General features: G+C 33.1%; 3 protein-coding genes across 5 annotated transcripts; 1 reads left to right on the forward strand and 2 right to left on the reverse strand.

The window, feature by feature from the left end:
• Positions 1 to 3,046: 3,046 nt before the first annotated feature.
• Positions 3,047 to 35,016, reverse strand: LOC126891874 (zinc finger CCCH domain-containing protein 3). The gene is made up of 6 exons (XM_050661210.1): positions 34,868 to 35,016; positions 34,376 to 34,810; positions 24,815 to 25,235; positions 22,890 to 23,039; positions 11,902 to 12,097; positions 3,047 to 3,520 (listed from the first exon to the last, which is right to left on the reverse strand). The coding sequence occupies exons 1-6, from the start codon at positions 34,887 to 34,889 to the stop codon at positions 3,134 to 3,136; spliced, it is 1,611 nt and encodes a 536-aa protein (XP_050517167.1). The 5' UTR covers positions 34,890 to 35,016; the 3' UTR covers positions 3,047 to 3,133.
• A 3,866-nt stretch (positions 35,017 to 38,882) lies between these two features.
• On the reverse strand, positions 38,883 to 42,040 carry LOC126891595 (uncharacterized). Its single transcript, XM_050660773.1, has 3 exons — positions 40,832 to 42,040; positions 40,370 to 40,782; positions 38,883 to 39,062 (listed from the first exon to the last, which is right to left on the reverse strand). Exons 1-3 carry the CDS (start codon positions 41,025 to 41,027, stop codon positions 38,883 to 38,885), a joined length of 789 nt encoding a protein of 262 aa, XP_050516730.1. The 5' UTR covers positions 41,028 to 42,040.
• A 2,461-nt stretch (positions 42,041 to 44,501) lies between these two features.
• On the forward strand, positions 44,502 to 102,413 carry LOC126891876 (zinc finger protein 271-like). 3 transcript variants are annotated; one of them, XM_050661214.1, is made up of 2 exons: positions 44,502 to 45,057; positions 99,266 to 102,413. In XM_050661214.1, exons 1-2 carry the CDS (start codon positions 44,643 to 44,645, stop codon positions 100,786 to 100,788), a joined length of 1,938 nt encoding a protein of 645 aa, XP_050517171.1. In that variant the 5' UTR covers positions 44,502 to 44,642; the 3' UTR covers positions 100,789 to 102,413. The 3 variants fall into 3 exon arrangements, with proteins under 3 accessions (XP_050517171.1, XP_050517170.1, XP_050517169.1); XM_050661213.1 differs by lacking the exon at positions 99,266 to 102,413 and adding an exon at positions 72,320 to 78,086 and having other exon boundaries at positions 44,504 to 45,057; XM_050661212.1 differs by lacking the exon at positions 99,266 to 102,413 and adding an exon at positions 68,662 to 71,946 and having other exon boundaries at positions 44,510 to 45,057.
• Positions 102,414 to 115,988: the final 13,575 nt, after the last annotated feature.

Consider the following 115,988-nt stretch of genomic DNA (forward strand, 5'->3'; position numbering starts at 1 on the left):
TCTGGTGACTTTAGTGATACGTTTAGTTCAATATTTGCTTCAACCCTTTCTCTGAAAGCTTGCCAGTTGGTTTTGTAATTGTGCATTTTGGGCAGAGGCTCTTTTTCTTTAATTCCTGAATGTACAGTTGCTACTACAGGAGTATGATCAGACTCTATATCGAAATTTGATTCGATACTTAGATATCTCCTTGAGAACCCTTTTGTAACAAAGAAATCTAAACAGTCGGGAACTTTCTGCGGGTCGGATGGCCAGTATGTAGGCTGATACGTAGACAAATGGTCCAAGTGTTGTTCTGATATGATTTGATGTAGTACCCTGCCTCTTCCAGGAGCGCACAGTCTTGAACCCCAACTAGTATGTTTGGCGTTATAGTCTCCACCTGTCAGGAAACGGTTACCAAGTTGGTTAAAGAGATTACTTAAAGAATTTTTGTTAGCTCTATAATTTGGTGGGCAGTATACAGCAGCTATCGAGATTGGTCCGATCCAATCTTCTATTTCAATGGAGACTGCTTGTAGATCTGGTTGTTCAATCTTTTGTAAAATATGGTGTTTTATACCCTTTCTAATGATTATAGCTGCTCCAGCACTGGCTCTTCTTGCTGCGTCTGGATGGGCAGCATTGTACATTAAATAGTTGGATATTCTAAAACTATTTTCTGTTAAGTGAGATTCAGATATTAGAATTATATCTAGGTTGTGAAATTTTAAAAATGCCTCAATTTCATTCTTCCGATTTATGACCCCATTGACGTTCCATAAAACTTTTTTAAAGTGTTTATAAAAAGCCTTTGTTTTAATTGTTAAGTAAAGTTTTATCATTAAAAGTAAGCGAGTTACGCTCAAAATAAAGTTGGCCCTCTTTTTTTTTTTGTAAAAAATCATGAAAATCTCGCCGTGTTTAGCTCCCCAAATGAAATTAATCGCTACCGCTTTACAAACAATTTACTTACCTATCTATTTTTTATATGATCTGTCAGTCTCACTGGTTTAAAGTGTTTATTTTTGAAAGGGTTATAATTGAGAAAGCTTGAATGAGTCACTAATCACGAGTGTATGCAAATTTTGAACAGCCATATCTTAACCAATTTTTGTCTTACTGAGAAACAAAATGAAACTAGCATATTTATAATAGCAAAACCTACATTTTGTACTCTAAGATTTTTCTTATCACTAATACTTTTTAGTTATTTTGAAAAAATGAAATTTTTCAAAAATTTTTCGAAAATTCTTTTTTATTATAAAACCAAATGTTTTCAAAAATAAGCATTTCAAACCAATCAAACTTACAGATCGTATAAACAATACACATACAGTTAAAATAGATGGTAAAGCCAAACGATTAATTTCATTTAGGGTGCTAAATAGAGGGAGGTTTTCACGATTTTTTTTACAAAAAAAAGGGGCCAACTTTTTTTTCAGTGTAACTCGTTTATTTTTGATGCTGTAAACTTTTGTAAAAAACAAATAATAAACTTTTTTCGATACTTTAAAAATGTTAATAAGGTTTTCCCGAAAAACGCTTTCTTCGGTGATTTTGCGTTGAATTATTCGATTTGGAATTAGACGAATAAGAACGTATTTTTCATGAGCTACAACTTTGCTTCTACTCAATTTGTAGACTTTACTGGTACACCATTTTTTTTTGTTTTTATGGGCTACACTTTTGCTGAAAATATTTTTTTCGATAAAATATTTACTTTTTGAGTTATTTGGGAAAAACGGTCTGAAAACGTAGTTTTTTTTTGTCGAAAAAGCAACATTTTAAATCGCGAATAAGTATTGACTTACGTAAAAAACTTTATAGAACAAAAGGTGCTTAAAATAAGTCAATTTATCCATTTCCGGCCTTATTTTAAACACGCGTTTTTCACCCCTCGAGAAGGGGTAAATGTCACCCCCAAGTAAAAGCAACCAACGGCACAAATTTATCTTTGAAGGGGAGTGTAAGCATAACCTAAATCCAAATTTTCATGCAATTCGGAGTTGCCCCTGGAAATTACACTCCAAAACGGTCATTTATTGGGCTACATTGTGAATATGTATATTAAAGAGATAACACCAAAGTAGACGTTTATAAAACTGCACTGTTACATTGAGTTTCGGAACTGGTAGATTTTGTGCATAGTCAAATTCAATAACAAGGCAACTACTGTCAGTTTTACTTCTTTCTATCAAATTCCTTCTCATTGCTATATGTCGCTTTACTTTCACATTGTGAAGGCGATAGGAAATTGCACAGGCATCGTTAGGATTAATAGATAGTTTTTGTTTACATTCTGTGCAGAAATCACATGTCTGTTTTGGGATTGTTGAAACTGTATGAACGCAGTGACTTAAAATACTGAAAGTATGTCTTGTATTTCATCTTTAGATTTGTGCATGTCTTTTCTTTATAGTATTGTACAAAAAGCTCATACAGCTTTTTAATATTTAATTCGGGATTCTCAAAATATTTTAGTTCGGATTTGTGTTGGGAATAATGACTTTTCTTAAACGGAATAGTTTCCAAATGCTTCTTTAAGCAAGTCATGAATGTTGGAAGCCAATTTGTGGGGTCTGTTGGCAATTGTCCCTCGCTTTTCTGTAAATGAATCTCCCTCAATTACCTTCTTTTGTACTACACGAATGCGCTTCACAGATGCTTGAAAAAGTTTTTGGATCATGGTCCGACATGTTTTTATTCTGTCACCCTTTTGAGACACGAAATATTCCCATGTATACGCTCGTAAAACTTTTGGATTATCCTTGAGTCGTTTACGGTCCACATTAAGTTTTTTCATACACTGAGCCAACAAAGAGTCCTGTTGAGGCTTTGCTTGTCAATAAAAGTGTTGAAATAAATGTTTTTGATCATCGACACTGTGTAAACCTGTGTAACCGCGTAGTGAGCGGTTGCTTCCATCTCCGGTCTGGTATCGTTGTATGTGTCTGTGTGTGTGGTTGTTGATAGTTTGATTCCGTGATTGCGAGACTGTGTATGGTTATTCTGTATGGAGGAATTTTGTATTCTGTATTTTTGTTTTTTAAATAAAACAACTTACTTTAAAATATTGTCTTTATTTATTAATCAAAAATACATACATTTTTTATATAAAATTAAAACTACAAGTATTGCCAAGAAATGTTCATCATGAATCTCCAAATGATATAAAAGAAGGTAACTCTCCTAACCTAGGTCTTGTTTTAAAATTAACTGGATGATTTGAATCGACCTCAACAGAAGATTCACCATTTTCACACTTTTGTACATTTTCTTTGTTTTTATCTGAATAATATCTGGTATTTACTGATTCTATTTCAGTCGTTTCTTCTTTTTTATTAACTAATGTTACTGGTCGGTCTTTAGATGTTGAGGCATTTTCATTAATATGTTTGGAAGATTTCTTGGCAAATTTATTCTTATTGAAAACTGAATATTTTCTTACCATTCTACCATGTGGATAGGAACATCTCGGCTTATGGCAAGTACCGTTCTTCTCGAAATCTGGACACAAAAACTGGTGACGTTTGTCACACTGGAACAAATATGTTAATAACTCATTTCTTAACAAAATATATAATTTTTTATTAACATACAGGGTGATTGATTAGTGGGGTAAAGCTCTGTAGATCCGTTATAGTAATATATAGCGATAAAAGTTAAGAACAAAAATTGTAGCTAACTTTGAGCTTCACCTTACAAAATTAGTTAGAATGTTACAGGGTGTTCGATAACATAGTGGCAGACCAAACTTATGTTTTTTGAAGTTGTACTTCTTTACATGCGATATGAGGGTGAATTTTAATAGGATTAAAACCTTTGATCCCGGCGCAGTCGCATTACAACTTTGTTCTGATTGGATGTTCAAATGACATGACAAAAATTATCCAATATGGCAGCTGTGGGACTGTGGTTTGGTTATGTATGGTTGTTGCGTTTTAAAATTTGTAGGAAGAGAAACAACAAACAAAAAGTTAGTTAATGGTTATACTGCCTTTTTAAATAGTTTTCATATTATATTTTTGGACTTACTAACATAGAAGAGATGATTGTTGCATGCCAATGTGAAAGCCCATCAAACTGTGACTAGCATGAGTGCCGCAAAATTACTCATAAAAAACCTATTAGCTCGAAGGCGTAGAGAACTGTGGATAACAACAATCAACCGGGACAATCTACGATCTAGCTTATTCAAAGCTAAAGAATCTTACACTGGTAAGTGTTTTAAAAATAGTTGATCAAATTTTGTTATGATATTTGAACATAGCCACTTTGCACGATGCAAGTGATAGCGAAATTTATTAGTCGTTATACGATTGGGTGTTGAAATGATCTGTCAATAATAAATAATTGTTCAATATGAAGGTAAGCAAATGTATAATATATTAGTTTTATTGTTGTGAGGACAGAAACAAAAAAGTTTATAACTATAGTGATTTTTAAATAGTTTTTAAAGCAATAGGTACGTAATAATTGTAAATGTATCATAGGTACCTACTTATTTGAACCTACCAAAATACATAGTATGTAATACTTTTATTTACATAATTTGATTACCATCAAAATTTCTATCAATATTCACCTAATATATTGTTTTCTTACTCTATGTTTTGTTGTATTTTTTCAATTCTAAATCATTTCAATTCAAAATCAAAATAATTTGATTTACATAATTCAAAAATGTCAAAAGTTTAATCCGTTTAGTTAGTCGATCTTCGCACATAATGACACACTGTCTCCGTGGCGAAGCGTTTAATGCGAGTGAACCCCAATACAACGCCAATACCAGCCGCGCTGGTAAGTTGGTTCGAATCCCAATAGAAACTTTTATTTTTTAATTTTTTTTATACATTTTATGATTGTAAGTATATTTATTATATAATTTTATTTTCAGAAAATACGTATTTAGTTAAAAAAATTTTCCGACAATTAATGTTCAGAAATCATTTGTGGCATTTTTAATGTGTTTGTGTGTGTTTTATTCTTTTATTATTTTAATTTTTGGCACTGTTTTAATAAAAATGTTTGAGACGTAGTAAGTATAAATTAGTTTAATATTTAAATAAAATATAAATAAAAAGTATATTAATTTCGTTTATAATCATATAATCATATAATAGAAGTATAACTTCTTACGTGCGTACAAAGTACACACACATTCTTTTTTTTTATAGAACACCCTGTATTTTATTTTATATTCAAAATCTTTTTAACTTCTCCATTACAAAAATATATAAAGGTTTGGTATGTTATACAGGGTATTTACAAAGTTATAACCAATTTTATATGAAAATCGTAACAAGTTCCAACTCCCTGTATAAATAAAAATAAGCACAACGGCAATAGTTTATTGATGCCATATTTTCAACGAAAACATTTCGTTTATAAATTCGCAAAAGTGTGTGTGTTTTATTGCGTTGCCGCTCCTGCAATACTCAGATCAGATTTATCGATGGATTCTTATGTAGTTTTTTCTTCTGAATCCAAATCTGAAAACGGCATTTCGATATTTCTAACCGTTTTCGAGATAATCGACCTCAAAGTCTAAAATGTGACGTCACAATCGTTTTATTTTCTGCCGACACACTACACGTCCAGCTGAAATCGTTGCTATTCAGTAGGCTAGTTTTTTAATCTCGATTTGTTAAGCAAAGCATAGGTTATTTACATTTGAGTTTGACACTTCGTGAATGTTAAACTAAATTTTAAATTAAGGATTAATAAAACATCAATGACATTTGATAGTGAATTTAATTAATATATAAAATAAATAAGATGCTCAAAAATACAATTTGAGTATAATATTTTAAAAGCAATAATTTATTAACAGCTTTAAAAAGGTTTATACGAGTATACGGCCTCCCCTTTATGATAAATGGACTGTTCCATTTGCTATGAAATTAAAATATAGTCGGTTCGCTAAACTCAACACAACTGGCTAGTGATTTTAGTAGGTAATTTTTTTGTTTTTTGTGAATTTTGCCAAAATTGGCAAAATTATTGACTAAAATCACTAGCCAGTTGTGTCTGAGTTTAGCGAACCGACAGTATATGAAATAATATTGTTTGGTATAAAAAATTATGGTCTGATATGTGCAATTACATCCTTCTGATGGAAAAAAATATTTGAAAATTTTTCTCAAATTATGGATACCAACAACATTTTCATTTATAACTCTTTTATTTTTAATTTGACGAAGAAAAGTTATTCTTCATAAAAAGCTCTTCATGTTCTAAGATTTATGCTGCAACCAACATATATAAAATTTTATTAATTTTATACGAGGTATATAAAAAATATGAATTTCGATCAAGAGTAAACTACCTTTATAGTTCATAACATTTAAATTAGAATGATATAATTGCACATTAAAACATAATTATTAATTATAAACTACTTTTCATAATAGCAATTTTCCATATTATGAATTAAAATACGTAAACAAAGTTTTCGTTATGATAATGCTCGCATTTTCAGCTTGTTTTATTTATTGTCAAAATTTTCATAAATGATTGATACTGCTAATTTTCTTTAATTGAATACAGGGTGAGTAAAAACGCAAGTACATTATTTTCTCAGTAATTTTAAATGGAACGGTATTTTACATCACTATCGAAAAGTACCGTTACCATACTTTAATTTGTATACAACATTCCCTATGTCTAAATTTATTAGTTTTCGAGATATTTTCATTTTTTGATGGACCAGTAGCGTGGCCACCCAGATTACCAGAATTTAATAAACTGGGCCGATTTTTTTGGGGTTACTTTAAGAATGAAGGTTATAAAATGGCTCCAACAAGAGATGGGATGAAATAGAATACAAAGTGTATTTTGAAGTGTTCATTTACAAATGCTTCGTAGTGTAAGTAACTCATTCAATGACCATCTTTAGGCATGCATAAATATATTAGGAGGTCATTTTGAACAACTTATGTAATTAAAATTTAAAATATGTTATTAAAAGTAGCTTTTTAAGTTTTTCAAAAATGTTGTATTTTGTGTTCATGTTTTTTTTGTAAATTTTTTACTGATAAATTATTTTTCGTTCTTTATTTGTTACACTTACATACAAAAGTAGTTTCTAATTGTTTCAAAAATGTTGTATGTTGTCGTTGTGATTTTTTTTGCAAAATTTATTACTAATAAATTATATTTCTTTTTTTATTTGTTACATTGTTACATAATATGAAGAGTAACAGGGGAAAAACTAGGAATGTCACATTTTATACATATTGAGATAAACACCAATAAAGATTTAATTCTTACGATACCTAAAAACTACTTAGGTTAGGATATCCCTAGGAGAATTGTAGCAATTCTTAGTCTATAATCGTAATATCCCTATTCGACGAACATACGCCTGTTTTGGATTACTTCGACAACGAATATTTTACTGTGCAAAATAAGAAGAACGAAAGTAAATTGCAAATTACATTGTTGTTTATTGGAATAATTATTAGCGCCATTTACTTTCGTACTTCTTATGTTGCACAGTAAAATATTCGTTGTCGAAGTAATCAAAAACAGGCGTATGTTCGTGGAATGGCACATAATATTAATCTATATTAACTTGTTTTTGCTACCACATGGCGAAAAAAGCCAAAATTCATGAAAAAGTGACATTCCTTGTTTTTCCCCTGTACTCTTCATATATTACCAGATTGATAATCAGTAATCGAAAATTGTCAGTTTAAGATAAGTCAGTTATGGCTTACTTAAAATTTGGAAAGATTTAGACCCGTAATTAATAATTTGCTCTAAAAAATAGAACTACATATCTCTAAAACTAATAAATTTAGACATAGGGAATGTTTTATAATGTACTTGAGTTTTGACTCACCCTGTATTCAATATAAAGAAAATTAACAATATCAACCATTTACGAAAATTTTGACAATAAATAAAAAAGTATGGCATCAATAATCCATTGCTTTTGTGCTTATTTTTATTTATACAGTGAGTTGAACTTATTACGATTTTCACATAAAATTGGTTATAACTTTGTAAATACCATGTATAACATAACAAACCTTTATATTTTTGTAATAGAGAAGTTAAGAAGATTTCGAATATAAAATAAAATACAGGGTGTTCCATTAAAAAAAAAACATAGTTTGGTCTGCCACTATGTTAACGAACACCCTGTAACATTCTAATTAATTTTGAAATGTGAAGCTCAAAGTTGGCTACAATCTTGTTATTGGATTATACCGTTATTATTACTATAACGGATCTACGGAGCTTTACCCCACTAATCAATCACCCTCTATTATATAAAATTGTGTAAGGCATTATAAGGACATTGTAAGGAAGTTAATAAAGGAATAAAGAAGGAAACGCTCATAAAGTATTCATTGATGTTGAGAAAGCATATGATAGAGTTAGAGAGATTCTGTGGTGGGCACTAAACAAGAAAGGAATCCCCAGTGAAAATGTAAAGATTGTGAGAGATATGTATGAGGTAGTAACAACTAATGTTAGGACGGGTGTGGTGGGAGAGATTGATAAATTTCATGTCCTTATTTATTCTCATTAGTTTTATATCAGATAACAGTGAGACTACAGGGTAACATTCCCTGGTGCTTAATGTATGCTTATGGTGTGATATTGGTGGGACATAGTGAAGGCGACTTAGAGCAAAAACTGTATCAGTGGAGACAAGCTCTTGGGGAAAAAGATTTAAAACTTAGTAGGACAAAGACAGAGTACAGTGGAACCCCGATACGTCGGCCCCCGATAACCCGGACCGATTTTTATCAGGCAAACATTTCAACAATAAAAATGTATGTACTATAATATTTGAGAGATAATGGGTATTTGTGTAATTTGAACTACATATACGATAGTAAAAATGACTCATGGCACACGTCGTTAATTGTCGTGTTATCGGAAACAACAGGCACCTGTAGTATCCTTTATTTATTTGAAACTGTCTTAGCACTGTTTAAAAAAGGCTAAAAGACTATTAAAAAAATTATTTTTTAAACCTTAGTCTTCACTGTTATTAAATAACGTAACATCGTTGCTATTGAGACCGTATTGTGTGTAGTAATAGTCGTATTGTTCGCTTCCGTTCTGTAATCGTTCGTAAATCTATTCAGATTTTGTGTTTGCGTGTTTTTTGTCTACGTAATTGCAACAAAACGTAAAAATGTTGTAGTGACAATGGAAAAGGAACTAGAAGCATTAGGTAGAATGGATAAAGGCGAATCTTTAAAAACAATTGCAGTATCATATGGTGTCAGTACATCTACAGTATCGGATTGGAAGAAAAATAGAACTAAAATCGAAGAATTTTGTTTCAAAATGATAACAAAAGACAGTTTAAAAATGAGACTCTCGACGACGCTTTGTATGTGTGATTTTGTGCGAGAACTTGGTTTAACAGTTTCTGGACCAATTATTCAAGAATCAGCACTCAAGCTGAATAAAATGTTGCCCGATTGTGAACCAAATTTCACTGCGAATCAAGGTTGGCTGGATAGATGGAAAAAAAAACGTCATGGAATACGCCAACTATCTGTAAGTATACCGTATTTTATTAATTTTTAGCATTTTCTCCGGCTAACCCGGATTTTCGATAACCCGGATCGGCCGCGGTCCCGATTAATCCGAGTTAACGAGGTTCCACTGTATTTGGAATGTTCGTTTGAAGATGGAGTTACTACAAATAAAATGATTTTGAATAGTGAAATGATTGTGAAAAGTGAAAGTATTAAATACCTAGGATCGGTAATACAGAGTAATGGGCAGACGGAAGGAGATGTATGCAATAGAATTAGGGTTGGATGAATGAAATGGAAGTGAGCGAGTGACAGAAAAAATCTAAGGAAGCCGAAGAGAAAATTCTATAAAACAGCTATAAGACCGGCTATGATGTAAGGAACTGAATGTTGGGCAGTTAAAACGAAAGAGGAACAGCGAATTCATGTGGTGGAAATGAGAATGGATATATGGATGAGTGGAGTACCAAAAAAGGATAAAATTAGGAATAAGTATATTAGGGCAAGTCTAGGGGTGGCACCAATTGATACCAAAATGAGGGAGCATACATTAAGACAGTTTGAGTATATTCAACGTCGAGACGTTAATCACCCATACGAAGAATTGCTGAACTGCGGGTTCCTGGAAGAAGCATACGAGGAAGATCAAAAAAGACCTGGTGACTAAAGAATTTCATTGTAGTTTAATCTTAAATCAGTAGTTTTCAATACAAAATCGGCCAGAACACTACAATTTCATTTAAAAAATATGTTGTTAAAATTGGATAGATAAATGACATCAGCAAAAGATTCACAGGCCTACAGTGTTTTTGGTGCCGAAGTGGTTAGAGCTGATTTTGGGTATATTTGGGGTGCTGATTCCGAATATGGCTTTAGTTTTGCTCTATCAGCTCTAGTTTTCAGGATAACGTAGGTCATGCCAGCTTTTATGCATTAAAATACGAATATGCTGATATGGATATACTAAATTAAAATAAAAACCAAACAATTAAAAAATACGTATATTTTAAGTCATTTCATCATCATCCAGGCCTTTGCGTCCACTGCTGGACATAGGCCTCCCTCATTTTTGTCCATTGTGCTCCATTTTGAACACTTTGCATCCAATTTCTTGACATTTTCTTGAGATCGTCAGTCCAACGAGTAGGTGGTCTTCCTCTACTTCTTTTTTTAATCTCGGCCTCCACTCAAGTAATCTCTCCATCTACCTCCAATCACTGATTCGGGCGACGTGTCCGGCCCAGTTCCATTTCAGGGTGACAATTCGGGAAATTACATCGGTAACTCCTGTTCTTCGTCTTAAGTCTTTATTTCTAACTCGGTCACGAAGCGATATACTCAGCATTGACCTATCCATTTTCCTCTGAGCTATTTGCAGCATTTTAGAAGTTGTAGCTATCAATGTCAAAGTTTCGGCACCATAAGTCACCACAGGCAACACACATTGGTCACATGTTTTACGTTTTAAAGAAATTGGTATATCGCTTTTAAAGATGTCTTTGAGTTTTCCATAGGCTGCCCATGCCCCATCTTCCTTGGTAGCGGTCCTCAATGGTTTTTATCTCTAGGTCTCTCACCTTGCTCATTACTTGTGTCATCTAAGTTTTCAGCGAAACGGTACAGGTGGCTGTGAAGATAGTTGACTTTGATGCTCATATTCCATCCAAGTGATTGGAAGTTATTCAGCAAACGGTTTACCAGCTCAGCATAGTTTTCACTTTTGTGATTTTCCAGAAAATTTTTCATAATATCCACAAATGAAAGCCGAGCTTTTTTCTCTATCTCATTCATTGACCCCACAAAAGCCGGATCCTCTGTAAGAAGTCTGATCTGTAGTCCATCAAAGATTCCAGCTTTAAGTTTTTCTATACTTATCTGGGGAAGTTTCTTTACTATGTAGGCGAAGCATGGTCCATGGGCTATAAGCCATTATTAGGTGGAGGCTGAATGGGTTTACGTGGTAAATGTATCATTTTAAATGTTTACGAATATACTCTCCAAGCTGTTTTATTTCCTTATAAAATAGTAATGTAACGATATTAAAGTATTATTTCTTGCATAAATAAGGCATAATACAGTGAGGACAACAAATATACTGAGGAATAAGTTTAATTAACAATGTACATTCCTTTGAATAGCACATTCTTCATTATCTCAAATATTAAAGCTCTAATTTCGCATTTTGTCATATCCATAAAACTAGAGCTGATACAAAAAAATGAAATCCATATTTCGATTTATCGCCCATAATATAGTAAAAATCAGCTTAAGGATTCACGGCACCAAAACAATTTTTTTTCTGTAGGCCTGTGTTATGGGAAGGTAATGTTTGATTATTTTTCATGTTTGAAATTATTCATACAATTCTCATAAGTAAAATATATTCAACAAAACGGTTCAATGCTATTACCTGTGACGCCTTTATACAAAATCCTTCCAAAAAATCTCTGCAAATGTCAGCTTTAGGGCTTATTTTAACATGTAGGTATGGACAACAGTCTTTGGAGCACAATCCTTCCAGGTAGTACTTGCACGTAGGCATCTTTTCTGGTGATACATTGTGGGAGAGCAAACATTTTGGATCGATACATGCACCCTGTAGAAATCTGTAAAATTTCATATATTATTGTTGTATTTAATAGTATGTCCCTCAGCAAACTATGGTCAACCCTACAGAAAACCAACATTATACATGGACGGTGTTATGCATAACTCGACCAAGCGCCAAAACATAGTTTTGAGATAAATGGCTTCAAAGTTTTTCGTTTCTTAAAAATGCATTTATTAACATATTTGCACGAAATTTTAACAGAAAAATGATCACCTATAACTAGGGTTACCATAATTTATTAAGGCCAAATCAGGACAGGGGTAGTCCAAGGGGTTGTAGAAAATGTAAAATGTGAATTTGACTGTGTTGCTACCTCTACATTGTACATATATGCGAAATGCTTAGTCTGTACTGGGCCCAGGGATAGGGTGTTCTTCATTTGTTCTTCTTTCATACTTTTCAGAAGACATAATTTTTCTCAAAAGTGGCTTGTCATTTTTTATTTTCTCATGGAATTCGGAACATGAGATTACAGAATTTGCTTTAATATTGAGAAGCTCCTTTACAACAGGCAGAGATAATCTTCCTCTTTCAGCCGTCCACAGAAAATTCATCATCGAAAAGATAAGTTCAGTAGGAGCCGAAGTACCAAGCAGACAAAAGATGAATTCTACTATTTTAAAAATATTCGTAAAGGAAACGTTGCTTTTAGAAAATGCATCAAATATTTCTTGCCATTTGTCAGAAGTGTTTGGGGTTTCTTCTTTAGGTAGTAAAGTCCATTTATGTTTCAGCTTTTTTATATCTTGGAGAAGTGACAAGCGCTCATCAAATAATTCATCCACATTGACAGAATTCGGTACAACGCTGACTGTAGTTAAAGCGCTCTCTTCCATCTCTTTCCAGGTAGGATCACCTTGTAGCCATGAATTTGATTTAGCGCAGAATGAAATTTCCCACCGCTGTGCCAAGTTTTTTTCCATTTTTCCGGACATTTCTCATATCCGGACATGTCTTTTAAATCCGGACTATCCGGACGTATGGTAACCCTACCTATAACTCTTTTTGGTTGTAAAGTTTCAATATAATCGAACCTACCATATTCTAGAAAAAAATAAAATGTCGCTTGGTCTACTTATGCTTTAAATATATTTTACGAAGTTTAGCTGTTATACATTACTAGACCAACTACCATTTATGTCATTTGGTCTATTAATGCAAAACAAAATACAGTCGACTCTCGTTAATTCGAAACTCGAGGGACTCTTAAAATATTACGAATTATTGAATGTTTGAAATATCAAATGGTTCGAAATTTGTGAGAGAAAATAAATATAACTTCGAATTATTATGTGTTGATCAATTATTATTTATTAACTGCTATTCTATAACGATGACAAAAGTTTAGAGGTACATTTGTGTACATACATGTACCTATGTATTCATAATGTGAATTAATCAATCTTTCGAAAGAACTCTATTATACTGCTTTGCTTCACTTTCGTTCTGTAGACAAGGTATTGAATGAGGATCTTGCTTCCTTAACTGAAACAAAGGCGCGTTGAAACAAGTTTGAAAACTGTACTTACTACAATCTTTTCGCCTCTTTCTCTCTGCAACTTTGAATTGTCGAGTGTTGGACGCCGATGAGTTCGAATTAACGCGTCATTTTGTCATATAGCAATGATTTTTTTCATTCGAATTACCAAGTGCGTAAAAATGTATTGATTTAGTTCGAAATATAAAGAGATTTTGTAGGGAACTCGTGATAACTTTGAATTATAGAGAGTTTCGAATTATCGCAGGTTTGAATTAACGCGAGTCGACTGTATTGCGATATGCCATATTATGGCTCTTGTAATCACTAAATGAATAAACTAGTATTTTTTAATTTTTATGTTAAACGTGTATAGGGCTTTTCATTCAGTCATTTGTTTCGAGCTTCTGTCATGTGTATGATACAAATGTGATGTACAAGATGTGTGAATGATACAAACCAAAGACGTATGGCGTATATATATTAATATTATGTGACACACGACAGAAGCTCGAAACAAATGACAGTCGATGAAAAGCCCTATTGCTACAGCATAATCAATTCAATTATCATTAAATATATTTTTTGCATTTTATTGCTCTAAATTTATTTTACCATTCAATAGCGTTAATTCTAATGCAGTTAAAATTATATCAATAAAAAATTGGAGTACACAGAGTTTTTAAACAGGGGAAAACTAAAACTATCTAAATAGTGGTAAAATCTTTTTTACATCTATGCCTTTTTTATTGCCAAGACTGTGTTGTCATGTAAAATGATATTTATTTATCTATTAACTTGCGTGTGTGTGTGTGTGTTTGAAGAGTTGGCTTGGAAGCTAGTCCTTTAGCCACAGAATGGTAGTAAAGGTTATTGGTTTTTAAATAATATATCCAACTTTAAAAAGAACGTTACATATTAGCTCAAATATTTCTCTACTGTCTAAAGAAAGTAAATGGGTGATGTTTATGGGAGTCTGAATTTTAAGATCTGTTAATTTTAAATAGAGCTGATCTGTTTCAGACTTATGTTTACCGCACTTGAAAAGAATATGGTTGATGTCACATTGTGATATATTATCACATAAGCATAACCCATATTAACTTGCAGTAGGGACCATTGACAATTCATAAATTGAATTTTGTTGAATTGTTAAAAATCTGTTAGTCCAGAAAGCCACTGCGCATCCGCTAGGAAAAATATTCTAATTCGAATTTTTTGCACAATCTTACTCAAAAAAGACCCCTTTTAACAAATTTGCATGTTGCCAAGACCAAAAGTTGGTCAAAATTTTTTTAAACGTTTTTTTTTTGTTTTTTCCTAAAATTCTTTTTTTGCATGGAACAAAATTTTTTTAGGTTTTTTTGGATCATTTCAAACAGAAAAGGTCTTCGGTGACTTTTCTCTAAAGTTGATAGTTTTTGACATATAAGCGATTAAAAATTGAAAAATTGCGAAATCGGCCATTTTTAACCCTCAAAAACTATGTGAAAAACTGAAAATTTGAATGTTGCCGAGGCAGGTGGATATTCTTTAAACATCGATTGATGAAATCCCAAAGAGTTTTTTGCAATACAATATCAAAAACCCCTTTGTTTTTTAATTGCCAATCAAGCGTGCGCGACACTATTTTCCACCGTTGCATGTGTATACAGTATGGTGCAAATGAAAGGAATAAATTCGTTATTTCGTAAACCGGTGACTTTAAGGAAAAATCCCAAAAGAGGTCGGTTTTTATTTTTAAGTTATGATATTGTGGCATATATAGTATACTCGTGACGTCATCCATCTGGGCGTGATGACGTAATCGATGATTTTTTTAAATGAGAATACGGGTCGTGTGTTGGCTCATTTGAAAGGTTCTTCAATTCTCTATTCAGTAATATAAACATGTACATAATTATTTATGCAGGGTTTCCAAAAATTTTTTATTAAATTAAATCATTTGGCAAATTGAAAAAAAATTAAATTATTGGACACCCTGTATAAATAATTATTTAAATGTTTATATTACTGAATAGAGAATTAAAGAACCTTTCAAATGAGCTAGCACACGACCCCTATTCTCATTTAAAAAAATCATCGATTACGTCATCACGCCCAGACGGATGACGTCACTAGTATACCATATATGTCACAATATCATAAATTAAAAATAAAAATCGACCTGTTTCGGGATTTTTCCTTAAAGTCGCCGGTTTACGAAATAACGAATTTATTCCTTTCATTTGCACCATACTGCATACACATGCAACGGTGGAAAATAGTGTCGCGCACGCTTGATTGGCAATTAAAAAACAAAGGGGTTTTTGATATTGTATTGCAAAAAAACTCTTCGGGATTTCATCAATCGATGTTTAAAGAATATCTACCTGCCTTGGCAACATTCAAATTTTCAGCTTTTCACATAGTTTTTGAGGGTTAAAAATGGCCGATTTCGCAATTTTTCAATTTTTAATCGCTTATATGTCAAAAACTATCAACTTTAGAGAAAAGTCACTAAAGACCTTTTCTGTTTGGAATGATCCAAAAAACCTAAAAAAAATTGTTCCATGCAAAAAAAATAATTTCAGGAAAAAAACAAAAAAAACGTTTAAAAAATTTTTGACCAACTTTTGGTCCTGGCAACATGCAAATTTGTTAAAAGGGGTCCTTTTTGAGTAAGATTGTGCAAAAAATCCGAATTAGAATATTTTTCCTAGCGGACGCGCAGTGGCTTTCTGGACTATGTAGTTATTCGAAGCGTTAGTGTACTAAACAGCAGTACATAGATATCTCTTTTATTGCTCAGCCAGTAAGACATTGTAAAATGAGATTTATTTTTTAATAACTTGCAGTCCGAACCATCTGACAATCGATCCGAATTGAATTTTGTAGAATTTTCAGTATTTTGTTTTTATACAAAGCGTTGGGGTATTTGAAGCAGTCTGAAATGAATCGTGTTTTTTTATTCTTAGAATTATTTTGTATTTTTGAATTTAATTATACATTAACACATGTTCACTTTAAAAGAATTCGATAATTTTTGACCGAAACTTCAAAATTAATGTGTACATTAAGGGGAACAAAAATGTTATTCTGGCCAAACGTTTAGTTTAGCATAACCAGACCAAAGACGTTTGTTTAGTCGGCGCTTAGTCTACTATTGCAAAACTAAGAATGGCCGTTATGGATATAGTCTTGTTATGCAAAACTAAAAACCCTTAATATATAGAATGTCGCTTGGTTTAATTTTGTTTTTCTTAGTAACCGTTAACGTGACAATAACAGGGATTTTTTTCCAAGATAGTTTTAGCTATATGTCACCAGAATCCGCTGTTATCTCGATTTTAAAGAAATGGCGCTTGGTCGAGTTATGCATAACACCGTCCACATGGTCTTATCAAAGCAGTCCAGTCTGTATAATGGAAAGACTGCAAAAATTAAAACTGGATCAAGGATGTCCGATTTATTTAAGGTCATGAAAGGATTGAAGCCGGGTTGCTGTATTTCGCCTACCCTTTTCAAAATTTATCTGGAACAAGTATTCAAGCTGTGGAAAAGAAAATGTAATCCCAAGTAGCACCGAACGGGTTTATTAAGTCTTTTAAGGATGCCTTAACACTATAGAATAAAACTAAAATTAAAACCATTTGGTTTTTAAGTAAACCTTAAGGTTGCAATAAAACCGCTTTCAGCATAAAAGGGCCCACTCTAAAAGAGGTCAATAAAACCAAAAATAAAAACCTTCTTAAAACTTTGTTTTCTTAAGCAACTGGTTTTAAAGCTGCTGTGAAGGTGCTTTTAAAACCATGTTAAAAGACACTTTAAGTGCAGACAGTTTTATAGCAAACTTAAAAAGGTTTCGTAAATGGAGACTTTTAAAGACGATTTACCATATTAAATAATTCTTTAAACCCATATAGGCCAACAAATTTTTACTTTCATAAAATCATAAAATAATAAAAAGTACTTGGTTATTTCGGACTGTCAAGGTAGAAAACACTTGCGCACCCAACTTTATTGATAATGTTAACAAAAAGAGGTCTAAATAACTCACGCGCCCTAAAATCTCTGACTTTTGGCGATTAAAGAATAAAAAAATTTAAATCCGGAAAATATTCATTTGAAAGAAAATTAATTTTATCTACAATTTGAATGTTTAAATGTTAAAATAAATCGAATTTATGTCTTTAGGTCGCTTATTTATAATTTTTATGTAAGCCTTATATTGTAATCTATCATGGCTTTCAGCATCTCCAGAAAGCAATATGGCCGAAATCCAAATAAGACTATTTGGTCTATCGAAAGAGAATTGATAAGATCAAATGGTTTTATTTTATACCTTGCCAAGAGCATATATATCCTACATAAAAGCAAGGTTGCCTTGGAATTAAAACCGTTTAGTTTTAATGCTGCTGTCAATAATGCCACACGGTTTTAATGTGAATCTAACCTAAAATCGAGGCGTCGCGCGTCGTAGTGCTGTGTGTGTGTTGTATTTTTCTTTTAAAATTACCAGTTCGTGTTTATTTTAAGTACTTGCGACATATTTCTTCCATACTAACTGTAATTCCACTTTTTACAACACACTACACCACTGTTTCGCTCTAAAACAAATGGCCGACCATTTTGGACATGAAAGAAGAGGGGATGGGTTTAGTTTTAGTGTTTCTAATAAGAAGCATAGTTTAGTCTATACGTTAACCAAATTGATTCAGTTAAGAGCGTTTGGTTTTAATATAGCCTACTAATTGCTTTTAAGAAAGCAACTTTAAAGACAACTACAAAAATAGTTTTAAGGTATATGTCTTACTGACATAATAGTCTTGAGATCAAGTAGTTTTAATAATAGGTTTTATGAGTCATATTAGGATAATCTTTAAAACTGCTTTAAAACTAAAAGGTAACAAACAAGAATCTAGTAAAACCAAACAGTCCGAAAGTTCTTTATAAAACTGATTAGTTTTAAAGTGAACTGAGAATAAACCATTTTAAAACTACAATAAGACAAATTATCTATTAAGATTAATTAGTCTTATTTGATACTTTTATTAGATACTTTAAAACTAGTGACAAATGCTTAACAGTTTTAAAGTTCTGGCAGTATATCTACAAGGTAACTTTAAAACCATTATCTTATTTACCACAATAAAACCTTTATAAACCTAAAATAAAACTAAAATGTTTTTATTGTGCTACTTGGGATGGCATGGGAATCCCTCTCAATGACGACACTATACACTTTATGTTTCACTGATGACCAAATTCTGATTGCTCGGGATCATGACGACTTGAACGCAGAAGCTAATAGAAGAATATAACAAATGGGGTCTCGAAGTCAACATTAAGAAAACTGAAGCCATGTGTATTGGAGGGACACAGCAGTCCATTACATTAGACGATGGGGTAGAAATTACACACTGTGATGAATACAAGTACCTGGCATGAAGATAACTCAAGATGGAACACTCGATGCTGCTATAAAAGACAGAAACATACAGGGTAGAAAAGTTATGTACATGATTGAACGGCATTCTGTGGGACCAAACAATCTCTAAAGCGAACAAACAGCTCATATACAATACCATACTTAAAAGTTTAATCACATATGACAGTGAAGTTTGGCCACTGAAACAAAGATCAGAAAAAATGTTACTAATAAAAAATTTAAATTTAAAAATGTCCGTCCCACCTTGACTTTACAGTATAGGGAACATAGGCAATGCAGTCCTTATGAAAGTTTTTAGCGCGGTGATGCCGATTTTATCAAAAAGAATTTGTAATCAAACATTAGAGAGATTAAATTAAAACTGTTTTAGAAAGGGAATCTACAATTTTAGGATTCATATGCGTAATTGGAGATTTCAACATACATTATGATAAAAATTGTCAGGGTAAAAGTAAATTGAAAGAATATATAGAAAATAATGGAATGCAGCAACTTGTAAATGAATATACAAGAATTTTTAAAGATTCAAAATCTATGATTGATCTTGTCATAAGTAATGACTATACGTTAACTGCTCATGTAGAAAAAAATTACATAATATCTGATCACTGTATTGTCCATGTGCTAAATAATAAAGTAACTAAAAGTGAAGTCATTGAAACAAAACAAATTCGTTCTAAAATAATAGGTATATGATAATATGGTAAACATGTTGATTGAAAAAGATTGGGCATATTCTTCGGTAAACATCGATGAAGTTACTGATACTTTCGTCAATAATATTGTAGATGTTTTGAATAGAGTGTCACCAGTTAAAACTGTGGAAGTTAAGAACTTTGGTAATAAATGGTTTGACAACACTTGTAAATTGGCAGTTAAGAATAAAAATATTGCTTATAAAAGATTTTTGTTTACAAACGATTGCGTAGATTGGAATAACTATAAAATTTAAAGAAATAACTGTGTTAGAATTTTAAAACAAGTTAAAATTAGATTTTATGAGTCAAATATTGATAGAAATAGGGGTAATTCTAAACAAATGTGGAAACATCTCAAACAGTTAGTAGGAACTAATAAAACTATATCACAATTTCAAAGTCTTGAACATGAAGGTGTAACATATAGTGTAAATTTGGCAAACATATTAAATCAATATTATGTTGATAGTATTAAAGATATTATTGTAAGTTTTGACCAAAATAGTGATATTAATTTAAATTTGCAGACAGTTGTTTCATCTGATGTAAATTTTGAAACTTTTGAGAGCATATCACTAAACCAACTATATGATATAATCAAATTACAATATAAAAAAAATAGTACGGATGAAGTAGGTCTTGATATTATCAAAAATCTATTTCATGTGTTAGGTTATCCTTTATTAAATTTAATTAATATGAGTTTAGAGAAGGGCCTGGTGCCCAAGCAATTTAAAATATCAACTATAGTTCCTGTTCCAAAAGTTCCTAATACTAATAAACTTGATCAATTACGTCCAATAAATATGCTCCCATTTTGTGAAAAAGTTTTAGAAATTGTGGTGTACAATCAGCTGATTAAATTTATTACTTCAAATAATATCCTGTATAATTACCAGTCTGGATTTAGAAATTCTCATTCATGTGAGACCGCATTACAGTTAGTTGTCTCAGATATGAAAAGTATTTTAGATACGACAGGGGTCGGTATATGCGCAGTTTTTATAGATCTCAAAAGAGCATTTGAAACAATAGATCGTCATATACTTCTTTTGAAATTAAAGAAATATGGTTCTAACGGGACAGTTTTTAATTGGCTGGAAAATTATCTGTCAAATAGGTACCAAAGGACTAAATTAAATAGTGAAATGTCAAATCCACAGTTAAATGATATTGGTGTGCCGCAAGGCAGTGTACTTGGACCTCTACTTTTCATATTATACATTAATGATTTGGGAAACGTATTAAGCAAATGTAAAATTCATCTTTTTGCTGATGACACATTAATATATTTTTATGGGGAAGATTTTGTTGATGTAGTGGACACGATGAATCGTGAATTGCATTTATTAACTGAAAGATTTAAGTTAAACAAATTGAAAGTCAATGAGTTAAAATCCAAATACATGTTTATTGGTAATAATACTCTTTTCGGGAAATTCTTAAGTTTGGATGTTCACATTAAATTAAATAATGAAAAAATTGAAATGGTTCAGGAAATAAAGTATTTGGGATTCATATTGGATAGGGAACTAACTTTTAGTAAACATGTTGATTACATTTGCAGAAAGATAGGGAAAAAATAGGTTTTTTTCGAAGAGTATCACCATTTTTGACATTTCAAACTAAATTAACAATTTATAATTCGTTAATATTACCTCACTTTTTATATTGTTGTTCATTGATTTATACAGGATGTTCTAATTATGACAGGCTTCAAATTCTCCAAAATAAGGCTATGCGAGTAATATTGAGATGCAATCGATATACTCGAATTCAAGATATGCTGAAAACTTTAAATTGGTTAAAAGTTGAACATTTTATGTATGTCCAATCTATGACATTCTTATTTAAGATGGTAAACCATTTATTGCCTGAGTATTTGAACAGTCAGTTGGTCCCGATAGCAAATGTTCATGAGCATAGCACTAGAGCTGCAAATTCAATAAATTTTTGTTAGAACAACCAACAAGTCTAGTTCAATGAAAAGCTTGTTTCATAAAGGAATTGTACAGTTCAATAATATACCTTATCACATTAAAAATAGCCATAATGCAACTATCTTTAAGAGATTATTAGTCCATTATATTAAAACTAAGACCTAGAAACCAATTGGCAATGTTTGTTGTACTTCCAGTGTTTTTATTTTTCTTTTTTTCTTTTTTTATTTATATATTGAATGTTTCTGATTAATTTAATTTGACAATGCTTATTTCTTTATTTGTTTAGTCTCATGTTTTTAATTTTTGTAAAAATTTTTGTAATACTTTATGATAATTATACAGCGCTCCTTGCCTTGACAATTCTTATGTAATTTGTACAGGTGTGGAGTGCAATGTTTCTGTTTTGTGTATTATCTATTATGATAAATAAATAAATATCTAAATCTAAATATCTATAGTATATCAAATAAACTTAAATGCATACGAATCCTAAAATTGTAGATTGTTTTTCTAAAACAGTTTTAATTTAATCTCTCTAATGTTCGATTACAAATTCTTTTTGATAAAATCGGCATCTCCACGCTAAAAACTCTCATAAGGACTGCATTGCCTATGTTCCCTATACTGTAAAGTCAAGGTGGGACGGACATAGTAACAGAAATGGACTTCTGGAGAAGAGCAGCAAGCAAATCAAGAAGAGATCGGATACCAAATATGAGAGAATACGATAAATGATGGGAGTCATAAATACAATAATTGACATACAAACAAAGCAACTCATATGGTACGGCCATGTACAGAGAATGCGAGATAACAGGTTCCCTAAACAGATTTTGGCGCGGACACCACAAGGGAGATGGCGCAGAAGATATAATTTTGAACTATACACAGCATACAACGAACCCGACGTCATAACATCCATAAAGATCGGACGTCTGCGCTGGATGGGCCATGTTGAACGGATGTTGGAGACCGAAACACCAAAACATATAATGAGGCAAGCACCAGTAGGGAGAAGGTCAAACGGAAGACCCAAACTTAGATAAGTGGAATAAGATCTAAAATAAATCCATAACATCATAACTGATTGTTCCTAACGGAACAGATTGTTAAATAAATTGGAGTAATAAAAAAAACATCACTATACAGGTAAAAATCAGAATTTGTTTCCGACTTAAGAATTTTTTAGATTTTTAAATCTTTTAGGTTTCACGTTGCTGTTCATAAAATTAACTTACTTTGTACACAGTGCAATTTGATCAGGATCATGTTTCCTGGGACATTTTCCGAGTTCTTTTCCTTTACATTTTCCAAACTTTCTATAATAAGGACAAGGGATATTGCACTTCTTTAACTTTTCTACTGAAATATTCTTCCTACTCGAGTATCTGAAACATAAGAAAATATAATCACGTTCAAAATATCTATGATGTTATCAGTGAAAACTGGTTATTACTGATTTAGATAAAATAAAAAATAGACAGATGGAAAAAGTATATTGAGGAACTGTTTAATGATGAAATTAACGTAGTAGTTACAGGACCTGACATATCTATTATAGACGAAATTGAACATGTAATAAGATTAGCAAACAGCAGAAAATGCGACGGGACCAGATGAAATACCGAGTGAAATAATAAAGCTCTTCGAAAGTTCAGGTAAAAGATCTCTCCTTCATCTTTTTAATAAAATTTATGGAACTGGCTATATATAGTATTTTTACTACAAAAGCGATATTACGTAGGTCAAACTTTTTGACGTAAGAGAACTGTCAAAACATTAGAATGTGACTTTTCATTATATTTAATTTATTTAATTTATAAACATGGCAATAATGAAAAGTCACATTCTAATGTTTTGACAGTTCTCTTACAGTTCTTTTGACAGTTCTCAATGGATTGGCTGATGTCGACTCTTGTGACGATACCTAAAAAAGCAAATGCGAAAAGTGTAGTGACTACCAAACCATCAGCTTGATAAGTCACATTTTAAAGATATTTCTACGAATTTTGCAATCTAGGATATATCAAAAAATAGAACAACTTGGTTTGGGTTCCTCAATAACGTTGGAACTAGAGAAGCACTATTTAGTATTCAGGTTATGGTACAGAGATGTCAGACATCCGGTTTATGTTTTATTGACTTGTGGGTATTGATGGTAAAAACCTACGCATTATTAAAAATCTTTACTGGCATCAACATGCAAACATTAGGATTGGCCAGGAAACTTCTGAAGAGCTTCAAATATGAAAAGGAGTAAGGCAAGGCTGCATTTTGTCCCCACTACTATTTAACATCTATTCTGATTTCTTTGTCAATAAAGCAGTGGATAATGTTCAATGTGGTATCAAAATGAATGGTGTCAATATTAATAATTGGAGATATGGGGATGATACAATGTTAATTCCAAGCAATTAAGAAGAACTTCAACATCTGATTAATAGGATTACCACAACGTGTGATGAATACGGACTCAAACTAAACATCACAAAGACAAAGGTAAACGCCAATACAACTGGAACTGGTAACAGCTTATGGTGAACAACGGGAGAGAACTAACAGTATCGCCTGCCTTGGTTGTAATCTAAATGAGAACTGAATCATGAGCAAAGAAATAAGAATATGTATAAAGAACGCCAGAGCTGCTTTAGAGCTGCGCCAGAGCGCAGAGATTCTTTAAGATGAAGAAACTGTTATGTGGAAACAATATTACTTTGAGTCTGAAAATTAGATTAATGAAATGTTATGTATTCTCTACTCTTTTTAATGGTGTTTAAGGTTGGACTTTAACGGATACACTTCTCAAGAAACTGTATCGGTGTATCAAAAAATTCTATGAATAAGTTGGGTGGATAAAGTTCGTAATAATTTAGTTTTGCATCAGACGGGAAAAGTTACAGAAGTTGTCAGAACAGTTAAAAATCGCAAACGTAAATATTTTGGCCATGTTATGGGACACCCAGAGAAAAATAATATATCCCATTTAATAATACAAGGTAAGGTAGACGGAAGCCAATGGCCAGGTTGAAGAAGAATGTTATGGCTTAGAAACCTGAGAGAATGGTTTAACTGATCCTCTGCATTCCTTTTAATTCCTCTGCAAAATTACTATAGCCAACACGCAATAATTGAGCACAGCATGTGAAGAAGAATGATGTTTTACCTAGAAGTAATCCTAGAATTCTTCTTTTCCAAAGCTGATTTGTTCTCTGGTTGTCTGACGATTTTAAATCTGTTTTTCTTTAAAGTGTTAGCATCTTTTGTTGTTTTCTTTTTGTCTTTAGGTGACGATAATGTTCGTTGTAATTTATTTGGTGATTTTTTGTAGAAAATTCCTGAGATATTGACTAGACTTTTTGTTCTTAAAGGTACTTTTTTAGCGATATCACTAATACTAAGAAATCTGTTAGCAAAAACAAATCTAGATCTGGAACTGCTGACTGATCTTGATCTCCTATCTAGTTTGTACTTATTACCAAGTTGAACACTTTGTGGAATCAAATATTTATTCGAGTTGCTTGCATTGATTCTTTTTAGTTTGTACTTTGTATTAAACAATAGTTTACTCTTTATCTTCATTTCACCTAGAACAGAATAAAAATATATGTTATTGTCATTAAAATTTTTACAATTTTATGGACAAAGCTTACAAAGAATCAGAGGAAAAATAACAATAACAAATACAATTTACTGGAATTACCTACATAAATTGTCCATATTATAAAATAAAAAAAACAATATGTTGCTTTGCATGTAGGCTGTGGTAACATTAGATAGAAGTAGCATGGGTGCATAATAGATAAGTAGAGGAGCAAGACAGGGGTGTATACTTTTATATATATATATAACAGCGCTAACAGGCCTTATAGGCCTACGGCTTCTAAATTCTGGATAATATTTCTCCATTCTGTTCGGTCCTCTGCACTCTTTCTCCAGTCCTTCACCCCGATTTCTTCCAAATCCCTCTCTGCAGCCTCTAACCATCTCTTCCTTGGTCGACCTCGTCTCCTTTTTCCCAATGCTCTGTCATTCAATATTCGTTTGACGTTTCTAGTTTCTGGCATTCGAGTAATATGTCCCAGCCATCTAACTCTTTGGGCTCGTATTTTTGTCGTTATTTTTGGTCTCCCATACATCCTCATTACTTCTTCATTTGTTCGTCTCCTCCAGGTTTTCTCCGCTATCTGTATACCTCCAAAAATTTTTCTCAGGATCTTCCTTTCCCATATCTGTATCTTCTTCTCCTCTTGTTGATTCATTACCCACGTTTCGCTCGCATACAACACTGTGGGCCGTATTATCGTTTCATACATTCTGATTTTCGCGTTTATTGATACATTTTTTGCTTTTAATATCGTGTTTAAGGCACCCACAACTCGACTTCCCTTCAATAATCTTTTATCTATTTCTTTTTCTTCCCTTCCAGTACTGGTTACAGTCACTCCCAGGTATTCGAATTCTGCTACTTCCTTAAATTTATATTCATCTCCTTCTCCTTTCATTTTTATATAGTTATCCTCTTTATTTATATCTCCTTTCATTACCATGTATTGTGTTTTTCCTTGGTTGATTCTTAATCCATACCTTTTTGCTTCCGCTTCGAACTTTTGGAATATTTTTTGGAGATGTTCCTTTGTTCTTGTTAGGATGACTAGATCATCAGCGTAAGCTTTTAGCATTACTATTTAATAAACACTCCGAAGACTTATATATTGGTAGGGTTACCATACATCCAGATTTCATCCGGATTTGAAAGTCATGTCTGGATTGGCGTCCAGATATGAGAAATGTCCGGATTTTTTCTTTACTAAAAAAATGGAAAACATTTGACCCAGCAATGAGAAATTTCATTCTGTGCAGCATCTAGTTAAGATATTACATTCTGTAATATTATTTTCTAGGTCTAAAGTATGTTAAAACATAGGTGTATATTATGTATTTTAAACTTTCAGAGATTTTCGATGTTAGTTGCATATTGTAGCAAAACAGCTGTACTTTTAATTGTGCCATATATACATTTCGCATATATATATACAATGTAGAGGTAGCAACACAGTCAAATTTACATTTTACATTTTCTACAACCCCTTGGACTACCCCTGTCCGGATTTGGCCTTAATGAATTATGGTAACCCTATATTTTGGGCACAAAGATAACTCAAGATGGAACACTGGATGCTGCTATAAAAGACAGTAACATACAGGGTAGGAAAGCATTATCCATGATGAATGACATTCCGTGGGACCAAGCAATATCTAAGGCGAACAAACAGCTCATATACAGATTTTAAATGGTAATCACATATGGCAGTGAAGTTTGGCCAATGAAACAAAGAACAGAGAAAATGTTACTAGGAACAAAAATGGACTTCTGGAGAAAAGCAACAGGCAAATCAAGAAGAGATCAGATACCAGATACCAAATGAGAGAATATGAGAAATGATGGAAGTCACGCATACAATAATTGATGTTGTTCTGAAGCTAACATGTGATCCAAAATTATTGTCACCATAGGTGGCTCTGAACGACAGAGATACCTATACAGTGCATGTCTATTCTTAATTCAGATATACTTTCCAGTTTACAGTGTACGTCAACTTAACAAGAAAAGTTAGGTTATGTAGAGATGTTGGTGGTGGACATAATATACAGCATCTTGTTTGATTTTATTTATTATTGTTACTTATAATTTTGTTAATTCTTTTCATTTTTGATTAAAGTTCTGTGTTAAAGGTTTTGACTGATTTTTTATGTTTTATAATGTTAATCAAAATTAATTGATAAACCAATGATACAAATTCAGATTAAAACAAGACATACGTAATTTTTTGCACGGCTAGCTTTGATTCCAATAATTGTGGATCGCTCGTTATTTCCTTGTGGCATTTTTATGATTAACTATTTATATGCGAAATAAGCCACAATTAAATTGAAAAAAATAATGTTATTAACGTTTCGACGCCCAAATCGGGTGTGGTCAAAATACAGAATACTACTAAATTAAACAAAAATGTTGTTGCTAAGTAAAAAATTCTTCTAATAATTTATTTAATTCTGACTCATTTATATTGGCAATTCAGACATATATGCTGCCGTGCTTAGCAAAAACGCCGTATCTGCAAAAATCTGAAAAAATGAATTTTTATTTCTTTCTAACCCAAATGTGCATATCTATCTTATTTGCTTACTAAAAATGACGTAAGTTAAGCCAAAACACATTAAACACACCGCATCTTATGCCATATCCTGTGTAAATGTATACGAATTCTTAAACTAAAATCGATTTTACTCGAATGTGATGTCTCTGCAGATACGGCGTTTTTGCTAAGCACGGCAGTATTATACATTTTAAAGTAGAAGACTTTAAAATTATATTGCCAATATTTATGAGTTGGGTTCCTGGGACGACTTTACTGAAAGATAGTTCATTCGATTACATGAAATCAACCCCAACTCAAGAATATCCGTCACAAAAAAATCATAGTATGTGATCTGTCTTTAAAAAGACAACCAAATACAACGATGACAGTAAAATTCTCATTTTAGAGATTCCATCGACTAACATTCTGCTGTGTATCGATACTGATACACAGCAGAATAGTGGTTAGGAGTGGAAAGACGTTGTGGAATGCTGTAAACTGATACTAGTAGTGGTAGAACTAGAGTTATTTACACAAGCACTTGAAAACTGTACAGAAAGCATCAAGATAAGTGGTGAAAATATAGATAACATTCATTAGGCTGACAATACAATCATTATCACCGAAAGTGAGAAAGACCTGCAAACACTACTAAGCACAATTTGTGATACTGGGAAACAGTTTGATTTAACAATAAACATCAAGAAAACAAAACCATCTTCTTCTTCTTCTTCAGGTGCCATCTCCGCTACGGAGGTTGGCAATCATCATAGCTATTTTAATTTTTGAGGCAGTAGCTCTAAATAGTTGTTTCGAGCTGCATCCAAACCACTCTCTCAGGTTCTTCAACCATGAAATTCGTCTTCTTCCGATGCTTCTTCTGCCATCTATCTTTCCCTGCATTATGAGTCGTAGGATACCATACTTCTCGCCCCGCATCACATGTCCGAGATAGTGTAGCTTCTTTTCTTTAATTGTAAGTTCAACTTCCTTTTCTTTACCTATTCTTCTCAGTACTTCATTGTTTGTAACTCTATCTACCCAGGAAACCCTCATAATTTTTCTATAGGTCCACATTTCAAAGGCGTTAAGTCGTCCCATTGTCTCTACATTTAACGTCCATGATTCCACTCCATAGTATAGAACACTGTAGACGTAACATTTTGTTAGGCGTACTTTAAGAGCTAATGTTAAATCTTTGCTACATAGGACCTTTTTCATTTTTATAAAATTAGAACGTGCTTTTTCGATTCTGACTTTTATTTCTGCAGTGTAGTCATTATTTTCTGTTATAAGTGTTCCTAGGTAAGTGTACTTTTTTACTCTTTCGATCTGCTGGCCCTCTACTATCAAGATTTCGTTAGTATTATGGTTGTTTTTACTAATTTTCATAAACTTCGTCTTTTTGATATTGAGAGAGAGTCCGTACTCCCTACTACACCTTACTATTTTACTCATGAGTCTTTGCAGGTCTTGTAAACTATCGGCTATTATTACTGTATCATCTGCATATCTGATGTTGTTAACTAAGACTCCATTTACTCTTATGCCGACTGTTTCATCTTCCAGAGTTTCTCGCATTACCTCTTCAGAATAAGCGTTAAATAATAGAGGTGATAGTATGCAGCCTTGCCTGACTCCTCTCTTTATTTCCATTTCTTCAGATGTTTCTTTTTCAATTCTTACTATTGCTCGCTGATTGTAATAGAGGTGTGTTATTAGTCTTAAATCTCTTTCATCTAGGTTTTTATTTTTTAGGATTTCCATGAGTCGATCATGTTTTACTTTATCAAACGCCCAAACAAAACCATAGTTATCAGTAAATGGGGTAAAGTCATAACAAGGATCCAGATAAAAAAAATGAAGATATTAAACAAATGGACAAAATGAAATACTTATGTGTCTGGCCTAAGAAAAAGCTAAATCCGAAATTTGATTAAGAATAGTAGTAATGTTGACTTGTAATAGTGTCAAGATGCATCTTGACACTATTAAATCGTTTGAACAAAATCTAAAAACGTTTCTAGTTAGCCATGCTTTTTACAGTATCGAAGAATTTTTAAATTTTTAATGTGTTTCTGGTAATGTATTTTTCTTAATGTAAATTTTAATGTACTAAATTTTTAATGTTTTTACATTTGTATAACATATAATACTTCTTTGACTAGTCAGATAAATTTGTGAAATGTTGTATACATACATACATTGTATAAATTTCTAGACGAATAAATTCTATCTATCTATCTACTTAATGAGAAAGCTGGAAGTTTTTGAGATGAAGCTTTTTAGCAGAATTTTGAAAATACTCCTATTGGATAGGACTGATCTTATTATAAACAAAATGGTGTTGAAGAGAATGGAAAAGAGGGTCCTGACAAATATCCTAGCTGAAAAACAATCTTGACTTGATCAGGTTAAACACACAGACACTATGAAAAGTAGAACATAGAGACGAATTTGCAATAGTTATAGCCAACCTTCTTCTAGTCCTGACTTTGGAGTCGGCATTGACTTTGATTGATGGGATTAATAAATATACCTCAAACATTGAATTTCTGGTAGAGTAGTCATGATTAGGTCTTGCTGAAGAGACATGTAGGTGTCAGTGATGTAACGAATGTCATTTTTTTAACATTCGCGAATACAAATATCTGCTACTGACATTCGCGAATGCGGATGCGAATATTCAGTTTCTTTAAATTTGGTTCTATTTTGTAACGTTTTCTAAATTTATAATTAGAAGTTTATAAGTTTATTACATAATACCAAATAATAAAATAAAGTGAAGGCTGATAATTGATTGTACTAGGTTGTTACCTTTTCTTACTAAAAAAAGAATGTGTGTGTACTTTGTACGCACGTAAGAAGTTATACTTCTATTATATGATTTAAACGAAATTAATATACTTTTTATTTATATTTTATTTAACACGTTCGCGGACAAAGCGGCATATGCCGCTCTACTTTCTGGGACAAAGCGCGATATCCCGTCTAATGTTGAGAACGGCCAAAACGCAAAGCGGCTTACCACGCACATTTTTGTACATGAAATACTATTCAATCACCTTAGGTGTCCCAGCAAATAACATAAAATATTGTGAACTGTCCGTGTCGGTCAGTTTAGCTTTGAAATATTAGACGTGTGTTAGGCGGCGAGCACGTGGTACTATATCACTTCATTTTTGTTGTTTTTTGTTGATGTTTTGTTTATTTTGACTAGATTTGTTGGAGAATAATAAAAGTAAGTAATTGTTTTATTACGATTGTGTTATTTATTGGTAATTTGTATGCTGCTTATCAGTAGTAGAGACAGTAATAAAATGTTGAGGTTATATTTTCGGTAAATATATATTTTGTTTTTACAGAAAATGGATTCTAGAGAAGAAGCAAGGCTTCTTGGACTTATGGATGAAGTGAGCACAGATGAATTTGAAAGTTCTGAATCAGAACCTTATAGCTCTGATGATGATTTACAAGATCCATCATATCAACCCAGTAGTGGTGAAGATTTGTTGGCAAACGAGAATCTGTTTTCAAACGAAAATCACGAAGACAGAGTTGAGCCAGAAAATGACAAAACAGGTAATGATATACAAAATTTGCTAGAGGTGGGCGATATTGGAACTGATAACGAGTGGGATGATATTGCCGCAGATATTCCAGATTTTTTGTTTGACGATTCCCAAAGTGGCCTTCATCTTAATTTTGACACAGATACTCCTAAAGCTACAGACTATTTTTTTAAATTTTCGGATCAAGAAATTATGCAGCTAATTCTTGATTCAATGAACAAATACATTGAAATATTGACTAATGTAAATAGGCCCAAGCAAAAATACAGCAGACAAGCATCCATTAGGCCATTTACTATGGAGGAACTTCAATCACTTTTAGCTATATGCATATTACAGGGTCAAATAAAATACCCCTCTGTAAGGAAGTTGTTTTCAATGAATCCAGTTTATTATGCACCAGTTTTTCATTACACCCTATCTGGTAGAAGATTTGAAGAAATGCTGCGGTGTTTTAGCTGTGCTTGTAAAGAGGAAACAGAAGGAACTTATCCACTGAAAAAAGTCAATCCTCTGCTCGATAAACTATTACTCAATTTTCAAAAAGCTTATTACCCTGCAGAAGAAATGTCACTAGATGAATCATTGCTTCTCTTTCGTGGTCGTCTGAGTTTTCGGGTGTATATCAAAGGAAAAAAAGCGAAATATGGCATTAAGTTCTACGAGCTATGTACAGCAGATGGATACGTATTGAATATAAAAATTTATAAAGGAAAATCCGAAGATGTAGAAGGATTATCTAAAATTGAGTCGTTAGTACTGCAACTTATGGAACCTTATTTGGATAAAGGCCATCATTTATTCCTTGATAACTTCTACAACAGCATTTTGCTGTCAAAATCCCTTTTGGAAAGAAAAACTCATTCTACAGGAACTCTTAGACGAAACAGAAAAGGAAATCCAAAAGCTCTTGTAAACACCAATCTAAAGAAAGGAGAACACAAATGGCGAAGAGACGGTAGCATCTATATTTCAAAGTGGAAGGATAAAAGGGAAGTACTCTGCATAACAGCCAAATATCACCCAAAACTTATAAATGTACAGAACAGGTTTGGAAAGACAGTAATAAAACCTGAAGAAGTTGCCAGGTACAATGAGTACATGTCAGGAATAGATAGGAGCGATCAAATGGTGAGTTATTATTCTTCTCCACGGAAAACTATCAGGTGGTACAAAAAAGGGATGTTTCACTTACTGGATGTAGCTATATGGAATTCCTACTATGCAATGAAGAAGCACAAAAATGTAAAACTGACCCTTTTGGAATACAGAGAAAATTTGGTAAGAGAATTATTGAACATTCCAGAAGATATGAATGATGGGAGAAAACTGATGCATAAGGGAGCTTTGCACGGTGGAAAACGTCCTCGAATGGAAGTGAATATAGTTGTCAACCCTAACAATGAACAACACTTTCCAGATATAATTCCACACCCTACAGACCCCCGCAAAACTCACCATGTGAGGTGCAAGTGGTGTTTACGAAACAAAAAACGCAAGAAAACCAGATACTTGTGTAAAACGTGTGCCGATAAACCAGCACTTTGCATTGTACCGTGTTTTGAACTGTACCACAAAAATTAAATTTTTTAATATAAGCGTATCTCTGTATTATATTTTCGTTATAAGGATATTTCTTTATTATTTTTTACAGAAATAAAGATTTAGTTGCATTTACTAATCGAGAGCGGCATGTATTGCTTTGTACAGTTGCACAACTTTTGTGACATATATGGACATAGCGGCATTTACCGCACCTTGTTTTTTTTTATAAAAAACAACCCAAAACATTCTAAAATATTATGAAACTACTTTTTTATGACAGAAAAATAACAAATTTTAAGATTTTTACAAGTGTGTTTTTTGCGACCCCCTATAAAAACTAGGTGTCCGCGAACGTGTTAAATATTAAACTAATTTATACTTACTACTTCTCAAACATTTTTATTAAAACAGTGCCAAAAATTAAAATAATAAAAGAATAAAACACACACAAACACATTAAAAATGCCACAAATGATTTCTGAATATTAATTGTCAGAAAATTTTTAACTAAATACGTATTTTCTGAAAATAAAATTATATAATAAATATACTTACAATCATAAAATGTATAAAAAAAAATAAAAGTTTTTATTGGGATTCGAACCGGCTATCTGTGCGGTTGGTATATTGGGGTTCATTCGCCTTAAACGCTTCGCCAAGGAGGCAATGTGTCATTATGTGTGAAGATCGACTAACTAAACGGATTAAGCTTTTGACATTTTTGAATTAAATTAAATTATTTTGATTTCGAATTGAAATGATTTAGAATTGAAAAAATACAACAAAACATAGAGTAATAAAACAATATATTAGGTGAACATTGATAGAAATTTTGATGGTAATCAAATTATGTAAATAAAAGTATTACATACTATGTATTTTGGTAGGTTCAAATAGGTATGATACATTTACAATTATTACGTACCTGTTGCTTTTAAAAACTATTTAAATGTCACTACAATTATAAACTGTTTCTGTCCTCACAACAATAAAACTAATATATTATACATTTGTTTACCTTCATATTGAACAATTATTTATTATTGACAGATCATTTCAACACCCAATCAGAGCCCGTATAATGACTAATACCTACTGTCAGTGTGCGCATGTGTGCAGATCAATATAAATTCACCCTCAATCTCAATCGCACCTAAAGAAGTATAACTTAAAAAAAAAAGATGAGAAGTGAATAGATTTTGACTTTATGAACCTAATATCATCTTCAAATATTTTTTTTTCTCAAAATCATATTCGCAAACTATTCGCACCAATTTTGCGGATGGGAATATGCAAAAATATGCGAATATTCGTGAATGCAAATACGAATATTCACTACATTACTACTAGGTGTTTACGAATTAATCAAACAGTTTCTAAAAAACATACAGAAAGAAGTGTTAAAATCGCGTGATCTTTGAAGCAGCTTGTGCAATGAGTAGTTCTTCTGAGACCAAACAGGCTTACCTGGCTTAGTTACAGCTGAAGACTTGACAATTTTAAATTTTGAATAAACTGATGATCTTCTACTTCTCTTAGATAAAGAACTAGGTTGTTCTTTAAGTGGTTTTCTTACCAACTTAGTTTTCGAAGAATATGTAATCGGTTGTTTGATTGGTTCTAATGTTGTTGGAGCTCCAATGCTGTTGATAACTTTTGGATTTACATGAATTTTATTAGAAATATTTTCTTTTTGCATGGCCACGTTGGGATTGATATGTATCTTTCCTGGTACAATTGTGTTATTGTTTGGGTTGTAATTTGGATTCACAAATACTTTTCTGCTAAAATGTGGGTTAACTAAAACTTTCGATGGTACTGGTTGTTGTCCACCATCAAGAATGAAATTTTGTTTAATATAAACATATTTGTTTGGAAAGGGCACATCAGGGTCATTTAAACCTACAATATTTATGAAATTAATGATTTGTCAAGGAAATACATACAAACAAAACTTACTTGAACCTATATGGCTTTGCATATTGACTTCTTCACTGGTGCGGAATAATTTATTACAATTTAAGATAAGCTATTACAATTTTCTTTTAAAATTTAACATTCACACGATTCACACCCTGTGAAGTCTATAATATAATGACAAATGATATTCAATTGTCACTTTGTGGTTGGAATGACAAATGACACTCAGTCACACAGTCAAATACTGTCAAATGCTTATCACACGTCAAACTATGGTGATATAAGAAAATTGGCAACGTTGGAGGTAATCCCTTTTAACGTGAAGAGATTATGCTAAGCTATGGTTTGTTTTTTAACCAAGAGGAGTGATTCAAATTTACCGCGCTGTATTGCTTGTTTGTAATTGGTCCAACCGCAGGCAAGTTTACTCCATTGCTATAAAATTTTGACACTAATGACATTTATCAAATTTTGACACTAGTGACATTTCATAGGTTAATTAAGTTATATCGGCAGTTTTTGTGTTTTCTGTGTGATTCCTTTAATTTTTAGATTGTTAGTCTGCTTTTATATAAAAAGCAGTTGTTTTTGGAAGTCTTTAGCGTCGTATTAATTTAATATAATATTTATGGATTACCGTTGAGGGCCGACTAGATCAACCAAAAAAGAAGATGTATTTGGTTATTATTCTAGTGACTTTCTTGGGTGTGAATCTGTCTTTTTAGGTTACTCCTCCTGGTTAAAAAATAAACTATAATGCTACAAGATAAATTGCACACCCGGAAGTCGTGACGTAACTGGAGACCGACAAGTTCGTAAAGGCCGCGTCCCACCATCAAATAATTTGATCAAACTGAAAGTGACAGTTGTGACGTCACATCCTGAGTGTTTATTGTGGATAATAATGAAAAATTTTAATTTTAAATAAAGTACAAAGACAACTCAATACAAAAAATTTGATCAATCTAGACTGATAGTGAGAAAACAGATTTTTAGAATTTCAAAAAAACTGCAATTGTGACGTCACTTTGACGTACTTCCGGAGTTTGCTCAAACTGTTTGATCAAATTATTTGATGGTGAGACGCGGCCTTAATGGTTCGTAATTATTCCTAATGTTCGATTACTTTGAATTGTTCGCGGTTGTATTTTATATTTTATTTTTGACAGTTATTTTGACTGGAATCCCGACACTAAAGGCCGCGTCCCACCATCAAATAATTTGATCAAACTGGTTTGAGCAAACTGAAAGTGACAGTTAGTGACGTCACATCCTGAGTGTTCATTGTGAATAATAATGAAAAATTTTAATTTTAAATAAAGTACAAACAAGTTAGACAACTCAATACAAAAAATTTGATGAAACTAGACTGAAGGTCGCGTCCCACCATCAAATAATTTGATCAAACTGGTTTGAGCAAACTGAAAGTGACAGTTAGTGACGTCACATCTTGAGTGTTCATTGTGGATAATAATGAAAAATTTTAATTTTAAATAAAGTACAAACAAGTTAGACAACTCAATACAAAAAATTTGATCAAACTAGACTGATAGTGAGAGCACAGATTTTTAGAATTTCAAAAAAACTGCAATTGTGACGTCACTTTGACGTACTTCCGGAGTTTGCTCAAACTGTTTGATCAAATTATTTGATGGTGAGACGCGGCCTTAAAATCTCCCGAATTTTTATTCCAACCTACACGTCCTCACCAACATTGTTTCCTATTGGCCATGAGTCGATGGGTAGAGGGGATTTGACAGCTTTCGCCAGCGCTGTTAGTGGCAGTTTTGTGCATTTATCTGATAAATTTAAATGGCGCGCCATGGGTAGATGAGAGGGGATTTGACGGTTTTCTCCAGCGCTGTTAGTGCAGCGTTGCCACATTTAGTAGATTTCTACTTTTTTGGTAGATTTTTTATATTTTTTAAAAAATTCTAGTAGGCAACATTTTTTAGTAGATTTTTGGTATATTTTAACATTTTCTTATGACTAAAATAAAATTTGCTTTTTAATAGTATTTACCCCATTTCTAAATTAATTTTTAGACATTTTGTTACAATTTCCCAATGTTATTACCGAAAATAAGATTCAGGACGTAGATGATGAATAATAAACAGAAATGAAACTGGATTCTGGTGTAACAAACTTGGAGATTTCAAGTAGCAGTGCAATCAGTACCTATTTCAGGTGTTATTGAAGAGTTCTGGCATTCGGTGAGCCTGTTAGAAGCTAACGATGGAAAACTAAAATATCTAAGGCCCGGTCTTTTCACCTCCGAATAAAAGTTATTCGGAGGTTTATTTGACAGATTTACATGTAATCTGTTGGATAAACTTCCTAATACATATTTATTCGTAGGTGAAAAGACCGGGCCTAATTATAATATGTAACTTTGCAAAACAACAAATGTTGTGTTTGCGTGTTTCTAATGTAAAATGCGAAATAATTGTTTGAAGAATGTGATCCAGACATGCAGATGTTAAAATCAGTGGATGACAAAATATTATATACAAATATTAAATATGAAACTGATAAAAATTAATTATAGTTGGTCATTTTATTCCCCAGTTAAGATATAAAAAAGTTTGGTTGTTGTTTACAAACAGTCATATTAATTTCTAGTTAAACTCCCTCTGTGGCTCAGTGGTAAGAGCACCTACCTTTGGATCGAAAGGTCCGAATGGTCGTGAGTTCGAATCTCACCAGGGTAGAGAATTTTTCGTTTATTATAAATTAATAAATGAAAATAGTTTCTATCCTTGTGGGATCGGTACCCACCGGAGGGACCGCAGACGTTCGGATACAATTAGCGTCTCTGCAAAGATAATGACTTCGACTTTGCAAAGTAACAAGACACTTACTCAACACACACACACTACACATAACACTAGCTACCTGATTGGTAAAATCCACTGTACCATCACCATGCCAATGCCCATAGTTGTCGAGGCATTAGCTAAATAAAAAAAATTTCTAGTTAGTCAGCTGTTATTTTTATTATAAAAAGTCCTAAATTATATACAAATATATTAATACAAGTTTTATAGTATATTTTAGTTTTTGATAAGTAGATTTTAGTAAGCTAAACTTACAGTAGATTTTCTAAATAAAATGTGGCAACGCTGTGTTAGTGGCAGTTGGCAGTTTTGTTTTGTGCATTTGATAAACTTCATAAACTGAAATGGCGGATAATATGGATTTTTCAAAAAAGAAAACAATATATTGCAGCTGTTGTATTGATTCATGTAAAAATATTGAATATAACAGTACTGAATGCAGTTATTATATTCGGAAACATTGCGTACATGTCCTGCATCAACTAAATCCTTTCCTTTTTTGGTGTTGCTGATTGAAATTGGATATCATGGGAAATAAGACTTGAATCCAGTATAATGTTTAATATCCATTTTGATAGAATTCAAACAAATTACAATTCATACAAATTACAAATTTTAATAAGCAAAGCAGTAAGCACACAAACATAAACAGAGGTAACCTTTAACATGTTAAATAATTCATATAAACTTATTCTTTTTCTCAATGGCCTTTTGCTTAAGCAGTGATCCAGTCGCATGAATTTATATATTAAATATTAAAATTATAATGAATAAAATAAAAAAACATAATTAATTTTACTATTAATTCTGTGGATTCGTTTAGTAATCAGGTTACAATAATATTTCAGTTCACAATTTGTGTATTTCTAGATAAATATCTATTTTTCTCGTTTTGTATATTTCACATACATAAATTTTATCAGAAAAGTATAAGTTTCAAACCGCGAGATAGCGCTACCGTCGAAACTCACAGCCAATTCGCTCCGAGCGTTAACAAAGTGTCAAAGCAAAATCGACCGACCTGCTCATGGTGGCGGTTTTTTGAAATTTTATAAGGACGCTTTGTGTATGTTTAAATGAGATATTTAAAAAAATGCCGTGTCACGCTAGTGATATTATGTAATAATATAAACAGAAAATAAAAACGCACTATAAATTCTTCACTTTCCAATATTGATTATCACCCAACAAACATTTTAAGTTGATTTAACGTTTCATCAGCTAATTTTAGAAGCTTGCATGTTGAACAAAGGTAGTCGATTAATTTGTTTATGCATCTGTTCAGTTTCTAAACAGGCGAAAAAGGAGAAGATAATCAGCTTAAAGCTGAATAAAGTAGCATTTATAAGCGCTTCTTCAACTTTTATATGGCTATTCATATTGCTACTGTACCACTTCTGCAAAATGAAGAAATACTTATTCAGTTTCTAAACAGCTTTACTTTCAGCCTTTGTTCAGCTGCTTTTGACCAATTTTCACGTGTTATATAATTTGTTTCCTTGCTGAAAAGTAGCTTTTGCAGATATTATACAGTCTATTTTTCAACTCTTCTTCAGCTTTTTATAAATAAAACAAAAATGTTTTTTTTATATATTTATTACGATTTATTATCGACATTAGCTTTCTTTTAACTTCAATTTCACACTTATTTTATTATTTTATTTAAAATCGTAATACTTACTTTTTTTATTTTATAGTGTCTTCTGTGCGATTTGAACCTGCTACCTTTCGATCCATATATCACTGCCTATCCCACTGAGCTAATCTGGCACTTACCAAAAATGTGTATTTTATTGTATAAATGAAAAGCTTTGGAAGCTGAACAACAGCTGAAATAAATTTGAAGAAGCGCTGTTTATTTGTCGAACAAAAGCTGAAAATAATTATCGGAATTTTAGTTGAATAACTTCTGAATACTTGCTACAAAAGTAAACAACGCCACATTCACTAAATTTTAGCTGAATTGAGATTGATTATTAGCAGAACAAAACACTCCTGGGATTTACCGCGAAAATACTGTCTTGTCTGTAAACGGAGATCAAAATTTATTTGTTTTTCCTATTTTTATAGTGATTTTTGCGTAAGTTTTAAGTCAAAATGAATAATTGTAATCCAGGTAAGTACGTTGTTTATTATTTATTCTTTAAGTATATAAAGTGTTTGTAAAAATGGATATTAATAGTTATCAATATTATACATTTAAAAAAACATTTATACATTTAAACAAAAATTATGAGAATAAATGTAGCACTTGATAACATTCCCCCTTTTCTTAATTTCTGGCTGTAAACTTGTCTTTTTTGTATCATTGCTCAATATTAAACTTCTTTCGCCAATTCTATTAACAATTTGATGCAAACTGTTATATATTTCCTTGGCGCAATAATTTTTTTAGTTGAAATAATGTATTCTCAAAATGGTACGTAGATATTGTAAAAAGTTGTCCAAATCTATTAACATCATCAACCACATGTTCTAAGTTATAAATGTTGCTTGTAATAAATTGTACGCCATAAATAATCTTAAAATCATCTATATATTTTTCAAACATTAATTGGGCAACCGAACGATTTTCAGCATACATGTCAGAAGAACATATTCTAACAGCAACAAAAAGAAGTAAAAAATGTTTATAAACGTCAGTGTTCAACACATCTTTTAAAATAACAATTCCAATATAATTAAGAAAATTGCGCCATTCTACTTCTTTCCAGTATGCCAGGCAATCTAATCCTCTTGTGGAACGATGAATTTCAGATGGAAGTTTCACAGATATTAAATGTTTGGAGATCCTCTCAATATCACGAGCACATAGCTTACTTGAGAAACCCATAGAACCATCTTTCCATCCTGTTAGACAACGCTTCATCACACCTAGCTCTAAAAGATGTAGTTCATCTGCTACTATAAAATCCTGCACCATGTCAACTTCGGAAATTTTCAAAATTGGTGACTCTTGCCCTTTATGGTGCTTACCATAATGTTTACTTCTGAATTTTGCATCAGTTCTAAGAGGACATTTTATATCAGGAAATACAACAGTTCGAGAAAGATAAGAATATTCGCCTTCAGTAGTGCATTTAAGGCATCCATTAATCCCATTGAAATTGACTACACCTGTAAAATAAACTAGTCAATTTAAGCAATAATTAAAAAAAACAGATACCTTTAATAAATGCCCGTGCAGGTGAATCGCAGATAAAGCATCTAATTTTTATGTGAATCATATGCCCATTAACACAGAGTCCATTTGATTGCAGCCGCTTAACATCCTCAACAAAAGGCTCCAAAAATTCCTTTATATCTAGAGGCTTGTTATTTCCATGGAAAATGCCAACAATCATAGGTTGTATATCAGGCATTTCATATATGCTACATAAAATTGGCCAAAACTGACGTTTGGAACTTTTTTTTATATTGGCAACCCATCTATATTTACATTGAGCTGTATTAACATGTCTTTTGACAAGTTTTTAAAAGTGTTCGTTAGACAAACGTCAAGACCTTGATGCCAATAATATTCTCCACCCTGTATAACTTTACAACTTTTTTTCGTATTTTGTGGCGTTTTTAATAATGTTCTAGCATCGATAAATAAACTAGAATCATACTGTCTCTTGATTATTTGTAGGAGATCTTTTAGAGCTGCATGTGTAATATTATGTCGGATTGCCCAATTTCCTAATTCGGTACTTAAACAAGGCAATAATTGCGTTTCAGTATCTTCTGTTTTAAAAATGTCTTCATCAATAAACTGGTCACCATCATCTGATGTTTCACTGGTTTTCATTAGATTATCGTCAAGATCACTTGATGTGCTAGAAATACACTCCTGTTCTTTAGAACCTATGTAACAAATTATTTTTTATTTAAAATATACTCACAAAATTAAAACAAAATTACCTGATCCTGATGCTGTGTCGTTAGCTTTTGAATGAGAAGAAACACTACTTGGTGCATATAGATTTTTTAAAAACTCTTCATAATTTGAACGGTTTACCTTTAATTTTCGGTAATAATGGCCAGATTTTTTTATTTTTTTTAAATTTTGAATTGATTTTTTATCCATATTTTTTAAATATTAAGTAAAGCACAGTGTATATCTTTTATCTAAATAATTAAAATTATATAGCAAATATAAGCAACTGTATAATACTTAATAATCATCAGCTGCAGAAGCCATTTTTCATCGAACTTAAGTATACACCTTTTGCAACGAATATGAACGATTTAATTAAATTAAGCTCCTTTTCAGCTTTATATCAGCTTTTATAAAGTTGCTGATTAAAAGTACTTACAAAAGTTCTGGACAAGCACTATTTCAGCCCAGAATATAACTGAATAGAGAAGGTTGAATAATGTATTATGAACTGACTTAAATTCCGCTTCCCCAGCCTCTTGTTCAGTTTTTTTTACATTATTGATCAAAAGTAGACAAAAATTCTGCAGCAGCGCTAGTTCAGCTTAGCATTCAGCTGAATAAGAAATGCTGAATACTATAATACAAAGTGCCTTAAATAGCGCTTCTCCAGTCTAATATTCAGCTTAAGTCAATTGGCTGCAAAAGGGCTTACAAATAACCTGAAGCAGTGTTTGTTCGACATATTAAACAGCAAAATAGCTTAAACAGCCTTTGTCACTTTTATGCGACTACTAATCAGCTGCAGTACTCAGTATTTAGCTTGACCAGCTATTATATGTTTGTTGGGCAGTTTGATTTTGTATGCATAACCTCACTATCGCAGTTTATGTCAATAAATATTTATTAACGAAAAAGAAAATATTTTGTTGCACTATAAATTACAGTATAAATTAATAACTAATGAATTCTAACAATTGTATTCGGTTATTATCACTACAAAATAAAATATTCAAGTTTAACAAAATAATCCCATAAGACTTAATGTTAAAACGTCCTTACAAAATCTGACAGCGTATCACGTGACTGTACGTAGAGGGGAGACGCACGGAGCCAATTGGGACCGTGCAAGTTCGGCAAAGCGACCCCTATTTCTACGCTCTGTACTTTTATTCGCACTTTTAATTATATTGGCCAATTATATTAGTCCTGGTTAATGGATAATTGTCAAGGCCATAGTCCAAAAAATAATAAGAAGAAAAAAAAAAGAATGTGTGTGTACTTTGTACGCACGTAAGAAGTTATACTTCTATTATATGATTATATGATTATATGATTATAAACGAAATTAATATACTTTTTATTTATATTTTATTTAAATATTAAATTAATTTATACTTAATACTTCTCAAACATTTTTATTAAAACAGTGCCAAAAATTAAAATAATAAAAAAATAAAACACACACAAACACACATTAAAAATGCCACAAATGATTTCTGAACATTAATTGTCGGAAAATTTTTTAACTAAATACGTATTTTCTGAAAATAAAATTATATAATAAATATACTTACAATCATAAAATGTATAAAAAAAATAAAAAAATAAAAGTTTCTATTGGGATTCGAACCAACTTACCACGCGGCTGGTATTTGCGTTGTATTGGGATTCACCCGCATTAAAACTGCACCACAGAGACAGCTTGTCATTATGTGCGAAGATCGTCTAACTAAACAGATTAACCTTTTGACATTTTTAACTTATGTAAATCAAATTATTTTGATTTTGAATTGAAATGATTTAGAATTGAAAAAATACAACAAAACATAGGGTAAGAAGACAATATATTAGGTGAATATTGATAGAAATTTTGATGGTAATCAAATTATGTAAAAAAAAGTATTACATACTACTTATGTATTTTGGTAGGTTCAAGGTAGGTATCGGAGCCCGTATAACGACTAATAAATTTCGCAATCACTTGCGTCGTGCAAAGTGGCTATGTTCAAATATCATAACAAAATTTGATCAACTATTTATAAAACACTTACCAGTGAAAGATTCTTTAGCTTTGAATAAGCGAGATCTGCGGCACTCATACTAGGCACAGTTTGATGAGCTTTCACATTGGCATGCAACAATCATCTCTTCTATGTAAATAAGTCCAAAAATATAATATGAAAACTATTTAAAAAGGCAGTATAACCATTAACTAACTTTTTGTTTGTTGTTTCTCTTCCTACAAATTTTAAAACGCAACAAGCATACATTAGGTTTGTTCCAACACGACCAAGAACCGTCAGATTACCGTTTCGTTACTAGATAATTAACGTTCCATGGGTTCCATGGGAACGAAATAATACGTTCCATGGTACTGCGCAGGACGGTGATCGTTACATGTACGGTTCTCAGTCGTGTTGGAACAAACCTATTATAACCAAACACAGTCCCACAGCTGTGCCACAGCTGCCATATTGGATAATTTTTGTCATGTCATTTGAACATCCAATCAGAACAAAGTTATAATGCGCATGCGCCCGGTCGCTAGGTTTTCCCATATAAAATTTCACCGTCATTACGCCCGTAAAGAAGTATAACTTCAATAAGATTCAGGTTATGTTATGAAAATTTAAACAATTGTATGTAGTAAATAAAATTAGTTATTAAAATGCAGTACTGCAAGCAAAATACAATTAATTAAATTTACCTTTATATAATAATTGCATATCATATCAATATTGTGGAGCAATATATATTTTTTCTGCTTCAATGACAGAAGGTATGAAATATACGTCAATTTGACAATATGAATTATTTAAGATAGTTGCAATATTTCTCCGCGACTCGCGCACGGTCGTTTCTCGTTTCCCTTTCAAGTACTTGCACACCGCGAATTCAGTGTCCTCACGCTCTCTTCCCGATTTATTCTAAGAACATGGCAACACTGCCCTCTCGTGTTCATTATATCCGTAGCTAACTTCTCGGACTCCATAACTAACTAAATGTCAAATGAAATGTCGCTGTTTTCTGCATGTTTTCTGTTTTCGTGTTTTCTTATAAAGAAACGTGACTGATTTTTTACTTTTTGAGTGTAAAAATTATCATTGGAATAAGAATGGAAGTAAAACAAGAAATTGGCGAGGAAACGTTTAAAATAGAAATAGAGTATAATGATTTGGACGATGCTCTTTTAAATGGTTTTAAATGTGAAGTTCAGGAGGACTCTAATAGGCAAAATACACATGATACAAATGATTCTGAAAAGTTAGAGAATTGTTCCACAAATGCTGAAATAGAACAACATGGAAATAAATTTATTAGCGAAGAAACGTTTAAAATAGAAATAGAGTATAATGATTTGGCCGATGCTCTTTTAAATGGTTTTAAATGTGAAGTTCAGGAGGAATCCAATAGACAAAGTACACATGATACAAATGATTCTGTAGACTTAAAGAATTGTTCCACAAATTCTGATATAGAACAACATGGAGATAAACTTAACCCATTTGTAGAAAATCTAAAAGCTGAAGGTAAGTTACAAAATATTTAGTATTATACAGTAGTCTCTTTATAAGGATTCCCTATATAAGGATATTTCCTCTATTACATAACGATGAAAATACTAAACGTTTTTTGGTTTGTCATAAGAACAATGTATTAATTCTTTCTCTATACAGATATCGATCACTTTTTGAGCATTCAATAGTCGATAACCTCACTTTTCAAGAAATAACTGATAACCATGCGCGTTTATGTATCGCGGTTGTATTTCTATCTCAATCTGTGAACAGTCAACATGTTTTCGAAAAAGCGTAAAGTACTCCCAGTTGCAGTACTTTACATATTATTAAAAGTTAACCTATTTTAAATTAATATAGGTTATTTAGTACAGTATTATTATTACAATAATGAATTTTGTCTCTCTCTGTATAACAATCTCTCCTTCTAAAGATGAAAATTCTCGGTCCCTTGCATATCGTTATAGAGAGAGAGAACTGTAGTTAAGTACCTTAGTGTAGGGGTTCTCAATCTGTGGTACATGTACCACAAGTGGTACATATCATTATTTGTGGTGGTGGTGGTACACTTCTTCTTTCTCATAATCCCTAATGAGAAAATTGTTTTATTTAATGAGTAATACATGTTAGTAGCCTTCTTCAGATTATTACTTATTGTCTGTTTTCCCATCATCTGTTATTATATTTCCCAAATATTCAAATGTAGATAATTGTTCTATTATGTGTTCTTTTACTGTTATGTTTGTATTCCTTTCTTTTTTTTTCATCTTCATTTATTAGGTATCATAAGTTTTGTTTTATTGAGATTCATTTCTATTTTTAAGTTCTGTGGTGGTACACAATACAGAAAAACACAGCCAAAATCCTGCATATTTGTAGTTAATTAGATTACCTAGCTAGATAGGTATTCAGTTTAGTGGTATCCAAAAAAATTTAAAAGAATTTTGTGGTACACTTCGCATCATAAAAACTGGTACACTTTTTTTTCCCAATGTAAATCTGTGTTCAGACTGGACACAGTGGTTCGTGAATCACTTCGTTTTGCCGTCACAGATAACAGGGGCCTGATTCTAATTCATTTCGATGTCACAATTTAATTTCGAGTCTGCCATGATGGTCGCAATTTATAGCGATTCTTATTCATTTCGAAATTAGTTACAACTGGGGATATTAACGTTATCATCATTCTAGTTCGGATCTCTGAACAGTAAACATATCGAATACCTGCTCCGCATAGCAATTAGTGATAAGTTTTTAGTGTAATTACTTTTACGATTAAGGTTGTATATTTAGATTATAGTTTTAACAAACTGTATAAAGGTAAGAGATTTTAATATATTTATTTTCCAATGAGCGTTACATCTGATGGGGGTAATAAACCCCCAGATGATATGATTATTGAGGAAAATGACATAGGTAAATATAATTTGGATAACAAATATTCAGAAAATGATATTGGTCCCTATTATGTTACTGTAGAACCAAAAGAAAAAACAAACCATTTGTCAGCGGTAAAAATGGGTTTCTATCTTTTTAATAATAATACATTTAAAAATGACGTTTTAGATATTAAAAATGTAGGGAAGGACAAAGTTAAAATTATTTTTAAAAGTTTTAATGTTGCTAATTCAATTATTGGTCATGAAATAATAAATTCAAATAAATTAATAGCGTACATTCCTCTTTTTTTCAACAACAAAAGAGCCATTATACGCCAAGTGGATACATTCTTTGACGAAAAATATCTATTAGAACACATTGAAAGCGACATGAAAGTTGTTGAAGTAAAGAGAATGAAGCGCAAAATTATTGATTCAGATAAAGAAGTACAGTTAGTTCCTAGGCAAATGATTATAGTTAACTTTTTAGGAAACAGCCTACCACAAACAGTAAAAATTAATTTGGTTCGTTTTACGGTAGAGCCGTATATTTATCCGGTAGTTCAGTGTTTCAAATGCTTTAGATTTGGACACACGGCAAAGTACTGCAGGAGTACAAACTTTAAATGTAAGAGATGCAGCCAAGAGCATAGTGACGAGAATTTTCAATGTAATAATGTAGAATTCTGCATTCATTGTAATAAAACTGGACATCAATCTATTTCAAAAAAGTGTCCAAAATATCAAACTCGACACAATATTAAAAAAATAATGTCAGAAAAAAATATAACCTTCAAAGAAGCAGAAACAATAGAAAAAAATCCAACTTATTCTAAAATAGTACTTAATAATAGATACGATTTATTGAACAATCAAGAAAATTTTCCTTCTCTTCAACATAATGAGGATAGTAATTCATCTGCTAAAAATTGGGTACCTAAGCCAGTACATCATTTTCCTAAAAAGCGTAAAGCTAACTCACCCATAGAAGTTAAAAATGCACGTACTTTCACACCTAAAGCAATTACCCGACCATCTACTTCTAAAACCATTTTACCCAATCCTTATAGAGACGAATTTCAACAATATAAAGAAAAACTTCAACTAGGAATTTTAGAGAAAATACCCAAAATCTTTGAAAATATTTTCAAAAAATTTGAAATGACGGTACCAAATAAACAATTGTTTTATGAAACACAAAACGAAGTAAAATACATATTAAACTCAATATCAATTAGTGATAGCGAAGACGATAACTATAGTTAAAATGTTACATATACTTCAATGGAATTGTAACTCAATTATTAAAAATAAAGCTAACTTACAATATTTCTTAAATTCTTCTAGCTTATCATTTGATATAATTATTTTAAATGAGACTTGGTTATCCAAGAAAAGAACTTTTTCTCTTAGTGGATTTAATTTTGTTCATGTGGATAGACAAGATGGTTACGGAGGGGTTGGTATACTTATTAAAGACAACTTATGTTTTTCGGAGTTAAATTTAATAAAAAATTATAACAGTGATATTGAACTTTGCGGAATAAAACTTAATACTTTCAAAATTTCTCTGGTTTGTATTTACAAACCTCCTAACGTAAAGGCTACTACAAATGATTGGTTATCAATATTTTCACAACTACATGGTGATGCATTGATATGTGGTGATTTCAATGCCCATCACACCAATTGGGGATCCGCACTAAACAGTACACAAGGGAACAAGTTGTCAGATGCAATCGAAGAGACTAAATTAACTATATTAAATGATGGTAGGCCAACTAAACTAAGTCGTCCTAATGAAAGATAAAGACATAACTACTCTTTACACTGATGGATCTAGGACGGTAGATGGCGTCGGTTGTGCCGTTTTTATTCAAACCGCCAACCAATCATTATTGTATCAGCTCCCAAAACATAGCAGTATATACACTGCAGAATTATTTGCTATTCAAAAAGCCATAAGTTGGTTAATATCAAAAAATATTGAAAAAGCAGTTATTATGTCAGATTCTCAATCTTCATTGATGTCTATTCAAAGTACCAAATTCGAGACGCTAAAATGTCCAATATTATGCGACATTAAAAGATACCTTCAAAATATTGATGTAACTTTTGTTTGGGTAAAAGGACATATAGGGATAATGGGTAATGAAAAAGCTGATCAATTGGCTAAACTTGCAATTACAGAGGGAGAATTCTGTAATATAATTACTGAAAGAGATAACAAAAATATTATACAATTTAACATCCAGTCGCAATGGGAAAATCAATATATTAATCTAGCAAATTCATCATTCAACCCATACTTTAGTATTCATCCAAAATTGCCAGGTTCTTCTTATTTTAAATTAATGCACACACACTCTAAATTATTTTCCGCCTGCTTATTTCGTATTAAAACAAACCATGGCAAATTTCCTGCTCACTTATCCAAATTAGGTATAACACAAAATGCATTATGTAGCTGTGGGTCTTTCGGAGACTTAAATCATATATTTTTTAATTGCAATAATTATAACTTAAATACAAAAATTCTAATACAATCACTTATTCAAAAGAATTATTTACCACCCTACCATATCCATAATGTTGTCTGTACCACTGATATGAACATATTAAATCTGCTAATTAGTTTTCTCAAAAGTAATAATATATATTTATAAATGTTTATAATATGAATTTATTTTATTATCGTACATAATTATCTTGATAATTATGACATAAAAAAAATCTGTGGCAAATGGACTTGCATCCAAGCCAAAAACAAGCACACACACACACAACGTTATCATGTTGACACTGCTCAGAATTTGGGTTGCGCTTCAGTTTATTGGATATATTGGCTACGCAACCAGCGAAACATTTGTTGATAGTCTGAGAAAATTATCGAAAAAATGCCATTTTTGGGATAAGTTATTTACCAGCTATTCTATTGCTAAAATCGAATCTTAAGATTGCATATATTAGTAATATGGGGTATGACAAGTCCGCAGAAAGTGTGTTATTTTATTTATAAATAAATTAGGACTCCTAAATCTTTTTTTTTTTCAATTGGTGCTCTGTAACTCCTAAGATTTTTTCTTTAAACCAAAAACACTCAAATAAAAATTCACCGTAATTTAGTTCTGCACAAAGTTATTTTTTTCCGATTTCCTTCAACGAAAATCTTAATCGGAAAATCCGAGTTTTTCCAAAAAAATCTGCAATTTTCAATTAAAATTTTAGGGAAGTAATTATTTTTCAATAATTAAATAAATTGATGACATGAAAGATTTTTTTATAGTAGATTATACAGTGCGGTGGAATAAGTGTTACCCCCCCCCCCTGTTAACTTGTTTATTTTAAGAATATAAGCAAAACGCTCGGACAGGTCGATTTTTAAACTAACTATGGTATATTATAGCATCAACGTTTTGAATTTTACGCGATCCCTCTTCAGGTGACAGCCATAACTTTGATTTTTTTTAAATGGGAAAGTACTTCATGTGACACCTCATTTAAAAGCCCTCAAAATACTGATTTCAAAAATGTATAATACTCTACTCCTATTTGAGAGAGTAGGCACAAAATTTTGGTCGAATTATTTTTAAATACATTCATTTTTTTCGAATCCTGAGAGAACTAATAAGTATTTTTGAAAAATTTAAACGCAGAATGAAATATCACGGCATTATCGAGAGTAAAGAGTCCCTAAGAACTTCTATAATGTTTATTTTAATATGTCACAGGCATAAAAAAAAAGAGAAAATTTAGTCTAATATTTAATTTCAAATATATCATTCAAAATAAAATTTTGTTTCACCCCTTCGTAATAATCTAATCTTTCATTATGCGTTTAAATTTTTCAAAAATACTTATTCGTTTTCTCAGAATTCGAAAAAAAAATAAGTGCATTTTAAAATATTTCGACCGAAATTTTGCGCCTACGCTCTCAAATAGGAGTAAAGTATTATACATTTTTGTAATCAGTATTTTAAAAGCTTTTAGATGAGGTCTCGCATGATGTACTTTCCCATTTAAAAAAAATCAAAGTTATGTCTGTCACCTGAAGAGGGATTGCATAAAGTTCGAAACGTTGATGCTGTAGTATACAGTTATATAAGTATACATAAGTTAACAGAGGGGAAACACTTATTCCACCGCACTGTATATCAGGAGGCCGGCGACAATCTAACCAATAGTTTAGCAATAATTAAATTGTTAATTAAAAAATTTTGGTTGAAATAATAACTAGAAAGATTATACACCAGATTAACTATGATTTTCATACCTATATAAAAGCACTATATACCTATTCAACATACTTTACAGAATTGAAATTGGACTATTTGAGCGGTCTCAGGAATGTTATAAAGAAACAATTTTTTGGCTTATAAACAAATAGAACCCCTCAGAAAATATTAGATTAAATTACATTAAGTTAACGCTGTTCAAAAGGGCACGGTTTCTGTCCTTTTCGAAGAAAAAAAATTTAATTGCGAGGAGTGGTTCCAGGTACGACTGGTCAAAGACCAGTATTTGTGACAGAGTTATAAACAACAGGATTTCAATCTTTGAACCATTACCTTTTTATTCCGGTCCTCTTTGTACATACAAATTCTCAAGACACTAATAACAAACAAGATTTATGTCACCAAATTATTTATTTATTGATAAATAATTACTATTTTTTGTTTTTTACTAATTTCAGTTGAGAATTAAAGATTTTGTTTGGAAACCCCGAATTTTCCGAGGAAAATTTCCGCCGACTGAAATCGGAAAAAAAATATCTATGTGCAGAATTAAATAACATTGAATTTTTATGTGAGTGTTTTTGGTTTAACGTTAAAATCTTCTGAGTTATAGAGCAATAATTGAAAAAAAGATTTAGGAGCGCTAATTTGTTTATAAACCAAATAGCACACTTTCTGCAGACTTTGCATAGCTATATTACTAATATACGAAATCTTAAGATTTGATTCCAGTATGTTCAGCAATAAAATAGCTGGTACATAATTTTCCTTGTTTTATACTAATTTTCCCAGATTATTACCTTACATCTTTCATTGAGTTGATAATTCACATTGTGGAAATTCTCAATAATTATTCTATTTATTATATTTCTAATTTAATACTATTCTATCTAATTCCTCCAAAACCAGCAAATTTCCATAAAACTCAGCCATATTAATACCTTTTGCTTTAGTTTTCCTTGCAAGAAACAAACAAAACGCATCTCCTAAACTAAACCTAACCTCGCTTTCGGCCATTCATTCATATCTGTCACAATAATTTCGACTCGAAATTATAATATCAACCACTTTTTTGGAGTCGCTATTAATTTCGATAGTCGCTATTTTGTGACGTCATTTCGTTAGTTCAACTAAAATCCACAAGGCTCGCACAGTCGCATTTCAACGTCGCCATATTGAAAGTGACTTATTTTCAGTCGAAATTTGAATTAGAATCATGGCCCAGAATTTCACTAAATCTAAATACAAAGTAATAGCGTTTAAAAATGTATATTTTGAATTGTATTAACATATTAAATTCCACACTGGTTTACTTAAAAGTTATTCATTTTGTATTAATTTCAAATTAAATTTTTAATTTTTCCAGTGTGTTTTATATATTCTACACCAGCGGTTCTCAATCTGTGGTACATACATCTCATTCTTTGCGGTGGTACACAAGACACAAAAAAAATTAAAATAGTAGTGCTTAGTAAGTCTTGATAATACGATCTAAAAATATAGGTGGTACCAAAAATAATAAAAAGAACTGTAGGTGCTACATGACTCAAAAAGTTTGAGAGCCCCTGTTCTACACTACACAGCTTAATACAGTTTTGTGCTACAATTTACGAGAACCCAATCACCTCTCGATTTGACATTAAACATAATAATTTAAAGTTGTGTCTAGTGTTGGAAAATTCTCGAGAATAAAAAATCGGAGAATATTCCCGAGAATATTCTCGATATGGAGAATTTTCTGAGAATAAACCTTATGACGCGCTTTATGGATATTGTTTAAGATGAAATAGGGTATTAAAAATCATTAAATTATATACAAAATTATGAGACGAAACAACAGTGAAACAAAATCTATTTGACAAAAAAAAATGAAATTTTCTTAACAGCAAATACTGGATGTAGTGAGCTAATCAGAAAAAGATGAGGCCTCAGATTCAGAATCTATTTCTATCATTAGCTCATCCTGGTCATCTACATTCTACATTTCAATGTACTGATGAGTTGTGGGATTTTGTTTTCCACTAGTCGCCAGCTCAGTCATGGATTGGTCTACGTCTAACAATTTTAAATTGTGAGCAATAAAAGTTACCTTATCACCGTAAGTTCACTAGTAAGACGGCTTCTTTTAGAGGAGTGGATAAAACCATAAGTACTGAAACTTCTTTCAGTCGATGCACTGGATGAAGGTATGCTTACTGTCATTGGACGAATCTAACAACTGTGTTGGCTGAAAAGCAGTCTATCCATAATTCGAAAAAGTGTTTCGAATAAAAGACCTATTTTTTCGTAAGGAATCCAAATCTGCAATAAAATATGGGGGCTCCTATTTAAGATTTTAAAGTAACCCCCCACCCCACCTCCGTGGGGGTCGTGTTTGGTGCCATTCGATAGATTTTTCAAAAATATTGAATAAGTGTATTTTAAAATTTCACAAGGAAATATGTAATACAAAAAACAGTAAAGTCCTTTATAAGAGGTCGAAAACCAGTTATGTGATTGTGATGTAGCCCTTTTTAGGGATTTTAAATACCTCTTATAAAGGATTTTACTGTAAGTGTATTTTACACTTTTTCGATCTGATGTTCATTTCGCGAAATATCGCGGGATTCGTATTTAAAATATTAAATGTACCCCCCACCCCTCTCCGTGGGAAGTCGTCTTTGGTATCATTCGATAGATTTTTAAAAAATATTGAGCACATATTTCTTAGTTTTTCGATCTGTCATTCATTTCGCGAAATATTCGCTTTTTTCTTGTGAAACTTTGGGACTCACCCATTTCCTTACGCCCGGCTCAAATCGTCAGATTTTTAAAATATACACTCTTTTGCATGTACTTAACTTGCCTTATCTAAATCTGACAATATTTTAGTTTTTTAGGGATAGATTTTTTTTCGGGCCCCCCTTAACGAACTCCCCTGTGTTAAGAGCCAATATATGATAGAGGTACATCTGCAGGGTACCAGGTTTCTCCCCATATGATAATCAGACGCGCTAAAGTAACTGCAAAAATCCCCGCTTGTGCTCCCCTACCATTAACTTTTTGTAGTTGCAAAAAGCGTTTTTTGATTGCATATAATATATGATATAATTGGAGGAGTAACTTGGGTACTTAGTCAAAGCCAAGGAATTTAAAACAGACAGGGAGTCCGATATAATTATTGCAGAATCGATTGTAGACTGACTTACATACGTCAAAGCTTCATAGATTTCGATAGCTTCAGCACTAAATATAGAAAATATGTTATCTAGGTTGTAGGAATAATTCATATTTTTGGAGGGAATATAAAAATTTTCAACACTGAATTTTCAACAAAAATGGTCCTATGTATAATCGTCCTAAAACTAACGGTTCTAAAGTTACGGTGGTAGTATAGTATAATTAGGCCTAAGAAAAGGCCTAACTCCGTCATACAAAATAAAAGTTTTCCTCCAACACCAAATTATTGTTCTACATGGTCCACATATTGTCCAGTAAAAAGTTATACCACTTTGAGCGTCAGGTTTGGGGGGGGGGGGAAGATGTCCGTAAATTAGTAGTTTTTAACGTTTTTCGTCAATATTTCTAAACCTAAGCGGTTTAGCATGAACAATATTCTGTACAAAAATGTTCTACAATAAATTTGAAACGAAAATTTTACTGTTGGAAAGGTATTCATACGACATTGTCCATAGAAAGTTCAGAGTGGGTTTCTTCGTACCAGAGATTTATATGACCCAGGCCTGTAGAAGCCTCTTGAAGGTGGTGAGGTTGAAGTTCCTTCAAGGGCTTATCAGTAACATAACATACCACCTAGGGCTTATAATCCCGGAATACCGAGATATCGGTATTGCGGGATCCCGCGTCATTTTCCAATCCCGCATGATGCGGGATTACAGGCGCTGGATTTGCGGGACTTAAAAAAAGCGTATATTCGACCTCTCGCCAACGTGATCTCCCGGTGATTTTTGTGAATTTTGATGCTTTAGTAAATCTAAAAAATATCTTGAAGCCGATAAAACTTTCGGTCGAACTCCTTTACCGTCAAGATGCCAATCTCATTACTAGTTAAGCTACGCTTAAATTTATGGTCAAGAAACTGGAAGATATTCATTCAACGTTAGCTTCAGAATTAGCTTTGTCTTTGCTCCGACGTATTTTACAACAACATAGAAATGTGACTGCACTACTGATTTATCACGCGTCATTTGACGAAGAGAATGAGAGCAATGATGACGAAGAGGCTGAGCAAGTAAAACACGTTAAATGTAGGGGTTCCGTCATTGAGTTCCGATCTTGATCTTACATTGCAACAGGAGTTAGAGTTAACTTTATCGTCACCATGTAATGACTCTGCCCGTCCCCATATCGAGCTAATACACTTGAGTCCATTATAAAAAAATAAATGAGAAAATATCTTACATTTCATCATCATAGTCATTAACATCTTAGTAGATGTGTTGTGGTTCATAATTGGGCTTCAGCAGCTCGGACAGTTTGATTGATAATATTTCTCCATTGGTCGCGGTCATCAGTTACATGTATTGTCTCAGTATACTGTTTGTTGAGAAGCTTTTTAGTAATGTCCGCCCATCGCTGTGGAGGTCTTCCGCGTTGGCGTTGAGTCTGAGGCCTTCCTTGGACCACCAACCGCTCCATTTTGTGATCACTCCGATGGATATGACCAAAGAACTTTAAAATTCTAGAGTAAACGGTACTGGAGAGACGCTGATCCGGTTTAATTTCATCCAGAACCGAGACATTTGTACGGCGAGCCGTCCATGGAATTCGAAGCAGGCGTCTCCATGTCCACATTTCAAAGGCGTCTATACGTCGTCTATCTGATTCTTTGACTGTCCATGTCTCGCATGCATAGTAAAATATGGAAAAGACTAGAGTTGAAACGAGTCTCTTTTTGTTTGTCATAGTAATGTGACGATCACGCCAGACCCCGTTTAGTTCACTCATTGCTGCTCTTGCTAGTTGAATGCGTCTTCTAATTTCGGGTTCACAACTGCCTGTGTTGTTAACTAGAGCTCCAAGATATATCATAGATGAGACTACCTCGCATCCCGCAATAGTTTGGGTTTCAGGAAACTGTTGTTGGCGATCAATAACCATGATTTTGGTTTTGTTGTAGTTAACCATGAGTCCAAATTTAGCACTTTCTACCTCGAGTTTTTTTAATAATTCAATAATTTCTTCTGGAGTAGAGGCTAGAAGTGTAGTGTCGTCTGCGAAACGCAAGTTAGATATCTTAACACCACCTAGGTTTACTCCTCCCTCCCAACCATCCAAGACTCTGCGCATTATGAACTCCGAATAGATGTTAAATAATAAGGGAGATAAAACGCATCCTTGACGTACTCCCTTCTACAAAGTGCATTTGTCAGACAGGTATCCGTCCATTCGAATATATGCCAGGTTATCTTGGTACAGTTTGCTAATAAGGTGAGTCAAGTGTTTAGGTACACCCATTGTCGTCAATATGTTCCATAGTTTGTCCCATCTAACATTATCAAAGGCCTTTGTATAATCGACGAAACATATAGTCCTGTCGCCAGGGGGGGTACAACGGCCCCCTGAATTCACATGGACTTACCCAAGTTTTTTTTTATATATTTTGACCCGTAGAATACGAATTTTTTGGGTAACAGTTGATCCGGATGTCGATAAGATTGTTATAGACAAAGAACTTGAGGAATTACATAACAGCGATTTCTCGCAAAACAAAACATCTTTTTGTATTTTTTGGGTCATTTTAAGCAAAAAATATTCCTACAAGTTTTTTCGTAGAATGCATAGTTTTCGAGATAACCGCGGTTGAACTTTCAAAAAATCTAAAAATTGCAATTTTTGAACCCGAATAACTTTTGATTAAAAAATAAAGTAGCAATTCTGCTTACCGCATTTGAAAGTTTAAGTCAAATTATATCGATTTTGATTATTTGCATTGCTAAAAATTAATTTTTTTATTGGTAAACAAAGCTATAAACACATAGTGTTTCCGTGCCTAATACATGCGTTTTAACGCATGCTACGTAGAAATTGCCTCGCTTGCACTTGTAGCTACTCTACCTACTCGTTCGATTTTAAATGAGAAATCATTGAAAACATCACTCGCGCACTAGGTTTTTATAGCTTTGTTTAACAATAAAATAATAAATTTTTAGCAATGCAAATAATCAAAACCGATATAATTTGACTTAAACTTTCAAATGCGGTAAGCAGAATTGCTAGTTTATTTTTTAATCAAAAGTTATTCGGGCTTAAAAATTGCAATTTTTCGATTTTTTGAAAGTTTAACCGTGGTTATCTCGAAAACTATGCATCCTACCAAAAAAATTGTCAGAGCATTTTTTGCCTAGAATGACACAAAAAATACAAAAAGATGTTTTGTTTTGCGAGAAATCACTGTTATGTAATTCCTCAAGTTCTTTGTCTATAACAATCTTATCGACATCCGGATCAACTGTTACCCAAAAAATTACCCAAATATATAAAAAAATCTTGGGTAAGTCCATCTGAATTAAGGAGGCCGTTTTACCCCCCCCCCCTGGCGACAGGACTAATATAAATATCGGGATCTGGTATTCTCTGGCTTTTTCTATGATGTTTCTTACATTAAGGATTTGTTCTCTAGTACCTCTGCCCTTTACAAATCCAGCCTGCTCAGGTTCTATTTGCCAACTTATGAAGTTTTCTAGACGCCGTTGCAGTATGTAGAGGATCACCTTACTGGCGTGTGATATATTAGAGCTAATAGCCTGTAGTTGTTACAATTATTTGTTGAACCTTTCTTATGAAGAAGTATGATTATGGTCTTTCTCCAATCCTCAGGCCAGATGCCTGTGTGCCATATTTCATTACACAATCGATGTAATATTTTCACTCCACATTCCGGAAGATGCTTCAAGACGTCTGCAGTAATGAGATCATATCCTGCTGCTTTGTTTAACTTAAGTCTTTTTAAAGCGACTTCCACCTCGGAAAAAAGTATGTCAGGTTCAGATTCAAAATTAGTGTGGTGTGTCTCTGTTAAAGGAGAATGGAAAGTGGAGGTCTGGCAGTCAGGTACAAACGGGGTGTCCGCTGGCATCTGGTCCGTATTGGCGTATAAAGACTTACAATACGCCCTCCAAACATCAATAACCTTGTCCAAATCCGTCTGTACATTACCTTCATCATCTTTGATAGACCAAGATTTCTGCTTGAATTTACGTGTGAGCAGTCTGACTTTATCAAAGAGTTCTTTGGTGTTATTTGTGTCGGCATGTAGTTGAATTTCTCTGCAGATTTTCTCTATATGCTTGTTTTTGTGTCGTCTACAAGCAGCCTGAATAGCTCTAGATAGCTGTCGGTACTGGGAATTCCTGAGAGGGTTCTCGATTCCAGCAATTTTAAGTTTTCTACGTTCTTCAACGAGGTCAAAAGTATCTGCAGACATCCACACTTTTTTTGGTCCGGTTGAGACGGCATTAGACTGTGCCTCGCAGTCAGCCAAGGTCTGTATCAAGGTATTTTTAAAAGATAACCAAATCTTTTCGGAATCATGAGTGGCGATAGTTGGTAAAATATTTTCGAATCTTTCATTACATTGGCTTTTAAATTGTTGTGTATCTTTTATTTTTGATATCCTCTTATTTCGGATCCTAGCACATGCCTTGAATTTTTGCTTTAGCGTTGCAACAAGAAGTTGGTGGTCAGAGCCGCAGTCAGCGCTAGGTCGTGTTTTACATTGGCTAATAGATGTTTTCCAGCGATGTTTAATCATTGTGTAATCGATTTGATTTCGGTGTCGTCCGTTAGGTGAGATCCAGGTGTACAATCTTCTGGGGTGGTGCTTATACATAGAGTTCATTATTGTCAAGTCATTGTCAACGCAGAACTGGATAAGGCGGTCTCCCCTTGAATTACGTTCACCTATTCCATATCTACCCACAATATTTCGTATATGTTCGTCAGCCATAGTAACACCGATTTTTGAGTTTAAATCACCCATGATGATAGCGATTTCTTTATTTGGGATATTTTGCAGATATGATTCCAGTTCGTTGAAAAAAGATTCAGTTGTATCATCATCAGCAGTTGAGGTAGGCGCATAGACCTGAATCAAATGGACAATAGAGGGAGATCCATTTAGTTTTAAGGAAATTATACGATCACTGATAGCTTGATATCCCAGTATATAAGGAGAAAGAGATTTTGAAACCCAAAAGCCAACACCATTGATACTTTTGTTAGTGTTGCCGGAAAAGCACATGAAATGTCCCAAATTAGTTATGTAGTGCCCCTCGTTACGGAAGTGAAGTTCAGAGAGCCCGGCCACAGAGATATTGGTTCGTTCCAGTTCCTTCTCCAGAATAGCTTGTTTGCCCGGTTGTAAAAGGCCACGGACATTCCATGTAGCTATGTTGTATGGTTTGCGGTTATTAAGTTTTTGTTTTTCACCAGTAGCACATTTCGCATGTAAAGCCTGATGAGTCACGTCTACATGCCCGGTAACTGATTTCACACATTCCACCCCGGACGAGAAGATGCGCCGGGTGCCATCCGGATCGCGAAGCTCATTATCCGAGGCCTCGCAGCTATTGCTCATATCATGAACTTTCGTGGGTGAAATAAAGGGGTGGTTTACCGTTGCCTTCCCCTTTGGTTGGGAGTGCTAATAAGGAAATTTGTTTAAACAGGGTTAGTAGGAAAGGACAATGGTATCTACTGTTTGGACTTAGTAGATATACCAAGGCTCGCGTGGGCAGGGTCGCATACCTGAAGTAGGACTATCACCTATTGGGTTTATAGACGAGTCTCTACCCGCTACCCTGAGGAAATTAGGAGTGTGTGAATGGGGAGAGGCGCAAGTTACGCAGTTTGTGTGTAGGGTGCGCGACATGTATATGCCACACACCCCCCGCGCAAAAAGGACCTCTTCCACTCAAACACGGTCAAGAGGACTCATCCGACACTCGGGGTGTGGCTGAGATAGGTTCTTGGTAAATAAATGGGTATGGGACGAGATGGAATGCTGAGTAAGGACAGCGGTCAGCTGCTCCTGCGTTCGCCTCTTACGACCTGGGTGTATTCTTTTTAGCGGCCCGCATCCCACACGGGTTAAATCATTTCGGAAATCTTACATTTACCTACATTATAAAGCCTTAAAGGCTAAAAAGCCCCCGACAAGTGTGGAAGCCGAAAGGGCATTTTCTTCTGCTGGGTTATTGCCTCTAAAATACGCAGTAGTTTGACAGACGACAGTTAGATATGTTGTGTTTCTTTCGCAAACAATTTCACTTGAATACTTTAGCTAAATAATAGTAACCTATAGCTAAGTAATATAGCAACTAAATAAGTAAAGTAAACTACACTTGAGAGCAAAATAATCGACTCACTCGATGAATTATACACGTTAGATGTCTCGAATTTCCTAAACCTGTTGTCCGATTTGAGTGGTTTTTTTTAGTATGTTACAGCCGTATTATTTAATTAAATCGATGTAATATTATTGTTGCTATTCGCGGTGTTGCAAGTACTTGGAGGGTACACGAGAAACTATCGTGCGCGAATAGCGGAGAAATATTGCAACTTTCTTAAATAATTCATATTATCAATTGAAATTGTCAAATTCACGTATATTTCATACCTTCTGTCATTGAAGAAGAAAAATTATATATTGCTCCACAATATTGATATATGCAATTATTATATAAAGGTAAATTTAATTAATTGTATTTTGCTTGCAGTACTGCATTTTAATAACTCATTTTATTTACTACATACAATTGTTTACGTTTTAATAACATAACCTGAATCTTATTTTTTCTTCTTATTATTTTTTTGGACTATGGCCTTGACAATTATCCAGCAACCAGGACCATATGATTGGCCAATATAATTAAAAGTGCGAATAAAGTTGCAGAGCGTAGAAACCAGGTGTCGCTTTTCCGAACTTGCACGATCCCAATACAGGTAAAGGTCATTTTTATACCGGGTGTAACAATCATAGTGTGTTTTTTTATTAAAGTTCGGAACACCCTGCGGAATATTTTAGCATATAAAAAATATTTAAATTAAAATTCAATTGTAGCCTTAGGCTTTATTAACATTATCTTTTTTGATTAATTTGCTTATGTTGGATAATAAAAAAGTTAGGTACGGTAAAAACTAGCGGTGTTTTTCTTCAATAAATCCTCATTTTCTGCTAAGTTTAATAAACAAGCCTAAAGTAGGCTACGAGAAATTAACAATTTAATTGTAAAATGGTTGACGTCAAAAAGTGTCTGGTTTGTTGTGACAATGAGTAGATTTATTATTTAAAGTTTCAATTAAGTCCGTAGTTTTTTTTTGTTATTTGGTGGAAATGGAACGCGCTACAAGGAATTTGACCCGCGATGAGTGTGTTCAAGTAGTGACGTTACATAGCGAAGTACTATCGGCTCCTTATATTGGTAACAATTTTTTGCTAAAAGGGACTTTACATCGAGTCTATGCAAGTCTCACGCTATGCAAGTCCGTCTTGCATGGCATATATCTTGCCTAGCATGACCTTTTTACATCGGAGCTATTTCTATGCAATTTTAGATACGACTTTCATTGTTGCCAACAGAAGAAATATTTTAATATTTGAGGTTATTTTATTGTATATAAATACTGATGTAAACTTAAATAAACAATATAATTATTATACTATTTATAAAAATACAAAGGTTAAAGGATGTCAACAGGAGTAAAGAAAACATTGTTGTTACTAAATGTTGCTGTTGTAGCAACAATGATGAAAAATAAAAAGAACAGAAAACCTCGAAAATACTGGATCATACCTTGGTTGAATGCAGGATTGGGAAATTTGAGGTTACCCCAAGAGTTCTTGGATGAGCATCCACACTTGTCGGGGGCTCTTTAGCCTTTTAAGGCTTTATAATGTAGGTATATGTAAGATATTTTCTCATTTATTTTTTTATAGTGGACTCAAGTGAATTAGCTTGATATGGGGACAGGCAAAGTCATTACATGATGACGATAAAGTTAACTCTAACTCCTGTTGCAATGTAAGATCAAGATCGGAACTCCATGACGTAACCCCTACATTTGACGTTTTTTACTTGATCAGCCTCTTCGTCATCATTGCTTTTATTCTCTTAGTCAAATGACGCTTGATAAATCAGTAGTAATTTAAATATTTATACAGTGTGTCAATTTTAAAACTTACAATGGCTATATCTCACGAACAAAAGCTGAAAACGAAAACTGCTTGAAACCGTTTTTAGGATAGTAAGGGGGAACTAAAATGACATGAAAGAGAACTCACCCCTATCAACCCCCTAGGCCCCACCCACCACAACCAAAATAGTTTAAATTGCAAACCCCTACTTGTGATACATCATTGAAAAGGCTACAAAAAATTCTATCCAATGGTATAAATAATAATTATACAGGGTGAAGCAATAATTGTGAAACTTTGGCTTAAATGAAAAATTTAATGAGGTTTTGTTCAACTACAAATTTGATAAAAATGTCAATTAAGTAAATGTTCAAAGTAGGTTCCGTTGTTTTGTAAACAATAATACAGTCTATTTTCAAATTCTGCACGAAATTTGACAAATGTTTTTCTAGTAATAGGACGACATGCTTGAGTAATTATTTCTCGCAATTTTCCAAGTGACGCAAGTTAAGTTTATAAACAACTGATTTAAGGCAAAAATGGCAAATTAAGTTTTAGTTAACAAAAAAAAGTACGAGCGGACACTTACCATTTAAAATAATAGTCCGGGAGATAGCATTACATATACAAAAGTCATAGTAAGCCAGCTGATATTAACACCCTGTATAATTATTATTTATACCATTGGATAGTACTTTTTATAGTAGGATAGTATATTACTTTTTTCTATGGGGTTACCCTAAATCAGTTGTTTATAAAAACTCAACTTGCTTCACTTGGGGAATTGCGAGAAAGAATTACTCAAGCATGTCGCCCTATTACTAGAACATTTGCTAAATTTCGTGCAGAATTTGAAAATAGGCTATATTATTGTTTACCAAACAACGGAATTCACATTAATATTTACTTAATTGACATTTTTAATAAATTTATAATTCAACAAAACCTTATTAAATTTTTCATTTAAGCCAAAATTTCACAATTATTGCTTCACCCTGTATAATTATTATTTATACCATTGAATAGCATTTTTTATAGCCTTTTCAATGATGTATCACAAGTAGGGGTTTGCAATTTAAACTTTTTTGGTTGTGATGGGTGGGGCCTAGGGGGTTGATGGGGGTGAGTTCTCTTTCATGTCATTTTAGTTCCCCCTTACTATCCTAGAAACGGTTTCAAGCATTTTTCGATATCAGCTTTTGTTCGTGAGATATAGCCCATTATAAGTTTTAAAATTGACACACTGTATATGCCAGAATATTACACAGGGTGTTCCGAACTTTAAGAAAAAAAAACACCGTATAATTGTTACCAACTGGTATAAAATGACCTTTACCTGTCTAGCAACAATAATATTACATCGATTTTCTTAAATAATAAGGCTGTAAGAATAACGGTGTAATTTGATTGATCACATACTAATAGTAATACTTAAATAAATGTGGAGGCAATTAATTGTATAATATGACTATTTTCAATATGCGGTATCTCGCAAATACCGAGATCCCGTGGGATTGAAAATTGGTAGTCCCGCAAATACCGAGATTGAACTCGGGCTGCGGGATTGGAAGCCCTAATACCACCGGCCGGCGGCCATTGAAATAGCAAAATATATTTAGAAAACACAATTCTGCAGTGGCGGCTCGGCAGAGTCGGCACATTATAGATTTTTTAAATATTTAATTTAATCGGAGTTGATGATATTCGTTTCTGTGAAATAAAAAATATATCTGTGAGATAATACAGACTAAATTTTATTCATTGTTTTTAAAAGACTTCTATCCCGATACGTTAGTTAAGTGATCCCTGTGCGCTGTGCGTAAGAGACTTTTCAAATTAATGATCCTATAGCCATGCACCCGCACCCGATTGCGATTGTGTGAATTCTTATTATTCGCAAAATTAAATTCCAACAGAGGGCGCTCAAAATTTCAAAGATGGACGACAACGCTAGGAAAACAATTAATTTTGTCATTTGAATTCACAGTTCTAAAACGTTAAATTAAAATAATTTACAGGAGTGTTTTGCCAAAGTAACCACTAAGTTTTGCAACTAAGACATCTTATAAGTTAAAGACGACTCAAAATTATGTTTAATCTGTATGCATTCATTAAAATTTGATGCTAACTACTGATTTGTTTTTATGGGCCATTTCACGAATATACGCCTGTTTTGGATTACTTCGACAACGAATATTTTACTGTGCAACATAAGAACAATAAACAACAATGTAATTTGCAATTTACTTTCGTTCTTCTTATTTTGCACAGTAAAATATTCGTTGTCGAAGTAATCCAAAACAATCGTATGTTCGTGGAATAGGGTATACCTTTTTTTCATAAAAAAATCTGGCCCCCGATAATCACACAGCGTTCTAAAAATTATTAATCTATCTTAGGATTTCTAATTTTGTTTTTAATTGAATTAAATAAAAACTGGAAACTTGGAAACTAAGTGGGTGAATTTATTGTATAATAATTGTGTTCTGGAAATTACGAAGTGGTCGGGATATTTTTCATTACAATGTACATTCTATGTACAGAATATATACTACATTTTATTCATTTATTTAATTTTGCAGTCGCTTAAACATTAAAAAATACTACGTTTAATACAAACGTTAAATTAACAAAATGTGTGATTTGGCATTGGTTAATTTAGGTCATTACGTAAAGTATAATAGGAATGAATACTGAGGAACACTGCAATAGATTTTTTAAGTCGAAATTATTGTTAATTACAACATAAACTGACCGCAAATATGTACACAAGTTAATGGCAAAGTCAATGTTTTCCTTGAGTTGATGCTTTTCAATTTCGCCACCAGGCGTCGCCCACTTTGCTGTTCCTCGCCAATAAAGCCCGGCACGGCATGCCGTCCCCAGATCGAGGATTTGCTATATAATAAGAAGCTATGGAATATTAGCCGATAGGCAACCAATTATACATTCTCCGTACTTATTTGAATGGCAAGTACGGCAGCGGGTACCTCTGCCGAGGCCGAGCGGTGATCTGCAAACGGCAGAAAGGCACGTACGTAGCCACGTATTGCCTTGCTGGCGCGCCCGGGATAATTATGAAATAGGTAAGTAGTTTTACGTCGTTTAATTATTAATATTATTATTGATATTGTAATTCTTTTAAGTTGTTAGGAATTACCATTTAGGGGACAGGATGTATCGAAACATTCGTTAAATCAAGTTAATTATAGAGAACAAATAAAATTGTTTAACAAATACGATCTTAAATTTTCTAATTTATTTTCTGACTCGAAGAATATACCGGCTTACCTAAAACAGCACAGAATGAAAGAATCAATTAGTAGTTACATTTTGATCCTTTTCGGTAGAAGTAGACGAAACTACTGATAGAGGTAACATGTCATTCACAAGTATCAATAATTGTTCTTCGATACGCGTTACGTCTAAATTTATGAGAGGTTGTTAGGTTTTCAGACGTGAGTAGAAGCCATAAGACAGAATATATTTTTGGTGTTTTAATTGAAAGGATAGATTAAATTTTTTGATATCAAAAATAAATTGGTAAGGCAAATTTATGACGGGGCTGTCTTGATGTCCAGTGAATTGTATGGTCTCCGGACAAAAGTTAAAACAATTGCACCAGGCAAAACTATTATTTACTCACTGTTATAAGTCATTGACCTCTTTGACTATTCAAAATTTAAAAGTTACGCCAAAGAATTTTCAAAATATCTATTAGACAAGTTCATTAAAAATTATCCATCATTTTTTAATCAAATAAAATAAGAAAATGAATTAACAGTTTTATATTCTGATCCAAATATTTTCGGAAGGTGGGATAAGTTACAGACTATGTATAATTTTATATACTGCAATTCATTAGGTACAACAAACTGTTCCCGAAATTAATAAATTATTGTGCTCAAATGTGGGCAAATTCTGTCTCAAATGAACGGGATTTCTCTTGTCTGAAAAGAGTCAAAACGTATTGTCGAAACACCATGAAACAGGAGAGAATGTCAAACTTGTCTCAAATGTCGATAGAAAAAAACTTTTAAAATCCCTCCAAAACAATAATAAATTTTACAATTACATACATTATAACCCATTTTGCTACTTCGAAACAACATAGACTAGAGTTAATTTATAAACAGGTATAGTTTCTAAATTTATAGGAAAAAAACAAAAAAAAAACAAAAAAATAAAAAAAACTAAAACCAAAGATCTCCTATGAAATTGAAGCCTTTGGAGACAAAACCTTGCCGACCCTGTCCCTAAAGCCAAGAGCCGCCACTGCAATTCTGTTATCCTAAGTAGTATTATAATTTGCCCAAAAAATGTAAAAAATATGGAAAACCACTTTATGCCATCCGTAACACAGGAACCGTTGATGTTAGAACAATTATGCTTAGGACCATTTTCGTTTCAAATTTAATGTAGATGTAGAACATTTTTGTATAGACTATTGGTCATGCTAAACCGCTTACATTTAGAAATATTGATGAAAAACCTACTAATTTACCGACTTCTCCCCTCCCCCTCCCCCCAAAACCAACACTCCAAATGGTGTAACTTTGTACTGAACAATATGTGGACCATATAGAACAATTTGGTGTTGGAGGAAAGCTTTTATTTTGGATGACGGGGTTAGGCCTTTCTTTTTACCAATTATACTGTACTGCCTCCGTAACTTTGGAATCGTTCGGTTTAGAAGAATTATGCATAGGACCTATTTTGTTTTGAATTCAATGTAGAACAGTTTTGTATAGAACATTGTTCACGCTAAACCGCATAGTTTTAGAAATTTTGGCGAAAAACTTAAAAAACTACCAATTTTTCGACTTCTCCTCTATCTCCCTCTCAAACCCGACGCGACGCCCAAAATGATGTAACTTTTTACTGAACATTATTTGGACCATATTAGTCGGAGAGATAGAAGCGGATTTTGTGCGTGATAATTAATATGGAAAAACTATACTGGGATATGTTGAATTAATTGTGTACATGACTGTGTAGTTATAAGGGGTCAAAGTCGCGGATTTTATTATTTTTTTATGACGCTCATGATGGAGATAGTGCACCAAAATTTGGGAATAAGTAGGTCATGACGTAACTAAGTAAAATCTTTAGGGGCGAAACGCTGCGTGGCCGACAAAGGGGTGGGGGTAGGGGTGAATATAAAAAAATATAAAGGGTTTTTTGCGACGTTCTTGATTGAGATAGTGGACCAAAATTTGGGAATAAGTAGATCATGACATTACTAAGTAAAATCCCCAGAGCCGTAAACCAGAGTAGGGGATAAGGGGTAGTTATAAGGGGTCAAAGTCGCCGTTTCTATTATTTTTTTGTGACGCTCATGATCGAGAGAGTGCACCAAAATTTGGGAATAAGTAGGTGATGACGTAACTAAGTAAAATCTCCAGGGGTGGCACGCTGCGTGGCCGACAAAGAGGTAGGGCAGGGGTGAATACAAAAAATATAAGGGGTTTTTTTGCGACGTTCGTGATGGAGGGAGTGTACCAAAATTTGGGAATAAGTAGACCATGACATAACTAAGTAAAATCCTCAGAGCCGGAAATCAGAGTTGGGCATGAGGGTAGTTATAAGGGGTCAAAATCGCCGTTTTTATTATTTTTTTTGTGACGCTCATGATCGAGATAGTGCACCAAAATTTGAGCATAAGTAGGTCATGAGGTAACTAAATACAATCTCCATGAGTGGAACGCTGCGTGGCCGATAAAGGGGTGGGGGTAGCTGTGAATATAATAAATTTAAGGGGTTTTTTGCGACGTGCTAGATTGAGATAGTGCACCAAAATTTGGGAATAAGTAGACCATGACTTAGCTAAGTAAAATCCCAAGAGCCGGAAACCAGAGTTGGGGATGAGGTTAGTTTTAAGGGGTCAAAGTCGCAGTGTGTATTATTTTTTTGTGACCCGGCACAACATTTGTCCCCCACGCAGCGTTCCGCCCCTGGAGATTTTACTTAGTAATGTCATGATCTACTTATTCCCAAATTTTGGTGCACTATCTCCATCATGAGCGCCACAAAAAAAAATAAAAAAACCGCGACTTTTACCCCTTATAACTACCCTCGTCCGCCACTCTGGTTTCCGCCTCGAGGGATATTACTTACTTATGTCATGGTCTACTTATTCCCAAATTTTGGTGCACTATCTCAATCACGAACGTCGCAAAAAACCCCTTATATTTTTTTATATTCACCCCTGCCCCACCCCTTTGTCGGCCACGCAGCGTTCCACTCCTGGAGATTTTACTTAGTTACGTCATGACCTACTTATTCCCAAATTTTGGCGCGCTATCTCGATCATGAGCGTCACAAAAAAAAATAAAAAACAGAACTTTGACCCCTTATAACTACCTTCCTTCCCCACTCTGGTTTCCGGCTCTGGGGATTTTAATTATTTATGTCATGGTCTACTTATACCCAAATTTTGGTGCACTATCTCAATCACGAACGTCGCAAAAAACCCCTTATATTTTTTATACTCACCCCTACCCCCACCCCTTTGTCGGCCACGCAGCGTTGAGCCCCTAGAGATTTTACTTAGGTACGTCATGACCTACTTATTCCCAAATTTTGGTGCACTATCTCGATCATGAGCGTCATAAAAAAAAATAATAAAATCCGCGACTTTGACCCCTTATAACTACGCTCGCCCCCAACTCTGGTTTCCGGCCGTTGGTGAAAGTCATGTACACAACTAATTCAACATATCCCCGTATAGTTTTTCCATATTACTTATCACGCACAAAATCCGCTCTAAGCTCTTAGACTATATAGTACAATTTGGTGTTGGAGGAAAACTTTCACTTTGGATGTCTGGGTTATGCATTTTTGTTGATCAATAATTGTATTTTAGGTAATCTCCAAGATGAAAACAAAATGGAAATTGGGGGGAAACTGATCCAAGATTCATCTTGCAAAGGAAATGACACGAGACGCCAAGCTGAAGAAAAAACACTAAATAAAAACATGGAAGCTGTGACCGGAAAAAGACCTCATAAGTGTGAAATTTGTTTTAAGCAATTTAGTCAAGCAAGTCATTTGAAAAGACATTTGAGAGTGCACACTAGAGAAAAACCTTCAAAACAAACAAAAAAGTGTGTAATTTGTTTTAAACAATTTAGTCAAGCAGGTCATTTCAAACGGCATTTGAGAACACACACTGAAGAAAAACCTTACAAGTGTGAGATTTGTTTTGAGCAGTTTTCTCTAAAACATCATTTGAAAGATCATTTAAGAATGCACACTGGAGAAAAAATTTACAAGAAAATATACAAGTGTGAAATTTGTTTTAAGCAATTTAGTCGTGCAAGTAATTTGAAAATACATTTGAGATTCCACACCGGAGAAAAACCTCATAAGTGCGAGATTTGTTTTAAGCAATTTCGTGAAGCAAGTAAATTGAAAAGACATTTAATGGTGCACACAGGGGAAAAACCTCATAAATGCGAGATTTGTTTTAAGCAATTTAGTCAAGCACATCAAGTCAAACGGCATTTGAAAACACACATTGAAGAAAATTCTTATAAGTGTGAGATTTGTTTTAAGCAATTTAGTCAAGCACATCAAGTCAAACGGCATTTGAAAACACACATTGAAGAAAATTCTTATAAGTGTGAGATTTGTTTTAAGCAATTTAGTAAAGCAGATCTTTTGAAAAGACATTCGAGGGTGCACACTGGGGAAAAACCATACAAGTGCGACATTTGTTTTAAGCAATTTAGTCAAGCGAGTGATTTGAAAAAACATTTAAGAATACATACTGGAGAAAAACCATACAAGTGCAAGATTTGTTTTAAAGAATTTAGTGACTCGAGTAATTTGAAAGGACATTATTTGAGAATGCACACTGAAGAAAAACCTCCAAAACAAATAAAAAAATGTGAGATTTGTTTTAAGGAATTTGGTAAAACAGACCATCTCAAACAGCATTTGAGAATACATACCGGAGAGAAACCTTATAAGTGTGAAATTTGTTTTAAGCAATTTAGTCAAGCAAGTCCGTTGAAAAGTCATTTGATGGTGCATACTGGAGAAAAGCCATACAAGTGCGAGATTTGTTTTAAGCAATTTAGTCAAGCACATCAAGTCAAACGGCATTTGAAAACACACATTGAAGAAAATTCTTATAAGTGTGAGATTTGTTTTAAGCAATTTAGTCAAGCACATCAAGTCAAACGGCATTTGAAAACACACATTGAAGAAAATTCTTATAAGTGTGAGATTTGTTTTAAGCAATTTAGTAAAGCAGATCTTTTGAAAAGACATTCGAGGGTGCACACTGGGGAAAAACCATACAAGTGCGACATTTGTTTTAAGCAATTTAGTCAAGCGAGTGATTTGAAAAAACATTTAAGAATACATACTGGAGAAAAACCATACAAGTGCGAGATTTGTTTTAAAGAATTTAGTGACTCGAGTAATTTGAAAGGACATTATTTGAGAATGCACACTGAAGAAAAACCTCCAAAACAAATAAAAAAATGTGAGATTTGTTTTAAGGAATTTGGTAAAACAGACCATCTCAAACAGCATTTGAGAATACATACCGGAGAGAAACCTTATAAGTGTAAAATTTGTTTTAAGCAATTTAGTCAAGCAAGTCCGTTGAAAAGCCATTTGATGGTGCATACTGGAGAAAAGCCATACAAGTGCGAGATTTGTTTTAAGCGATTTAGTCGAGCAAGTGATTTGAAAAGACATTTGAGGGTACACACTGGGGAAAATTTACAAGTATTAGATACATTTTAAACAGTTTTCTGTGAAAAGTATGTTAGAATAATATTTCAGATTGCACCTTGAAAAATGTCTTTTAATAGTACAGTGGAACCTCGATAACTCGGATTAATCGGGACCGCGGCCGATCCGGGTTATCGAAAATCCGAGATAGCCGGAGAATATGGTAAAAATTAATAAAATACGGTATACTTACAGATAAACTCCGTTAGAATTGAAATAACATGAAATATATTTATAAGTATGCACAGTACCTACTCATTAAAATTACTAAAAAAAACACCAAACACAAACGTAAGCAAACGGAAGCGAACAATACAAGACACACAATACAGTCACAACGATGTAATGTTATTTAAGAACAGTGAAAACCAAAGACCATTGTTTATAAAAGAATTTTTTAAATAGTCTTTCCTAAACAATGCTAAGACAGCTTGAAATAAAAAGGAATAGGTATTTTTACTAGACAGGTGGCTGTTGTTTCTGCGGCGTGTGCTATGAGTCATTTTTAATATCGTATAGTACACATTATCTCTCAAATATTATATTACATACATTTTTATTGTTGAAAGGTTTGTCTGATAATTAACTATTTTGATGGGAAATAAGCCACAATTAAATTGAAAAATACAAAATATTGCAAATCAAAATGTTTATCTGATGAAAATCGGTCCGGGTTATCGGGGGCCGACTTATCGGGGTTCCACTGTATACATATTATGCATCGAGCATTTAACGATGTAAGACTAATGACGAAAGACAACAAAAAACTGGATACAGCAAGCACAAGACAGAACACTTTGGAGACAAATAGGGGTGGCATATGTCCAACAGTGGATTGAGAGAGTCTGATAATGATGATTTAATGATGATCATTATGGTGCAAGTATGAAGGATGTGCTATAAGCCGCGGAACAGGGATTATCATATAGAATACGAGCATCATAATGACATGACAATTGAACGCTAGTTGTATACATGATTTTGGAAGTTATACTTCTTTAGGCCCGGTGGGGGTGAATTTTAATATGAAAATCCTTAGTGCCGGACGCAGGCGCATTATACATTTGCTCTGATTGGGTGTTCAAATGACATGTCAAAAATTATCCAATATGGCGGATGTAGCGCAGCGTTGGTGGTTTGTTGTGGTTATGGCTGTTGTGTTTTAAAATATGTGAGAAGAGAAACAACAGACAAAAGTTAGTTAATAGTTATACTGGCTTTTTAAATAGTTTTCGTATAAATTTTTTATCTTTTTGAAGTTATACTTCTTTACGATCGAGGGTGAAATTTTATAATTCCCTGGCGCATGCGCAGACAGACAGTGTCAGGGACAGACGCGTTGCTAATCTTTCAAATTATGTATGTATCAGCGTAAATAAGTCATTAAAAGAATATATTAGTGTTCTTCTTCTTCTTCCTTCTTGTATGTAGGCTTTTTGTTTAGAAAGCTTTATTAACAATGCATGGAATGCAAGATTGTTAACATTTGACTGTCAATCACTAAATGAATCCTGATTACAAATGGCGCGCAACGACGTAATGCCATTGACTGAAAGAACAGTATAAGCGTTGCACGTATATGGTTCTTTCACTCACCTACCAAATTGTCGTGTGGATATTGAATCGTAGAGAGTTGTGTTTATACTGTTCTTTTGCCCAGTGATGCATTAACCTTTTTAACGTACTTTGGCTATCTCAGTTCAAAATGTCGTTTTTGACGTTTATATTGTTCTTTCACTCACCGATTCAATTGTATCATACTATTTGTATTTTAGGTAATCTCCAAGATGAAAACAAAATGGAAATTGGGGAGAAACTCATCCAAGATTCATCTTGCAAAGGAAATGACACGGGGCGCCAAACTGAAGAAAAAACACTAAATAAAAACATGGAAGCTGTGACTGGAAAAAGACCTCATAAGTGTGAAATTTGTTTTAAGCGATTTAGTCAAGCAAGTGATTTGAAAAGACATTTGAGAGTGCACACTAGAGAAAAACCTCCGAAACAAACAAAAAAGTGCGAGATTTGTTTTAAACAATTTAGTCAAGCAAGCGATTTCAAACGGCATTTGAGAACACACACTAAAGAAAAACCTTACAAGTGTGAGATTTGTTTTAAGCGGTTTTCTCTAAAACATCATTTGAAAGGTCATTTGAGAGTGCACACTGGAGAAAAACCTTACAAGTGCAAGATTTGTTTTAAACAGTTTAGTCAAGCAGGTGATTTGAAGAAACATTTGAGAGTGCACACTGGAGAAAAACCTTACAAGTGCGAGATTTGTTTTAAGAAATTTAGTCAAGCCGGTCATTTGAAAGGACATATGAGATTCCACACCGGAGAAAAACCTCATAAGTGCGAGATCTGTTTCAAGCAATTTAGTAAAGAGGTTAATTTGAAAAGTCATTGGAGAGTGCACACTGGAGAAAAACCTCATAAGTGTGAAATTTGTTCTAAGCAATTTAGTAAAGCAGATGTTTTGAAAATACATTTGAGGGTGCACACTGGGGAAAAACCATACAAGTGCGACATTTGTTTTAAGCAATTTAGTCAAGCAAATGATTTGAAAATACATTTGAGAGTGCACACTGGAGAAAAACCTTACAAGTGTGAGATTTGTTTTAAGCAATTTAGTAATTCAAGTCATTTGAAAAAACATTTGAGATTACACACAGGGGAAAAACCTCATAAGTGCGAGATTTGTTTTAAACAATTTCGTGAAGCAAGTAATTTGAAAGTACATTTGAGAGTGCACACTGGAGAAACACCTTATAAGTGTGAGATCTGTTTTAAACAATTTCGTCAAGCTTGTGTTTTGAAAAAACATTTGAAAGTGCACACTGGAGAAGAACCTTACAAGTGTGAGATTTGTTTTAAGCAATTTAGTAATTCAAGTCATTTGAAAAAACATTTGAGATTACACACAGGGGAAAAACCTCATAAGTGCGAGATTTGTTTTAAACAATTTCGTGAAGCAAGTAATTTGAAAGTACATTTGAGAGTGCACACTGGAGAAACACCTTATAAGTGTGAGATCTGTTTTAAACAATTTCGTCAAGCTTGTGTTTTGAAAAAACATTTGAAAGTGCACACTGGAGAAGAACCTTACAAGTGTGAGATTTGTTTTAAGCAATTTAGTCAAGCAAGTACTTTGAAAATACATTTGAGGGTGCACTCTGGGGAAACACTTCATAAGTGCGAGATTTGTTTTAAGCAATTTAGTAAAGAAGGTAATTTCAAACGCCATTTGGAAACACACTCTGAAGAAAATCCTTACACGTGCGAGATTTGTTTTAAGCAGTTTATTACAGAAAGTCTTTTGAAAAGACATTCGAGGGTGCACACTGGGGAAAAACCATACAAGTGCGACATTTGTTTTAAACAATTTAGTCAAGCAAATGATTTGAAAAAACATTTAAGAATACATACCGGAGAAAAACCATACAAGTGCGAGATTTGTTTTAAGCAATTTAGTCAAGCAAATGATTTGAAAAAACATTTAAGAATACATACTGGAGAAAAACCATACAAGTGCGAGATTTGTTTTAAAGAATTTAGTGACTCAAGTAATTTGAAAGTACATTTGAGAATGCACACTGGAGAAAAACCTCCAAAACAAATAAAAAAAATGTGAGATTTGTTTTAAGGAATTTGGTAAAACAGGTAATCTCAAACAGCATTTGAGAATACATACTGGAGTGTGAAAGTGTGAAATTTGTTTTAAGCAATTTATTCAAGCAAGTCAGTTGAAAAGACATTTGACAGTCCATACTGGAGAAAATCCATACAAGTGCGACATTTGTTTTAAGCAATTTAGTCAAGCAAATGATTTGAAAAAACATTTAAGAATACATACTGGAGAAAAACCATACAAGTGCGAGATTTGTTTTAAAGAATTTAGTGACTCAAGTAATTTGAAAGTACATTTGAGAATGCACACTGCACAAAAACCTCCAAAACAAATAAAAAAATGTGAGATTTGTTTTAAGCAATTTAGTAAAACAGATCATTTGAAACAGCATTTAAGAATACATACTGGAGAGAAACCTTATAAGTGTGAAATTTGTTTTAAGCAATTTAGTCAAGCAAGTCAGTTGAAAAGACATTTGACAGTCCATACTGGAGAAAAGCCATACAAGTGCGAGATTTGTTTTAAGCAATTTCGTCAAGCACATAGTTTGAAAAGACATTTGATGGTGCACACTGGGGAAAATTTACAAGTGTGAGATTTGTTTTAAGCAGTTTTCTGTGAAAAGTATCTTAAAATAACATTTTAGATTGCCTAATGAAAAATTTCGTTTAATAGTATACATATTATGCGACGATCATTTAGGACTGCACTCCACTTGCGATTTTAGTCGCGCGATTGTTTTGTCGCGAATATTGAACACATTGTTTCAAATACGAGTCAATCCATTTGCGACTAAATAATCACAGCGACTAAAAAAAACGCTTTTTACCGCGACGCGATTGCCGCTCGATCGAAATGGATCATACGGACCAGCATAGGCATGCATCATAATTATTTCATATACCTATTTATATACCATATACCAGTTAACTTCTAATCAGCGGAAGTGACAGTTGATTCATAGAAACACAGTTATACCCTATTCCACGAACATACGCCAGTTTTGGATTACTTCGACAACGAATATTTTACTGTGCAAAATAAGAAGAACGAAAGTAAATTGCAAATTACATTGTTGTTTATTGGAATAATTATTAGCGCCATTTACTTTTGTACTTCTTATGTTGCACAGTAAAATATTCGTTGTCGAAGTAATCCAAAACAGGCGTATGTTCGTGGAATGGCCCATACATGATATTGTTAATATAAATATTTTGTCCAGACTTGTTGGATGAGTTCAGATAAATTCAGCAATTCTACAATTTGTGGAACAAGATACAAATGTATAATGTATACGATCTCGCAAACAAGACAAATGTCCGTGAATTTTTTAATAAATGGATTCGGTGTATAAATAAAAAAAGATGCAATTTTAAAAATTTTTATTCCAAAATTAATGCATTTTGACTAAAACAATTGTTCCATTCACTCAGGGGAAAGGCGCAAAATGTCGCCTGTCAAAATTTTGAATGTGTTTTAAATGTACAGTGCGTCCATAAAGTAACGGACAAATTCATTATTTCCTAAACCCGTGACTTTAAGGAAAAATTCCGAAACAGGTCGATTTTTATTTTTAAATTGCAATATTTTGGCATATACACACACCCAAACTTATATGGAATCACCATGTATTTCAAAGTAATATTTATTTCTTTTGAAAAAACTTGTTATTGTTGCGAAGATTAAAGGTTTTTATTGAAAATAAACAAATATATAAGACAATCGGATAGTACAGCCCGGTACGGTATAGATTATTTGCTTGAGTTGCAAGTTTAACGAAAATAAATAAACTAACTTTTGCGTCCAAAAACGAAAATATGCCTCATGTAGGGTTATAGAACTTACAACGAGGAAAGATTATTGGTCTTGTGGAGAAAGTAATGTTCTCAGATGGACATAGCTGCAGAGCTAGGCGCAATACAGGGCGTTCTGTCCAAAACATATGCTAGGTAACAGGAACTAGGAAAGCTCAAAAATAAACCAAGGGAAAGTCGCTAAAAGTAATAACGGCTCTCCACAATCGTTTAATTATCTAATCAGCTGGAAGACACCCAACCATGTCTCACCAGCAGCTTCAAAGGCAGCTTTTGGAAGGTACAGGTGTAACTGTTTCAGTTGAAACGATAAGAAGAAGAGTTCGTACCAAGAAGTATACACCAGCAGACAGTTATGGGTTCCCGATTTATCCAGGCAGCACAAGATTGATCGCCTAAATTGGTGTCTTCACCACCAAAACTGGAACATTGAGAAATTACAAAATGTGCTATTCTCAAAAACAGTCAGGATTTAATGTAATCAGATGGAAAATCAGGTGACCCACGAAATCGTGTACTTAGAGGTCGAGGAAGACAAGCAAGAACGAAAACTGTCAGATCTGTTCACAAATATACAAGGGGAAGTGTAATGTTCTAGAGAGGAATTGTGATCCGTAAAAAAACTCCTTTAATTTTCATCCAATCAACTTTAACTGCTCACAGGTATGTTGATAACCTGTAGTCAGGCTCTGGAGAGGTGCAACAGGAGAAAATTTAATTTTATTGCATGATAATGGACCTCTACATACCATTAGAGTGACTAAAGGCATCATTGAAGCAGAAGGTATCCCTTGTTTGTAGTGGTCTGCTTGCTCATCCGAGCTTAATCCTATAGAGTATTTGTGGAATATGCTTAAAAGAAAAATTAGAGCTCGCCGGGATAATCCACAAAACACCGCACGGCTAGTACAAGCTGCTTTTAAAGGATGGAGCAACCTACCACAACAAAATGTTGATAATTTGATTAGGAGCGTACCCACGCAAACTGAAGCTTGCATAAGGACTAGAGGTGATAACACTGACTACCACAAAATACAAAAAAATAAATAAAACAAGTTAAACGTTATTCGTTTTACATTGAAATTTTGTATGCTATTGACTTTAAAACAACCACTTTCAATTTGTTTGTTAAATACTTTATTGTTTTATTTAATTGTTATGTATTTGTTATTAAATTGCTTTAGAATGAATATTGTTTGACTTCGTTTGTTCGTTTTTTCAAATTCGCACGGAATAGTAAGAAATATCAGATGATTCCATATAAGTTTGGGTGTGTGTATATCATACTAGTGACGTCATCCATCTGGGCTTGATAACGTAATCGATGAATTTTTTAAATGAGAATAGGGGTCATGTGATAGCTCAATTGCAAGGGTATGTAATTCTCTATTTATTAATACAAACAATAACATAATTATTTGTAGGGGGTGTCCAAAAATATTTTTATAATTCAATTAATTGAGACAATGTATGTAACTTATTTCATTCAAAATTCGTTTTACTTTTGTCAGGAAACAGAAATACATGTGCATGTTTATTTGACAAATAATAAATATTGCTTTTCGCTTAAATTTAATGTTAGAGTTACCACCCACCTGCCTCTTGGAAGTATAACATTACGCTTAAGCGAAAATCAATTATTATTTTTTAAATAAAACATTTTTATGTTTTCGGGCACGAATAAAATATATTTATAATTAAACAAATTACATACATGCATCTTTTTGTACCAATTAATTTAATTTAAAAAACGTTTTTTGGACACCCTGTATAAATAATTATATTAATGTTTACCGTTTACTTCTCTCCCGAAGCATAAGAGCGATAACACAAGTAGTTTCGATGTTATCCATTGCAAGACTGATGTAATCAGCGTTGCCAGGCCCAAAAAATTTATTTCCCCAAATTGTGTTTTAAAAGTTGCCAGATTTTCAACAGAATTCCCCAGATTTAAAGGTTTGTTACGCACATGCGCAATAACGAAAATTGCTGCGCAGTTACACATTTTCCGTTACTGCGCATACTCGTAACCGTTCATGAACGGTTTTGTATCGAGTTGGATAAACCTAGTTATAGTATTTTTACTACAAAAGCGATATTACGTAGGTCAAAATTTTTGACGTAAGAGAACTGTCAAAACATTAGATTGTGACTTTTCATTATTGCCATGTTTATTATAAACATGGCAATAATGAAAAGTCACATTTTAATGTTTTGACAGTTCTCTTACGTCAAAAATTTTGACCTACGTAACATCGCTTTTGTAGTAAAAATACTATAGTTCAGTTTTTAACAATTCTTCTCCTACATGTATGCAACCCGTGTTGCGGTGTGTGTTGCCTGCCATGTAGGCACCCCATAGGGAATTCACAGATGTAAGTCGGGAACCCCGGACCTACACAGGTGTTCATAATAGATGACAAAGCGAGAGCATGACAGAGTCAGGGAACCCCAGACAATATCATTGTTCGCGGTAGTCACAATTCACCAAACTGTATTGAGTGTGACCTATGTGGAATCAGTCACCACGATCTTGTCGTTGTAAAACATTTAATATTCACATAATTACTGGACTTTCTAAAATAACTATTTTTTACTAAATTTAATAACATATTTTAGCCAGTTTGATTTCCCCAGATATTAGTCATTTTAAAAAAGTTTTTCCCCACTCCCCAAAGTTTATCAATTTTCCCCAGTTCTGGAGAAAAATCCCCAGACCTGGCATCCCTGGATGTAATTCTGCGACTTAAAAATCGCAAGTGGAGGCACCCACCACTCCCACCAGATTTTCTGCGACAGCGATTTTTTAGTCGCCGCGACTGCAAATCGCAAGTGGAGTCCAGCGCTTAACGATGATCATTATGATGCAAGTATGAGGGATGCGCTATTGGGACCGTGCAAGTTCGGCAAAGCGACACCTGTTTTCTACTCTCAGCATTATTATTCGCACTTTTAATTATATTGGCCAATTATATTAGTCCTGGTTACCGGATAATTGTCAAGGCCATAGTCCAAAAAATAATAAGAAAAAAAAGATTCCGGTTATGCTATTAAAACGTAAACAATTGTATGTAGTAAATAAAATTGGTTATTAAAATGCAGTACTGCAAGCAAAATACAATTAATTAAATTTACCTTTATACAGTTGAGTCCGCGAGTCTTTACCCGTGCGTCATCATTTAAAGCATACGAAATAAGTCGGAAATCTATTTCATGCAACAACAAGTGACAGAAAGTGGCTGCTGTTCCGAATACGGGTTTTATTATAAAATTTGACGTTATCAAATATATAGAATGTCAAATGTAAATTTTGCTTCAAAATTTTTGTGCAGAATTACAGCTACATTTGAAGTAGCTTAATATATTTTTTTTATTATTATTGAGTAATAAATATATAAACAATTTATAAGAAAATTCAATAACATATTTTATTTTTGTTATTTTATTCACTTTGACGGAAACCTAAACACAATAATTTCTTTACTGTGTGAATGACGTTAGCTTTGTATGTTTTAAATATTAATTGCCAAAAATATAATTATTTACCTTAAAAGTTCAAAGCCCAATATAAAATTAGTTGTAAAAACAACTGTTTGTGTAATATAAATAAATTTCAAAACGAAAAAATTCGACAAAAACTGCAAAATATTCAACTGACTGACAGCCACAAAAGTAAACAAAGCAGAAACGTCAAACAATTTGTGCTTAAAATATGAAAACATACCGAATCGTCTTTTTTGTACCTATCTCTTTTCAATGCACTAGTCTAGATGGTTCATATAAATAACATGTGTTTTTACTTAATAACAAACGGCAGCTGGTTTGTCATGAGTTTCATGCGTGGAAGAGAATGATGCTAGATAAAAAGTAAGTGTTTTATCTCGCCAGGTATTAATGACGCACGGGTAAAGACTCGCGCACTCAACTGTACACTCAGGTGCAAAAAAATCGATCCACTAAAAATTTGGTCATTTTTGAAGTTTCGAATTTCCTAAACATATTGTTGGATTTAACTGATTTTTTTACCACGTTATAGCCTTATTCATTGACAATATCGCTGTAATAATATTGTTGCTAGATAGTCAAACTGTCATTGTATACCGGGTGTACGAATCAAACTGTGCCTTTTTCTCAAAGTTCGCATCACCCTGTGGACTATTCTAACATTTATAAAATACTGAAATTAAAACCTAACTATTGGGACCGTGCAAGTTCGGCAAAGCGACCTCTATTTCTACGCTGTGTACTTTTATTCGCACTTTTAATTATATTGGCCAATTATATTAGTCCTGGTTGCTGGATAATTGTCAAGACCATAGTCCAAAAAAATAATCAGAAGAAAAAATAAGATGCAGGTTATGTTTAGCAAACGTAAACAATTGTATGTATTAAATAAAATCAGTTAGTAAAATGCAGTACTGCAAGCAAAATACAATTAATTAAATTTACCTTTATATAATAATTGCATATCATATCAATATTCTGGAGCAATATATAATTTTTTTGCGTCAATGACAGAAGGTATGAAATATACGTCAATTTGACAATTTCAATTGACAATATGAATTATTTAAGATAGTTGCAATATTTCTCCGCGACTCGCGCACGGTCGTTTCTCGTTTCCCTTTCCAAGTACTTGCACACCGCGAATAGCCCCAGGTTTTCTTAACATTTTGTCTTTCGATTCATTCGCTTATATTGGATAATGAAAAAGTTAGGTACTTTAACAACTGGCCATGTTCGTCATCAGTACAGGGTGTTTCTAAATAAGTGTGACAAGCTTTAGGGGGTAATTTTACATGAGAAAATAATCACAATTTGCTTTATAATCATAATGTCCGCAAACGCTTCGTTTCCGAGATACGGGATGTTCAATATTTTTTACAAACTGACGATTTATTTATTGCTTTAAAACCAGTTGAGATATGCAAATCAAATTTGGTGGGTTTTAAGACGTAGTTATTGCACATTTTTTGACATACAATTAAGAATTTTATATTCACCATTGGCGTGCGTACGGGTAATATTATGGGTCATAATATTACCCACTGCACACAAGCGATTTTTATTGGACACTGCACACAAGCGAAACAGGGAATGTGATATAGAATACGAGCATCATAATAACATGACAATTAAACGTTAGTTGTATACATGCTTTTTTTATTCATTTATTTTGTAACAAACAAATTAAGTAGTTATGTGATTAAATTAATTATTTTCTAGATTTATGTTATACAATTTATATGTTGAATGTTACAATTATTAAACTGAATTTGAGGTTAAGTTTTCTATATTCCTATCGTATCGAAGCATATGATCTCATCTCACTATCCTTCTTATACTTGTTGTAGATCTGTCGATCTGTTAATTCCGACGTTGAAGTATTTCTTCATTCTAGTTTTAGTTCTCGTGTGAGTCGGACGTGTCAATAGCCGGTGCTGACGAGTAATCTAAACGCTTTACTAATACGAATAATAAGTATCGATAATTATTAAAATAATATATAGACTAATAACTCGCGTTTTTGTTTCTATTTTTTAATTAAATGAGTGCGGACACGGGCGGTAAACCGCCCCCTGAACCTGATGGACCTCCCAATACCACCCTTAGTAGTCCAGATGTTGAAATGGAATCCCCTAGCAATTTTAAAGGTTTTAGTAAGGCTGAACTCAACCAAACTGTAAGTACTTCCGATCCTATTAAATCTAACGATGACAAACAAAAAGAAATTTTTAAGTATACCATAAATAACCGTGGACCGTTCCATATATATGTTGAAAATAAAGATAGCGATCTTAAAGGTAAACTTAATGCATTAAAAATTGTGACATTATTCTTACAAAATTCCCAGAATTAGATAATAAAATAATTAGTATCGATACAATTGGCAGAAATAAATTAAGAATTAAATTTACGGATTCTAAAAACGCTAATTACCTTATCGACAAGAAAGACGATCCGGTTTTTGTTAAAAACAATTTGGATGTTTATATACCTAAATTTATTATTATTAGACAAGGTGTTATACGGGATGTCTCGACAGAATTCTCCGATGAATATCTTAAAAATAAAATTAAAAAATTCGAAATAAATTCTAATTTTGAGGTAGTAAACGTTTCTAGAATAAATAGAAAAACGGTTACCGATAAAATAAATTATGTTCCTACTAAATCGTGTGTAGTAAGCTTTAAAACACAAGTACTTCCAAAATACGTTACTGTAAATAAGGTGTTGAAAGAAATTGAACCATATCCACAAAAAGTCCTGCTTTGTTTCAACTGTTTGCGATTTGGCCACCAGGGGAAGCATTGTAGGAGTAACCCCCGTTGTAACAATTGCCAGAAAGACCATAATACAAAAGAGTGTCGGGAAACAACATTAACCCCAAAATGTTTTAGTTGTATGGGAGACCACTTCACAACAAATCTTAAGTCATGTCCAGAATTCAAAAGACAGAAATTAATTAAAGAATGCATGACTAATAGTAATATTAATTACCATGATGCCAACAAACAAATTCCCCGCAAATCTTATGCAGACGTAACATCAAATAACATTATTAAAGATTCTCATCAACAAAATTTGCCTTCTTCTAATTACCCTCTTGTTAACCAAAGTTTAAATAGCTCTTCTGTTACTCGTCCATTCACATTTTCGGCCAATAGTAATCATAATAAATATACAGTCGTCAAATCTTCTAAAGGTAGCAAAAGGCAGAGACCAAATAGTCCTGTCTTGACACAGTCAGATCCAGAATACACATTTAACTTTAGACAATCAGGAACTAATATTCCAATTATAAATAGTCCTTCATATAAAAATAATTTAAATTCAAATTCTCACACGCTACAAACAGAGTCAAACTCTGATATTTTAGATATAATTTTTACTATTGTTACCGAACTTTTTAAAAATTTTAGGGAAACTAATAATCCCAATGTTACTAAACAAGACTTACAGCAAATATTAATTAGTAAACAATTATTAAACGTGCACAATATACCAACTACTTCGTCGTCTTCTCAGCTATAAACAAACTCAACATTTTACAGTGGAACTGCAGATCTGCAGTTGGCAATAAAGAAAACTTAGAATATCTCTTAAATACAACAGAAACTACCGTAGCAGCTTTGTCAGAGACCTGGTTCAAACAGGAAAGGTTTTATAACTTCCAAGGTTATAATATTGTTCGGTCAGATCGTATGGATGGTTACGGTGGGGTAGCCATACTAGTAAAATCCAATAGATTATTTTTAGAAGTCGTATTACAGAAACCAGCAAGAATGATGTGTACATGCATCGAAGTGAAACTTCTACCTAATAACAAAGCAGTGTACATATTGTCAATATACATTAAACCAAAGACTCGGATAGAAGTAAGAGAATGGATACAATTTTTCGAAAACTTATCACGACCTTTTATAATTGCTGGAGATTTCAACGCTCATCATCTTTCTTGGGGTTGTGAGTTTAATGATGTCTATGGTGTTTTTTTGCTCAATGCTATTAATCACTGCAATCTTGTGTATCTCAATGATGGTGCACCCACACTTGTTACGTCAGGTAGAAAAAGTGCCATTGATCTGTCTATTTGTACGCAAGACATAGTACATTTAATATATTGGTCAGTCATACAGGATCCTCATGGATCCAATCACCTTCCTATATATATGAAGTTTAATAACTCTGACTCAGGATTACAAACCTATGGTCCAGTTCACAACATATGGGTTCTTAAAAGAGCCAACTGGAATCTGTACACGACAACACTAGAGGAAATGAGCACCGCATGTAACTACAACAATTTCATAGACACGATAAACTCAGCTGCAAACATTTGTATCCCGAAAAGAACAATAATAAGAAATAAGTACTGGAAGCACAAACCAAAACAATGGTGGAATGAGACCTGCAATAACATTGCTCATAGGAGAAAAGAAGCTTTCAGATTATGGAAAGAAAACCCAAACATACAAAATTTACTTGAATTCAAACGAGTTGATGCCATCGCAAAAAAAACATTCAAAGAAACAAAAAGAATTCAGTGGAGGAAATATGTTGAGAGCCTAAATCAGACAACTCCCATCACTGAAGTATGGAAAAAGGTAAATAGTTTTAAGAATCGTAAGCAGCAGAATAAGTTACCTATTGATCTGGAAGCGAATTGGATAGAAGAATTCCATGCCACAATCTCACCAGACTGGGCAAAAGAATGCATAGAATACAATCAGTTATCAAAAATGAATAACCATTTTCAATTTCGTTGCAAAACGAAAATACAGCCGAACCATATTCCAGTTCAATCAGAGAGTGCTGCAAGCACCTCTACCGGTTTCGAAACTTATTAGTCTCTCATCAGGAGGCACATATGCTGCTCTCCCTGATCCAACCAAAACAAACCCCAGCGTGCAGTCCCGAATTGCAACGAACGAAATGGCATAGATGCCCTAGCGGCAACTGCTAGCAAAAGACTAAGTTTTCACTCTAATGGCATACAACATATCCCACCAGAATGAAAACAATGGGAACCTTCTCTGGTTACACCTCCGAGGCTTCTACAATTTGCAAGCCATACGGATGCTGAGACTAAGGAAGATGAGGGAATTCTACAATTTACAATTCACGTCACAACTTGGAACTTTACCGCGCTGAGCAGATGTGACGTGAATTGTAAATTGTAGAATTCCCTCATCTTCCTTAGTCTCAGCATCCGTATGGCTTGCAAATTGTAGAAGCCTCGGAGGTGTAACCAGAGAAGGTTGCCATTGTTTTCATTCTGGTGGGATATGTTGTATGCCATTAGAGTGAAAACTTAGTCTTTTGCTAGCAGTTGCCGCTAGGGCATCTATGCCATTTCGTTCGTTGCAATTCGGGACTGCACGCTGGGGTTTGTTTTGGTTGGATCAGGGAGAGCAGCATATGTGCCTCCTGATGAGAGACTAATAAGTTTCGAAACCGGTAGAGGTGCTTGCAGCACTCTCTGATTGGACTGGAATATGGTTCGGCTGTATTTTCGTTTTGCAACGAAATTGAAAATGGTTATTCATTTTTGATTTACATTTACTCTGTGTGGAGTATGAAGGGAACCAGTCTCGTTGGAACTTTACCGCGCTGAGCAGATGTGACGTGAATTGTAAATTGTAGAATTCCCTCATCTTCCTTAGTCTCAGCATCCGTATGGCTTGCAAATTGTAGAAGCCTCGGAGGTGTAACCAGAGAAGGTTCCCATTGTTTTCATTCTGGTGGGATATGTTGTATGCCATTAGAGTGAAAACTTAGTCTTTTACAATCAGTTATCTTTAAAAACTGTTCCCAGAAACAACTTGTACTTACTTGAACGTTTTGAGATGTGGGAATTAGAAAGATCGTTGAAACTATCTAATAATACTTCACCAGGCGAGGACAATATAACTTACTCCATGCTGTTTCACCTCCCATTTAAACATAAAAAGTCGCTGTTAGAAATCTATAATAGTATTTGGACTGGTGCAAGTCCTATTCCGGATAGCTGGAAGAACTATATAATATTACCTATTAAAAAGAAAGACAAACCGCTAGACCTCTCAAGTTCGTACAGACCTATATCCCTGGCATCTTGTATTCTTAAAACTCTGGAAAGAATAATAAAGAATCGATTAGAACAATGGCTAGAATTTGAACACATCCTACCAAACTCACAATATGGTTTCCGGAAATGTAGGTCCACTCTCGAAGCTATTACTATTCTCGTTACAGATATACTGACAGGATATACAATAAAGAAACATACAGCTGCAGTTTTTATTGACCTTTCCTCGGCTTTTGATAACGTAAATTTAAACATTTTGTACCATAAGCTGACATCAATAGGAATACCTCATGAAATATGTTCATTTTTAATTTCACTATACTCCGATAGACGACTTTCACTAAAATTAAACCAAAATCTTCAAGGATCCCGAACATCGAATTTAGGACTCCCTCAAGGCAGCATACTCAGCCCGCTACTTTTTATACTATATACAATGGACTTCGAAGTAAATTTGAATAACGTGAATATGATACAGTTTGCTGATGATATAGTTATCTACACCAACGGTACTACTATTTCAAATTGTCAGAACATTTTAAACACAAACCTATGGTCAGTTAAGCACTGGTTAGATTCAAACAACTTAATTCTTTCTGAAAAAAAATCTGAAGTGTGTATTTTTACTAAAAAAAGGGACATAACTCAAGTACAGTTACAACTGGGACCATATCTTCTTCCAATCAAAAATTGTGTTAAATACCTTGGACTGTGATAATAATTTTGACAGAAATATAATAGAAATATAATAGAAATAATTTTGACAGAAAATTACTGTGGAAAGATACCATCCACCATGCAATAAAAAAACCGAGAACGCTATGAATATTTTGAGAGCATTCTGCCATACCAAATGGGGAGCAGATCCAAATACCGCTTTACTGTTCTATAAAACAATGGTTAGAAGTATATTAGACTATGGCAGTCACCTATATGGAACAGCAGCACATACTCACCGAAACAAAATAGAGACCTAGAAAAACACAAGTTTGAGAATATGTCTTGGTTATCTTAAATCTACCCCAATAAATATTATAGAAGTCGAATCTGTAGAACCTCCACTATCTTTCAGAAGGCAGCTAATTAGTCATAAATTTATGGCTAAAGCCATATCCAAAGAAGCCAGCTATTATCGTAACATTCACGACCTCACTGTCCTAGTACTCACCCATCCATATTGGCACTCAAAAGCTACTCCACTCCTAGTAAACAGCTATACCACACTGGCACAAATCTCTAACTCCCTGTCTATCAACAAAACTATACCTATCTACACCGAACCTCCCCATGTTTTCTTTTCAAAACATATAAAAACATACTACCTGGACCCAAAAGAAAACTTTCTAGAAACCATTAATGGAAGATGGCCTGAACACCAATACATATATACTGACGGATCCAAGTTGAATGGAAAAGTAGGCTGTGCCTTTTATGACGCAAACTCTTCCCAATATTACAAGTTCAAGCTACCAGATGAGTGTTCCATATATACCGCCGAAACAATTGCCATAGCAAATGCATTTAGATACGTCCAGTCGAGAAACACACAGAATCATGTTATATTCACTGACAGTAAAAGTGCAGTTGACCGAATAACAAACTTGAAATCATCGAAAAACCTTACTAACATAGAGGCAGAAATGTTAAAACTGAACTTTGAAGCAACAAAACAAAGGAAAACAATAACTGTAGTGTGGATTAAAGGGCACTCAGGAATAAAAGGTAATGATGCAGTGGATACACTAGCCAAATCAGCCACTGACACAGGCTACCATCTAACCACCAATATTGTTCCATATACAGATCTTACCTCCAAGTTTACTTCACATTTAAAACAATTGTGGCAACAAGAATATAATTCATCAGTCACAGGGCTTAACTATGTCGGCCACCAAAATAACATACCATTGAAAAGCTGGTTTCATGAATTAACCAAACGAAACTTCATTGTTACAATAAACAGAATAAGATCTAATCATGCTATGACTCCTTTGTACAAATATAAAATAGGACTGGATGAAAACCCATATTGTCCATGCGGAGAAGTTGGTAATAAACCATGTAATCCTAGAATGTTCAAGAAATAAGAAGAGCATTGAATCATTTTTCGAAGAAATTGTAAATCTCAAATTCTGTTTGCCAACCAGTCTAAATTGTATAATTTTTAGTAATAATATTAACTTATATCAATGTTTGTATAATCATTTAATTCGTTGCAAAATGAAATTGTAAAAACTAACACCATTGTAAGCAATTCTGCGATACAAAATATTATTGTAAGTGTGTTCACGAAAAAATTAACATAAAAAAATAATTAAAAAAAAAAGTAAAATAATGATAAACAAATAAAAAAAAACAATGAAAAAAAACGAAATAAAACTAAACAAAAGACTACACATAAATAAAGCATTAGAAAAAAACAAAAATATAATTAAAAAAAATAAAAAAAAATATACATATAAAAAAATGCACTAAACAGAAACACACACATTTTACTAACACAATAACATTTATCCTAGGGTGTGAGAATTTGAAAAATCAATTTATTTATATTGCATCAAAAAAATGCTCCCTTTATATTTCATAAATAAAAAATAAGTCTGGCTAATTGGTTCATGCCAAAGCCAATTATATAAAAAAAAAAAAGTATTTCTTGACAGGTAGTCTGCCACCTATCTCCCCATCTTTTTGATGGTCTCTCCGGTGGACGCTTGCCTGCTGGTTTTCCTTCAAGGGCAATTCTTGGTAGTCTGTGCTCCTCCATTCTTTTTACATGACTGAACCATTCTCTTCATTTTGCCTACCCCATCTGACTACGTCTTGCACGCCACATTGTTCCCTGATGATGTTGTTTCGTATTCTATCTCTTCTTGTCTTCCCTGCTATTGCTCTTAGTGTCTTCATTTCGGCTGTTCGTAGCAAGCTTTTGGTTTTATTGGTGTCTTCTCTTGATTCAATGCCATAGGATATAACAGGTCTGATGCAAGTTTTATAAATTCTAACTTTGCTGTCCATTCTCATATATGGGTTATTCCAGACCACATATCTCAAACATCTGGACAAGACAGCGGCCTTGTTAATTTGATTACTTGATAAGTCTACACCTAGATATTTGAACTGGTTTAGCTGTTCTATGGGTTTCCCCTCTACCACGAGCTTGCATCTAATTGGATCTTTCGAAATGGTAATGCATTTTGTTTTCTGCGTGGATATGTTCATGTTGAGTCGTCGACATGCTTGGTAGAATCAATAAAGTTGTCTTTGTAGGTTATCCTCGCCCTCTGCAATCAGGGCTGCATCATCCGCCTAGCACACTATACTTATAATACTGTGACCGAGTCTGTATCCTAGTTGTAGCGATTCCACATCTTCTATTATGTCATCCATTAGCATATTGAATAGAAATGGACTGAGGCTGTCTCCCTGCCTGATTCCCTCTGGTGCTCAAAGGTATGGTTGTTAATTTGAATTCTCTGTTGGAGATTTCGGGAGTTTTTAGAAACCAACATATATTTGGTTTTTTCCTCGTTTACCACAAGTCATAATTCACTTGCCGCGTACGCAAGCCTGGTAAAACACTGCACCATGTTTCTTAAACTTACAGTCTTTTCCAATTCTTAAACTTCTACCCACTATATATATATATATATATATATATATATATATATATATATATATATATATATATATATATATATATATATATATATATATATATATATTGTCAGAGAATGCGAGAATTTGCGTCGATCTATTAAAAATAGTTCCATTCATTCTAATATTTAATTTTTTTGACTGCCTTTTCCAAGGCAATACTAAAGAGGAGATACGCCAGCGCGTCTCCCTGTCTTAGACCATTATTAATGTCAAAGAACGCCGAGTTTTCTCCTTGAATTCTAACGCACGAGCTTACATTTTGCATTGTTAGTTGGGTCAACTTAACCAACTTAGATGGGATCCCAAAGTCTATCATTGCCTTATATAACGCAGTTTGTTTGATTCTATGTTAACATTTCAGTGGTATTTTGAAGAGGATTTAGAAGGTTTTGAGTCGAAACCTTATGCCTGTAGATTAAGAGATACTTGAACTTTGAAACTGTAAAAGAAGGGAAGACGAAAAAGTACCCCGCACAAACCTTATGGAAATTAGGTCCCAGTGGATTTAGTTCATACTTTGGAAAACACACTTTGAAGCATCCTGATAAAAAGTTCTCATGGGCACAACTCAATCGTATGAAAGATTTTCAAGATATAGAGGCACAAACTCGGAAAATTATAAGATTTACCGGGTATTCCAATTCCCAGAGTTACTGGTTATCTGGCAACATGTAGAAGTTTGGATCAAGGAAAAGTACTAGTAGGCTAGGATTTTTTCCTGGCTATCCAATGGCGACCTTTACTTTGACCTTAACCTTCAACGGACGTCATCTTTCAAGGCCGCGTCCCACCATCAAATAATTTGATCAAACTGGTTTGAGCAAACTGAAAGTGACAGTTAGTGACGTCACATCCTGAGTGTTCATTGTGGATAATAATGAAATATTTTAATTTTAAATAAAGTACAAACAAGTTAGACAACTCAATACAAAAAATTTGATCAAACTAGACTGATAGTGAGAGCACAGATTTTTAGAAATTCAAAAAACTGCAATTGTGACGTCACTTTGACGTACTTCCTCAAGTACGTCAAGTTTGCTCAAACTGTTTGATCAAATTATTTGATGGTGAGACGCGGCCTTTAGAGTTTCGAGGGTTTTCGGCATTAAATTGATATAAACAGATTATTCATGGGTTTTTCGGATCGCTAAACACGAATATGCCATCAGAATTGACCTCCGGAGGACGTGGTGGTCAGGGCCACTGCAAGGAACGTCATCTTCTAGAGTTTCGATCGTTTTAGGCGTGTAATTGATGCAAATGAATTACTGGAGGGTTTTTTGAGGTCGCTAAACACGAATATGACACCAGAACTGACTCCCGGAGAACCTGGTTTCCAAGGTCAATGAAAGGCGCTCCTGGAGTTTCGAGGGTCTTTGGTACTACATTAATGTAAAGGGATTAGTTATAGGTTTTTGAGGTTGCTGAACACGAATACGTGATCAGCACAGACACAGGAGCACCTGGTGCCTAAAGCGCTGGTTTCCTCGAAAGCGGTGCCTACAAACTGCGACCGTAACACTGCGATGAATGACGTCATAAAAAACTACCACGCAAAATAATAGCGGTGGTTTCCAAGGATGCGTTGGAAGCCACCGCTTGCTGAGTTTGCACATTCCATTGCCGCTGTGAAGAACCTTGAATTTTTCACCGTAATCTGACGTAATTCATCGCAGTGCTACGGTCGCAGTTTGTCGGTGTCGCTTTCGAGGAAACCAGTGCTTAAGAGAGGTTATCTTCTGGAGTTAAAAACCTAAGAGTAATCCATTTGCTTCCTCCGAAACTCCAGAAGATAACCTGTCTTAGGCACCATAAGTGCTTCTTTGTCTGTGCTGATCACGTATTCGTGTTCAGCAACCCCAAAAAATAACTATATCCAATAATATCTAATCCGTTACTATAACTAATCAGTTTGCATTAATGTAGTACCAAAGACCGTCGAAACTCCAGGAGCGCCTTTCATTGACGTTGGAAACCAGGTGCTCCGGGAGTCGGTTCTGGTGGCATATTCGTGTTTAGCGACCTCAAAAAACCCTCCAGTAATTCATTTGCGTCCCTTGCAGTGGCCCTGGCTACCATGTCCTCCGAAGGTCAATTCTGATGGCATATTCGTGTTTAGCGATCCCAAAAACCTATGAGTAATCTGTTTATATCAATTTAATGCCGAAAACCCTCGAAACTCTAGAAGATGACGTCCGTTGAAGGTCAAGGTCAAAGTAAAGGTCGCCATTGGATAGCCAGGAAAAAATTCTAGACTACTAGTACTTTTCCTTGATCCAAACTTCTAATGTTGCCAGATAACCAGTAACTCAGGGAATTGGAATACCCAGTAAATCTTATAATATTCCGAGTTTGTCCCTCGAAAAAATCATGAAAATCCTTCATACGATTGAGTTGTGTCCATGAGAACTTTTCATCAGGATGCTTCAAAGAGTATTTTCCCAAAGTTTGAACGAAATCTACTGGGACCTAATTTCCATAAGGTTTGTGCGGGGTACTTTAGGATTTAGCAAGATTTGACTCTGATTGGCTCAAATGTATTATCTGACAGAAAACATAATTTGGTAGACAATCTGGAAAAACATCTCATTGTACCTATGCTAAAACAGTAGTCTTAATTTGACCCCGTTATGTAATAGCGGATTAAGTGCCCCAAAGTAGTTTTGAGATAAATGGGTTTAAAGATTTTAAATTTGTTTTTGGTGCTATTTCTAAAATATAGAAATACCATGTTTCATATTTGAGAGGTTAATGCAAATATAAAAGAACTCTTACATGTTTATTAAATTTTTTTAAAATAATTTATATTTTAAAAGTTATTCGATCAAATGTCGCTGAATTCGTTTATGATTTTTTAAGGATATGCATGAGTTAAGATCCAAATACCGGATTAATAGACATATTTGGCGCTTAATCTGATGTTTCAGAATAAAAAGTAAGTGTTACAATAAGGTTTTATTAAATTTTTCGCTTTAATACGTATAAAAAGTTACATCGTTTACTTAGAAAATACACTAAAAGCAATCCACTAAGATTGGTCTTTATTATCGAAATCCGATGATCCATTAAAGCCGTCAATGTCATCTTGAATGCCTTTATTCCCTACGATGTTTTTGTATAAGTTTTTAGCATCTAATGAAGTAAGTTCCAATAACGACATTATGTCATTAAATTTTGGGATAGAGACCGGTTTTCCATTCGGCCACAAAATTTGCCGTTTGGATTAATACAAAAATTCTGTACTTTTGGTTGGATTTCTTCTGACTCGTTTACTTATGTCTACTTCTAGAAAATTGCCGCCGTGATTTTTGCTAAAATATATTTTAAAAGGATCTTCTTTCAAAAGCAGTATTTTTTAGTTTGAAGTCAGTTAATCGAATTCCCATTTATATCGTTCTTTCTATTTACAATATTTTTTAAATATCGCAAACTTCTTTACACTCTTATTCTTGTACCATTTGAACCGTTAATTTGTTTCGTTTTCTGCAACTTTTGATAAGGTTTATATAATCGTCTGGAGTATATAACCGATTTTGAAGCTTTAGTGCTGAGTCTATGTCCCCAAATTTGGAGTCATTGGGCATAAAAATGGGTCTTGATACTAGAAAGCGCATCGTTATTTTTTTAAGATGGTATAAGCTCAAGCGCAGATTTTAAAACCATCATACAATTTTAATATGTATTGAGGTTTTGTCCTTCGCAACTGCCAGACTATAATATCAATTCAGTTATTTGAGGTATTAGGTTCTGTTGCAAATATTTTAATCAAATTGAAGTTACTTCTTGTGCTCCTTTTCCTGCTGTGCTTCGACTTACATAGAAATGGCGTCGCCCAGTTTTTCTTAAATATTTACCGCAGTTGTAAAGCCACAGCTGTCTTTTGTAAAATACAATGTTCGTTCGTTGGAATTAGTGGTAAAGGTGGGTTTTTTTCAAATCAAAAGTCAGTACCTCCACATTTTGTTCATTTTTACCTTTTTGGAGATCTGAATTTATGAGATTTCTAGCCGCTTTTGCATTATCTTGATGAGTCTCGGTCTTTTAAATTGTTTTTTCTCTTCCTCTATTAACTTAGGATTTTAACTGCAAAATCGCATTTATTACATGTGTCATTTTTAACTCGTTTACTTTGCAAATTAAAATTGTCATAAAATATGCGTTTATAGGAAGCAAAAGCAACCCTAAGTTAAACATTATATTATTTAAGGTTACATCACTATTTAAAAAAAGTCGTTCACTTTGATTTCTACAATATAATGCGACCTATATTTTGGAAATTAGCTGATGTGATCAATAATTTCTTGTTTTTGATATTCAGGCATTTTTCCGCTGGTAGGTGTCTTTTCTCCTCTATGATCTTTAATGACTTCTGTTGAACAAACTTTTTTAAATACCGGTCAAATCTTGTCGAGGATATTCTCAAAGTTTGAATAAAAATTTTTGAACACGCTTCTTTGTTTTAAAATAACGTATTGTCCTTTGTTTTAATTTGTTTTAAAACTCGAACTTTGTTTCGAAAATTACGAACTACCCAATAAACGATGTCGCTTAGTTCGATATTTTAAACGTTAGAAAATATGTTGTGTTTTGTAATAAAGAACTAAGCGACTATTTGTGGCGCTTGATTCGTTATTACACTTAAAGATGAGTATTTTTGTTTTTGACAATGAATTATATACTATTATTGGCGCTTGATTTGATATTACACTTTTTATTGTAAGAGTTTTTAGTTCTTTAAAAACAACTTGGCTTTTAATTCGATATTACAAATCTTAATATGAGATTTTTCTTAATAAAATAACAAACAGCTCTTAATACAGGTGTTCAAAAACCGCTTTATTTTGTACTTTTTTACAAAAAACATATTTTTATAGATAGATTTGCACCGTAGCTGCAAGATGGCACCATAATCCGAATTTTGAATTTTTGGCGCTTAATCCGTTGTTACATAACGAGGTCCAATTAGTATGTACGTTATTGTTATTCATTTTAAGAGTACATCCGTTAACCGAAATAATTGGGGGGAGGTTGTTTCGGATAAAAAGAATTTGGGTTAAAAATAACATTGTTTTTGTACTCTTCTTGTATAAATTACATAGTATTCTTCTTCAAAATTGGTGAATGTTAGTGTTTGTTAAATAAATCTTCTATTTGCTTTTGCATTTTCTTTTGACAATGATATTTTAGTATAAACATAACTACAGTGATAAAAAACATGTGCTGTATATTTAATTGCTTTCTTTAGTTGTATGAAAGCAATGTTGACGATGTTGACAAATTAACATCGAATTATTTCCGTTTTTACATAAAAATTTATACTTTTTGTTGACGAAATTATTGAAACTGGCAGACATTTCGGGTAATGGCATGTGTCGGTTAAAAAAGTTTCGGTTAACGGAGGTTTTACTGTATTCAGGTAAATAATATACCTATACAAAAGTTTGTAATTTTTATGTAAATTGAATGAAGGTAATAAAATGTTATTTGAAAAAGTTTTTGTAGTGTAACTATTGAATGTCGTCAATTTTTGGTTTGTTTGTCATTATATAATTGATATGAGTATAAAAAAAGAGTGTGTGCACTTTGTACGCATGTAATATACTTCTATTTGTATGATTTCAACGAAACAAATATATTTTAAACATTTTAATTGTATTTTTGTTTAAATATTAAAACTAATTTTAATACTTAAAATAATACCAAAAATTAAAATTAGTTTCATCTCTTCTTATTTCAAAATGTATTATGTTTTCCATCTTTTGCGATATTTTGCCGATTATTAGGGCGCCCATCACTGTATATACAGGGTGAGTAGGGAGGAACACTCCAAACTTTAAGACTGTATAAGCTTTAATCGCGCTGGACAACCCGAGCATACCCAGAGGGAGAACGCCTGCGCATTACAAAATTGAGCGTTCGCGGAGGTCAAATGTTTCCCTCTGAACACACTCCGGATTTTTAATTCGGTGTTCGCGCAGTACAGAAAAAAGATCCTGAACGTGTCTAGGATACCCTCTCGACGTTCGAGGATTTGGTTTCGGATTTTAAGTTCGCACAGGCGCACAAAATATTTGGGAAGAATTTCTTGACATTCTGTTCTTACTGCCTCCAATCCTTAACCTAAAATATTGTTTTGTTAAATAACTTGTAGATGTATAGGTCCTTACGTAGAGTATAATAGGAATGAATACTGAGGAACACTGCAATAGTTTTTTTAAGTCGAAATTATTGTTAATTACAACATAAACTGACCGCAAATATGTATACAAGTTAATGGCAAAGTCAATGTTTTCCTTGAGTTGATGCTTTTCAATTTCGCCACCAGGCGTCGCCCACTTTGCGGTTCCTCGCCAATAGGCAAATCAAAATAAGCGGTACGCCACCTGGTGAGCATAGGAGTAACTAAAGATATTGACATTGTTTTTCGATTTTGCTTTGAGTTTGTGTAAAAATATTACCATTAAGAATAGTTTATTGCAAAAACACACACAAAGAAATAGCTTCAGAAAAACATTAAGAAACCGGTATGGGCCTAGCGTGTGTCAAAATTTTACGAGATTGGAAACCTTGTACGAGAAACTGGCACACTGTCAAAATTCAATCAAATTTTTAAGGCGATGTATAAAAATATTTACGTCTTAAAAGTAATTTGATAAGAATGAGTTGTTCAAATCGGTATTGTTTTAAAATAGGCTTTTAGGTGTTGCTTCAAATAGCGAATTGAAATTCACTTTTCATTACAAAATATTAAAACATAGCCTAAAAAGTTGTGGAAACATTTTTGGGTTACATAGTGGAAATGTTCCAAAGTCTCGTATCATAATATGTATCACAACAAATATACTGAATGGTTATTATATCCACGGTTATATCAATCATTGTTACAGCCAATGAAAAAAGAATCTTAATGGAACAATAAAGCGCACAAAAGTGGCGAACATGTTACTTTAGAAAAAGCAGAAAAATTAAACCAATTGTACCTATTGCACGTCGTTCATGAATCCCTAATAATAAAGCCGTTCATTCACGATACTGCGGTGTCGTTCGACAAAATCATCGATGATATCAATTCTGCATTATTTCAGCATAGAAACCAGTTTCTCTGTGCTATAATTGTAACGATTTTGTTGGATGCACGGTCACACACGATCAAAATTTTTGCCAATTAGTTGAATTCGACAAAATTGAACCACGCCGCAGTATCGTGAGTGGCCGGCTTAATATGAAAACTATCGATTCTGCTGCAGAAATCAAGGTTATGTTCAAGGTTGGCAGGCTTAAACCAAATGCTTCAAACCTTGGTTTAAACCAACTTGTTTTTTAAGAAAAAACCTTTGGGCTATAGTGCAGTTGAAACTTCGAAACGCAATTCAAATCGGTTTATTACTATTAAAAACGTATTACTATTAGACTTATTAACCTATTAAACTTATTATCAACAAATTATTACTATTAAAAATTATTTCAACATTCAACAAATACAAAACTCATTCAAAACCATTGCAAAACGCCAATGACCAATGTCAATATTTATAGTTCTACAATTCATCACTTTGGCGCTGCATTCTTATTTTCGGTTGCCTATATGCCTTAGCTCTTCTTTCTCATGGTACATACTTAGACGTAATAGTACGTACTCTTCTGTACGTACTGGTATGTACCCCAGTGTACGTACTTAAAACGTACATTTTACGTCATGTACGTACAGTACCAAAATTGTACGTACTCAAAACGTACTGTGCTGTTTGGGTAGATGCTGGTTTTTAAAGTTTTGAAATTACCTATGTAAAGTGTTGTATCATTTAAATATTCTTCAAACAAATTTTAATACTTTTTTATATTAAAGCTTTTTTAGTTGTTTTTGTCAATGTTTTCCATTTAGTATGTTTATAAATAAGTAGGTACCTTTTCTAGTATTATTATCTTATACTTTTCATTCGATATGCGATAATTACCTATTACGGTAGTATTACAATAAATTGTACTCTGTTTTTACCTAATTTCTTCTATCTAGATGAGCTTATAAGTAAAAGTGCTTTTTTTAACCTACATATTCTCGTGGTTGATTTTTCAGTTTAATTTATGAGTTAAATTAGTCTCTTACTGAATATAATAAGAAACATAAACAACACATCAAACGTATTCGTAAACTATTTCTTGTGTCTTGTTATATTTCATTATTTTTGTGGTGTAATAAACCACAACACAATATGGCACAACCTATCAAATTCAATAGGAATAAGGCTTTTCATCGATTGTCATTTGTTTCGAGCTTCTGTCTTGTGTCACATAATATTAATTTATCTACGTCATACGTCTTTGGTTTGTATCATTGGTATATGTCAATAACGTATGACGTAGATATATTAATATTATGTGACACATGACAGAAGCTCAAAACAAATGACTGTCAATGAAAAGCCCTCTACACATATCATCAAATAAACCTCAACACAATGCCACAACTTATCAAATTCAATACATATAATATCAAAATTGGAAATCTTTACTAAATTATTCCTTCCTTCAGATAATTTTCAACCCCCAGGAAGTTAAAGGTAATTTTTATGTCTAAATAAGAAGCTGCAATTTTCAAGTAACAACAATCTTTTACTCTCTACAAAAATTTAAGCCAGATTTCGGTGTGGAAATACCAAATTACCTATATTGTCGAAATAATTAAGACGCTAACAAAATTTCTAACTTCTAAGAAAGGCATTGAATAGAATGTTAATCCTTTCCTGTTGCTGTTATTCTCTTTCTCTTTGTTGACATACAAATTTGTTGCATTTATTGCAATTTTTGTTGACATTGATTTCGAAATAAGAAAGGGACAACAAAAGCAGGCTTCCTTCTCTAACCTTAATGTATGCAACCCATCATTACATTAGGAATCCGAAAATTGTTCGCGGAGCGAAAAATCCTGAACATGTCCAGGATAAGTTTACGTTGACGCCTGCGCCTTGGAAACTAATCCCGAACTTATATTATACGTAATAATAATTACAAATAACTCCTATGTTGTTATTAAATTTTCATTTGTTTCCGAGATACGGGGTGTTAAAATTTTTCTTACAAACTGACAATTTATTTATTGCTCTAAAACCCCTTGAGGTGTGCAAATGAAATTTGGTGGGTTTTAAGACGTATTTATTGCGCATTATTGGATGTTGTAAATATTCCTGGATATTGCCCAGGACAACACAGGACTCTAACCCACGTGGATGTAATGTGAAAGGGATGAACCTCACATATTGAGAGTTGAATGTCAACTGTTAGTTGACATTCTTCACAACAGTTAGAGTTCTGTGTTGCCCTGGGTAATATCCAGGAATATTTGCAACATCCAATATTATTATTAACAATATGTACTACCATTTAAGACTTTGTAACATTTAACACATTGCGTGCCACGCTTTAATCGGGATACTACTCTCAGGGGCCACTGATATCCACGGCCATGAAAGTTAGTCATAGGGTTTTACTCATAACATTTTGGTGGCTCACACATGCATTTTACTTTTAACACTGATGATGGATTATTTTTTAATCCGAAAACGTTTTGTGAATGTGATGTAACCCTTATTAGGGTCTTTTAAATATAGGTACCTTTTACAAAGGATCCAGTATTTTTTTCTGATTTATGGTATACAGAGAGCTACAGGAATTTTATTTTCCTCGTGGATTTTTATATTGATATCATTTACCACTTCTGCTGATTATTTCATTGATTTTCCTTTTTACTCAAATAGTTGAATCGATTATTGTTGAAAGGGGGTAAGCGCCATTTTCAACTTTTCGAGTTAAAGTAAAAAATCCTCTCTTTTTATATATGCACGATGCACGTCATTTGGTGTTAAATGCAGTTTCGCAGTATAAACTGTATCCACGCAGTACATCAGTGCTTGCTTCCTTTCAAGACCAAATTTAATGACTCGGATAAAGAAAAAGAGAAGAGTTTTTTACTGTAACTCGAAAAGTACAAAAAGGCGCTTACCCCTTTTCAACAATAACCGATTCAACTACATTATAGTTTTTTTTTGTATTTTAGGTTATCCCCAAGATGAAAACAAAACGGAAACTATGGAGACACTAATTGAAGATTTATCTTACGAAGGAAATTATATTACGAGAAATTATACGAGTCAACACACTGAAGAAAAAACAATAAATAAAGATGTGAAAGTTGTGACTGAAAGAAGACCTTATAAATGTGAAATTTGTTTTAAGCAATTTATTAGATCAAGTCATTTGAAAAGACATTTGACAGTGCACATTAGAGAAAAACGTCCAAAACAAACAAAAAAGTGCGAGATTTGTTTTAAGCAATTTCGTCAAGCAGATAGTTTGAAACAACATTTGAGAGTGCACACTGGGGAAAAACCTGAAAAGTGTGAGATTTGTTTTAAGCGGTTTTCTCTAAAACATCATTTGAAAGATCATTTAACAATGCACACTGGAGAAAACCCGTACAAGTGTGAAATTTGTTTCAAGCGATTTAGTAAAGGAAGTGTTTTGAAAAGACATTTGAGAATACACAGTGGAGAAAAACCATACAAGTGCGAGATTTGTTTTAAGCAATTTCGTCAAGCAGTTTGTTTGAAAGGACATTTGACACTGCACACTGGAGAAACACCTTATAAGTGTGAAATTTGTTTTAAGCAATTTAGTAATGCAAGTAATTTTAAATTACATTTGAGAGTGCACACTGGAGAAAAACCTCATAAGTGTGGGATTTGTTTTAAGCAATTTAGTAATGCAAGTCATTTGAAAAGACATTTGAGATTACACACCGGAGAAAAACCTCATAAATGCGAGATTTGTTTTAAGCAATTTCGTGAAGTATATAGTTTGAAAGAACATTTGAGAGTGCACACTGGAGAAAAACCTCATAAGTGCGAGATTTGTTTTAAGCAATTTAGTAAAGCAAGTAATTTGAAAAAACATTTGAGGGTGCACACTGGGGAAAAACCTCATAAGTGCGAGATTTGTTTTAAGCAATTTAGTCAAGCATATCATTTCAAACGGCATTTGAAAACACACACTGAAGAAAATCCTTATAAGTGTGAGATTTGTTTTAAGCAATTTAGTACAGCAGATCATTTGAAAAGACATTCGAGGGTGCACACTGGGGAAAAACCATACAAGTGCGAGATTTGTTTTAAGCAATTGCTTGATTTGAAAATACATATGAGAATACACACTGGAGAAAAACCGTACAAGTGCGAGATTTGTTTTAAGCAATTTAGTGACTCAAGTAATTTGAAAGGACATTTGAGAATGCACACTGGAGAAAAACCTCCAAAACAAATAAAAAAATGTGAGATTTGTTTTAAGCAATTTAGTAAAACAGATCATTTGAAACAGCATTTAAGAATACATACTGGAGAGAAACCTTATAAGTGTGAAATTTGTTTTAAGCAATTTAGTCAAGCAAGTCATTTGAAAAGACATTTGACAGTCCATACTGGAGAAAAGCCATACAAGTGCGAGATTTGTTTTAAGCAATTTCGTCAAGCACGTAGTTTGAAAAGACATTTGAGGGTGCACACTGGGGAAAATTTACAAGTGTGAGATTTGTTTTAAGCAGTTTTCTGTGAAAAGTATCTTATTAACATTTGAGATTGCACCTTGAAAAATTTCTTTTAATAGTGTACATATTATGCAACGGGCATTTAATGATGATCATTATGGTGCAAGTATGAAAGATGCGCTATAAGCCGCGAAACAGGGATTGTCATATAGAAGACGAGTATCATACAGACATGACAATTGAACGCTAGTTGTATACATAATTTTTTTATACATTTATTTTGTAACATAAACAAATTAAGTAAGAAAACATAATTTGGTAGTCAATCTGGAAAAATATCTCATTGTATGCTAAAACAGTAGTCTTAATTAGTATATGTACGTTATTGTTATTAATTTTAAGAGTATATACATATTACATACATAAAAAAGAATGTGTGTGTACTTTGTACGCACGTAAGAAGTTATACTTCTACTACATATTATGTGATTTTTAAGACAATATCAAAAATTTTAAAAAATAAAAGAATAAAACGCACACAAACACATTGAAAAATGCCACAAAGAAAAAATGATTTCTGAACAATAATAATTGTTGGCAAAAATTTTAAATACGCATTTTCTGAAAAAAAAATTATATATAGTATTTTTACTACAAAAACGTTATTACGTAGGTCAAAATTTTCGACGTAAGAGAACTGTCAAAACATTAGAATGTGACTTTTCATTATTGCCATGTTTATAATAATCATGGCAATAATGAAAAGTCACATTCTAATGTTTTGACAGTTCTCTTACGTCAAAAATTTTGACCTACGTAATAACGTTTTTGTAGTAAAAATACAACAAATATACTTACAATCGTAACATGCATAAAAAAATAAAAAAATAAAACTTGCATCGGGAATTGAACCCGTGAACTTCTTGGCGCTTTGATTCGTAATCGAAGCGTAGACTCACTCGTCCAATCGCACATTATTTATCATGTGGAAAAATACGGTAACTGAACGTTTTACTGTTTGACAGTTATTTTGAAAATTAAATTATGTAGTTTAAATTTTGTGGAAGAAAATATAAAAATATAACAAAACAGTAAGAAAACAATATATTAGATGAAGATTGGTAGAACTTTTGTTGGTAATCAAATTAAGTATGTAAATCAAAACATTACATACCTACTAGATAAATAAATCTACGCCAAAAAATCATAATTTAAAAATAAAAATCGAACCTAATTTGGGATTTCTCTCTAACATCCGCATTCTTGAGAAAATAAATGTATGTATTTCAACCTAATCCAAATGTATAATTACAATATGATTATAATAAAAACTACTTACCAAATTAGAATGACTTTTCCTTGTCCAAAATAGTCCAAAAGTCCAAAAATATAGGTACATATATGAAAACTATTTAAAAAGGCAGTATAACTATTAACTAACTTTTGTTTGTTGTTTCTTTTCACACAAATTTTAAAACGCAACAACCATAAATAATCTAAATACAGCTGTGCCACAGCTGCCATATTGAATAATTTTTGACATGTCATTTGAACATCCAATCAGAACAAAGTTATAATGCGCATGCGCCCGGTCGCTAGGTTTTACCATATAAAAATTCACCCTCTATCGCCGGTAAAGAAGTATAACTTCAAAAAGTTTGTAAATTTTTATGTAAATTGAATGAAGGTAATAAAATGTTAGTTGGAAAAGTTTTTTTAAAGTCATAAAGTGTTAGTAATACAATTTGTAAATACAAATTACAAACTGTGTTACTCACCCCCAAAATGTATAAACTCACCATTATCACAATTTTAAAAAATTTTCTTTGACTTTTTAAAAACAAACTATGTGGCGCTTACATCGTTATTCGGCGGACCCATTCAATTTTTGGTGTTTATAATTTATATAATTGATATGAGTATAAAAAATATTGTACATACAGGGCGAGTGGAGAAGAACGTACTAAACTTTAAGACTGTAATATACGTAATAATAATTAAAAATACATAACTCATGTTGTTATTCAATTTTCGTTTGTTTCCGGGGTACGGGGTGTTAAAATTTTTCTTACAAACTGACGATTTATTTTTTGCTCTAAAACGGGTTGAGGTGTGCAAATGAAATTTGGTTGGTTTTAAGACATAGTTATTGCGCATTTTTTGACTATTCAATTAAGAATTTTATATTCACCATTGGCGCGCGTACAAGTAATGGTCTGAAATTTTTTAAAGAAAAAAATAGTACGTTACTGGGATATTTCAAATTAAAAATTATTTTTGAATTTCTGACAAAAATCTCTCTTCCCGTTTGTTCATACGACGCTTCGTTTTCATGCAAAAAATAAAATATCTTAACGCTTGCAAAGTATTCAAAATAAGTTTCTACTCATTCATATACAGGGTTGCAAAAAGTCTGGCAACACGTTATTTTCTCGGAAACAGCTAGAACGATTTTTATAGATTTTGGTAGGTAAGGGTCTTTTAATGCGGCCGATATTATAATGGTAATTACATTGTTGTCAAATCTTCCGTTTTTCTGGAAATCCAATGAACTTTCTTATTTTAAATGGAACACCCTGTATATTTTTTAAGTTTTGGAATTCTTAAGGGATACTGATTATTTCTCACATGACATTCCCTATACCTAAATGCCATAATTTCGGAGTTATTGCTACATTTATAAAAAAAAATTTAAACAATTTATAAAAATCAACTTTTTCGGCCCGGGTAGACATTGTTTTCGGTTCTTTGGATCATTGGGAACAAAAAAGGTGGTTTCTAATTTTTCTCTAAAATTATACGTTTTCGAGTTATAAACAATTTAAAACTGAAAAAAAAAACGAAAAATGACGATTTCCAAGATTCAAAAACACAAGTAAAAAAAATAATTTTTGAAATTACAAAATACCTAAATTTAAGATCAAACCTTCTATCAGATACCTGTAAGAATTTTTGGTATGATTTGTTCAACGGTAAATGGTTGAGTTCAATTAGTGCGGTCGTAAATATTATTAAATTTATCTGACCTAGCCCATTGTTAAGACCCACCCAGAGCAATAAGCCACAGAGGTAGACAGAGTTGGTCTTTTGCAATTAACATTGACTAGACGGTACTCCCATAATAAAGCCTGAAATAAATTTTACCTGAAACCGGGCCTTTTATACTATTATCGGTTAATCCAGGATGTTTATAGTGGTAACTAATTGAACTCAAACCATTTACTGTTAAACATACCATACGTTTTATTCTAAAATTTTGTTTTTAATTTATTAATGAAGCGCATATGAGAAAACGGGCGATTAACAATTGCAATAACAATTAAAAAATTATATTTTAAAATGAAACAAGACCAAATTGCTGATCGGTAACTGATAAAATAGGGCGTGAACTTGAATTTAAGCACTTCATAGTTTTAAAAATAATATCTTTTACTTGTGTTTTTAAACCTAGAAAATCGCCATTTTTCGAATTTTTTTCAGTTTTAAATTGTAAAACTCGGAAACGATTAACTTTAGAGGAAAATTACAAAAGACTTTTTTGTTCACAAGTAACCTAAAATAATGTCTACCCGGTCCGAAAAAATTGAATTTTATAAATTGTTTAAATTTTTTTTTAATAAATGTCAATAACTCCGAAATTATGGCATTTAGGTAAAGGGAATATCATATGAAAAATAATCAGTATCCCTTAAGAATTCCAAAACACAAAAAATATACGGGATGTTCCATTTAAAATAAGAAAGTTCATTAGATTTCCAGAAAAACGGATGATTTGACAACAATGTAATTACTACTATAATATCGGCCGCATTAAAAGACTCTCACCCACCAAAATCAATAAAAATCATTCTAGCGGTTTCCGAGAAATTACCGTGTTGCCAAACTTTCTCGCAACCCTGTAGAAACTTCGTCGAAAACTTTAGAAGCGTTAAGATGTGTTACTTTTTGCATGAAAGCGAAGCGTCCCATGAAAAAACGATAGATTTTTTGTCACAAATTGAACGAGAAATTCAAGAAAGATTTTTAATTTGAAATAAATTTCAGTAGCGTACCATTTTTATCTTTAAAAAGTTTCAGACTATTACCCGTACGCGCACCAATGATGAATATAAAATTCTTAATTGTATATCAAAAATGCGTACCTAATAACTACGTTTTATAACCCACCAAATTTCAATTGCACACCTCAAGCGGTTTTAGAGCAATAAATAAATCGTCAGTTTGTAAGAAAAACTTTAAAACTCCGTATCTCGGAAACAAATGAAAATGGAATAACAACAAATAAGTTATTTTTAATTATTATTACGTATATTATACAGTCTTAAAGTTTGGTGCGTTCCTACCCACTCATCCTGTATATGCGCATATTTTGGAAAATTTTAGTGCATGTATGTCCGGTCTCTACTAATATTATTGTACAATATATTGACGCTATAATTGACCGTCTAGGGGCCCTTAAAACATATTTATATCATTTATTACTACTTCTGCTGATTATTTCATCAATTTTCCTTTTTACTCAAACAATTACTTTATAGCTGTTTTGTATTTTAGGTTATCCCCAAGATGAAAACAAAACGGAAATTACGGAAAAACTCGTTGAAGATTCATCTTACAAAGAAAATGACATGAGTCGACACACTGAAGAAAAAACACTAAATGAAAACATGGAAGTTGTGACTGGAAAAAGGCCTTACAAATGTGGGATTTGTTGTAAGCAATTTAGTAGATCAAGTCATTTGAAAAGACATTTGACAGTACACACTGGAGAAAAATCTTATAAGTGTAAAATTTGTTTGAAGCTATTTTCTCAAGCTACTGCTCTAAAACGACATATGAGTTTGCATACTGGAGAAAAACGATACAAGTGTGAAACTTGTTTAAAACAGTTTTATGCTATAACTGATTTGAAAAATCATTTGAGAGTCCATACTGGAGAAAAACCATACAAGTGCGAGATTTGTTTTAAGCGATTTAGTGTAGCACACAGTTTAAAATACCATATTATGGCAACACACTGGTGAACTACCTTTCAAGTGTGATATTTGTTTCAAGCGGTTTATTGCAGCAAGTTCTTTGAAAACACATTTTAAATTGCACACTGGAGAACAACCACACAAGTGCGAGATTTGTTTTAAGCAATTTATTAACTCAAGTCAGTTAAAAAGACATTTGATAGTGCACACTGGAGAAAAACCTCATAAGTGTGAAACTTTGTTTAAGCTATTTTCTCAAGCTACTGCTCTAAAACAACATATGAGTTTGCATACTGGAGAAAAACGACACAAGTGTGAAACATGTTTAAAACAGTTTCATACTACAAGTGATTTGAAAAAGCATTTGAGAGTCCATACTGGAGAAAAACCATACAAGTGCGAGATTTGTTTTAAGTAATTTAGTCAAGCCGGTGTTTTAAAAACACATTTGAGAGTACACACTGGAGAAAAACCATTCAAATGCGAGATTTGTTTTAGCCGGTCAATTGAAAAAACATATGAGAATACACACTGAAGAAAAACCTCCAAAACAAACAAAAAAGTGTGAGATTTGTTTTAAGCAATTGAGTGCAAGTAATTTGAAAAGACATTTTTGAGGGTGCACATTGGGGAAAAATCCTTACAAGTGTAAGATTTATTTAAAGGCCGGCGCACATACGTCGATTTAATGGATTTACGCGGCCAAAATTATTTTACAGCATATTTCTACTAAAACTGGTACAAATCAAAGAAAAATATTGTTTTTTAAAAATTGACTTGTATTTTTCATAGAAAAAATTAAAATTTAAGATTAATACAAAATATGCAGGTTTTTACTTATACCTCAGTCGGTATCTGACATATCGGACTCAGTATTTGGGGTCATCCGGTAGGTAACAGCATTCGAAATGTTTCAGAACAAAATGAGCCTAGTTTGATTCTTTTCTGTACACTTTTTTGCTGCTTAAAATTGTTAATATTGGGTCAGAAGTTAAAAAGTTAATTTCCTGTACGCATCTCAGTATTTCCTTGCACTAGCTGGGATCTCTGAGATCTCTTTTGGTATTTTTGAAGCATTCATTTTTTTCACGAGCCTGTAATATCTGTGCTGCATGAACGATAACTTTACCATCAAGCAAAGAACGTATTTCTTCTGTTTTTCTTCTTTTTGTCCTTTCACTATAGTGCTCAAATAATTTAGAAAGCCGACTTAATTCCATTTATTTGTTTTCTACCAGTTTTAAATGTTCCATCTAACCAATCTTTATTTGCTTGTAAAAATACAGCATATTTTCATGAGTCTTTAACCATTTCTTTATCATCGCTGTTTTAAAATCTCGAAATCTTTTTTTTTATTTTTATTTTTTTTTTTTTTATTTACACAAATAAACCCGCATCAACCACTAAGGGTTATTAGCGGGGGACATACACAAACAGTAAGATACATATTATTATATAAAAATGCTTTACAATCTGGTGTATTGTTTAGTCATTTTGAGATAATTTAATAAGGAGTTTAGGTTTGAAGTCAGTACACTTTTAATATTGTCACTAAGAGCACACGCGATCCTTTCTTTCTGGTACACTGGACACTCGATAATTATATGTTTCACTGTCAGTTGCGTGTTGCAATTGGTACACATCGGAGCGGCCTCCTTGTTGAAGATATGCTTGTGTGTTAGTAACGTATGTCCTATTCGGAGTCGGTTGATGATGACTTGGTCTTTTCTATTACTTGGTAACATGAGTTTAGTTCCCACTTGACTTAGGCATTCTTTTAGTTTGTTGTTAGTCTGATCCCAAGTAGTTTGCCACGTTCTGTGGACATGACCTTTGATATTTACTTTGTGATCAGTCCAGGGTATTTGATCTGTGATAGAAATACTTTGGTCGGTAGTTGCATTGCTTGCTAGAGAGTCCACTTCCTCGTTGCCAATTATTCCCATATGGGAAGGTACCCAGATGAAGAAAATATCTTTCTGTTGATTCTGTAGATAAGATAATTCTTCTTTGATTTTGAGAAGAATAGCGTGAGTTGTATATAGCTGTTTTATCCCAAGTAATGCGCTCATTGAATCGGTGATAATCACAAATTTGCTTTCATGGATAGAACCACATTTTTTCATTGCCTGGTGAATTGCTGTAAGTTCTCCGGTATATATACAACAATTTGTTGGGATTCGTACGGTAGACTTGATGTTTCCGCAGATATAAGCTGCAGCATGTCCTTCATCACATTTGGAAGCATCAGTGAAGATTCGATGAGTTGTTGGGTATTTGGAAATTAAATTTTTAAAAGCTTGCTGGATAAGGAAAGGATGTGTGGAATGTTTAGGGAGATCTTTTAGAGACATATCTATTTTTGGAGGTTTGATCATCCAGGGAGGAAAATTTACATGAATGGGTATAGTGAGACTGAACTGTTCTAAATTAAAACCAATACGTTTTGTTCGCTCAGGAAATGGTAGCATATTTCTTGCAATGTTTTCGTAATGATCAGAAGATATATTTGTTCTGTAGAATATTGTTGAGTAGGTTACGTTGCTTTTGTTTGCTGAAATTCTGGCAACGTAATTCAGTGATAGAAGTTGCCTTCGTTGGCTTAAAGGGAGTTCATTAGCCAGAACTTGTAAACTACTTACTGGACTAGTTCTTGTGGCACCTAAAACCAATCTCAAGCACGTATTTTGAATGTAGTCAAGTTTTTTTAAAGATGTTTTGTTAGCAGTATCGTAGCATAAACAGCCGTAGTCTAATTTACTTCTTATTAATGATCTATATAGATTAAGTAAAGTTGTTGTATCAGCCCCCCAAGAGGTATTTGACAGCATTTTTAGTAGGTTAATTCTGGATTGGCAAGAACGTTGCAGATTCGTTACGTGGTTTTTCCATTTTAAGTCACGTTCAAAAGAAAGTCCTAAGAAATTTATTTCTTCTGACTGCTTCAGCATAACTCCGTTAAGTGTTAATTGAATATTAGGATAGTCTTTCCTTTTGCTAAAAATTAGATAACGTGTTTTTTCGCCAGAAAATATAAAACCCGTGTTTTGCGACCAGTTTTCAATTGTATGTAAGGCCGTTTGCAATATATGTGATCCCAGAGTTACATTATTTGTTTTTAGATAAATGACTAAGTCGTCTGCATATAGGCTAGTAAATACAGGCAGCTTTATTTGATGTATAATACTATTTATTGCAATCAGAAAGAGTGTAGGACTTAGAGTAGATCCTTGTGGAGTGCCATTTTGCAGTACTCGTCTGGAAGATGTGAATCCATTGGCTCTAACTCGAAAAGTTCGTGTTTCTAGAAAATTTTTAATAAACGACAACATATGCCCTTGGACATTCCATTTTTGAAGTGTTTTTTCGTATAAGATGTCTCCATGTTGTGTCAAAAGCTTTTCTTATGTCAAAAAATACGGCAATAAGTTTTTGATTGTGCAGAAAAGATTCATGTACAGCTGATTCAAGGGTTATTAGATTGTCTGTTGTGGATCTACCCGTACGAAATCCACTTTGTCTGATACTTAAGTATTAGGTTATTGTTTTCGAGATACCATTTAAGACGATAATTAAGGATTTTTTCTAAAAGTTTGCAGGTACAGCAAGTAAGTGAGATTGGACGATAGGAATTTGGATCGTCTTTTGGTTTATTATATTTAAGGATTGGAATTATAGTTGCTTGCGACCATAGATCAGGAAAGTCGTGCTGAATGAAAATATTATTAAAAATATCAACTAATATTAGTTTTGTATAGAGGAAGATTTCGTAAGAAAAGAGGGTGGATGTCATCAGGTCCTGGCGTCGAATTTTTTGCGCTTAAACAAAATTCTAATTCTTGAAGACTTATGGGTTTGTTTATTGGATTGTCGCTCTCGGTGATTTGTATATTTGACGATTCCATTAGATTTTTATATTCTAAAAAAGATATGCTATAGTTGGAATCACTAGAATTAAGTTCATATATATCTGCTAGTATTTCTGGAATAGCTACCTTGTTTGAATGCATTTGGTTATTGTATGATAGCGTATCTATGCCTCGAAAGTATTTTGTTCCTTGTATTCTGCGTACTTTGTTCCATATGTCGCCTATGGGAGTGGAAGGATTTATTGAAGCCACATACTTTTTCCAACTGTCTCGTTTTCCTTTCTTGATCAATTGTCTGCTTTTTGCTCTGAGATTTTTAAAAATTATAAGGTTATCGATAGTTTTATGTTTCTTATAAACGTTGAAAGCGTGTTTAGACAAAGTAAGTGCTTGCGCAATTTCGTTATTCCACCAAGGAACTGGCTGCCTTTTACTAGATTTTGTTTTTCCCACTGCGATTGTTGCTGCAGAAATAATAATATTATTAAATAGTTCCAGATTTTCGTTTGCGGTATTGGTTAAATTAAAGTTGTTTGTTTGTCCTTCTATAAGTGTTCGATACAAATCCCAGTCAGCTGACTTTATTTTCCATGTTTGGTGAATTGGAAAAGTCAATATATCATTAGTATCTATGTTTATTGTGATAGGGAAATGATCACTATCATATAAATACCCCAATGTGTCCCAGTATAATAAAGTAGCTAGCGACGGACTGCATAAAGAGAGATCTATAGCTGAAAATGTACCATTGTATGAATTCAACCTAGTAGATTTGCCAGTGTTCAGTAACACTAAATTTAAATTGTCGATGAGATTGTTTAAGAGATTACCACATTTGTCGGTTTTGTTACTTCCCCAGGTACTGTTGTGACAGTTAAAATCGCCTAATATTATTTTTGGGTGTGGAATTTGGTTTAAAACATTGCTTAGTTCAGTTATATCTAAATCAGTAGGATGAGGTAAGTATACGTTGCAAATATTAATTTTCATTTTGTGGGTGACTGACACTGCAACTATTTCCAGGTTTGTTTGCAGTTGTATTTCGGTTGACTCTATGTCATCCCTTACGAAAATTGCTGTTCCGCCGCTTGAATGATCTGTAACTCGGTTTCTTAGAAAAGGAACATAATTTTTTAATGTTACATTTTGATGTTTGAAATGGGTTTCTTCTATGCATATGACTAAAGGAAGATAATCGTTTATAAGAAGCTTGATGGATTCTATATGGGTAAAATAACCATTGAGGTTCCACTGTAATATGAATGTACCTATTATTGGCCATTTTAACTATTTACTTGAGAACTTGATTCGTAGTCAGTTTCGTCAGTAGAAGAAAGACTGCTTAGAAGTAGTTTCTTCTTCAATCTGGTAATATTGTTTTTTAAACTTTTATTTTGTGTTTGAGAATATATAAAGTTTAGAATTTCTTTGATTTCATCGCTTTCATTTGAATAATTTTTAGCAATAAGTTCAGGATGTTTTGAGTGAAGGGAATTTGACAGAAAAAGAAAGTGTGAAGGCAGGGATTCTATTTTCAATTTTTTCTTTAATTTCATTGAGAATATCTGGAATAGAATCTTGAGTTTTAGGCTTTTTATTTTTTTGTTTTTCAGTAGTGGGAGGAGGTAGGTCATTTTCAAGGATTTCGGGAGAAGTGGAAATTTGTCTTTTAGTAAACATGAATAGCTTCAGAGATTTTTCTATCGCTTTCAATTACTGAATCTTGGGATATTTGTGGTTGTGACGAAATCTGTAGTTCTTTGTATGTTTGTAAGGAAGTGGTTTGGTCGTTTGTGGCTGATGTTAATTCGTGATTTTTTGTGATGTTAAGTTTCGGTTCCTTTAATGTCTGGGTACCTTCTTCGTGTTCTTTCCGTGGTTGTTCTTCTGGCTGGCTATATTCTTTATTGGCAGAGTTGAGTACGTTCACTGGATGGTCAGTTTCCGTTTGATTAATTGGACTACTTAATGATGATAAAGAAGGACAGTCAGAATCTTGATGTCCGACCGTCTTGCATCTGGAGCAGTTTAAACCGTCTATGGAAATGTATATTCTATATGATGTATTGTCGAATGAAATTAGGAATGAGTCAGGAATCGATGCATTTTCTAAAGGACTTATGAAGATTTGCCTTCTAAAGCTAAGCACGTGGCTGTATTCCGGGTCTTGCATGCCTACTCGTAGAAACGTCATGTTGGAGACGGATTTTATACCCATAGTTTTTAGATGGTCTTCAATTATGCTATTAGGTATAGTAGGACATACACTTGATATGATTAATCTCTGGGCAGGAGTTATTAATCTTCTTACTTCAATTTGGTTGCCGTCAATAATTACATGTTTGTGGGAGCTAAGAAATTGGTCAACTATATATTTAGACGAGAGGTAGATGCAGATGCGGTTGTTTGCGATTCTGGATGCCCAAATAACGTTTTTGGGCTGTACTATTGATCCAACAGCTTTTACATATTCGAAAACTTGTATTCCTTGTATGGTTGAAAGTATGATACCTTGGTCTTTTGAAGGATGTTTAAAACTGTTTAATGCATGAGAGTAAGAGATATGTGACGTAGTCGGTGTATTTCGTGAAGTAGTAGCTAATTCCGGTTCAGCCATCGTCCCGTTGAAAATTTACATGCATTGGAACAGCGGATCTGAAGCCGGACCTGGCCTCTTAACAAAATTAGACGGCAGCCTAATTACTTGAATCAGCAAAAAGTTGTTGTCGATAATCGATAATTTGGATTGAAATCGATAAAATATTGCCTTTTAACTTCTGATTTTATGGTTAGATATAAATAATGCAATTTTGTACTCACAGAATCGTTGGTTTTTTAACACACTGTCACATTTAAACTTTATCTTGCAAACAATGTAAAAATTAAATTATATTTCAACTTTTAACTACTTGAATTTATAAATTTGTCAGGACCGATATAAAGCTGTAAGATTTGCTTGCTATCAGGGCTCGAAATCTTTGTTTTAAAATGATTAAATTATTAGATATAACAGTTCAATAAGTGAATTTCCAAATATTTTAATTTATCCTCTAGATTAGGAAAATCTTGTAGCTCCATTTGGTCAAAAAGATATTTACGAAGTACTATGTTTAGGCCAGAGCAGTCACCAAATGTATCTAAAACAAAATCAATCGTAACTTATTATAATTAAATCAATTTTTGTGACATCATTCTATATAGCAAAATTAAAAACCCCTGTATTTCGGGCATCCGCAGCTAAATTGTACGCCATTAATTAGCCAAATATTCTCGATCGGAGGCAATAATATTGAATAATATAACTAAATGTCTTATAAACATAAAAACTAAACAGAAATGTCACTATAAAATGGTCTGTTTTTGACTTTCTAAAAATATTATATATATAACAGTAAACTTTTTATAAATATTTTACGAAATATTCATTCTTACCTGAATTATTCGATTCCATCACATCACTTTGAAAAATAAGATGAATATATTACAAAATGTCACAATTTTAAAAAAGTTGACTACTAAGCTAAGAGAACAAAAATTCACTATGCGCGCGCATTCGCACGTGCACACGTGGTGAATTTTTCTGAGGCGGGGATAGTAAGTTTTTGTTAGGACAAACCATAATGTGTCTCTAGGATGTGTTTTGAATTTTTTTACGTTATATTTGACTTTTGGCCGGCTAATTATTTAAAATCAACGTATGTGCGGCGCCCACTTATCGCTGTGTCTAGGTACATGCTAACTTCTTGTATATGGGTGATTCCATTTCAAATCACTTAATTTTGGATTTCCGATTTGTCTGAAAATTGGTATAGCATCTGCGGGATGTAGAAATATAACATTTAAGGTCGAATGGTCTTTTTCTTCTTATTTTTTTTTCTCAAAACGTTATTTTAAGCGATTTTACAGTGATTTGGTATTAATTTAAACAAATTTGCATTTTCTATCGTAAAGTATCAATGGAAAATATAATATTTTAATAGAAGGGACTCAAAAATGTCATTATATAACATTATAACAAGTTATTTTGATTCAAAACAAGTTTTCGATCAAATTTTTATAGTGTAGAAAACGTTAAAATACCGTTTTTACATTTTCCTCCATTCCCAAAATACATCATAATGGATTTGGCTGAAAATTTGCCCACAGATAACCAAAACATAGGACTTTAAGTGGTTAGAAGGATTTGAATTATATTGCAATGCCAAAAAAGTTACATGCAATGCCATAGTCAAAATTATGGGCGTCTACTGTAAGTACATTTAACTCGGAAAATATCGACGTCACGACAAAAACCGTTAAAAAGAAATTGTAATAATTGTAAATACGATTAATTTTGAAACAATTCCAGTTCCTACCATTTTTGTCGAACAGTTCAAAATGGCGGAGATATTGAGCTAAAACAGTTCTCCTTTAAAATCGAAATTAAAATTTATTCGCAATTTTAAATTTAGGCTACTATTGACCCCCCTAAAGATTAGAAAAATAAAATTTTGAGCAGGTCGGCATGCAAGGTTAAATGCTATCCCCACTGGACTAATATACTTTTGAGTCTGATATTATTGCATTGTAACTGTTTTGGTTTTGTAATATAATAGGTTCGTTCCAAGACGACACATTTGTACGATCCCTTGAACCGCCACGAAATCGATTGGACTGTTTTCTTTCGATCTCGATCCGATTACCGGTACATAACCCTCTTGGAACGAATTCGTGTACCATTTCAAGTTCGAGTTGCGCCTGAGCCATTTTCAGTGCGAGTACCACTGTACCACTATAATAGTAGTTTGCTAGATGGTTAGAAATTAATATTTCTAATGTCCACTTTACATCAACAATAAATTGAATAAGAAATTGACAAAGTTATTCAATACCAAATTTGACGAGTACAAAATGTATGGTTTGTAAAAGAAAGTGAAATAATTTGATGAAATAGAACAATTGGATATGTTTTATTTTGTCAATTTTCTTTTTATTCACGGCAAAATTGGATGTAGAATTGTGGTTTGTATAAGCCAAATTTGACCTTAAATAACTTTGTCAATTTCTTGTTCAATTTATTGTTGATGTAAAGTGGACTTAACATGTTCATTAAACATCACTTCAGCTTCAAAACCTTCCCCAGAATCGATATCTGACATTAAATCGTTGTCTTCTATGAAAAAAGAAAATAATAAATTATCCATTTTTATAAGATTAATTTGAAAAAAAAAGAATTAATAATTATTTAAACGGAAATCAAGATTCACAGGTACTAATAGCGTAAATTGTGGATTATTCTATTATTGAATCATCAGCTGATCTCATAGCAGTGACCAGTAAAAATGAAAACAATCCTAACTGCGCAAGTCAGTACAAATAGTTTCTGCTTGAAGGCATGTATCAAAAGGGCCGTTCAGTTACCGATTTCGAAGCGGTACATGGATCGCTTGGAACAACACGGTGTACGATACCAATCATCGTTCATGTTCGCTTGGAACGCATTTTTTATAATGCGCATGACGAGGGCAGTACGAAGGACGGTTTTCATGTCACTTGGAACGCGCCTAATTTAAATCCTTCTAACCACTTGCAGTCCTATGTTTTGGCTATCTGTGGGCAAATTTTCAGCCAAATCGATTATGATGTATTTTGGGAATGAAGGAGAATGCAAAAAATGGTATTTTAACGATTTCTACACTATAAAATTTGATTTGAATCACTATAAAACTTGTTTTCAATCAAAATAGCTTGTTGTAATGCCATATAATGACATTTGTGAGTCCTTTCTATTAAAATATTATTTTTTCCATTGATACTTTACGATAGAAAATGCAAATTTGTTTAAATATACACCAAATCACTTAACTGTAAAATCGCATAAAATAACGTTTTGAGAAAAAAGGAAGACTTTTTGACCTTGAATATCTTATTTTTACGTCTCGCAGAAGCTATCCGCTCCGAGCTTCGCTGGTCTCGCCACCTACCTACAGGATTACTAGTATAACTTTTACCGGAAATTTTCTGGAAAGAAAAAAGTGTTGCCTATACTCTGTGAGTTTCGCTGGTATGGCTGCTAATCGCCATCTAACGGTTGACTAGTGTTCCTATTTCGGCCGGAATTTTAAAGAGGACAGTAGAAAAGCAAATAATAGTTGTTTCAAACTTATTATTTAATTCTTATCGTGTAATATTTACAACGTAAAGAAGTAATTGGAATGTAATCGATAATTAATAGCAGTGAGTACAGAATTTATTATTCATAGATTTTGCTTATCGTTTTGACGTTTATGTTGACAACTAATATTAGAAAAAATTTATTCTACAAAAAGGTATAATAATTTAATATAATTATAGTATAATACTTCTTACATATTAACTTATGAATGACAGTTAACGGCATCCTAGGTTTGCTGTGAT

Source organism: Diabrotica virgifera, chromosome 9 (genome assembly GCF_917563875.1).
Source record: "Diabrotica virgifera virgifera chromosome 9, PGI_DIABVI_V3a".
Classification (NCBI taxonomy): Eukaryota; Metazoa; Arthropoda; class Insecta; order Coleoptera; family Chrysomelidae; genus Diabrotica; species Diabrotica virgifera.

Coding starts and splice junctions, on each gene's coding strand:
- LOC126891874 (XM_050661210.1), bottom strand. CDS start 34,889: ATGCAAAGCCATATAGGTTCAA. Junction 25,236..34,375: donor TTCAGCTGTAACTAAGCCAG/GTAAGCCTGTTT, acceptor ATTCTGTTCTAG/GTGAAATGAAGATAAAGAGT. Junction 3,521..11,901: donor TTTGTATAAAGGCGTCACAG/GTAATAGCATTG, acceptor TATTTGTTCCAG/TGTGACAAACGTCACCAGTT.
- LOC126891595 (XM_050660773.1), bottom strand. CDS start 41,027: ATGCCTGATATACAACCTATGATTGTTGGCATTTTCCATGGAAATAAC. Junction 40,783..40,831: donor TGCACGGGCATTTATTAAAG/GTATCTGTTTTT, acceptor TTTATTTTACAG/GTGTAGTCAATTTCAATGGG. Junction 39,063..40,369: donor GCCTGGCATACTGGAAAGAA/GTAGAATGGCGC, acceptor TTCATTTTGCAG/AAGTGGTACAGTAGCAATAT.
- LOC126891876 (XM_050661212.1), top strand. CDS start 44,643: ATGGAAGTAAAACAAGAAATTGGCGAGGAAACGTTTAAAATAGAAATA. Junction 45,058..68,661: donor AGAAAATCTAAAAGCTGAAG/GTAAGTTACAAA, acceptor ATTGTATTTTAG/GTAATCTCCAAGATGAAAAC.